General features: G+C 41.5%; 5 protein-coding genes, 2 long non-coding RNA genes and 1 pseudogene across 13 annotated transcripts; 5 read left to right on the plus strand and 3 right to left on the minus strand.

Annotated features, from left to right (window-relative positions):
• Positions 1-23,199: 23,199 nt before the first annotated feature.
• Positions 23,200-26,066, minus strand: TIMM8A (translocase of inner mitochondrial membrane 8A). Its single transcript, XM_008511502.2, has 2 exons — positions 25,805-26,066; positions 23,200-24,260 (listed from the first exon to the last, which is right to left on the minus strand). The coding sequence occupies exons 1-2, from the start codon at positions 25,934-25,936 to the stop codon at positions 24,099-24,101; spliced, it is 294 nt and encodes a 97-aa protein (XP_008509724.2). The 5' UTR covers positions 25,937-26,066; the 3' UTR covers positions 23,200-24,098.
• Positions 26,067-26,132: 66 nt separating this feature from the next.
• On the plus strand, positions 26,133-41,793 carry LOC139081062 (uncharacterized). Of its 4 annotated transcripts, none has more exons than XR_011536017.1 (4): positions 26,133-26,585; positions 30,906-31,173; positions 32,280-32,424; positions 37,629-41,793. It is a non-coding gene; the product is annotated as an uncharacterized lncRNA (long non-coding RNA). The 4 variants fall into 4 exon arrangements; XR_011536014.1 differs by having other exon boundaries at positions 26,310-26,585; positions 32,201-32,424; XR_011536016.1 differs by having other exon boundaries at positions 26,315-26,585; positions 32,191-32,424.
• BTK (Bruton tyrosine kinase) lies at positions 26,689-58,414 on the minus strand. 2 transcript variants are annotated; one of them, XM_070605015.1, is made up of 20 exons: positions 58,193-58,333; positions 51,751-51,932; positions 49,460-49,630; positions 48,824-48,922; positions 47,052-47,120; positions 45,389-45,470; positions 38,205-38,333; positions 37,838-37,905; positions 36,835-37,022; positions 36,106-36,168; positions 35,455-35,509; positions 35,113-35,192; positions 34,803-34,930; positions 33,714-33,788; positions 33,043-33,214; positions 32,314-32,530; positions 30,933-30,997; positions 30,208-30,326; positions 29,507-29,664; positions 26,689-27,194 (listed from the first exon to the last, which is right to left on the minus strand). In XM_070605015.1, the coding sequence occupies exons 2-20, from the start codon at positions 51,802-51,804 to the stop codon at positions 27,123-27,125; spliced, it is 2,064 nt and encodes a 687-aa protein (XP_070461116.1). In that variant the 5' UTR covers positions 51,805-51,932; positions 58,193-58,333; the 3' UTR covers positions 26,689-27,122. The 2 variants fall into 2 exon arrangements, with proteins under 2 accessions (XP_070461116.1, XP_070461117.1); XM_070605016.1 differs by lacking the exon at positions 51,751-51,932 and having other exon boundaries at positions 58,193-58,414.
• A 3,810-nt stretch (positions 58,415-62,224) lies between these two features.
• Positions 62,225-65,251, plus strand: RPL36A (ribosomal protein L36a). The gene is made up of 5 exons (XM_008509714.2): positions 62,225-62,350; positions 62,766-62,871; positions 63,073-63,140; positions 64,760-64,882; positions 65,179-65,251. The coding sequence occupies exons 1-5, from the start codon at positions 62,240-62,242 to the stop codon at positions 65,197-65,199; spliced, it is 429 nt and encodes a 142-aa protein (XP_008507936.1). The 5' UTR covers positions 62,225-62,239; the 3' UTR covers positions 65,200-65,251.
• Positions 65,252-67,203: 1,952 nt separating this feature from the next.
• Positions 67,204-76,333, minus strand: GLA (galactosidase alpha). Of its 2 annotated transcripts, XM_008509715.2 has the most exons (7): positions 75,841-76,333; positions 72,301-72,475; positions 71,081-71,258; positions 70,435-70,526; positions 68,406-68,567; positions 67,995-68,192; positions 67,204-67,597 (listed from the first exon to the last, which is right to left on the minus strand). In XM_008509715.2, the coding sequence occupies exons 1-7, from the start codon at positions 76,044-76,046 to the stop codon at positions 67,331-67,333; spliced, it is 1,278 nt and encodes a 425-aa protein (XP_008507937.1). In that variant the 5' UTR covers positions 76,047-76,333; the 3' UTR covers positions 67,204-67,330. The 2 variants fall into 2 exon arrangements, with proteins under 2 accessions (XP_008507937.1, XP_008507938.1); XM_008509716.2 differs by lacking the exon at positions 67,995-68,192 and having other exon boundaries at positions 75,841-76,297.
• On the plus strand, positions 76,234-82,328 carry HNRNPH2 (heterogeneous nuclear ribonucleoprotein H2). Of its 2 annotated transcripts, none has more exons than XM_008509717.2 (2): positions 76,234-76,447; positions 80,118-82,328. In XM_008509717.2, exon 2 carries the CDS (start codon positions 80,171-80,173, stop codon positions 81,518-81,520), a length of 1,350 nt encoding a protein of 449 aa, XP_008507939.1. In that variant the 5' UTR covers positions 76,234-76,447; positions 80,118-80,170; the 3' UTR covers positions 81,521-82,328. The 2 variants fall into 2 exon arrangements, with proteins under 2 accessions (XP_008507939.1, XP_008507940.1); XM_008509718.2 differs by having other exon boundaries at positions 76,253-76,435.
• Positions 82,329-86,024: 3,696 nt separating this feature from the next.
• LOC139081017 (uncharacterized) lies at positions 86,025-92,121 on the plus strand. Its single transcript, XR_011535948.1, has 2 exons — positions 86,025-86,351; positions 86,437-92,121. It is a non-coding gene; the product is annotated as an uncharacterized lncRNA (long non-coding RNA).
• Positions 92,122-132,792: 40,671 nt separating this feature from the next.
• Positions 132,793-137,101, plus strand: LOC103543965 (sodium/potassium-transporting ATPase subunit beta-3-like; annotated as a pseudogene).
• The last annotated feature ends 6,222 nt before the right edge of the window (positions 137,102-143,323 follow it).

Below are 143,323 nucleotides of genomic sequence, written 5' to 3' on the forward strand. Positions count from 1 at the left end.
CTGGGCCACTGAAGTGGAGCAGACAAACTCATCCACTCAACCAGGGGACCAGCTGCCTTTGCCCTTTTTCTTTTTTGAGGAAGATTAGCCCTGAGCTAACATCTGCCATCAATCCTCCTTTTTTTGCTGAGGAAGACTGGCCCTGAGCTAACATCCACACCCATCTTCCTCTACTTTATATGTGGGATGCCTACCCACAGCATGGCTTGCCAAGCGGTGCCATGTCCGCACCTGGGATCTGAACTGGCAAACCCCAGGCTGCCAAAGCAGAATGTGTGAACTTAACCACTGGGCAACCAGGCTGGCCCCTGCCCATTTTTTAAATTGAGCTGGTTGGTTTTTATTTTTTGCCGTCATTGAGTTGTAGGAACTCTTTATATATTCTAGAAACTAACTATCAGATATATGCTTTGAAAATATTTTCTCCCATTCTGTGGGTTGTTTTTTCATAATCTTGATGGTGTCCTTTGATGCACAGAAGTTTTAATTTTGATGGCACCCAATTTATTTTTTTTCTTTTGTTGTCTGTACCTTTGATATCATATCCAAGAAATCGTTACCAAAACCAATATCATGAACATTTCCCCTATGTTTTCTTCTAAGAGTTTTATAGTTTTAGAACCTACATTTAGGTCTTTGATCCATTTTGAGTTAATTTTTGTATGTGATGTAAGGTAAGCGTCCAGCTTCATTATTTTGCATGTGTATATCCTTATCCAGTTTTCCTAAAAACTCTTGTTGAAGAGATTGTCCTTTCCCTTATTGAATGGTCTTGGCACCTTCGTGGAAAATCAGTTGACCATGTATGCAAGGGTTTATTTCTGGGCTTTCTGTTGCATTGGTCTATATGTCTGTCCTTATGCTAATACCACACTGTTTTGATTACTGTAACTTTGTAGTAAGTTTTGAAATCAAAAAGTGTGAGTCCTCCAACTTTTTTTTTTCTTTTTCAAGATTGTTTTGGCTAGTTGGGGTCCTTTGTGATTCTGCATGAAGTTTAGGATGGATTTTTCTATTTCTGCAAAATTGTCATTGGGATTTTGATAGCAATTGCATTGAATCTGTAGATCACTTTGGGTAGTATTTCCATCTTAACAATATTAAGTCTTCTAATCCATAAACATGGAATGTGTTTTTATTGATTTATGTCTTCTTTAATTTCTTTCATGAATGTTTGTAGTTTTCAATGTACAAGTCTTTTTCCTCCTTGGTGAAACTTATTCATGCATACTTTATTCTTTTGATGCTATTGTAAATGGAACTATTTTCTTAAATTTCTTTTTGTGTTATTCATTGTTAGTATACAGAAATGCAACTGATTTTTGTGTGTTGATTTCATATCCTACAATGTTGCTGAGTTTGTTTATGAGCTCTAACAGGGTTTTCTTTTGTGTGTGGAATCTTTACGGTGTTCTACGTATCAGATCATGTCATCTGTGAACAGAGATAAGTTTACTCCTTCCTTTCCAATCTGGATGCCTTTTTTTTTCCTTACCTATCTGCTCTGGCTTGAATTTCCAATACCATGTCGAATAGTAGTGGTGAAAGCGGGCACCCTTGTCTTGCTCCTGATCTTAGGGGGGAAACTTTCACTCTTTCACCATTCAGTCTGATGATAGCTGTGGGGTTTTCATATATGGACTTTATCATGTTGAAGTTTCCATCTATTCCTAGTTTGTAGAATGTTTTCATCATGAAAAGGTGTTGAGTTTTGTCAAATGCCTTTTCCACAGCAATTGAGATAATCATGTAGTTTTTTCCCCCTTCATTCTATTAACATGTTGCATTATGTCGGTTGATTTTCATATATTGAACTATTCTTATGTTCCAGGAATCACTCCCACTTGGTCATAACATATAATCCATTCAATAGTTTGCTAAATTCTGTTTGCTAGTATTTTGCTGAAGATTTTTGCATCAATGTTCATAAGGGATATTGGTCTGTAATTTTTTTTCTTATAATATCTTTGTCTGGCTTTGGTATCAGGGTAATGCTGGCCTCATAGAATGAGTTAAGACGTGTTCTCTCCTTATATATTTTGAAAGAGTTTGAGAAATATTGGAGTTAATTCTTCTTTAAATGTTTGATAGAATTCATCAGTGAAGCCATCTGGTACAGAGCCTTTCTTTGTTGGGAGGTTTTTGACACTGACTTAGTCGCCTTATTAGTTGTAGCTCTGTTGGAATTTTCTATTTATTCATGATTCAGTTTTGGTAGTTGTGTGTTCCTAGGAATTTTTTCACTTCATCTAGCTTGTTCAATTTGCTGGTGTAGAAATCATTAATAGTATTCTCTTATCATCCTTTTTATTTCTGTAAAATTGACAGTAGTATCCCCGCTGTCTTTTCTGGTTTTATTAAGACTTCGTCTTTTTGTCTTTGTCAGTCTAACTAAAGGTTTCTCAATTTTGTTGATATTTTCAAAGAACTAACTTTTGGTTTCATTAATTTTCTCTGTTGTTTTTCTATTCTCATGTCATTTATCTTCACTCTGTTATTATTTCCTTCCTTCTGTTAGGTTTGGGTTTAGCTTGTTCTTCTTTTTCTGGTTCCTTAAGGTGTAAAGTAAGGGTATTGATTTGAGATGTTTCTTATTTTTAAAATGTAAGTGTTGGGGCGTGCCTAGTGGTGCAGCGGTTAAGTGCGCACATTCCGCTTCAGTGGCCTGGGGTTTGCTGGTTCAGATCCCGGGTGCGGACCTACGCACCACTTGGCAAGCGATGCTGTGGCAGGTGCCCCACATATAAAGTAGAGGAAGATGGGCACGGATGTTAGCTCAGGGCCAGTCTTCCTCAGCAAAAAGAGGAGGATTGGCGGCAGATGTTAGCTCAGGGCTAATCTTCCTCAAAAAAAAAAAATAGTGTTTATAGCTATGAATTTTTCTCTTAGCACTGCTTCTGCTGCATCTCACAAATTTTGTTATATTTTGCTTTCATTTTTATTTGTCTCAAGTTATATTCTAATTTCCCTTGTGATTTCTTCTTTGACTCAATGATTATTTATTCTGCTAATCTCTCTGCCTTTCGATTGGAGAGTTTAATCCATTTACATCTAGAGTAATTACTGATAAGGAAGGACTTGCTTCTGCCATTTTGCTGTTTGTTTTCTGAATGTCTTATAGTTTTTTGGTTTCTCGTTTCCTCCATCACTGCTTTCCTTTGTGTTTAGTTACCTTTTTTTGTAGTGACACATTTTGGTTTCCTTCTCATTTCCTTTTGTGTATATTCTATAGATATTTTCTTTGTGGTTACCATGGAGAATACATATAACAACCTAAAGTTATAACAATCTAATTTGAATTGATACCAATTTAGCTTCAATTGCATACAAAAACTCTACTTCTGTATAGCTCTGTCCCCCCTTTATGTTATAATGTCACAAATTACATCTTTATATGTTGTGTAACTGATACTTTTACATTTATCTCTGTAGTAGCCTTTGTTGTTGTTCATTATTTCCTCATATGGCTTTGAGTTACTATCTGGTGTCCTTTCATTTCAGCTTGAAGAATTCTCTTCAGCATTTTTCGAAGGGCAGGTCTACTAGTAACAAACTCCCTCAGTTTTTGTTTATCTGGGAATGTCTAAATTTCTACTTCAGGGCCTGGCCCCATGGCTGAGTGGTTAAAGTTCCACACACTCCGCTTCAGCAGCCCAGGTTAGTAGGTTCGGATCCTGGGTGCAGACCTACTCCACTGGTCAGCCACACTGTGGAGGCATCCCGCATACAAAATAGAGGAAGGTCAGCACAGTTGTTAGCTCAGGGCTAATCTTCCTCAAGCAAAAAAAGAAAGAAAAGAGGAAGATTGGCAATGGATGTTAGCTCAGGATGAATCTTCCTCACCAAAATAATAATAATAATAAATAAATAAATTTCGACTTCATTTTTGAAGGATAGTCTGACCAAATATAGAATTCTTGGTTGACAGGGTTTTTTTTCCTTTCAGAACTTTGAATATGTGATCCCGTTGCTTTCTGAACTCCATGGTTTCTCAAGAGAAATAGGCTGTTAATCTTATTGAGGCTCCCATATGCATCATGAGTCACTTGTTTCCTGATGCTTTCAAAATTCTCTCTTTGTTGGGGCCAGCCCGGTGGCGCAGCAGTTAAGTTCGCACGTTCCGCTTCTCGGCGGCCCGGGGTTCGCTGGCTCGGATCCCGGGTGCGGACATGGCACTGCTTGGCAGCCATGCTGTGGTAGGCATCCCATGTATAAACTAGAGGAAGATGGGCACGGATGTTAGCTCAGAGCCAGGCTTCCTCAGCAAAAAGAGGAGGACTGGCAGTAGTTAGCTGAGGGCTAATCTTCCTCAAAAAAAACAAAAACAAAAACAAAACAAAATAAAATTCTCTCTTTGTCTTTTAACCATTTGATTATAATTTGTCTCAGTATGGGCCTCTTGATTTCAACCTTCTCGGAGTTTGTTGAGCTTCTGGATGTGTACATTCATGTCTTTCATCAAATTTGGCATGTTATCTGCCATTATTTCTTCCAATATTCTTTTTCTTTTTAATGTTTGGCACCTGAGCTAACATCTGTTGCCAATCGTTTTTTTTTTTCTTCTTCTTCTCTCCAAAGCCCCCCAGTACTAGTTGCATATTCTAGTTGTGAGTGACTCTGGTTTTGCTGTATGAGACGCTGCCTCAACATGACCTGATGATTGGTGCCATTTCTGCACCCAGGATCTGAACCGGCAAAACCCTGGGCTGCTGAAGGGGAGCGCGCAAACTTAACCACTCAGCCATGGGGCCGGTCCCTCAAATATCCTTTATTCCCCTTTCTCTCCTCTCCCTCTGGACTATTCACAGGAAAAAAAGAAATTAACAGAGACTGTCCCTGAAGAAGCTGAGACATTGGATTTACTAGGCAAAGACTTTAAAACAACTGTCTTAAATATACCCAAGCTGCTAAAGAAAAGCAACAGCAAAGAACCAAAGGTAACCAGGAGAACAATGTCACACCAAATAGAGAACATCAATAAAGAGACAGAAATTATAAAGAGGAATTCTCCAAAAAAAATTCTGGAGTTGAGAAGTATAATAACTAAAATTTAAAATTCACTAGGGGAAATAGTTTTGAGCAAGATTTGAACAAGCAGAAGAAAGAATCAGTGAAATTAGAGATAGATCAAGCCAGATTATCCAATGTGAGGAGAAGAAAGGAAAAAGAATAAAAATTGATAGAGCGTAAGAGATTTGTGGGACACTATCAAGGATACTAACATACACTAACTATTTCTGTAGAGTCTCTATTCTATAATAGGGCCAGTGAAGTTTGCATTCTATTGGCTTAGTGGCCAACTAGTATTTTGACAGAATTTCCTTAATTGCCTGGAGCAAAGAAAAGAAAAACAGAAAGGAAAAAAAAGAGAGAAAGAGGGGCCGGCCCCGTGGCCGAGTGGTTAAGTTTGTGTGCTCCCCTTTGGTGGCCCAGGGTTTCACCGGTTCGGATCCTGGGTGTGGACATGGCACTGCTCATCAGGCCATACTGAGGTGGCTTCCCACATACCACAACTAGATGTACTCAAAACTAAAATATACAACTATGTACTGGGGGGCTTTGGAGAGAAAAAGGAAAAATAAAATCTTAAAAAAAAAGAGACAGAAAGAAAAAAGTACTCTCCCAAGTTTTGCAGATTGGCTCTGTGTTGGGGACTCTTTCAATGTTTAGCCAGTTTGTTTAAAACTGTGCCTTAGCCTCCAGGTCCCGCTTGTGTGAATCCTGAAGGTCAGCCAGAGGTGAAAGCTTAGTCTTCTCAGGCCTTTTCTGTCTAACTCTAGGCATGCATCTGGCTTTCTCAGTGCCCTGATATACGTGAGAGCTGTTAAAAGCTCTTATCCTCTCACATATTTCCTTTCCAAACTTCTTCTCTCCCAGGCTTTTCAGTCTGTCTATTGCTCATTTCCACTGTTATCTCTTTCCCCAGGCTGTTCCAGACAATACTTTTGCCTTTAAATGCTTTTGGCAAAAGCCCTCAGGAAGTCCTAGGAATGCTCTGAGTCAGGTTACATAATGGCAGGCTCTTACACCAGTCCTTGAGGGAGCAACTAGTCCAGTTGAAACACACAATTACTATCTTTAGGAATAAGGTCCATATAGCTCCCTCTGGCAATATAAACCTGTGCCGGAAGTGCAGGATGTGGTCTTCATCGCTGCTGCTGACTCGGGGAATGGGGAGTTGGTAGGCAGGTGATTAAAAACATCACAGCATTCTTTTCCTGCAGTGTAGCCACATCATTCTTCATTAAGCTTTCCCTTGCTTGTTATAAGTTTTTTTTTTTACTAGTTTCCAGAGTTATGCAAAAGTTGGCAGTATTTGACAACTTATCAGTTGTTTTTGTGGAGACAGAACCCTGGAATTCTCTACTCTACCACTTTTTGTGATGTCACTTGACAAGTATAGTGCTGTAAACTTTTGGTTAGTTTCCAGAGTTCTTATAAAGTTGATTTCAACAATGTTTGCCAATTTCTTTGCTGCTTTTCTAAAAGGAAGGACTTTTGGAGTTTCCTACTCTGCCATTTTTGCTGATTTCATTCAAATACAAAAATTTTTTTAATCAGGGCAAATTGTCCATCTCAGTATTTTATCCCACCAGAGAGTCATAGGTGGAAGGAGACAGATATGGCCAATCTGACTTTCACATTGGCCTAGTCTTGGCCATCAGATGTAGCATTTTCACTGGTGGAAGCTTTATCTTAAGGAGATAGGCCTTATTAAAATGATCAGCAGAAGTTCTATTAGAGCAATTTCTAAATTTTACTAAAAGGCTGATTATTTAGCTTTTCTTCTCTTCCTTTTGTTTTTCTTTCCATTAGCACATTTTCTTCCTTATACTTTTCTGTATTTTCTGAATGTTTTGCAGTCAACATGCATACTAATTTTGTAATCAGAAAAAATTGAGCTTTTGCTTTCTTTTTTTTTTTTCGGTGAGGAAGATTGGCCCTGAGCTAACATCTGCCAATCTTCCTCTATTTTGTATGTGGGTCACTGCCACAGCATGGCTTGTTGAGTGGTGTAGGTCTGTGTCTGGGACCCAAACCCATGAACCTGGGCCACCTAAGCAGAGCGTGCAAACTTAACCACTACACCACCAGGCTGGCCCCTGAGCTCTTTCAAAAACAGGTAAATATCTTGTTTCATGAATGGAATAAAAGAAGTTTTATGAATGTGATAGGAAAAAAATTCAAGCTCCTTACCAAATCTCATAAAGGATATTCAATGGGGCCAGCCTGGTGGTGTAGTGGTTAAGTCCATGCAGTCCACTTCAGCCAGCAGCCCAGGGTTCACAGGTTTGGATCCTGAGTGTGAACCTATACACCGCCCATCAAGCCATGCTGTGGCAGCATCCCACATACAAAAAATAGAAGAAGGTTGGTACAGATGTTAGCACAGTGACAATCTTCCTCAAACAAAAAGAGGAATATTGGCAACAGATGTTAGCTCAGAGCCAATCTTCCTCACCCAAAAAGAAAGAATAGTCAAAAATTTTTTAATTAATTTTAAATTATTTTTTTTCCGAGCAAGATTGGCCCTGAGCTAACATCTGTGCCCATCTTCCTCTGTTTTATATGTGGGACACCTGCCACAGCATGGCTTGATAAGCAATGCATAGGTCTGTGCCAGGGATCTGAACCTGTGAACCCTGGGCTGCTGAAGTGGAGCGCGTGGACTTAACTGCTGTGCCACTGGGCCAGCCCCAGAATAGTTAAAAATTTTAATTATCCTTTCACCTGAAGAGAATATAGAGGAGTTTAGAAGATGGAGGGATAGGAGGATTCTGAACTTGCATCCTCCCACAGACACAACAAACCTGCAATACCTGTAGAACGATTTCCTCTGAAAGAGATCTGGAAACTGGATAAAAAGAACCTCCACAATAAGGAACATCACAGAAACGGGTGGAAGCCGCAGAAATACAGCCCTGCTGAGGAAAAAAATTCACATACACCCTAGACACAGTGCTTCACAGTTGAGAGCGATCTCAAAGGTATGGAGCTTTTCCAGAGAAGCAGGGGATTTGAGCTCCACATTAGGCACCCCAGCCCTTAGATCCAGCAAAAGAGAGACAAGATCCAAAAAACCAGTTTGAAAACCAGTGGGGAATACATGCAGAAAAACTATGGAACTTCAGGGAAAGGAAAACCTGCTTTCAAAGAGCCAACACTCACTCATTTAACCCAGACGCCAGCACAAAACACCAGATAGAAAAATGCATAGTCCATTGGTAAAAGAGACTCAGTTACTAAGCTCAGAATGCATTCTGGAGAGGCAAGAGGAGGCTGGGCCCAACCACCAGGGACTGAGACACTGGTGGCAGCCATTATTGTGACTTAGTTCAGACATGCTGACACAGATGCCAGCAGGAGCCATTGGAATTCTTCCTTTGGTCTGTTAATTCAGTGGTCTGGCCCACCCACTAGAGCACCTGAAGCAACTGAGCACAGCCAGGCAGTGCTGGCAACCCACCCCAGGAACTGGCTGTGCTCACCAGCAAGCTAGCAGCAGACTTGCACTGCTGGGTCTCACAAACAGTCACACAGGGATCTACCCCACCTACCAATGCCTGAAATAGTTGCATGCTGCCACACCTGGGGCCTGCTCCACACATCAGCACACCTAAGGCATTTGAGTGCTGCAGGGCTGTGCAATGAGCCACACTGGAGGCCTGCGGCAGTTGTGTGCCCCTGGGCCTAACAACCAGACACACTGGGGACCTGACTCACTCCCCAGCAAAACTGTAGTAGTGGAGCACTACCAGACCTCACAGCCAGCCACGCTGGGGGCTTACCCTGCCCAAAAGCATGCCTGTAGGAGCCACATGTGGCCAGGCCTCACAACCAGTGGGCCCAGGGCCCAACCCGGCCTACCTGCACAATAGCACACTTTCAGCATTAGTAACCCCGCCACAACAGAAGGGCACATGCAGCCCACACAGGAGACACTGCTGGAACATTTGGCATGGGAGAAAAGCAGGGGCATGCTGCTGGACCCCATAAGACATCTCCTACATAAAACCACATTTCCAAAAAAGGGAGGTGTAGCTGATCTACCTAATACATAAAAGTAAGCACAAAAAAGTAGGGAAAATGAGGGGAAAAAGGAATATGCTCCAGATAAAAGAACAGGACAAATCCTTGGAAAAAGAATTGAACTAAGATAAATAAGCTACCTGATAAAGAGTACAAACTAATGGTCATAAGAATGCTCACTGAAATGGGGAGAAGAATAGATGAACACAGTGAGAACTTCAACAAAGAATTGGAAAATACAAAAAAGAACTAATAAAAGCTGAAAAATACAATAATGGAAATGAAAAATTCACTAGAGGGAATCAACAGTAGAGTAGATGACACAGAATGGATCAGTGATCTGTATGAAATAGAGAAAATCACTCAAGCTGAACAGAAGAAAGGAAAAAGAATTAAAAAGCACATGGACAGTCTAAGGGGCCTCTGGGACAACACCAAGTGTACTAACATCCATATTATAGGTGTTCCAGGAGAAGAGAGAGACAAAGGGGCAGAGAACCTATTTGAAGAAATAATAGCCTAAAAATTCCCTAACCTGAGGAAGGAAACAGACAATGAGGAACAGGAAGCATGGAGAGCACCAAACAAGATGAACCCAAAGTGGCCCACGTTAAGACACATTATAATTAAAATGTCAAGAATTAAAGATAAAGAGAGAATCCTAAAAGCTACAAGAGAAAAGCAACAAGTTACATACAAAGGAAGCCCCACAAGGCTATCATTTGACTTCTTAGCAGAAAGCTTACAGGCTAGAAGGGAGTAGCATGATATATTTAAAGTGCTGAAAGGAAAAAACCTACGACCAAGAATACTGTACTTGGCAAGGTCATCATTTAGAATGGAAGGAGAGTTAAAGAGTTTCACAGACAAGCAAAAATTAAAGGAGGTTATCACCAAGAAACCAGTTTTACAAGAAATGCTAAAGGAACTTATTTAAGTGGGAAAAAGAAGACCACAAATAGGAATAAGAAAATTATAAAAAAAGAAAAAAAGCATTAAAATCACTGGTAAGGGCAAAAATACAGTAAAGGTAGCAGATCAATGACCTATGAAGATAATATGAAGGTCAAAAGACAAAAGTACTAAAATTATCTATTGCGATGATAAGAGGGTAATGGATACACACACAGAAAGAGGTTAGATATGATATCAAAAACATAAAATGTGGGAGGAGGGGAATAAAGAGTAGAGATTTTAGAAAGAGGTCAAACTAAAGAGACCATAAACTTAATATAGATTGCTACATACATAGGTTATTATATATGAACCTCATGGTAATCACAAACCTAAAACCTATAGTAAATATAAAAAAAATTAAGAGAGAGGAACCCAAGCATAATACTAAAGAAAGCCATCAAATCACAAAGGAAGAGAACAAGAGAAGAAGAGAGGAACAGAGAAGAACTCTAAAACTCCCATAGAAAAGGTAACAAAACGTAAATAAGTCCATACTTATCAATAGCTATTTTAAATGTCAATGGAATAAATGCTCCAATAAAAAGGCATAGGATGGCTGATTGGATAAAAAAACAAGACCCATATATATGCTGCATACAAGAGACACACTTCAGATCTGAAGACACTCACAAACCAAAAGTGAAGGGATGGAAAAAGATAGTCCATGCAAATAGCAATGTAAAGAAAGCTGGGGTAACAATACTTATATCAGACAAAATACACCTTAAAACAAAAACTGTAACAAGAGACAAAGAAGGGCACTACGTAATGATAAAGGGAACAATCCAACAAGAAGATATAACACTTGTAAATGTCTATGCACCCAACAAAGGAGCACCTAAATATATAAAGCAATTATTAACAGACATAAAAGGGGAAATATACAGTAACACAATAGTAGTAGGGGACTTTAACACTCCATTTACCCCAATGGATAGATCATCCAAACAGAAGATCAATAAGGAAACATTGGCCTTAAACGACACATTAGACCAGATGGACTTAGTAGATACATACAGAACATTCCATCCAAAAACCACAGAATATACACTCTTTTCAAATGCACATGGAACATTCGGCAGTATTGATCACATATTAGGCCACAAAACAAGTCTCAATAAATGTAAGAAGATTGAAATAATACCAAGCATCTTTTCTGACAACAAAGGGATGAAACTAGAAATCAACCACAGGAAGAAAATCAGAAAAGCCACAAATATGTGGAGATTAAACAGAATGCTACTGAGCAATGACTGGGTGAATGAAGAAACAAAAGGGGAAATAAAAAAATACCTAGAGACAAATGAAAATGAAAATACAACATGCCAAAATTTATGGGATACAGCAAAAGAGGTTCGAAGAGAGTTTATATCAATACTGGCCTACCTCAACAAACATCAAAAATCTCAAATAAACAATCTAACAGTGCATCTAAAGGAATTGGAAAAAGAAGAAGAAACAAAGCCCCAAATCAGCAGAAGGAAGGAAATAGTAAAAATCAGTGCAGAAATTAATGAAATAGAGACAAAAAAAAAAGAAAAAATCAATGAAACCAAGAGCTAGCTTTTTGCAAAGATCAAGAAAATTGACAAACCTTTAGTGAGACTCACCAAGAAAAAAGAGAGAAGTTTCAAATAAATAAAATCAGAAGTAAAAGAGGAAAAATTACAATGGACATCTTAGAAATAGAAAAGATTATAAGAGAATACTATGAAAAGCCATATACCAACAAATTGGATAGTCTAGAAGAAATGGATAAATTCTTAGAATCATACAACCTTCCAAAACTGAATCAAGAAGAAATAGAGAATTTGAATAGACCAGTCACCAGTAAGGAGATCAGAACAGTAATCAAAAACCTCCCCAAAAATAAAAGTCCAGGACCAGATGGCTTCCCTGGTGAATTCTACCAAACATTCAAAGAAGACTTAATACCTATCTTTCTCAAACTCTCCGAAAAAATTGAAGAGGAGGGGAAGCTTCCTAACTCATTCTATGAAGCCAACATTACCCTGATACCAAAACCAGACAAGGACAACACAAAAAAATAAAATTACAGGCCAATATCACTGATGAACATTAATGCAAAAGTCTTCAACAAAATACTAGCAAATTGAATACAACAATACATTAAAAAGATCATACATCACGATCAAGGGGGATTTATTCCAGGGGTGCAGGGATGATTCTGCATCTGCAAATCAATTAACGTGATACACCACATTAACAAAATAAAGAATAAAATGACATGATCATCTCAATGGATGCAGAGAAAGCATCTGACAAGACAAAGCATCCACTTATGATAAAAAGTGAATAAAATGGATATAGAAGGAAAGTACCTCAACATAATAAAGGCCATAAATGACAAACCCACAGCTAATGTCATTCTCAATGGACAAAATCTGAAAGCTATCCCTCTAAGAACAGGAACCAGACAAGGATGCCCACTTTCGCCACTCTTGTTTACCATAGTATTGGAAATCCTAGCAAAGCAATCAGGCAAGAAACAGAAATAAATGGGATCCAAATTGGAAAGGAAGAAGTGAAACTGTCACCATTTGCAGATGACATGATTTTATATAGAGAAAACCCTAAAGAATCCACTAAAGGATGTCAGCATCATGGCAGAGTGAACTTGCCTGGGACTCTCTCCCCTCCAACATACAACAAAAAGGAGCAACCATATACCAACGGATAATACCCTAACAGCACAAAATCCTCAGAGAGTCGTGGTGGCCACATGACAGAGGGCAGAGAGGCTGGATCCCCCCTCTGAGGAGCTGGAATGGGGTAAGAGAGAACTTCTCTCCCTCCCCTAAAGACTGCAGTCGCTGCTGCAGGAGGCTCCATGAGGGAAGGAGTGGGGTGGGGTCGCACATCCATGGGACCACCCAGGACTCCCTGGGCCCCTTGCAGCCTAGAGGGAGGCCCTCTAACAGGGCAAAAGCTTTTGCACGGGGTGACCTCATCAAGCCAAGATCCCAGGAGACCAGATAGCGAGAGCTGATCAGGAAACCCTGGACTGCATGCAGGAGAAAGCGCCCCTCTCCCGACCCATACCATGCCATCTTGGCTGAAGGCGGAGGGCTCAGAATATGTGGCTCTCACCCCCCCACCCAGTGGCAATAGGCTGTAACTGCAACCAAATAATATCAGAATGAGAAAGTCCTGTCCTTCCAACATCAGGCACTTCATCAAATCTCTAACCAGAGAGAAAACAATAAGCACCAGAACTCAGTCCTGAGCACACAGAAATAAGTAAACTAAACAACAATGAATTCAAAATAGCTATCATCAAAAAACTCAATGAGGTAAAAGAGAATATAAATAAACAATTCAACAAGTTCAGGAGCTACTTCTCAAGAGATTGAAACTATAAAGAAGAATCAATCAGAAATATTAGAGACGAAAGACACAATGGAAGAGATAAAACAAAATATGGATTCCCTGAATGCTCGTGTGGACACCATAGAGGAGCGAATCAGCATAATCGAAGATAGACATGTTGAATGGCTCCAGACAGAGGAGGAGAGAGAACTGAGACTAAAAAGAAATGAAGAAAGTCTCCGAAAAATCCGACTCAATGAGGAAATGCAATGTAAGAATTATGGGTATTCAAGAAGATGAAGAGAAGGAAAATGGAGCAGAAAGCGTGCTCAGAGAAATAATAGCTGAGAACTTCCCAAATCTAGGGAATAAGAGGGAAACATGTGTGAAGGAAGCTTCCAGATCTCCTAGATTTGTCAATGTAAAAAGACTTACTGCAAGGCATATAGTAGTAAAACTGGCAAAAATGAATGACAAAGAAAGAATACTCAGGGCAGCAAGGCAGAAGAAAATAACCTACAAAGGAACCTCTCTCCGACTTTCAGCAGATTTCTCTGCAGAAACCTTAGAAGCTAGGAGAGAATGGAATGACATATTCAAAACTTTAAAAGATGAAAATCTTCAGCCAAGAATACTCTATCCAGCAAAAATATCCTTCAGATATGAGGGAGAAATTAAATCTTTCCCAGACAAACAAAAGCTAAGGGACTTTGTAGCCATGAGACTCCCCCTATAAGAAATCCTCCAGAAGGCCCTCATACTTGAAAAAAGAAAAAAAGGGAGAAAGGGGTCACAAAACACAGAGTAAGGAGACACATAGAATCAGAATAGGATAGCAAATATTCAACTATAGCATTAGGATAAAGGGAAGGAAAACACCAAAGACAAAGACAATCTTGTCCTTTAACCACAAACTCACAAGACAAGTTGGAATAAGATATGAGAACAATAACTTAGGACGAGAGGAGGAAAGGGACTGAATCAGTTTAGACTAAGGAAATAAGAGGCCATCAGAAAATGTTTTACTCAAGATTCTGAATACAAACTTCAGGGTGGACAGTAAACTAAAAAGCAGAACAGAGACACAAAAAACAAATAGGGAAAAAACAAAGAATCCACTAAAAAACTTTTAGAAATAATAAGTGAATATGGTAAAGTTGCAGGATACAAAATCAACTACAAAAATCAGTTCCATTTCTATACACTAACAACGAAGTAGCAGAAAAAGATGAACACAATCTTATTTAGAATCGCAATAAAAAGAATAAAATACCTAGGAATAAATTTAACCAAAGAGGTGAAGGATCCGTACAGTGAAATCCATAAAACATTGTTGAAAGAAACTGAAGAAGACACAAAGAAATGGAAAGATATTCCGTGCTCTTGGATTGGAAGAATTAACATAGTTAAAATGTCCATGCTTCCTAAAGCAATCTACAGGCTCAATGCAATCCCTATCAAAGTTCCAACAACATTTTTTACAGAAATAGAACAAAGAATCCTAAAATTTATATGGAACAACAAAAGACCCCGAATAGCTAAAGGAGCCCGGAGAAAAAAGAACGAAGCTGGAGGTATCCCACTCCCTGATTTCAAAATATACTACAAAGCCATAGTAACCAAAACAGCATGGTACTGGCACAGAAACAGACACACAGATCAATGGAACAGAACCGAGAGCCCAGAAATAAACCCACACACCTATGGACAGCTAATTTTTGACAAGCGAGCCACAAGCATACAATGGAGAAAGGAAAGTCTCTTCAATAGTGTTGGGAAACTGGACAGCCACATGCAAAAGAATGAAAGTAGACCATTATCTTACATCAAACACAAAAATCAACTCAAAATGGATTAAAGACTTGAATATAAGACCTGAAACTATGAAACTTCTAGAAGAAATCATAGGCAGTATGCTCTTCGACATCAGTCTTAGCAGCATATTTTCAAGTACCATGTCTGACCGAGAAAGGGAAACAATAGAAAAAATAAACAAATGGGACTACATCAAACTGAAAAGCTTCTGCACACCAAAGGAAACCATCAACAAAATGAAAAGACAACCTAACAATTGGGAGAAGATATTTGCTAATCACATATCTGATAAGGGGTTAATATCCAAAATATACACAGAACTCATAGGGCCCGGCCCAGTGGCCCAGCGGTTAAGTTCGCATGTTCTGCTTTCATGGCCCGGGGTTCACCAGTTCAGATCCCAGGTGCGGACATGGCATCACTTGGCATGTCATGCTGTGGTAGGCGTCCCACATATAAAGTAGAGGAAGATGGGCATGGATGTTAGCTCAGGGCCAGTCTTCCTTAGCAAAAAGAGGAGGATTGGCAGTGGATGTTAGCTCAGGGCTAATCTTCCTCAAAAAAAAAAAAAAAAAAAAGAACTCATCCATTTCAACAACAAAATAAGCCTAACAACCCAATTAAATAATGGGCAAAAGATCTGAGCAGACATTTCTGCAAAGAAGATATACAGATGGCCAACAGGCACATGAAAGGATGTTCAACATCATTAACTATCAGGGAAATGCAAATCAAAACTAAAATGAGATATCACCTCACTCCAGTCAGAATGGCTATAATTAACAAGACAGGAAACAACAAGTGTTGGAGAGGATATGGAGAGAAGGGAACTCTCATACACTGCTGGTGGGAGTGCAAACTGGTGCAGCCACTATGGAAAGCAGTATGGAGTATCCTCAGAAAATTAAGAATAGATCTACCATATGATCCAGCTATCCCACTGCTGGGGATTTATCCAAAGAACATGAAAACATGAATGTGTAAAGATACTTGCACTCCTATGTTCATTGCAGCATTATCCACAATAGCCAAGACTTGGAAGCAACCTAGGTGCCCATCAAAGGAAGAATGGACAAAGAAGATGTGGTATATATACACAATGGAATACTACTCAGCCATAAGAAAGGATGAAATCCGGCCATTTGTGACAACATGGATAGACCTTGACTGTGTTATGCTGAGTGAAATAAGTCAGAGGGAGAAAGTCAAATACCATATGATCTCACTCATAAGTAGAAGATAAAAACAATGACAAACAAACACATAACAACAGAGGTTGGATTGGTGGTTACCCATAGGGGAAGGGGGGAGGGAGGAGGGCAAAAGGGGTGATTAGGCACATGTGTGTGGTGATGGATTGTAATCAGTCTTTGGGTGGTGAACATGATGTAATCTACACAGGAAACGAAATACAATAATATACACCTGAAATTTATATAATGTTATAAACCAGTGTTACAGCAATTTAAAAAAAAAAAAAAAAAGAATACAGGGGCTGGCCCCGTGGCCGAGTGGTTAAGTTCGCACGCTCCGCTGCAGGCGGCCCAGTGTTTCATTAGTTCGAATCCTGGGCGCGGACATGGCACTGCTCATCAGACCACGCTGAGGCAGCGTCCCACATGCCACAACTAGAAGAACCCACAACGAAGAATACACAACTATGTACCAGGGGGCTTTGGGGAGAAAAAGGAAAAAATAAAATCTTTAAAAAAAAAAAAGAATACATAAAAACATGTATCTGGGGCCCACATTTTTCTTCTGGCCTCAGGCTCCAGTAGGGCTCGGTATGTCATTGTTGTTGATTCTGTCTTTCTTTAAGATTTTGATATTTTGTTCATCATGGATTTTTTGTATTAATTTTTATTTTAGGAAATATTGCATTAAAATACTATTTATCTTGATTACTGAGTTTTTTGGCACCCCCTTAAATTTTGTACACAAGGCAAATGCCTTACCCAACCCTTTTCCCAGCCCTGCTTGAAGTCTTTAGATATATAAGTAATCTATTTGAGACTAGTGGGCATCTGAAAGTATTGTAGTTGAAATATAGGGCTTTATTCCTGGAAGTGGTTTCCATCACACCTCTTCACTATGTTTGTAATAAAGTCCAGAGTTCTGAAGTGGGGAGAAATTTTATTTTTTAAAATAAGATTTATTTTTTAGATGGGTAACACATTCACATGATTCAAAATTCAAAAGGCATAGAGAAGAGGTATATAGTAAGAAGCTTCCCTCCCATCACACCCTCTAACCACCCAGTTCCTCTCCCTAGAGGCAACAATTAACAGTATCCTTCAAGAGATCATTTATGCTTGTTCAAGCAAATGTGCATATAGTTCAATCCTCTCTTTTTACACAAATGGTAGCATATTGTGCCTTGAATCTTACTGTTTTAATTAAACAACAATACGTAGGAGCTCATTCCATATCAGTATATAAAGAGGCTCTTCAATCTTTTTTATAGCTGTATAGTATAAGTATCTTGTGGAACATTATTTAACCAATAGCTTACTGAGAGACACTCAGGTTGTTTCCAGTCCCTTTCAATTACAAACAGTGCTGTAGTAATAACCTTGTTTGTATGTCATTTTGCACGTGAATATATCCGTAGGATAAATTCCTGGAAGTCAGATTTCTGGAATGGAAGGTTTGTACATTTATAATTTGGTAGATATTCCTAAACTGCTGTCTGTGGAGGTGGTAGCAATGCACACTCCCACTATAGCCTAACAGAGTGCCTGTTCCCTTACACACACACACAACAGTATGTTGTCAGACTTTTGCTTTGCCGGTCTAATAGGTGAGAGATATCTCAGTGTAGGTTTTTAAATTTCTCTTAAATATAAACATCTTTTCACATGTTCGAGTCATTTATATTTCCATTTCTTTGAGCTGTCTCTTTATATCCATTTTTCTATTAAATCATTGACCTTTTATTATTGATTTATAGGAGCCCTTTATATAATAAGGACATTAGTCCTTTGTAGACAAGTTTCAAATATTTGTTCCCCATCTGTTGATTTTCTTTTACCTTTATGGAAGTCTTGCTGTTCAGGATTTTTTTATGTAGACAAAATTAACCACCTTTTATTTTATGGCTTCTGGGTTTTGTGCAAAGTGGGGAAGCTTGATGAAAGCCCACTAAAGAATAAAGACAGGAGGATCTTAGTAATCACCGTATCAGTAAGGAAGGGAATATGAATCAGAGGTGAGTGTTTGGAAATTGTAAAATTCTGTAACCTGCGCAATTTCCCTATATTGATTCTTTGTGTTGTCCCCTGTCTATTTTCCCATAGTGACTCAGAGCATAACCCTGAACATGCTAAGGGCCTATGTGCTTGTCTTGAGTAGGAAGAACAGGGTGAATTAGGAATAATAGTTAATCTGATAGGAAGAAGAACCCCGAGGTATTGGCAGCTTTAAGAAAAACAAAGAAAAGCAAGCATGCCTGGGACCTGCCTGAGGGAAGGAAAAAAGAAGGAAGTGCTTGAAAAGCAGGGATCAGCTCTTTCAAGCTGGTGGTTATCCTGCCACAGAATGATGATGAAGGACAGCTGTTCAGAAAAAGAACTAGGCAGTGTTGATAATGTTTCCTTTGTAGTGACAAAGCACATCTAGCAATATCATGACCAAATTAGAGTTGTAACTTGAACAACGCTGGTTTAGTACACAGGTCAGTCCTGCTATATATTGAATGCTTGGGGCCTTAAGGAATTGACTCCAGTCTGAAGCACAGTTTAACAAATACTGCTGAGTCCCTGACTCCCCACTCTTTCCTTTTCCTTTCTTTCTACTCCTTCTTCCTTCCCTTTTCAAAGTATAGCATTAAAACTCAAATGATATTTTATCTTTTTTTGGCTTATTTCTAAATTTTCTATTGCTTGCAAGATAAAACTAAAAATTCTTAATATCATATGCTCCATTAGCTCTGCCACTTCAACTGGTCAGTTTCATGAACCAACTTCTTGCTTTTCTCTTCTTGTTCTCCCACACAATGACTCTGCCAGGGTTATCAAAGATGCTCAGTTCTGAATAATAATAATAAATAATAGCTACCATGAAAGTATCTACAGTGTACCAAGTGCTTTGTATGTGATCTCATTTTTCAACCCTGTAAGGCAGGCATTATCATCTCACTTTTATAGATGAAGACACTGAGAATCAAAGAGGTTAAGTGGCTTCCCTAAGGTAACACAGGTGCTGGCAGAGTCAGGATTTAAACCCAGTTCTGCCTAACCCTAAAACTTACCTTCTTTCCACTACACCATGCTATCTCTAGGATGAAATGTTCCAGTAATTCTGGCCCTGCCTTTTAGACAAACATTACTTCCTATCTTTAAATGTATTAGGAGGCAGCTTATTTTAGTAGTTCAGATCATGAGCTCTGGAGTCAAATGGCCTGGGTTCAAATTCCATCCCTACAACTTATTAGCTGTGTAATCTTGAATAAGTTAATTTCTCTGAGCTTTAGGTTCTCCATCTGTAAAATGGTTATCGTACTAATAGTTCCTCTCTCATAGAGTTGCAATTTTTAAAAAGATGATCCATGTAAAACACTGAGTACAATGCAAGGCAAATAGCATGCACACCCTCAATAAAGCATAGCTGTTATTATCACTATATTGCAGATACATCTCAAAATTCTTTGGGCCCTTTTGTTCATCTAGAGTTCCTGAATCATCCGGATCCTGGTTTTCTATATCCTAATTGTCCCTTCTATGTATTTCTGTGTAGCAGAAAGTACCATAACTATAATGTATAGGCTTTGCCTTTTTTGAAAGTGATTTTTGCAAGATATAGCTTTAGACACACAATACAAATTTTATTCATTCATACATTAAATGGCTAATTGCTCAAATGCTGCTCACTTGTTAAGGTGTTACAGGATGTAATGACTTAATTGTCAAATTGCTTTAGCATTTCTTATATAAGGACTAAAAACAGTAATTCAATTACTTCTTTTGAAATAAGATTTCTTTATTTCTCGTATCACAGGATTCATCTTTTTGGCCCTGTGTGATCAGTTCCACTTGCAGTCTTCATAGTGGGACCTCGAGATGGCCAGACTAACCTCCTAGTGTCTATTCTCATCCTGCTCTTGGCTCACTTTCTGTGTCAGGTATCAAGTTTGGGCATTGACTTGAAGCAGCTGTTTTAGGGAAGCCAATCACAAAACCAGCCCTGGACTGGATAGTCCTGCTTTGTCTTCTGACTTGGGTGAGCCAATTCAAATGAACGATCTGAACAGGCCTTGGATATTTTCAGTACCTCTGCAGTCATTCCCATGTCGGATTTCCTTGCCTACTGCTATCATGACCTGCTCTGCCATTTTTTTCAAGGAATGGCAGCATATGACCCTCAGCGACTTTAGTGGTACCACTTATGCTTTCCTTTCCATGATTTTTGGCCTTTTTTTACTCCATAACTTTTGAGATGTCCCTTTTTGTCTGTACCTGTTGCCCTCTGACTTGAGATTAATACATCTAAACAATATCCTTACTCTTCCATGGAATGAAATTGAAGGTTACCAGACATTTCTCCATAAAACCTTCTTTTTAATTAATTAATTAATTTTTTGAGGAAGATTAGCCCTGAGCTAACATCTGCTACCAATCCTCCTCTTTTTGCTGAGGAAGACTGGCCCTGAGCTAACATCTGTGCCTATCTTCCTCTACTTTATACGTGGGACTCCTACCACAGTATGGCTTGCCAAGCGGTGCCATGTCCACACTCGGGATCCGAACTGGCGAACCCTGGGCTGCTGAGGCAGAACCTACGCACTTAACCGCTGCGCCACCAGGCCGGCCCCCATCAACCCTTTTTGAGTCCAGAAGATGCCAACAAAAATAAGGCTGAAAGTATGAGGAGTCTTAAGAGAAGCAGTACTGGGTGGTTTTGGAATAAAATCTCCTTAGGCCAAGATTTTTTATTAAGGTATTGATATGAGGGAAAATCGGTTTAAAAAAAAAAGGCCATCAATTGCTTTCCATGTAAAAGCTATTTCACATGGGGTTTATTGACTTGTTACATTTTTTAACTCAGACTACTATGGAGATTTATTTGTTATCATAAATAAATACGAAGGTCTTGCTTGATTTCTTTGTATCTGTTATCCCTAACGTTCATTCACGGACTCATGGGCAAGGGCCTCGGGGATAGTCTGGTTCGTTTTCACATCATGGAGAGCTCCTGAGACAGTGCCTTAGGCACCAGGGGAGGGATGCAAGGCAGTGGGGTGCAGACCCAAGAGTGGCAGGCCTCCCGACAGCCCTGCCACCAGAGCAATTGCTTTTCTATTTTATATGTTAGGCTTTCAAGTAAGATTTCATTGCAGAAAGTGTCTGCTAACCCAATCCTCGTGTTTTACAGTTGAGTCTTGAGTTTCCTACCCTGAATATTTGAAATGAGGACTTCATATGTCATGAGGGCTGAAAGTACCACCTTTCTATCAAGGTTCTGAAAATAAATTTCTGAGATTGACAAAACAAACAAAAACTCAAAGTGTGCTCTGGTACTTAACATTCTTGAGGAGGGGGCAAAAGTTCTCTTCTCTTCCCCATTGGCTTGTGCCCAGTAGTGTCGAACAATACTTGGTGCTCAAGCACATTGTATGACTCTGACAGACCCTCTTTCTCATTATGTATATAACCTGAGCAAGTAATAATACTGTAAAACAAAGACATTTGTGTCTAAATGTAATGAGAATATTTTAATATGAAATGAAGAATAAGAAGGAATAATGATATATAGTAATAAAATAAATAAATAGTATATAATAAAATAAAAAGGAAGAATGAAGGAAAGACTAAAGCACCCTTCCTTTATGACTTGAGGTTTTATGTGAACACACTAAATTTTGTGGGGAAGACAATCAACAGGGGCATATAGATACAAGGTGTATGCCGGCTATCCACCCTAAAAGCCTGATTTCTCCTGGACTTCAAAATGCCAGTATGCTGCTGCTGCTACTATTACTTCTTTACCATGTACATGTTCTCCTAACAGCAGGCAGACTCTCCCAAAACTTAAGTTCTATCATGTTACTCATCTGCTAAAACCCCTCCCCACCTCCCCAAATGGCTCCCCACCTTGCTTGATAAAAGCCAAATCCTTACAATGGTCTACAACGCCCTGCATGACCAGTGCACGTCCCGGCCCCCAGCCCCAATCCCTCTCACGCATGTTTCTCCAACTTTCTTTCTTCCCACTCTCCGTAATCATTTTACTCCAGCCATACTGACCTTTTGACTATTCTACATTGGCATCACAGCATGTGGCTCCTACCTGGGGGCCTGAGGACTTGCCATCACCTCTGCCTGAAATGTTCTTCTCCCAGACAGCTACATGGCTTGGTCACTTAGTTGTTTCAGTTCTCTGCTGAAATGCCACCTGCCCAATGAGGCCTTCTCTGACCATCTAAAATCACAAGGCCCCACGAACATTCCCTAACGTGCTCGCTCTGCTTTTTCTCCATGGCCCTCATCACAATGACATGATTTCTGTCTGTTGCCTGTCTCCCCTCACTAGAGCATAAGCTCCACATGGTCAGGGATGTGGTTTTTGTGCACTGCTGAATCCCTGGCACCAAAAACAGTGTCTGGTAGAGTAAGCACTTAAATGTTTGTTGAATCATGTTTGCATGAGGATTTTTAAAAATTTCCTTGTAGTGTTTATATGGGGGTAAGTTAAACCAGGATTTGAGGCTTCTAGAAAAATGTATTTGCCCATCATTCATGGATTTGCACTAAAGGCTCCCAACAAGAAGTTCCACTTTAGGTCTATACTCCAGTCTACTGGGATTTGAAGTAAGAGGAGGGGAATCCACTCACTGTAACCTCTTCCAGTACACTCAGGGAACTGACTGTCAGCACTAAATTGCTTCCCTCCCCATCTCATCTCAAGGCTCTCTTTTCTCACAAGAAGGTCCGGGATCCCTAGAATATTGTGCCGTACCTTGCAGAGGGCAGGTACTCAGACTGACTACATTTCAGCCTTGGAAGCAGCCCACACCAAATCTCTCCAGGGTGCAGCTGATGACCAGAATAGAAAGCCTTCTCAATCACAGACTTGAATCTTGTAGAAGCTTTTATTTCAGTGATCAAAAGAACGCAGTAAATGGAATCTACACTGATTTACATTAGGCATGCACCTCTACCTGAAACTGCTGTTAGTTTTTGACTGGCCTAAGTCTTTATAGCTTATTTAGGCACATCTTTGAATTTTTTGGACCCTGATATACAGGGCAAGTTAATTTCTTCCTCGTGGCAGTTTAGTGATGAGAATTATGTTCACTGGGTAGACTCCTTTCTAACTAAAGGCCTCTATACTCTCAGGCTACCTGTACTACCTCGAGACCACACTTCATATAGATATGTAAATAAATCACAGTATAAAGGAGAGAGAGAATCTAGAAAGCTGAAATGTACTGTATGAACATTCCACAGCCTTTTTTTTGCCAGCACTGATAGTTAAATTAAACACTAGATAAGGAGGCCTATAGTTAAGTACCAAATTACTCTTCCCCCACTGCCGCCCTTTCTGAGAGACACCAAGATGTGTATCAGTCTCCCCAGAAATCTGAAATGAGTCCACGCAAATGACAGATTTTATCCATGTGGTCCCACTATCAAATTATAGAAAGCAGTTCCACTATCAAAATTATAGGAAGCAGTTAATGGGACTTGGAGAAAAGCACAGTCCCATATACAGTAATATGCATCCAGTAGAGTCTTCCATTCATTTGTCAATTGTTTTCACAAGATTAGCATTAAAAAACACAACCAAATACCCATATGACCCCCAAGCCCCACACACACACAAAATTGGTCTTTGTTCCTTCTCAGATGACAGGATGTCCCAAGAGTGACAAAGGTGGGAGGAATCTCCCATAGCCTTTTCTTCAACCATCCCATCAATCGCTCTTCATTTCTTGAACTACCTTTCTTTTCCAAAAGGTAATGCTGAGATCAGTCAGAAAGGCTTTCTGAGAAGACTGGCTTGGATTTCTGGGTCTGTTCCAGTCGATTCAAGATGAATTGGCTTGTATCAATGAAGCGCTCAACGCAGTTCACAAAACAGGCCTCAGCCCGACTGTCCAACTTTGGCCCAGGCTTGTCCATGCACTTCTCCTGATCAGAACAAGATACAGAATCACAAAAGGAACTTGGAAAAAGGGGGAGGGGGGCAACTTCTTGTTGCTTAGAGGAAAAACTTCACCCGAAAACAGTATCTGATATGTTAAGAATAGTCACATTTGGCAGTTTCCTTTGTGGCGAGCAATTTTCTACAATCTTACATTCAAATCTCACAACATCCCTATGGAACAGATACTATTATTAATCCTCACTTTACAAAGAGGGCAGCTGTGGCACAGAGATACTTTGCTCAAAGTCATAGGGCCAGAAGATGGTGGAACTGAGACACTAGAGCAAAAAAATGGCAAAATACAAGTGAAGTAACCCTTCGCCGAATTTGGCTACAACTCCGCAACGCCCCTTGCACTAAATGCCTTTAAATTAACTGCAGGATAAAAGGGTGAAAGGATAAATCATTGCAGCAAGACACCCTAAAACCTACCAAAGAAGAAAGGAAAATCTCTGACCTGAGATTCTATAACCTAGTCTACTTAAGCCAGAGGTTCTTGAATCCCCTCAAGATGAATGGAAAATTGTATGAATTTTCCCAAAGGGCCCATAGCTTATAGATTCTTAAAGGAGTCCTTAACTACACCCCCTCCTAGTCCAAATGTAATGATTAATCAGACTTTTTTAAAAGAATCAAAGCAGTCTGGTCCAAGGCAGACAGAAGTTAAGCAAGCATTTAAGGGTCAGAGTCCGGCAATACCATAAGTTTATGGGGAAAGGATTATGGAAACCAATCACTGTAGACAGCTCAAGTTAAATGGTTCAAATGAATTTTGTTCATTATTCTCTGCTGTGTACACAAGCCTTAGACCCTCCACTTCCAAGGAAAATTATCCTTGGCTTCTGAATTCTGTGAACTTTGTATGTCAAGCCAGGGCAGTTATGCTGTCTTGGCAGCCAGAGAACACTTTGATCCCAAGCTGCAAACGCCTTCCAGCCTTTTGCCAAAGTCTCCTCACAGGGCACACTCAATTCCTCAACCTTCAGACCCGAAACGCCTTGGTATTACACAACAATCCAACAAGAAGGCAAGTAAGTGTATACGTTGGAGAGATTACACCACTTTTATAGTTAGTGGGCTAGGCCCACTCATTCGTCATGGGGACAAGTTAGAGCAACTGGGTCATCAGGGTAAACCCTGAAGGGTCCAGGAACAGGTGATTCACTGACGCCCTGGGACTCAGGGTTCCACAAGTAAAATCCCAGTATTGGGGCGGGGGGAGGGTCTCATCAGTCTTAGTGACTGGCACTAGGCAGCTTCAACCTCTGGTGCCTAAAGTGCTGGTTGGGACAATGGCATAAGTCGTCTATGATCCTCAGTCCTCTGCACCAACAAAGCCGAGGTCCGGCGTGACAGTCCCTTGAGAAGTGGACTCACCCTCTCTCCCTTCCGGCTCGGCCAGAGGAAACCACGCGGTACTGCCGGGCCGCCCCTCCTCCCCAAATCCCGGGCGTACTGGCAAGTCCCGCGGGACAAGGACAGGGGGAAAGTAGGTCCAGTGGCCAGGTCCCAGCTCCAGGCTCCTCACCCAGCAAAGTTCCGTCATCTGGTGCACCAGCTGCTGGAAGCGCTGCTTCTGAGTCTCCACCTCGATGAAATGCTGCAGCTGCGGGTCCACCGAGCCCAGCCCCGCCGCCGAGGAAGACGAGGAGGAATCCATCCCAGCGCGGCTCCGCGTGCCGAGACGGAGTCCGCACCAGCTCCCCGACCTTCACGTGTCTCCGCGACGGAACCGGAACCACAACCCGCCGCCCCGGGCCCGCCCCGCGAGCGCACTGCGTCGGCGCGCGGCCCGCCTCCTACCGCCCCCGCCCCCCGCCCCGGCCCCCGCCCCCGCCGCCCTGCGCGCCTCCCGCGGCGGCGACTCCGCCCCCACCCCACCCCAGGGCTCAGGGCTTGCCGCCCGGCGCCGTCACGCTGTCTGGACGTTATTAGAAAAAGGAAGAAAAAAAAACTAGTGTAAAAAAGGAAGTGACTTCCGACCACGTGGCCCATCCCTGGGCGGCCCAACGGCCCCGCCCCTGCCCGCTGCCAAATCGGCCCGCTCTGTCCCAGCCGCCGTGCTGGCGGGTCACTTAGCCGTCCCGGGGCCCTGGCTGAAGTTCTTTGAAGGAGTTTTCCCCTCCTGGCAGAGGGAAGAGAGGCTCCAGCAGAATTTGTTCCCAACGGTCAGCTTCATCTCGATAATATGGCATGCGTACTGTATGCCAGGCGCTGTGCTTTGGCTTGTGAGTTCGTCTCTGATTCAGAGGCAGTTTTTTCCAAGAGCCAGAGGGGTTAAATGCCGAGGAGCCTGTCGAGTTCTCAAGGTAGGAACATGCCAAACGAATGCCACACAGTAGTTTTCTGGAACACTGAGATAGGGCGCTTCAGGGAGGCTGCCTGATTAATTGAGATAGCAGGAAACCTTCATGCTTTCCAGTAATTTTATTTTATCAAAACACCCTCCCCTCCCATTTTTATGACACCGTTTTATTCTTGCCAAATTCTGCCTCCCTCCCCCCAAGCTCTAGTGCGTACCCAAAGAGCTGTTGGACCCCTTGTGAGGCTATTTACATCCCTCCCTCCCCCTAACTGTTTTCATCCCAAATTCAGTCTGTCTAATATTCTGGGGAAATTTCCTCTCTAGGGAACAATACCAGGCACAATAATTCCTTCGCCTTTGCTCAGAAGGTACTATCCTGGGGAATCAAAGAAGAGAGGCATTCCTAGATGTAGAGAGGGACCTTTGTGGATTCAGCGAGAGCACAAAGGCTCCAGGGCCTGTAAACCTGGGATTTCCTCAGAGAAAGTGAGATTGGGGCTTGTGGAGGAGAGGAGTAGAACCAAAAAGCTTATTGGTGAGCTCAGGATTCTTCATCCATGACATCTAGAATGTTGCTCAGAAGAATTTTGAAAGTGGGACGTTCATCTGCTTTCTAAAATGAAAGAAAAAGTAGTGTTATAGTGGGCTAGAATCTAGAAGTCAAGAGAAGTGCAATGAGTTAGCAACAAATATTTGTTAAGCATATACTATATGCCCAGTAGCATACCCTGTCAATTACAAAAAAAAATGGAGAAGAAATAGAAGCGCTCCATGAAGTGCTTGTGTACTTTTCATCCTTAGTAACTCAGGTTATTAATGTGATGAGGACAATTTGCAAATTAAACTGACAAACATATTGATTAAAACTGAGAGAAAATTCGTTACATGATTCTACACCACTGCATTCTTATTTCGGATCCTCAAGTGAAAAATGGATACCAAACAAGTTAAAGTGGTTGACAACTGAAATCCTTTATGTTGTGATAATTTTTAGTTTGGTTTCAAACACTGTTCCTATCACCCTATAGCGAAAGTTAACAAAGGAATTAACATTTCAAGACTATAGGCATGGGGCCTGCCCCGGTGGCACAGCAGTTAAGTGCATACATTCTGCGTCAGCGGCCCCGGGGTTTGCAGGTTCTGATCCCGGGTGCAGACATGGCACCGCTTGGCAAGCCATGCTGTGGCAGGCGTCCCACGTATAAAGTAGAGGAAGATGGGCATGGATGTTAGCTCAGTGCCAGTCTTCCTCAGCAAAAAGAGGAGGATTGGTGGCAGATGTTAGCTCCGGGCTAATCTACCTCAAAAACAAACAAAACAAAAAAGACCACAGGCTGCATCACTGGGCGGAGATACTGAGCACCTGAGAACCTTAGCAGTGTCTGGCCTCCAGACTAAGGCCCCTTGTGATTGCCATGGTCCATAAGCCCCTGAGGTATTTAGGGATTCAGGGCATATTCATGCCAGAAAGGTCACGATCCATCAGAACCAAACAGTTATCAGTTTCTTGTTCCTTTGACTCAGTGGTTTCCAAACCTAGCTGAGTATCAGAATTTCCTGGGAAGTTGAAAGACGTTTCTGGGTCCCGCTCCAGACATACCTAATCAGAATCTCTGGAGATAAGGCCCAGTCATCTGCAATTTTAAGAGCTCCCCAGGGGTTCTGATGTGCATCCAGTTCCGAGACTACTACTTTAAACAGGCTGTGGAGACAGTGCCTGTCTGAAACAGTTAGCGAGCAGAGCGAGGGTGTCCTGGTTGGGAGGGAGCATAGCCAATCACCCTGAATCCTCCATGGCACAGGAGAGAGAAGAGAAATGGCTCCAAGGGATTCTCCTCCACGCTTTGTTTCTGAGCTCAGTCATTTGTGAAAGGGAAAGGAGCATGGTCTGATTCAGATACCGACTTTTCACCCCACCAGGTGGGCTCTAGATTCATATATATGTGCTTGTTGGACACTGTTTTTCCCTGTCTTAGTTCTGTCTGGGGCAGAACTAAGATTGAGCATTCACTTCCTACTAGAGATTTAGATTGTCAAATTAAGGTTGCTAAGGCTCTACTGAAAAGTGGAAAAGGCTCCTCCGAAAGAACCCAAAGTGAGAGCAGCAAAGCATTTAGTGTTAGTGGGACTGGCTCCTTATTTTCAGAATACCACGTCTACCGCATACCCCGTAATGCATCGTATTAAGGGAAAAAAAACACAAGCACTACCTATTTTAGTTCCCTTTCAGGCCTTAGGGTTTAAAAAAAATTTCATTTTGGACTTCATCCAGAAAAGGTTGGCAGCTAGTAAAATAGAAGAAGAGGCCAATGACTCCCAAAGGAATGAACACAAATTTGAATGACTTTTCTTTTTTAATGTCCATACACTTGTCTGAGTACCTTTGGCTGCCTGCTTATGCTAGGTGGCATGGCCCCATAACACCCCTTCTCCCTAAAGCTGAATTGATATTGGGGTCTGCTAATGATACTTTAGTGAGAATTGGAGTGGGCCTGGGAAAGCCTCTGGCCATGAAAGGATTGGGGTGCAGGCCAGGGTCTGAGAATGCGTGCAGCTGTCAGTCTGTGCCAGCTGCCATGAGACCAGGCAGAGTGGGGACTGAGTGCCTGGCTGGCTGAATGGAAAAGTAGGTTCAAGGAAATAATTTTTTTTTTGAGGAAGATTAGCCCTGAGCTAACTACTGCCAATCCTCCTCTTTTTGCTGAGGAAGGCTGGCTCTGAGCTAACATCTGTGCTCATCTTCCTCTCCTTTATATGTGGGACTCCTACCACAGCATGGCTTTTGCCAAGCGGTGCCATGTCCGCACCCGGGATCCAAACCAGCGAACCCCAGGCCACCGAAGCAGAACGTGCGAACTTAACCAGTGCGCCACTGGGCCAGCCCCCTCAAGGAAATAACTTAAGAGGTCTCAATAAAACACTTACCTCATGCCAGCAGCTGTACATGATGGTATATACCCTCTCTGAAGCTAGATGAGGCCTGTAGAGACGGAGGCCTTGGGCAATGTGTTCGGCTGTTTCACTGTTAGTAAATCTTTCATATGGCATCTTCCCCAGAGAGTAAATTTCCCACATCAAAACCCCTAGAAGATGAAAAAAATGGATTAAGTCAGTTTGCAGTCTTTTGAGTAGTAGGAGTCCTAGTCTTCCTAGATCAGCCTCAAAGATTAGATTCAGCTTGTTCCCCGCCAACGCGCCCCCGCCCCATGCCTTTTGCATTTTGTCCAAACTTCTGCTATAGCATTAACCACGCTGGAGGGTGATCCGAGTTGCACTAGACTATTAGCTCCTCTAGGAGCAAGACAGCATCTTATGTGTCTTTGTAGTTAGAGGGTCTGGCAGAGTCCCTGGGACATAATCAGTATTCAGAAGCTGTCGAATATGGAATGAATTGTTTGTTCCTCTCAATATATTGTAAGTTCTAGGAAGGCAGGGATCGTGTCTAGTTTACGGTTTTTATCCCCAGAAACCCGTGTGGTGCCTGACACAGGAAACACTCCGTAAGGATTAGGTGAATGAAAGCAAGAACAAATAACAATCTCTCTGTGCAGGTTACAAAAGGTCAGTTTCTCCCTTGCATTGCTCTTCCTTTAAGCTGCATAACCCGTATGATCTTATCCACTCACCAAAAGCCCAGATGTCAGATTTGCTGCTGAACTTGCTGTACATCAGGACTTCTGGTGGAGACCACCGGACTGGAAATTTGGAGCCTACTGAGCTTGTGTATTCGTCATCCAGAACATACCTGCAAAGGATTCAGGACTTGTTACTCTTAGGATTTGGAGAGCTTGATTTTGCTTAAATTTTCTTGGCGCTTTCACAGGAGTTGCACAAGTACACACCTACAGGCCAACCAGTGTCTTTTACAAATGTTAGTTTTGACACATCCCTGTTTTCGCATCTGATTTAGCTTTCTTGATTGACAATATGGTTACAGCAAGGATGAAGTGAAATAAGATCAAACAGGTGCTCCCTTCCTCTTCTCTAGCCCTTTCCTTTCTCTTTTCTTCTCCTGCCCTTCCTTCTATTCTGCAGTTGCCAGTGCCAATTAGACTGATTAGGAAAGAAGGAGGGATGGAGTAAAGTCAGTAGGATTAACAGATCAAGATAAGGTGTTGGGGAAATTAGCCTAAAAAAAAGAGGGAGGAAGGAGAAGAGAGGAATATAACAATAAAACAAAAGGATAACAGAAGTGACAAATCATTCAGAGAAAGAAAAGGTGTAGAAAGATGTTGGAAAAGACTAGAACGAGAAACAAAGAAAGGGAGAGGATTAAAAACTGTAATGCCTCCTCACGTTTGTACTGTGCTATTTTTCCTTTTAGAGGGGAAGATGCAAAAGGCACACTCACCTGGACAGGCCGAAGTCAGATACTTTAACAACTCCTTGATCGTTTACCAAACAGTTTCGAGCAGCCTGTAGTGTGAGAGATACCAGTGAGACCCCGTCCCTGGCACACAGATTAAAGGCACAGAGCTTCTGCCCACCAGGGGAGTGAAGCCACGGAAGCCTCATCTCCTTCAACTAGAGACCCCTTCTCACCTAACCAGAGGAAGTTGATGCCACTGAGAAATGTTGCATTTCCAACACAGGTAAAGCAACCTGCTACGTAGTCATAAGGAAAAGGCTCAGGACACACAGAATGATTTCATTCACCTTGGCAATTCCACAACACCCCTTCCTGCACTGAAATGCTGAGAGAATTAAGGGAGAACAGGAGGCAAGTGTGTTTGTTTTCTGCCTTTCTGCCGGTGGGACTAGGGCAATTTGAGCCTTGGCCTGAGTGAAATAAACAGGGGTACAAACTCTGATGCCTCCAGAGGCCAGGCGGGCAGAGTGATAAAGTGAAGTGGGGTGGCTGGAGACTGCAGGAAAGTGGAGAGCACGCAGCTGGTCTAAGGGAGGCAGCTACTCCTCAGCCCCAGCCAACAGTTAGCTTGGCCTGTGAGACTGTGGGCCCGGTGTTACAAGATGGTCTGGATATTCAAGAGAACCTGGAAGTTTAGTTTTTTAATATGAAACGTTTCTTTTTATGTGTTTGCTAACTAATATATAACATTAACAAAAAACCAAATGGGAGCTGGCTCAGTGGCATAGTGGCTAAGTTCACACGCTCTGCTTTGGTGGCCCAGGGTTCGCAGGTTTGGATCCTGGGCACAGACCAAGCACTGCTTGTCAAGCCACGCTGTGGCAGCAACCCACTTACAAAATAGAGGAAGACTGGCACAGATGTTAGCTCAGGGCAAATCTTCCTCAAGCAAAAAGAGGAAGATTGGCAACAGATGTTAGCTCAGGGCCAATCTTCCTCACCAAAAAACAAACAAACAACAAAAAAACTCCCAAAACAAACAATCAACCAAATGCACTCACGGGCCCCCAGTTTGTGACTCTGCTGTAACCAAATGATGGCTTTGTGCCAGGAGCAGCCTCATTGGGAAGCAGGTTTGCCCTTCTGCCGCTGAGGGGAAATGACCTCACCATTTCCTTGTCCTGGTAGGGGGCTGGGAGTGAGGGACTCCTCTAGCTCCCACCATGGCAGAACTCATGGTGTAGAGGCTGGAGATCCTTGATTGGCTGACCACTGGTGCAGAGGCTCACCTAACTTTTAGTGTTTTCTAGGTAAACCTGAAATGATGGCTCCAGCAGTCCTTCTCATCCATTTATGATATGTCTTCCTGTGCTACTTCCACCCCCTCAGCCCTTGGTCCCAGGCCAATCCTTTGAGGTCCTACCAGGTCTCGGTGAAGGAACTGCTTTGACTCCAGGTATTCCATGGCTTCGCAGACATCCTTGCACATCTCCAGGAGCTGCTGAGTCTGGAAGCGGTGGCGCATCTCCCTCAGGTAGTTCAGGAGGCAGCCATTGGCCATGTACTCAGTGATGATGAAGATGGGGCGCTGTTTGGTGCAGACGCCATACAACTGCACCAGCTTCTCATGGGAAAGATTCCTATAGGAGAGGCAACAAACCAGCCCTCCCTTTCTGGCTCTGCATACTAGTCAGAAAGGGGCCGGGGGAGGAAAGGGTTTGGCCTGGGAATAGAGCAGCAGATAAGGGACCATAATAGCAAGTTGACTTTCCTTCTTCCAACCTTAAACCCCAAGAGTGCCTAATATGTGAAGGTGAGCAGAGATTTGGAGTCCATCAACAGAACAGGAAACAAGCCCTGGGCTGAATGGACACTAAGGCTAAATCAGAATCCATCTTCCTTTTGAAAGTCTCATTTTCCACATTTACCCCCAAATGCTACTGAGATGGTACACACCCATGATCAACACTGTTCTCGACCAATATCTAAGGCAGAGAAATGATTACCTTAGCAGTTAGGACTCCCACCGATCAAAGGTTGACCTCAGGCCCTGGTCCCAAATCTCTATCACCTTAAACCACAGTGGGAACTGTCCTGGTAATTCTTAAACTCCAGCAACTGGATTGAGAGTTGAGTTTGGGCTGTAACTCACATCATGACTTTGGCTTCTTCAATGAACTCATCCTCGGACATGGAGCCTTCTTTGATCATCTTGATGGCCACATCATACTGGCCTCTCCATTTCCCATACTTCACTACCCCAAATTGTCCGGTCCCCAGCTCCTTCAAGAAGGTCAGGTCCTTTGGATCGATTTCCCATGAGCCTATATGAACAAAGCCTTGGTGTGATTCTTTGGGAGTCATGTATGTATAATTCCTATAATAGATAAGAATCCCTTCTAGGGGTAGAAATAGGCAAGCAGTAAAAGGGAAATTCTCAGGAGTTCTTAATCCATCTTTGCTCAGGTAAATCTCTGGGATGGGGGTTACTGGTTGGAGGAATCTGGGATTTTTAGGTGCAAGTCAGCCATAGAGCAAGAAGATAATCTAGACAAATCTCTTAAAATCCCTTTATGATTATGAGTTTTTTTAACCACAATTTAAAAAATAATCCCTGAATCTGTTTTTGCAGTCCCAGTAGGAGCCACCAGAGGGAGAAAAAATCATTAAATAACTTGTTTGGCTCTGTCTTAACCTTCCTTGTGGCAGCTGATGTAGAATGGTGTGCTGCAAGGACACTCGTGAGGCAAGGTTTAGTTGGGTCACCAAAGGTAGTCCTTGCAACTGGCCAGTCCACCCTACCCTCGAGAAATAAGCAGTTACCGTAGCCCAGGCCTGCAGTGGAAGGCGCATTCTTGTTTTGTTGAGACACTGGATATTTGAGCCTTGATATGAGTCCTGAAACAGAGAGGGTCATGCTGCTGGTGCAGTGTAGGGGTGGGATGCCTCCCACACCCTCACTTAAAGCCAGACACTTCTGACGTTCCTCTTTCTAGTACATTTTGAATCCCAGAAGATCTCCACGAACCCAAATTTTTCTGGAAGTTTCTCCCCTCACCAAAGAGTTTTCAGAGACAAAAAAGAGAAAATACTGATTGAAATACACTCCCCAACTAAATGTATCCACCCCCCCTCTCAGCCCAGGCTTAGCTCACATCCTACTTCTGCTTTTGATACTGAAAAGTGTAATCAGGACCCCATAAAATGATAACCTTGACACTGCCTTACCTGGAGGTGGCAGACAGCAGCAAACCTTCTCAATGAAGCTTTGCGCTTGTATTCATGCCCTCACTAATCTCCCCATTTTTAGAATGTCTGCACTGCTTAGAAACTGTCTTCTGATGTTTTCTAAGCTGTGTTCTTTTTTTCTTGGTAAGGGAGATTGGCCCTGAGCTAACATTTGTGCCAGTCCTCCTCTACATTTTGTATGTGGGATGCCACCACAGCATGACTTGATGAGTGGGTTGGTATCCCAACCCGCCAACCCCAGGCTGCTGAAGCAGAGCACACAAACTTAACCGCTACACTGCAGGGCCGGCCCCCTAACCCATGTGTTCTTTGACAGCAAGGACCTCGACTAATAGTTTTCCCACATTCTCCTCTAGTACCGAGGAAATTGCTGAGAACACACTAGGAACCCACTCAATACTTGCTGATTGATTAATCACCAGTCTCTTCTATGTTTTTCCTTCGCACTTAGCGTCAATCACCAAAGAAGCAGTCAGTCCCTGCTGGGTGTAAGGTCTGCCTTTGACCGCCTCTCTACTTGGCCTCTTCCCAGCATCGTAGGGGTGACTTTCACAGCTAATTCACACTGCCCCGTGAAGCTTGTTCTTCCCCTCACCACCTTGTCCTGAGTTGCTTCCCCTGGTGCTTATCACACCCTTTTTCTCTGGTGCCCTTGTTACTCACCTGCAGAGTTATGCTGATGGTAGTTAATGAGCTCAGGGATGGTGCTGAAAAGGTGCTTCTCAGCCAGGTAATACTGGCTCTGAGGTGTGGAACACACAACATAATGGCGTATCACCCCTTGAGGGTCCCTGAAGAAGTGGATGTTGAGTCAGCAACTTGGGGACAAGGGTCACCAGGACCCAAGAAGTGAAGTGAGATGAGTTTTGAGTTTAAGGGACAGAGGAAGTAGGAGGGGCACACCATTAAGGAGCCGTTGGGGGGGGGGCACTCCTGTCCTTTGTCCCCAGGGCCTTGGAACAGTAGCACTCACCCTGTAGATTTAGCAAACACAGACACGGTATATTTTCCAGCTTTGCTGGAGTCTCTGACAATGAAACCTCCTTCTTTCCCCTGAAACAACAAAAAAGCTGAGTGTGAGGAAGTGGTGCTCACACCTGCATTCCACCTGCCCAAACCTGAGAGAAAATACAAGCCCTGATTTCACTGCTAATTTCCACATTTGAGCTGCAACCTCATTGCTTTTGATACTGAAATGTGTAATTGCGACCGCGTAAAATGACAGCCTTAACACCGCCTTGCTGGAGGTGGCAGACAGCAGCAGGATCGTCCCTTGTGCAAGGAGAATGCTGTTTGCTTGTGGTTGCACACTTACCTCTTGCTTTAGCAGTTGCTCAGCTTGACTTCGGGTCATGTGTTTGGAATACCACCTGCAAAGGGAGAGTGCTTGAGTGGCTCCTGGGACATGGTGTAAGCAGCTCAGGACTCAGAGTACCCTCCGGGCCTCACCCAGCCAGTGATTCAGTCAGTTCACTCAACCCCCATTTATTGAGTGCCTGTCATGCGCATAGTGCACTGGATCCCTTCCCCAAAGTCTGGTTGGCACTGAAGATTCGTGGAAATGGAGAGTAGAGGGCGAAGGCAGGTGGCAGAGGTTACGGGGAAGGGATCAAGGACAGGGCACTCAAGGACAATCCACTTCCATGACTAGGGAGAAAAGACATGGCAGAAGTTTGACATTTTCACCTTTTCAAATGTTTTCTATCAGGCTGCAACTCTTTTTTCTTTCGGCATGCTTCTTCTGGATCTGGGGGGCCTGGTGACCTCTGCAGCTCTCATAAGCAGAGAGTATTTGGGGTGAGGGTAAGATATAGGCACTAACGTGGGGTGGTGGCATCATTTGACCCAGTTGGCACTGATTTTAATAAGTATCTTGAAATCAAACGTTTGTTGAAAGTATAAAGAAGTATCTACTATCTTTGGTTCCTCTGGGAAGATTGTGTGCCGGGAACATAAGCATACTCACTCATACATTTCTATGGAGTCTTCTGCTTCAGTGACATAGTTACTAGGGATGTAGCCTTCCTGCCTGTGGAGGAGACAATATGGTAGATCACCAGCACTCCACATCCTGGGGGAGGGGCAGATTCATACGCCCGTATCCCTGGGCTCAGAACCAATCTCAAATGGAGGTATATAAACCACGCCCCTCCCTCAAAGAGGATCATGTCGCTGATGCATGGCTAGGCCAGTGAAGTGTGTAGCTTCTGCACATGTGGCATTGATTCTATGTGCACAACAACATGTGGGCCAGACCTTACAGGTTCAGAGAGTTGGCCATGTGTAGAGCCCTGGGAAGTCCTTGGAAGGAGAGCTTATTCCCTTTGGTGTGGAAAGAACAATTTCTTTTGTTGTTGTTGTTGTTTTTGAGGAAGATTAGTGCTGAGCTAACATCTGCTGCCAATCCTCTCTTTTTGCTAAGGAAGACTGGCCTTGAGCTAACATCCATGCCCATCTTCCTCTACTTTATATGTGGGATGCCTACCACAGCATGGCTTGCCAAGCGGTGCCATGTCTGCAGCCGGGACCTGAACTGGCAAACCCCGGGCTGCCGAAGCGGAATGTGCAAACTTAACCGCTGCGCCACTGGGCCGGCCCCGAAGAACAATTTCTGATCGGGATCCTGAGTAGGGGAATTATGCTGCAGGATTTTGCATGTGTGTGGGGTGGGCTGGAAGGGCTGGCGTGGACTCACCCATTTTTATCCCGTGCTCGCCACCAGGGTAAGTTGCTTTCCTCCAGGATAAAATACTCGTTGCCCTTCCGCAGCTGTAGATCATTGGCATTCATTGGCATGTAATCATAAAGGGCTACCACCTTTTTCAGCTCGCTGGTGGAGACGGGTGCTGCTGTCGGCTCAGGGGGCAGCGGCTTTTTCAAGATCTGTGTAGTTAGAAAAAAGGGTGGTTTGGCTAGATATCAAGCACCTCTCCTCTTCTTCCCCAACTCTCTGACTTACTAGAGACACCATTCTAACCCAAACCAGGCATAATCAAAAAGTTTATTGAGCTTTCATTCAACAGTCATTTTTAAGCACCTGTTCATGGGCTGTCAGCCTGGAGTGCACATCAGAATCATCTAGGGAGCGGTTAGCATTGCCCCCAGGCAGTTTCTCAGACCAATCACGTCAAAATCTCTGGGGATGGGACCGAGGCATCAGGATTTTTCAACCTTCCAGGACAAAAACCTTGTACAACCACAGTCAGGAAACCTTCTTGGCGCTAAACTAGTACAGGAATCCAAGTGGCTCTGAATTTCAGTTTCCTTGTTTGTAAAATGAGCATAATAATTCCTGCCTGGCTCACTGCGATATATGAGAAAGGGCTTTCTAGACCTCAAAAAGTAACCAAAAAATCAAGTTTTAAGGTAAAATGTTAGTGGTAGAATCGAGGTATTAGGTATATGGATGTTCACTGTTAAATTCTTTCAACTTTATGTTTGAAAATATTTTTCGTTAAAAAAAATCAGGCTTTGTTTTCTTTTCAACAGGTGACTGGATTAAATGGTTGCCAAGAGCTTCCCAATAGCCCTCTATCTTTCCACTGAAGAGGAAGTCCTAACTAGGACAAATCCCCTGTCTCAGCAAGAATACCAGCCAACACTGCCAGGTCCCAGGGGAATTCTAAGACTGGTGTGTTTTCAGACCGTGACTGTGAGTTGCTATTTAAGCAGTAGCAGCACCCAATTTCCCTGTATACCTGGTCCTCCTCAGGCGTGGGAGGAAGAGGCTTTTTTGTCTTTCGGTGAGAACTCCCAGGTTTTAAGCCTGCAAAGTAAAGAAACCAGTGAGCGTAAAGAATGCATCTTAAGAAAAGGCCCGGGGACAGGTTTGGTCAGGGACTTTGCTCTTGGACACAGTGCCTGTAGGCAAGTTAGGAAAAGTCGGGTGGATACAGCCCTGGGCCAGGTGGCACAGCTTGGAGAACAGAGCACCGGCTGGGTCTTAGCCCCCACTAATCCCCTCTTCATGCAGCGGCCAAAATGTACAACCTCGTGCCACGTCCCTGGGTTTGATAGATCTTTGAGGGTGATGGAGGGAGAAATTAGATTGATCAGATCTCTTACTTCCATTCCTGTTCTCCAGAATTTGGCAGCCCATAGCATTTTTGGCTGTCTGAGAGCAGCAGAGATACTGCCCATCGATCCAGAAGCAAGGGTGGTATTTCTGTACCAGATCACTGTTGTACCGGATTACTGTAACAGGAGAGAAGAGAGACAGATCACATGTGACGTGCGGGAGAATCCACCATTTGCATGCTTTTCTCTTTGAGCTTAGTGGTGAGCTTTAACCAACTGCCCCTTCCTCGGCCACCCTGAAGGAAGCAGACAACAAGACCAGTTGGCTCACATGCCTGGCCCTGGAGAGTTCCTGTGCAGTTCTCTTCAGTGGTCTGTCGTGATGACTATCTGCCAACCAAACCAACGTGATAAGAATATCTGATGTCTCCAGAGCCCAAGAACAAAAATATGTTATCTGTGTTTTTCTGGTAGCCATTTCAATCTTCCTGTAAGGCAGGGGTTGATTATAGTGTTCTTTTCCAGATAAGGGAAACAATGTGCCCAAGGCAAACTCGCTCAAGCTTTCAATATACCAATGTCCCAGCTCCTTGAGTGATCTTTTAGAGATATTTGCCTGAGTGAAGACTTCTGCTTTAGGCTTTCTGCATTCATGGAGTAGTCAACAGAGCAAGCTCAGGGGAGATGAAGGGGATTCTGCCTCTAGAATAAACATGGTTCCAATCTTTATAGGGCCACCGAGGGGGATTGAGCAATGAAGGTGGGTTGAGCTCATTGCGGGAGATAAACACAGCAGCTCCATTTCCCACACAGAGTTGTGAGGCTCAGAAGATCTCCCAGAAGCCAAAGTGCCTTGCAAAGAATAGAGTGGTTTGCAGATAGGAGGAATTGATGTTACGGTTTGTAATACTGTGGCATCTCAAGAACCTTAAAGTGAAGTCAGTTAGACAAGTCATCCTGGGATCATGTTTGTCAGATAACAGAGAAGCAAAGACAACTGAAATAATTGACAATAGCTGGCACTGGGGCAGAGACCTCGGCTGTCCTAAGAAAATGCACGTTCGAGAACATACGCATTTCAGCATCTACTGCTTAGAAAAAGCCCTGCATAACTTTTTTTTTTAAGATAAAAATAAAACCAAACCTTCTTCTGTAGAGACCAACTCAAGTCCTTAAGAGCTTTCTAGTCATACCCCACTCACGTAAGGCTTTGGAGGAGGCCTAGAAGCTTCTGGTGGCGAGGTGCATTTTATAGGCAAATGAACAAAACTGCTGTCTTAAAAAGTAAGTGCTATCTTGATGCTTTTCTAAAGATAGATTTGAAAGCTTGTAACTACTCTCCCCTGTCCACCCTCACCTCTCGCGTTTTCAGCTCTCCCCTTCATCATTGCACCAAGTGCAGGGTGGTGGGAGCTGTTCCAGTGGGGTGTGGGCTATAAGGGCCTGCATCATCTGTAGAAAATTTTAAAACAATAATAAAACCAACCAAAAGCCTGCCTGGCTTTTATTATTACCAGGCACTGGAAATTCTGTGCAATGTTCCTAATGCTCTTCCCAGCCAGGATTGGTTGCTCCCACCACCTCCACCCTCTGCCCCTCCTCCATGCCATTACCCTTCCCACAGGGATTTGAAGACCCTTGAGTGCAGGTCTGGGCACCAGTAGACATGCCAAGAATTCTTAACAACTAGGTGCTTAATAAACTAAGCTATGCTAATATGCTAATGAGGGGACCTAAGGCTTCCTGCCTTACCCACCTTCAGCACACTCATTAAGAACCCACCCTAGGAAATTGACCATTCTTTTTCACCATTCACCAAAATAAACTCAAAATGGATTAAAGACCTAAAGGTGAGACCTGAAACCATAAGGCTTCTGGAAGAAAACGTAGGCAGTACACTCTTTGACATCAGTATTAAAAGGATCTTTTCGGACACCATGCCTTCTCAGAGAAGGGAAACAATAGAAAGAATAAACAAATGGGACTTCATCAGATTAAAGAGCTTCTTCAAGGCAAATGAAAACAGGATTGAAACAAAAAAACAACCCACTAACTGGGAAAAAATATTTGCAAGTCATATATCTGACAAAGGCTTAATATCCATAATATATAAAGAACTCTCGCAACTCAACAACAAAACATCAAACAACCCAATCAAAAAATGGGCTGGAGACTTGAACAGACATTTCTCCAGAGAGATATACTGATGGCCAATAGGCACATGAAAAGATGCTCATCATCGCTGATCATCAGGGAAATGCAAATCAAAACTACACTAAGCTATCACCTTACACCCGTTAGAATGACAAAAATATCTAAAACTAATAGCAACAAATGTTGGAGAGGTTGTGGAGAAAAAGGAACCCTCATACACTGCTGGTGGGAATGCAAACTGGTGCAGCCACTATGGAAAACAGTATGGAGATTCCTCAAAAAATTAAAAATAGAACTACCATACAATCCAGCCATCCCACTACTGGGTATTTATCCAAAGAGCTTGAAGTCAGCAATCCCAAAAGTCCTGTGCACCCCAATGTTTATTGCAGCACTGTTTACAATAGCCAAGACGTGGAAGCAACCTAAGTGTCCAGCAACAGACGAATGGATAAAGAAGATGTGGTACATATATACAATGGAACACTACTCAGCTGAAAAACACAACAAAAGCATTCCATTTGCAATAACATGGATGGACCTTGAGAGAATTATGTTAAGTGAAATAAGCCAGCGAGAGAAAGATAATCTGTGTATGACTCCACTCATATGAGGAATTTAAAATTATGGTCTAAGAACAGTTTAGTGGATACCAGGGGAAAGGTGGGGTGGGGGGTGGGCACAAAGGGTGAAGTGGTGCTCCTACAACATGACTGACAAACATTAATGTACAATTGAAATTTCACAAGATTGTAACCTATCAATAACTCAATTAAAAAAAAAAAAAGAACCCACCCTAGGGGCTGGCCCAGTGGAGCAGCAGTTAAGTGCGCATGTTCCACTTCGGAGGCCCAGGGTTCACTGGTTCAGATCCTGGGTACGGACATGGCACCGCTTGGCAAGCCATGCTGTGGTAGGCATCCCACATATAAAGTAGAGGAAGATGGGCACGGATGTTAGCTCAGGGCCAGTCTTCCTCAGCGAAAAAGAGGAGGATTGGCAGCAGTTAGCTCAGGGCTAGTCTTCCTCAATAAGAAAAAAACCCACCCTACATTCCCAAATAGTGTCTGTCTCTTAAGAGCTACATTAAGGATGACACCCCTTCTTTTGTTGGCTAATGCAGAGCTGGTACTTCCAGCTACTTAGGAGAGAATTGCAAAAGCAGAGTGTCCGTTATGGACTGAATGTGTCCCCCAAAAATTCTTATGATGAAGCCCCCCAATGTGATGGTATTAGGAGATGGGGCCTTAGGGAGGTAATTAGGTCATGAGAGTGCAACCCTCATGATGTGATTAGTACTCTTAGAAGAAGAAACCCGAGAGAGATTTTCTCTTTCTCTCTGCCATGTGAGGACGCAGTAAGAAAGTGGCCGGTCTGCAAGCCAGGCAGAGAGTTCTCACCAGGAATCAAATCAGTTGGCAACCTGATCTTGGACTCCCCAGCTTCCAGAACTGTGAAAAATAAATGTTTGTTATTTCAGCCACCCAGTCTATAGTATTTTGTTATGGCAGCCCGAGCTGACACAGAGTGTCCAAGTGGGAGGGCTAGGAGAAGACTGCTTACTTCACGGATGCATAGGGCCAGGCCAGTCTGGGAAGCACTAATGGTTGGTGTACATTCTCTAAGTACTTGATGGGCTGGTCTCTCATATCCGTTTTCATCAGGATAATGTCTAAAATTCTATTTCAGGCACGAATGAAATATTCCTCCTCATATTGGTTGTTGGAATTTCGCCAGTGCCACTCTTTCATTAATTTTGGTGAGGTCAGGTCATTTGCTTATTTTCAAAGTTGCAATTAGGATAGGCTCTATTGAGCTTGACCAAACAGAGATTCCAGAGTGAATATAGACCAATATCTGTAGTGCTGTAACATCAAAGTGCCCTCTGTCGTGTTCAAGGAAATGGGAGGAGAGCGCCCATGGCCAAATCCTCAGGGATACTACCTTTGCATGGGAAGTGCCACTGAAAAAAGATGGCAGCTGGATATGAGGTAACTGAGGCCCTGCTTTTTAAATTGAGATACAACTTACATATGATAAAGTGCGCAGTCTAAGGTATACAGCTAGCCGCATTTGTCTACAACCATTTATCCACTACTCAGATCCAGTGCCTCAGTGGTCTCCCTCATGCCCCCTTCACAGCCTGCAGAGGTGGCCAGTATTCTGATGAGGTCCCCTTCTCATGTTAGTGATTTTCAGTTGGTGCATTACCCTAGAGTGGAGTAACTTATCACCAGAGTGGGATTTAATGGCTCCTAGGTTATCTCACTCTTGGCATTGCCAGCACCTGGGACTGTCCTGGGACTTGCACCTAAATCTCCTAGCAACTGTAGTATTTGTTGCAAGGTTCCTACTTTTTGGTTCATGTTGTAAGCCCAAGCAGGTTCAATAAGACAAACACCTGCGTCTGGAACAACTGGAAAAAAATGCCTTCGGTAAAACCCAAGGGAAGAGAAGGTAAAATTGCACCCTACCCACACTAACGACCCAACTGAAGTGTTTTCAGTTTGTTTTGGCTTTATTTTTCCTGTTGTAATTTTACTTATATAATGAACTTTCAAACAGTGCATAATCAACATAGTAAGGTTACTATCTGAGTCGATGAAACAAGTTTACAAGCTGGATATTCTCATCCTCAGACATTTCTTTGAATATAGTGAGCACTCAATAAATATTTGTTGGACTAACCTACAACTGGTTTTGAAATTAGTATTTGAAGTGTAAAGGAGTTACTAACTTGTACATGCCACGTTTTTTCTCTTTTCTTTCTCCCTCAGCTAGTATGTCCCACCTCCCCTATTTTCAAACTAAATCCTAGCTATCCATCAATGTGGAGCCAGAGCTGGTGGTGATTGTTTACTCTTGCAGCAAAATCAATTAACATAACTATTTATGGGTCCCTTTCTGTGTGCAAGGCACCGTATGTGGCACTATGGAGAGAACCAAAGAAGTACAACTATATATGCCTTCTGGAGCTCCTGTCTCAGCCTCTGCGAATATTTCTCTGCTTTAGAAATAGCATATTGGTTCAGAGCATGGACTCTAAAGCCTGAGTTCAAAGCCCGACCCTGCCACTTGCTTACTGAGTGCCCTTGGGCCAGTTACTTAACCTCTCTGTACCTCAGTTCTCTCTTCTGCAAAATGGGGATAATGAAAATAACTGCCTTGTATGATTAATGTGAAGAAGAAATGAGTTAATATATGTAAAGAACTTAGAGAAGATCCTGGATCATATTAAGCACTTGCTGAAGTGTTTGCTCGTTTTGTACCCCACCCCCCCCAAGCTAAAGCAGACCTTTTACCTCAAAACATGCCAGGAACTGGACTGTGTGGTCCAAGATATCACCTATTTGTAATCTCAACATGACTGTCTTCTAGAATATCTTGCAGCCAACTACAGGTGCAATTTCTGGGCGTGAGAACGAAGCAGCATAAAACTATGTAATAAGCTTAGGATTTGGAATCACACGGACCTAGGGATGTGGCAAGAATAAGGCTCCACCACTTACTAGCTGGGTGCCCTTGAGCAAGTTACTTAATCTCTCTGAGCCTCCATTCTCTCATCTGTAAATCAGGGAATAGTGCATACTTCCTAAGCTTATTGTGAGGATTAAACAAGCTAGTACATTTGAAGCACTTGACACAGCCTGGTACATAGTAAGTGCTCATTAAGTGGTAGTTATTCTTGTTGTTGTTTTTAGCCCAAGGTTGCTGTCAGAATTAAATGAGGTAATAAATATAAGGTATCTAGCTCAGTGTCTGGCATATAGCAAGAATTCAATAAATGACCCTTCTCTTCCTTTCTCCCCTCTTCTTTCGGCTTGAAAAATTTGGTGCTTTTTATTTTGGCCAATCAGACTTGCATTCAAGGGAGTGAACAAAACTGGTATAGCTAGCCACCGAGTATCAGAATCTAAATGTTTATTAAGACAAAGGGCTGTCATGCAATAACCCAACCATGCCGTTATCAGTCTGCCATCCTTCCTGTTTCTCTAGGCAGCCTTTCCTGATGTCAACTCAACCAGTTAATCTCTCAGTCACTTGACATGTGGCTATATATACACACACATATGTCTGCATGCATCCTGTGCCGCAAGCATTTACAGTCAAGTTTATCTGAGCACACTGTACGGTCTGTATGAAATGCTAAAACTACATTCAAGTTTAGATCCTCACAAAGCAAGGAACACGAAATAGTTCCTTGGAAAATATTTATCCACAGTGAAGAGATGTACAGTGCTTTACAGTTTTCCAAGTGCTTTCACATACATTGCCTCAGTTGACCTTTAGGACAACCCTAGAGGTAGGTACTGCAGGCATCATTATTCTTCCTATTTCTGAAGAAGAACCTGAGCCTCAAAGAAGCTTGTTGGCCTACTTATCAGAAGTCATCCAGCCTGGTAGTGGTAGAAAAGAGCTTGAAACCAGGTTCTCTACTCTGACATCCAGCACTCTCATAATCACCTATTTAAATTTGTGAAACTTAATATTTCATACCTAGGATTCGAAATATTGAAATAACCGTTGAATGCCACACCATGCCACCCTTGTAATTGGTGTAAAGAATGGGACCTTTTTTATAAATAGGGAAATAGAAGTGCTTACAATTACAAAATTACACTATCGAGAGAGTGGCGGAACTGGGTTGAAGCTCTTAGTCTAGCATGTGATCTTTTATTCATATGATGGAATATTAAACTCAAGTATATAACTAATAGTAGAGAAAATACAATATTTCTCTCTCTCTCTCTCTCTCTCTCTCGTGCTCTCCCTCCCTCCCTCCCTCCCTTTCTTCCTCCATTCCTCTCTCCTTCAGTCCCTCCTCTCTCTTTCCCTCCTTCTCTTCCCCTTCTCTTTTTCTTGCCTCCCTCCTTCCATCTATTCTTCTTTGCTTCCTCCCTTCCTCCTTTCCTCTCTCCTTCCTTCTTTCCTCCCCTCCCTGCCTCTGTCTTTCTTCCTTTCTCTCTTTTTTCTTTCTTCTCTCTCTCTTTCTCTCCTTCCCTCCCAACTTCTTTCTTCCTTCCTTCCATTCCTTTTTTCTTTGGAAACTAGTTTTTTTTTTTTCAAATAATTCTCACCATTTTTGAGCTGGTGAATCCAACGCTTCCTCAGTTCTTCAGTTGGGGAGAAGACATAGAGAGGCCCTTCATCATATACAACCTGGGGCAATGGACACACAGACTTCAGCAGTTAGAATTCAGAAAAAAAGAAGAAAGACCTTGAAGAAACTAATCTTAAGCTACAATTTTGTATATTCATAGTGGAAAACAAAGAGAGGCAGGGTCTTCAGTGAGCAGCGGAGCTGGGGTCATATGAACTATCTGAAGAATTCCTGGACAATTCCTATCCAGGGATGCAGGACTTAGAAGCTCTTAGCTTTTTCAATACTCCTCCATCCTCTTGACTTGTGTTTCAATTTGTATATAAACTTAGGTCATAGTGTTTCTCTCAGCGCTTAGTGGAGACAGGATTTGTATCTATCCAACAAAGGATTTTATGATCTTATTAAACCTTGAGTTTGCGTAGAAGGGAATTGTAAGAATGATTTATACAACTTAAGTCTCAGTACATATGGATTTTTCACTTGGATAACATGGAGCAATATTTTAACTCATAGCTAATCCCACCCCCACTGCCTAGGGGCCTCCCCTTGCCAAAATTAGCCAAAATAAACCAAATTGGGAACCACAAACCTATGTCAACAAGAGAAAAGTATATATTAAGCACTATCATCAAGTCAAACAGTAGTTTTGGAGCCCCTCCCGTGCACAAGGCATCGTGCCAGGTGTTGTGGAGGTGCACGAAACGTAGGAGATGTGGTTCCAACCCTCATAGATTTAATGGACAACACAGAGTGGACTCTAAATTCAAATGTAAATTAATTTTGAATTATCTACTGTTTAGTGTTATCCACTAGCTCAGCCAAATAACATCATCTTGTTGAAAGGCAATAGTAGTAAAAACTGTGCCCCGAAAAATCCCTTCCTTCACAGGTTTTGTCAACTTTGACACAGTCAGGAACATGAACAAGATCCTTTAACATTTTTCTTTTTGCTTGTTAGTTTTGCTGTGCTCATAAATCCATGACAGAAAGCCCCCTCCCCTGAGACTTTCCACTTCCTTTTCTGGCTTTCGCTGTTGCAGAGGGTGCTGTATTCACATGTGGCCTACAGAGTTCTCAGGACACAAGCAAGCCAAACTGAACATCGAATCTGAAGGGCTTGCTCTTCTTTATGGCTTCCACTGTATCTACCAAGCGGATGTCTATGGGGCTCTTCAGTTATTGTAGACTAGAATAGAATTTAAGTTTATGTGTAAGTCTAGTAAGCCTTCCCCATACCCAACTTCCTAGTACCGCTCCTTCCCTCCCCTTTCTGTCTTTTCAACCCCCATGACCACCATTAGACAGATGCCTATCTGCCTGGCAGAACCAGAAGGAAGTGAAATGCTCACTCAACAAACAGAGCATCTTTCTCAATGCAGTTACCATAGACAAGACACACTATCATAGAATTAGTGCCATTATGGATTCTCTTTGAGGTGCAGAGACTAAAAGAAACTATGTTAGACTGGGAAAATAGAAAAGCAAACACACTCAACCCACGCCAGTCTCATTTCTTGGTCCAGCCTCCTTGTGTACTTCTGTTCCCCGGAACCTAGTATCCTTCCCTTTGCCCCACACCCCGTCCCTAAGGATTATATTACAGGTTCTTTGAGAGTTGCAGAGAGAAAATACCTCACCTGGAAGGGGTAAGGGAACCTTTCAATGATTGAAATCTGCTCCATTTCACTGGACTCTTCACCCCTTCTCTGCAATGAAAGAAGTTTAAAGCATGGTTATTGGTTGATGCCTTGCTCTTTTCTGGATGTCTTTAGGTACTGAGAGTCCTTTGCAGTGGCTCCAGAAGGCTTTCCTGCACAGACAATGCTAATTCTTAGTGAGTACTTCCTATAACCCAGTAAGGAGACATAGCCATAGGATCCAGCACATACTCGTTCAAAAAAACCTCGGGCATTTCAAATCATTGAGGAAAGGGAGGTTACTCAATAAATGGTGCTGGGACAAACATTTAACCACTAATATTGGTGGGGGTGGGGTGGGGGGAGTTAAGTAGCTGTTTCACACCATACACCAAAGTAAATTCTGGATGGATTCAAGAGCTTAATATAAAAAATGACACTATGAATGACTGAGGAAAAAACATACATGGTTATTTATATAATGTTGCCGGAAGCAAGGCCTTTCTACTATAATGCTAAAGGTTATAGCCATAAAGAAAAAAAATGAACTAATCTGATGACACAGACTTTAAAATCCAGTATGGCAAAAAAAAACACCTTAAACAAAATTTAAAGATAAATGAAAAACTGGAAAAAATATTTTCAACATATATTACAGTTAAGGATTAATATTCTAAATATATCAAGATCTCTTAAAAAGTACTAGGAATAAGTAAACATTTCAATAGAAAAATGGACAAAAATATTAACAGACAATTCATAAATGAATAAATATAAATGACCTGTAGATGTATAATTGTTCAACCTTATGAGTAAAAAAAAATTGCGAAGTAAATCAGCAATGAAATACCATTTTTCTTGGCTGTCAAATTGAGAAATATTTAAAATATTTGCTGTTGGAAAGACTGTAGAGAAATAGATACTCTCATATACAACTTGTAGGAATGTATGGAATTTGAATTCCACTTCTAGAAAATAAAAAAGATAAAAATAACCAAAGTGTAAGTATTTCATAAAGAGAATAACAAAATTTTACTTCTAGGAAGTTATTATAAGGAAAAAATAACAAAGGTACATGAAGATATATGCAAGGATGTTCCTCCCAATATGGTTTATAATGGCAAGTAATTCAAAACAAATAGGAGATCAGTTAAACAAATTACAATATATCCACGATAGGAAATACTATGCAGTCATGAAAATCGTGTTATTAAAGAGTATCTATTGTCGTGGTAAAAAGTTTTCATATATTGTTTAATTGAAAAAGTAGGTTAGAAAGCAAGATGTGTGGTATGAGTCTATGTTTTAAATATATAACATGTATATTAGTATGGGTGTATGTGTTGCTAGTGGAGAAAAACACCTGTGAGTTTATACACCAACATATTAATATTTGTTTTAGCTGGTTAATGGGATTATACATAATTTTATCTTCCTTTTTTGTGCTTTTTCTTATTTTCCAGAGTTTCTGTAATAAGTATGCATTACTCTTGTGATCAGGAAAAAATAATAAATGATATTTTTAAAAAATCAACTCAGAAGTCAGTAGGTGTTATACCCTGGAGAGGCTCTGGGAAATGAGAACAAACAGTGAGCTATTAAAGAACCTCATATGACTCAGAGCCCTAGGAGTCCAGCAGAGTGAAGGACTTTATAAGGGAGCTTTACTATGTTGCACATTGCACAGCATCACCCGTTTATTTACAGAGAATTGAAGTATTCCAAGTTTCTTGACAGCCCCCCCCCCCGCTCTGGCAATGATCTCTTCTTACCGGAATCTGTCTTTCGGGGGGTGGATTTTTTTCAGGAACCACTGTTTCAACGCAGGTGATCTTCTCAACATCTATTGAACCCTTCTTACTGCCTCTTCTCTGAGAAAGAGAATGAGGAAGAAAATGGAGAAAGATTAAGAGTGATTAAGCAACCAGGGGATTAGATTTTCTTATCTAATCATTCAACATGGTAAGGTGACACCTGTACTCTATATCAGGACCTGCCATTTTGAAAAAAGCAAACAACAACTTCCAGATCTCTCCATCTAACTTTTTTTTTTTGACTACCAGATAGAGAACAGATACTACAGAAGAGTGGATGACTGTGTGTGCCGTTATGATATAAAATAAGGAAGCGATTTCCACGTCTTGGATTTCATTCTCAGCAATCATTTAATGAGTGCTCACCAACTGTGAGATTCCGTGGTAAGATTTCCCACATGGCTTCTTAGCATCTTTGAATTTTTGCCCCAGCATGGCTGTAGTTAGTTCCAGGCTAGGAAACATTTTGCTGAGTTTGAAATGTACTTAGGTCTCTTCCACCTCCCTCCTCCAACCAGAGAGGATCTACCTCCTCCCCAAGGAAAATCTAAGGCCAGGTCCTTGACACTCAGGTTTCACAGCAGAGAAACTTACCCCACGTTCAAAGTCATACTCATAGTAGGAAAGTTTTTGCACGGTCAAGAGAAAGAGGCGCTTCTTGAAGTTTAAAGGTGATGTTTTCTTTTTCTGCTGTGATCGCTTCAGAAAGATGCTCTCCAGTATCACTGCAGCCATTGCTTCTCCTTTCTGGAGCTCACTTGTGTACTGTTGATAATGAAATTTCTTGAGGACCCAGCACATTAATCCTCATCCCTCCTGGTTCCCCCTTAACCTAGCCACCTAGTTTCAAATGGAACAGAAATGTGCAAAGCTAACAAAGAGCCTTCTTCCTATCTTGAAGTCCTCCTTCCACAACTCCTATCTCCATCAGTTTTCAGGTATAATGAATGCACATTGAATTGGGTCGATTCTATATTATGAGCTTATCTAAACTGGCAATGGAACAAGGCAATGGAATGCTCTGGATGTCAAGTGACATGTACCTGTGTGCTCATCAATGTCTAGAGGCAGCTTTATAATAACCACCCTTTTATGATACGTGCAGAATCTGTGAACAGTGACAGTCTCTGTGCAGCTGTTGACTCTGATATCCCCAGAAGGGATAATGCAGGTGCCAGAACTCCACTGAGGCAGATATTGGACTTTCACTTCCCAGTTTCCTAGACAGTGAATGTAATTTTTCAAACATTGTCCCACTGGGGTCTGTAACCAAGGGGTCTAATAAGGATATGGAGGCTGCACCTGCAGTTCTGGACATATACTAACTGCCGCCCAACCGATTTTGCCCATCACCCACTGGCTGAGCTACAAAGGATAGAAGCTTTGTTCTAAAAGTGAAAAACAATTTTTTGGGAGGGAGTTGTTTTTGTCTTTTGGTGTTTCCTCTCCTTTTTGCTTAGATTATTTCTTTTAGACAGGATCATGCAACAGTGACACAACTGTCTTACTCTTAGGAATGCCATCTCTGACCATTTATGAAAAGTAACTTGTTTACTGTCCAGCCTTACAGTTCTCCAGAAAAATTCAGTTTAGGTAACTGAAGTACAGAAAGGCAAAGAAAGTTACAAGTCACCACTGAATTTTTTATTCACACAAAACACACGTCGTATCATTTTTTGCTTAAAGTTTATGCACGATCTTTTTTTTCCTTTTTTTTAAGATTTTTAAAATTTTTCCTTTTGATCCCCAAAGCCCCCCGGTACATAGTTGTATATTTTTAGTTGTAGGTCCTTCCAGTTGTGGCATGTGGGATGCTGCCTCAGCATGGCCCGATGAGTGGTGCCATGTCCATGCCCAGGATCCGAACCGGCGAAACCCTGGGCCGCCAAAGTAGAGTGCGTGAACTCTATCACTTGGCCACAGGGCCAGCCCCTATGCACGATCTTATGTTACTAATTCCAAAACTTAATTAGAAAGATAAAGAGAAAATGTAAATACTGTTACAAAAACGGAGCACTAAATAAATACTGAAAAAAATGACCACCACAACCCCTCAAGTTTTGTTAGAGGTGAGTCTTTTCTTAAGGGGAGAATGGAATTTATTTTTTTTAACTAAACTCCTTATGCTTTTAGTGGCACCATGGAAGCAGAATAAATAAGATCAGCAATACTTTTTCTACTTGTCAAGCACAGATTATTGCTCATACCAAGAAAGCAAGGGAGCATTTTTTTATTGAAGCCTGAGACTATCCACACCGTTAGTTTGCTCTTTCTTGTGGTGTAGAAGGTTCTATTATCATACTGGGGAGACAAAAATAGGTTAAAGGAACACCAGGGATGTTCAGAATGACAACTTTGCCACTTATCCGCCATGTGAATGCCACTGTCTTCTGGTGGCAGATTAGTTCAATGGTTTATAAATGATATTTTGAAAAAAATTGGGCAAAGTAGCAAACCTTTCCCCACACCCTGCCACACAGCTCTCTTCTCTGACTCCTTGGTTTAAATGGTCTCTCACAAGAGTGACAAACTGACAAGAGTTTACAACCAACTAGAGTCATTTCTGCCATTCGAATTCAGCTCAAACTCCAAAGAGATTTCTTTTAACATTAAAATTATTCATTTACCCAGAGGTAGTGGTAACCAAGTAATAATCCTCTATTCTCAGGAACTGCCAACTCATCAAGATCCCTGTAATAATATCACATTTGTTCCCACGGTGAATTCCAATTATGTATCACTGCACAAAGACTCAAATTACAGAAGACAAAATAGAACCCTAAAGAAATTGAGTAGCATGACCATTAAATCGGATGAGAAGCATCCCAACAAACCATGTCCAGTTGTACTTCTCATAGCTGAGTAAAGCAGACCCAGCAGTTTACCTTTAGTTTTCTCGTGAGCTCTTGGTGGTTGCACTCCCTGCTCAGACCCAGCATCTGCTTCAGTCTTGGCCTCTGCTCTTATTTCCTGTAAGACGGGTCCTTCTGGAAGCTTCCTCTGCTCTTTTTCTTTTTTAGAACAAATCCAGTTTGTACAAGAGGAAGGCTTCCTCTCTTTCAAGCGTCTGTGTTAGGGTAGAGTTTAGTGCTGGTCTAAGTATGAGGAAGTAAGTAAGCCTCTCACTAACTATCACCCCTCTGAGCGAGGGGTGAAATGGCCTCTACCTCCAGATCATTGAGCTGGAGGATTACTGAGATCTCCATGACCTGATGGCCCCTTCTTTGACTGCTTTCCTGCTATTCCTTGTAATCCAGTCCAGACACACACAGACTGGAAATGTGGTAGCTCTTCCTTAGTCACTACTGATCCATCCACCAATAATGTGAAAGGAGAAACATTCATCCGTATATCTTCCTGAAGGTTAGTGTGTTGGACACTCTGCATTAGAGGCTAGTTGCAGCTTTTTTGGGTAATTGTAGAAGGTTCTAATTTTTTTTTTTTTGGTAACAATTTCAGCAGCCTACAAAGTCAATTCAACCACAAAAGATGCACCATGAGGGCTGACCCTGCACCTCACTCAGGGGGTGGGGGTGGGGGTGGAAACGGAAGTGACATGAATGTTACACACACACACACACACACACAGTTGTTCGTATAGAGAAAGAAAGAAGAGGAAAAATAATAGAAAGACAGAGCTCTTCATTTAAAATATAGAATCTCAGTATTATAACGTTCTCTTTATTAAATTACAAGTGCAAGAACTTTCACATGGCCACCTTTTGCAGCCTCCCAGCTCCCTATGAGCAACAGAATTCAGAAAGAGGATGCTTGTTAGGAAGAGTTCAGCCATCTTACAAACTGCATTATGCCAAGGAATTACTATAAATAGTCCTTGCAGGATCGGTAAACTAAACCACCTTCCATTCCTATCTTTGCTCACGCTGAGATACAACACAAGAGCAAAATTCAGAAAAATACACAGCCTGCCGATGATTGGGAAGAGTCCAGGAGAGGGTAGTTAGAAATAACCAATCAGTCATAGTTCAAATAACTACTTAGCCAGAATATCCAAGAAGCAGTGTTTTGTCTTTATTTCTCCTTTAAAGCATTACTTAATTGCCCTGCAAGATTCTGGGCCTTCCCTTTTCTCCCCAAGGGAATGGAAAGCACTCTTGTTTCTCTTAGTGCAGTCTACCCCTCAGGCATTTCACACACATCATTTCATTTATTCCTCATAACAAATAGATGAGGAAAGTGAGATTCATGAAGGTTGTATGATTTGCCCAGCCTCATCCACCTGAAACTCCACAGTCCTTGCTGTTTCTGTGGTACCTCATTGCCTCCCAGATGGATTTTTTTTTTTTTTTTTTGCCTTTATGAGGTGTGACGCCATCCACCTCAGCACCCGCTCATTCTCCATGGCTAACATCGAAAAGCACTTGGGACAGACCTCTCTGCATCTTCTAGGAACATTTGGCAAAAGAGGAAATGATGGTAAGTACAGGAGGTAAGACAGAATTCAGGATCCTGGGCCACTTTCCTGGGTAATGTTCCTCCAGGCTGGAAAGGATGATTTGTCTCTGCTAACTGTTAACTGTACTTTTTCCCACTTGAGGACTCTTCTCAGTCCCGCCAGGTTTTCTTGCATTTTCCTTTAAATCTTCCACAAGGAGATCCTAACTGGTGGATTCTTAGCATCACTCGCTGTTTCATTTTCAGATTTTGTCATTGTTGATGGAATAAAAGCACAAGGTTTAGGTGGAATACCCATTCTTTGTCCCTAGGGTTATCATTGCTTACCGTGAATATAAAACTTTGATTGAATGTACTTTCTTTTATAGTATGAAATATTGCAAATAGATGGAAAGTACAGAAAATGACGTTATACTCACATACTCACTACTTAGCTCTATAGAATCCTAGCATTGTGCCATAATTGCTTCTGGTGTTTTTTAGAAATGAAATATTATCCATAGAATCAAAACCTCATTGTGTACTCCTCCACAATTGGTCCCCTCCCTCCTTAGAGATGACCAATATCTTGAATTTGGTGTTTATCATTCTTAGGCATGTTTTTATATTATTACTACATATGTAAGTATTCATAAAAGATATTTAGTATCGGTTTGCCTCTTTTACATTTTTATATAAGTGGTACATATTCTTTAGCAACTTGCTTTTTTTCTCAGTGTAATGTTTTATGACATTTATCTTGGTACCTCTAGTTCATACATTTTAATTCATTTTTATATGCATAAAGTATTCTATATGATGAATACATCACATTTTATTTATTCATTCCTCTATTGATGGAAATTTAGGTTGTTTGTTTTCAATTCTGAACAATGCTGCCATGGACATTCTTGTACATGTGATCATAGTTTTCTACTCTCAGAATGAATTCTCAGTTACTCAGACAAAGTGGCAAACTCAGGTCCAGATTATCGGTTGGACTGTGCAGTTTGTGTTATCCCTTGTTCCCTTTGCAGTCCTGTCTTCCTGATGCTTTACTATGAAATCTGGTAGAATTATCAACTGTCTCTAACTAGAGGAGTGGATAGCTGATGGACTAAATTGGGCCTGCCAAAAATCTTTTCTCAGTCCCAAGAAGCATCTCTCAGGTTCTGATTGAGATTTTGATTGAGAATTCCCTGGCCTTGGAACCAGAAGAGAAGTCTTCTATAAAATATCATAATCATAGCAACAAAGAAACCTAATTGCTCTTGTTAAGTTTCCAAGAAGCTCTATTTAGGCCCCAGTGAAACCTAATCAATTGATGATAAGCCTCAGGGTCAGCACTACAGGTGCTGAAGACTTTCCAGCCAAAATCAGTTTTCTGGCTGTGCACTAACCAGGGAAATTCTCATCTGCTGTAGTCATTTCCAAGAAGTCTTAGGGCTCCGGTTCTTCTTCAGCATTTCATGTTGTTAACATTTTTCTTCTCTGGTTTCGGAAACTTCTGGGTCTCTGTGGTTCATCATGTCTTCTGACCTGTACTAGAGACAGTAGATTCTGGCCGAGTGATGATGAAAGGAGAGCCAGATAGCCAATCTGCAAGTCTACCCTCTGCATCAGGTTGGTGGTAATACTTTCAGGACCGTCCATCTGACCCGAGGTGACTGCTGGGGTGTCCATCTTTCACTCTGAATTTCTGTGCCCCTTTGGCCTTCTTTTTCAGTTTAGTTTTTGTTTTCCCTGGTTTAAACATTTATTTTTCTTTCAATACCAAAATAACACATCGTTATAGAAAATGTTTGAAGTACAGGAATATGAAAAAGAAAGCATCAATTATAAGCTCAATATCCAGAGGCATTAATATTTGGACATATTACTTTCCCTTTTTTTCTGCGCATTTTTCTTATATTTGAGATTGTATTTCGCATACTATTTGTAGTTTGCTTATTTTTCTTCACATTGTCTATCTAGGGGCCAGCCCAGTGGTGCAGTGGTTAAGTTCACATGTTCTGCTTTGGTGGCCCCGGGTTCGCTAGTTTGGATCCTGGGTGTGGACCTACGCACTGCTTGTCAAGCCATGCTGTGGCAGGCATCCAACATATAAAAAAGCAGAGGAAGATGGGCACAGATGTTAGCTCAGGGCCAGTCTTCCTCAGCAAAAAAAGAGGAAGATTGGCGGCAGAACTAACAATTAGTTCAGGGCTAATCTTTCTCAAAACAACAACAACAGCAACATTATCTATCTATCCATTTATTCATCCATCCATCCATCCCTCCAATACACCTTTTCCTCAAAATATCTAAAGTTCTTATTTAACATTATGTCTGATTATTTTCCCATGATATTAGGATTTCTATATAATTACCATTTACCAAGTCAAAAAGTATGCGCATTTTGCATTTTGAAACATACTGACAAAAGTTTCCAGAAACATTATATCAATTTCCACTCCAAATAGCAGTTTTTGAGAGCCAGCTTTCCCCATGCCTTTATCTATTTCTGCTCCATTTCGAATTAGTTTTTACTCTGTTTTTATTGCAGACAAATCTGTTTTTTCAGTGAGCCAGTGATCTTGAACACCGGTACCTTCCAACCTCCAACTTGTCTAAAATTTAACTTCTCTTGACTCTCTAGATTTCGTTGTTCTAGGGATGAGCTAATAGACTATGGTTCATTTTCATTTCAGGGAGGCAAGGCAGTGAGATGAACTTCTCCTTGAGAGTCAGATAACCAACATTAACCCTAGGGTCATCTGGTGACAGAGGGAGGAGGAAAGCATGGGATTAAGGCTTTTGTGTTTCCAGTGCTCTCTGTACACCCTCGGTCAGTGCACATGAACCTCCAGAGAAACTGAAAGTCACACGTGGCCCATTTGTTTCAGGGTCCTCAGAGGAGTTCTCTCTCCCCCTCCCTTGATGGCTTCATTTGCATAACCAAGCAGCTTTGGAGTGAATTAGGTCAAAGTCTTCTCTCTAGCTTCTCGTTGGACACCGCCTCACTGAAAATTCTAGCTCTCCCTTATTCCCAGGAGTTAGCAAGCACATGTCAGCATCACTGGGCAAAAAGCAGCAGGTAGCTGATAACTCTCTGGAGAACACCCAAACTGGTTTGCAAAGCCATATCTTCTCTTTATACCTAAGTCACTTCCTGGTATGGGTCTAGTCCACTGAAAGGAAACTCTCTATAGGAAATTTGCTCAAATGGAAATAGTAAATCATAGTGATGATAATTTAAAATTACACCAAGACCCTAGAAGTGGATGGAAAGTTGCACTAGTTCTCCCTGTAAGCAATTTACAGAGATTCTAAACAAACATCACCAGCCATAAGCAACAAGGATTTGGATTTTAACATAAGCAGATAGTTTGAATAGTCTGAATATAAAAGGGGTCAGAATAGAGCAGATAGGGCTAACCCTAAGGGATATTGCTTCGGTAGAATGCTTTAGGTTCCACGAGTATTTGCATTTTGTGGCTTATTTGGAGGGTGAGATTGTTTTATCAAATAACAGGCTCCAGAGAGGCTGTAGCACCCTTAGTTCAGGGGTTTGGCATGCAAAATGAGGGAAGGAGCAGAACTAGCACACGACTAATAGCACAGAGGACAGCATCTGAGCTGTAGAGACTCCAGCCTCTGGGCTTTGCTGCTGCCCTGCTTCTGGAAATGCGCAGCACGGGAGAGAGACTTTGAGCTTGGAAAGCTGGGTGGCAAGGAAACTGGACTGGGATTCCATCTGCAGGTCCAGCGACTCATCCAAGGATGTCTTGATCAGGGCCAGCAGTTCTTTTTATTCTAAATGCCACACTCTTTGCTCTGGGCAGGCCCTCTGGGGATACTGGCAGGTCTCAGGCAGAATAAAAATAATAGCAAACTTTGAGATAGTAGCACTTACTATTTCCAGGCCCCGTTTTAACTGCTTTTACGTATATTAACACACTTACTGCTCACAACAATCCTATGGGGAAGGTACGAGGCAAGTAGGGGGAAAGGGAAAAGGGGAAAGAGCAGGGGAAGAAAGGGGCAAGAGCAATTCAATGCAATTCAACGATGATTTATTAAGCACTGACTCTGTTCCAGGGGATGCGGCAATGAACAAAATAAAGGAGGAAATGAAGAGGGGACATAGGTAGAGAAAGGAGGGAGAAGAGGAGGAGGAGAAGGAGGAGGGGTATGGAGAGGAGGAAAGGAGAGGAGGAAAGGAGAGGAGAAATGAAGACAAGAAGAAAGCCGTGCACATGGCAGGCAATGGTAAGAGGAAAAACCTTCCCCACGACCTCAGGGGTTGGCCATACTCTCTGGGCTGAGGCTGAGGCTGCTTTCTTCTGGCCCAGTTTCTTACCCATTGTTACCACGAGGCTGGCTCATACAACGTTTCCAACAAGCCAGCTCTGATCCTGGCGATATTGGCCCGACCCAGCCCGAGGCAGGTGGCCTACACCCTGGTTTGGATGGCGCCTTTCCCCGGTTCACACAGGTAACGGCCTATTGCGGCATGTGAGCTTTTATGGTTTTCTCAATCTGCCTCTTTGAATGCCCTCTAAGGGCCTTATTGATACAAATATACATTTTGGGTCTTCAAGCAATATTTGACCAAAGGGCTTATTTTTATCCTTCTGCCGTTGGCAGTATTACTTTTCTGCCAAGTTTTGCAGAGGTGCCACATTCCAACATTTGCTACCTATTCAGATGGTCACCTCATGTCACTTTTCTCTCTTTTTGTCCCCCCACCACCCTCCTCAGAAAGGACCCTTACAGCCCCCTCTGATCATTGGAAGGGACTGCCAGGGCTGATGACACTCCCACCCTCCGTCAGCCTCCTCCTCCGCCAGCAGACTACATGGCACCAGCCATGCTTTCTCTCTGGCCTTCATGGGTCCCACGAAAGGTACTTGCTGCTGCTGCCCAGCCCCTGCCATGCCCCAGACCCACCTCAGTCCTGACTTAATGCAGGTTGCTTCCCAGATGCATTGAGATGCCAGGACTTTGAAAGTGGGTCTCGATCTCAGAAGACACTGGCCCTGGAGACATATTCTTACAGTCCAGAGAGGAAGGACAGTCTGAGCAAACCCCACCCTTTCACAGCCACTCAGTTCCCTTTTTTTGTTTCCTGACTTAAACCAATGTCTTTTTTTTTCTTCTTCTCAGCAGCATGGTATCTGGTTCCCTGCTGCTGTCCCTATTCCACCTCCCCCCCCAGCTGTCCCCGCCCTTCATTTGCTTGGGACCTCTGACACTACTATCTTGAGTCTGCTCTGAAAGAACCCTTCTCAACATTACTGGGGCCACTGAGATCCTAGATGGGGCTGGCGTGAGCAGACAGGTCGTCAGGCTGACCTCCCGTAGGTAAAGGGACGACATACCTAAAGGACTGTGGGGATGGTCGGCACGGGGAGTGGAGACTTACAGGAAAGAGGAGAAATGCAGACCTGCAAACACAACACGAAGGTACTAAGGAAGAAGAGCGTCTTTAGAGTCTCGTGTCCTCTAAGGCCGAGGAGACTCCGGGTCTCAGAGTTAAACTTAATAGTGAAAGATGGAGTACTCATGAAGGGACCCCCAAAGTACAGCGCATGACAGAGGTAGAGACAAGACTTCCCCCTGCTGAGTCATTTTCTAAGAAAGCATTTTTTCTACAGATAAAAATGTCTGAATGTGAGCCCACACAAAGACTTGTGCCCTTCCCCATTTTCTGTGGATGTTGATTTTCTCTATTTAAGATTCTGCCTCAGGGATTAACTCAATTTACACCTTTCTCTTTAATCCTGTAAAGCGATAAACCAGACTAGGTATGTTACTTGAAGCCTGAATGTTTCCCTCAGCCACATCTTAGCCTATGTTCTAGCAGTGATCTTCTCCTGGAGGATTCTCCTAGGAAATGCAGACAGCGCTGGCTGCAGACCGGAATGGTGGCGGAGCCCCTGGTAACTGATCTGCTTGCCCACCTTGACACATCAGGCACTGCCATCTTTACTTGCCCCAGGCGCTGTATCCTAATGTAGAAACAGTTCACAGATCTCACTAGAAGTCCCTCAGAATTTTTAAGGCAACATGCTTTTTTAAAAGGCATTTTGTAGGATAGTTGGGTGGTTAATCCTTACCTCTGCACAAGCCAGATAGGCAGCCAAGTGTTGCATGATCTTCCTATTTTATTGACAATTTATATCCTTTAACTAGCCACCCCCTGAACACTGCTCCAGTCGCCTGCCTGAGAGTTGGTCACAGACATTTGCCTTCCCTCCCCTTTAGTCAGACGCTACTTGTCACATGCCCTGTCCTTTCTCAAGGTCCGTCTTGGGGTGGAGACTGGGAATTGACAGGCATACAATGGGGGATCTGAACAAGGGGGAACAAGACATGGGAAAGGGGAAAGTAGACCTAGGCGCTTCTTCACCCTCTGCCCATGAGCAATCCCCTACACACTTGGCTACATGACAGAAGGACTGCACCCAAATAGTGCAAATGAATAGCTTAGCATCACCTCAAAAGATTCCAAATGTAATATAAGGTTCTATTCTTGGTGCTATCCTGTTCAACATTTTTATTAATGACCTTTGAGGAAGATATCGAAAGTAGCCTAACTAGTTTATGAGTGGTGCAAGGCTGTTGTGAGCTAGACTGGATGATAAAACCAGAGCAATCAGTTTCCAAAAGATCTTGATCACCTGGTGTGATAAGCCAACTTCAACAAATTGTAATTTACCAGGGCTAAGGGTCATGTCCCATAACTGGGCACTGACATTGAACTTCAAAGGACTCTAGGTGAAAGTGGGTTAGCAGTAGCATTTGAGAAAATAGTTCAGAGGTTTTTGCTAATAGTAATCAAGAGAAATGTCATGTCAGTAACATGGCTGCCAGAAAATCCAAGGTGATATTAGGCTTCCTTGTAGAAGTAAAATATATAGACAGAGGAAAGTGAACAGGCCATTTACTCTGCAAGGCCAGGCCATAGCTAGATCCTGTCTTCAGTTCTGAGTACCTCATCTTAGGGAAAATTAATGAGCAGGAGCATGTCCGAAATAGAGCAGGATTGGTGAAGGGAATCGAAACCAAAGTCATCTCACACGAGGTGTGATAGAAAGAACTAAGATTGATTAGACTAAGAGGGGCCATGTTCACTGTCTTCATATTTCCATGTTACGAACATCAAAAACCTCTACAGGGGCTGGCTCCGTGGCTGAGTGGTTAAGTTGGCACGCTCCACTGCGGCGGCCCAGGGTTCAGATCCTGGGCGCGGACATGGCACCGCTCATCAGGCCACGTTGAGGTGGCGTCCCACATCCCACAACTGGAAGGACCTGCAACTAAGATATACAACTGTGTACAGGGGGGGTTTGGGGAGATAAAGCAGAAAAAAAAAAAACAGATTGGCAACAGTTGTTAGCCCAGGTACCAATCTTTAAAAAAAAACAAAAACCTCTACACATGTCTCTTAGCCAGTGAGACTGCCTAAGAGCCTGGAAAGAAGAAGAAAATGCTGTGAGACTACAGGCTGGCTGTTTGGCAAAGAAACTTTTAGGAAATGTAGCAGGTAGTGGTAATGTTTTTATTATCTCATTCCCAGAGACCATCCAACAAAAGGGGGATGATCAGAGAGTCAGCTCTGGACCCATGGATGTTCCTGGAGGGTTATGCAAGCAGGAGACCCCAGGTTTTCATAGTTCCTTAGCCCCTAATCCACTGGCACCTCCTCCTGCGTCTATGCTCAATTCTCTCTCCTCATTATCCTATACCCTGCAGGTGCCCTGCTTCCCCTGTGTGATGTCGTGGTTAAGTGCAAACCTGTGGTGTTAGATTACTTGGGATCAAATTCCAGCTCCACCAAATAACCACCTGTGTGACTTTGGGTAAGTGAATTTAATGCCTTTTGTGCCTCAGTTTCCTCATCTGCTAAATATTAATAATGGTACATATTACCTGGGTTGTTAGGATTAAAAGAGGTGGTATGAAAGGTGGTTAGGAAAATGCCTGGCATATAATAAGTGCTCAGTAATTAGCTATTACAATTACCAGGATACAACAGCCATATTGTATAATGGTAAAGGAGCCCAGGTTCTGGAGTCAGATCACCTGTGTCTGTGTCCTGGCTCCACTAAATACTAGCCACATTGGGCAAATCGTTTAACAGCCTACAGCCTCAATTTCCTTATCTGTAAAATGGCAATTATAATACCACCTACCTCCTGGAATTACTGTGAGAATTCTATCAGACAATCCGTTTTAAATGCTCAGTACCCTGCAGTCTTTCTCTGCTGGACTCTCTTGAAACGTAGCACATGCCTTCTGGCAGGTATGCAGGGAAGGGAAGAGCTCCTGGTTATTTTCTCTCTCTTGGCCTGATTATTGCTATTGCAGGAGTTGAACAATTCTTTTGTTACTTTTCAGAACTTAGAGCAGCCAACTTGCTCCCTCAACAAAAGGGGGCTGCTTTAATGCTGATCATTATTCCTTTTTTACAAAGTACTTAGTCTGTAATAATACATTTATGAGCGCGACCGTGATTATTTGATTATTGTATTCCTCTAGAATACTGCCTGCCACAAAATAGGCATGCGATAAACATGTGTTGAATGGGCCAGCTGGCCATGTGACAGATGAACTAGAGTACTGACTCCCTCCAAGCCTTCGGTGAAGTAGCAGTTCGCTGTGAAAGATGTTCCCAGCGTCTTTGAGGTGGGACGGGAATGGAACATGGAGGTGGAAGGCCCCTCCCCTTGATCCTAGTCCTGGCTTCCCTCGGGGATAGGGACAGGGAGCCTGGAGGGTCTGGAAAGGACACTGCTTCCTTCACTTAACGCTGCTACGTAGCAGCGTCCTCAAAAGTGAAGAAGCCAGGAAAAGTTGCAAAGCTGCGGGGCTGGAGGAAGTCGAAGAGAGTGCATCAGCCTCAGCCTGACCCCTTCGTTAAGCTCCCGCCCCCGGCTCCGAATCGAGTCCTCTCAGCCGACAGAGGGCGCTGCGCACAGAGCCTTAGACTCTATGGTCGCTCCCACTGACTCCCATGAGGAAGCGCGACAAGGAACCGCCTATATACTTCCGTTTCCGGCCTGGCCTCTTTCTTTCCGTGCCGATAGCGCGCTTGCAAACATGGTAGGATGTTGGGTTGGGGGTCGGTAGCATCCAGCTTAATCTTTCTACTCCCGGCGACAGTGCCATCCCATGATGGGTCCAGGCCCCTGCGTGGACTCATTGTACCAAAAGAACTCAGTATTGCTGGGGTCGACCGCGAAGGGGCTCGGGCTACGGGTTCAGGAATTAAACTGATGGCATCAAAGAGGTGGACTTAGCTGCGGGGTGGAGTGAATACGCTCTTTGCACTTGGAGGTTCGGCGGAGGGCGCTCTGCCTCAAGTGCCTGGGCTTGGACCACCTTCTGGTCAGAGCGTTGTGTTAGCGAGGAATCTGAGAGTCGGGTCCTCGTGCGATGGCTTAGCGTCAGCTGGGCCAGATAGGGCGTTGTGCTCTTGGCGTCTAACATTGTCTGTTCTGAACGGTTCATTTACTAGGTGAACGTTCCTAAAACCCGCCGGACTTTCTGTAAGAAGTGTGGCAAGCACCAACCCCACAAAGTAACACAATACAAGAAGGGCAAGGATTCTCTGTATGCCCAGGGTAAGACGATCTGTGCATAATTTAGTTTTAATGTGGCATTTATGTAGTAGTATAGTATACGACCTTGGTTTTTTCCTCCTGCTTGGGCGTTAATATTTCTGCTGGAAAGCCCAAGATAAAATCCCTAAGAGGACTTGAACATGTGGCTATTGTTATTTATGTTCTTCAGTATGCCATAACAAATAACTTTGGCTCTCCCAGGAAAGCGGCGTTATGACAGGAAGCAGAGTGGCTATGGTGGGCAGACTAAGCCGATTTTCCGGAAAAAGGTTAGTAGTGATTACTGTTTGACATGCTTCCCACTTACTGTGGTAAAGACCTTGCATTTGTCTCTAGCCCACACTTCTACAATGTAGGTGATGTGTTTTCATAGTGATGTGGATCAAGGCTGCCCCAGGGAGAGAAGCCCAATGCGTGCTGGCCTACATGGTGACCTATATGACCTGATTCATATCTAAAGTTATACAACCACACAATAACCAGACCTCACCTGCACTGATACCATTTAATGACTTTTTACATCATCTTTCCTTTGTCTAGTAAAAATAGGTCACGTACCCATGCCTTAGAAAATTTAGCCCTGCCCTCAACACATTGCAGCCCTTCACTGCCCATGGGTCCTGTCCCCATGTTATTCTCTGAATAAAAGAGCACTACTCCTGGACTTTGAGAGTCCAAGAAATCTTTCTTTGGACTCCTTGGCTCTCCGAGCCCGCATCATAGTTACAGCCACGTTATCTCAGTTACCTGCGGTGACACATCTAGTAGGCAGTGGAGCTGGAAGTGCTGCTCAGGTCTGACTCCAGTTTACAATACTGCATCTCCTCAGTACTTTATATTTTTTTTGTGCTTTTTGAAGAGGCAAACATCGAGTTAAGGGATATACTCAATCTTGCTAAGGACCGAAGTTTGAGTACATGAGTAAATCCTTTCCTTGCTCTGTTCCCTATCTGTCGTGTCCTTGTGAATCCTCAGCTCTTGGTTGCAGAAAGAATTGTTTTCTTATTGCTTCTCGACTCAGAAGGCTACAGTCTGTCTGCTGCCTATCTCATGAAGTCTTAAAGCTCTTTAGAATAGCCATTTAGGCCTTCCACTGGCCTCCTGAATTCCATATTTGTCATTTGTCCTCAGGCTGAATTAGTTCCTGTTCTACCACAGGTAATTTGGTTACCACTTAATTAGCACAGTGCCTGGAACATGGCATTCCATGACTTGAGTGTTCATTTAGGTGCAATAAATAGTTTGATCTCAGGGTAGAAAAAGGAATGCTTAATTGCCTTTTCACCTTTTTGGTTACTTGTTTAGAAGATGGGGAGGTTCTAGCCATGTTTGGCCTTTTGAGAACTGCAAACTAGCAGTAGTAGAATTCTGACTCCAGGAGCAGGCTTAAAGAGTTCAGTATTAGTGGGGAGTGTACCTTGAGTTAAATAATATAGTTGAATGTACATAAGTTCTAGACATAGTTGTAGGTAGTCTTTGGAGAATTAATATATCATAAGTATCAATTATTAACCTTATCTAATGAGTTGTGAAAGTTGTGTTTCATAGTTGCATGGACTTGGTTGACCCACTTTTGATTGTTGGAATATTTAAATAGACGTGCTGAATGGCCACACTTCAAGGTGGTATGGTGGGTGCCTATTTGATAAGGAGCCCTCTAGGATGTTTGATGTGAATGGAGAACTTGATGGCAGTTAAATAACTTGCCACCCTTGCTATAACATTTTCTGTTAAATCCACTGGTTTTCACATTTCTATTTTCTCCCTATGCTCGAGACCGATTGTCACAACTCTTATCATTTGAAAGCTTTGCTTTAGTAAACCAGTCGTTTTTGAGGGAAGATTTTCTGCAGTGATTTATGAAGAGTTTGACTTAAATTTTTTCCAGGCTAAAACTACAAAGAAGATTGTGCTGAGGCTTGAATGTGTTGAGCCCAACTGCAGATCTAAGAGAATGCTGGCTATCAAGAGATGCAAGCATTTTGAACTTGGAGGAGATAAGAAGAGAAAGGTATCTAATTATGGGTGGAAGGTGCAGTCTTCTATGTAGCTTTATTATATTTTGGAGAGGTGAACATTTTTGCCCACTCATTTATTGCTGCATCAAGATCAGGGGCAATCTTCTCAAAATAACTAGCTCTGTAGCTGAAGGTGTAAGGTTTTTGGTATTGGTTTCAGCATGAGTAGGAAAGGAACAGTGAGGACACTTAAAGGATGATGGTCCCTTTAAGAATAGACACTGCTCGATGGAGTAGAGGTTCTTTACAAAATACCAAGCTCACCGTTTTTTTTTCTGTTCTGTTACAGGGCCAAGTGATCCAGTTCTAAGCCTCATCTTTTGTTTTATTATGAAGACAATAAAATTTTGAGGTTATGTTTACTTTGTTTGGTTGCAGTTGGTGTTTTGGGAGGTAAACAAACTAGTGCCATCCATAAAATCCGTCCTGTGGGGAAATTGATGCTTCATGGTTCTGAGTACTTTACTCGTTTTGGATTGAACCTGACTGGTTGAGCTCATATCAGATGTGATGCTCTAATTTGGCATTTTAATCACTTGGGGCTTCATGTGATTCCTTTTGCTGTTAAGCAAAGGTTATTGGTTATCATGGGACATAAGTAGGGATCTGAAATTCCCTAGCAGGGTGGGATCAGAAACAATTATATCCATAGTGAATGTAAGGCTTACCAAGAGCAGAATAATCTGTCTCATGCATTTGCTACTTCAGTCATTTAATGAGGAATTTTGGCCCAGTTCTCTAGGCGCAACATACTATATGTATTATATGTCTTCAGACTTGCTCTCATACCCCCTAAACGTTTTGACAGTACCCCCTCAAATTTTAAAGTAGACAAATTATTTTCATCATGTTGAAATAACTAAAGGATGCAGTTTCTAGTGAATTCAACTTCTCAGTGGAACCTAATGGGGATATCTATCCAATTTTAGAAATGCCTAACAGTTTCAAATTTTACATCCTTTTCCTCTTGGTATACTATTGTATACTTCATTCTTAATGATGTTCAGCTCTTCATACTTGTGCGACAAAACTCTGGATGGCAAAGCAAATAAGCTACACATTTCAGTAACTGGAAGTGCATCTCAATGAGATGGAGCAGTTTTCTTTCAAATTAGTTTATCTGTGGATGTATAAGTATGGGTTTACCAATTTCATTCTAATTTTTATCACCTGACAATTAGTACTGAAAATAATTTGTAATCACCTGACAAAGGAATCGTTACAAAATGCACTTTCTGGAGCCGGCCTGGTGGCACAGCAGTTAAGTTCACATGTTCTGCTTCTCAGGCGGCCTGGGGTTCGCTGGTTCGGATTCCGGGTGCAGACATGGCACCACTTGGCAAACGCCATGCTGTGGTAGGGGTCCCATGTATAAAGTAGAGGAAGATGGGCATGGATGTCAGCTCAGGGCCAGTCTTCCTCAGCAAAAAGAGGAAGATTGGCAGTAGTTAGGTCAGGGCTGATCTTCCTAAAAAAAAAATGCACTTTCTATTTTGAGTGGGCCTTTTGTACCATTTTTTTGTACTGTCGTGCCCTTTGGATAGGTGAGATGCATGACTTTATACATTTGCTCGTGGGAGAAGGGTGATCATGAAAGGGGAAGGAGCAGGCTTGAAGCTGCCTATAGGTTGGTCTTCAGGCAAACAAATTGTAGGAAAAGGAATTGAAATGTGGAAATTTCCTTAAAATGATCCATTCCCACATACCCTAGTTTGAGGCTGATTGCCTCATCACAGAACCTCAAGAGATAAGGCAATTCATCTTAAAGGGAAGGGATCCTCTGGCCGGAGGTCTGGTATTTTACGTCATAAGATGAAAGCCAGCTGCATTTGTTGGATCTAGATTATAACCAACCTTGGGATTTGGGAACCTAGGTGGTAGGGTATTTCTTGACAAGATTGTTCCGTAAAAATTCAGTAATGTGGTCTTTTGGGTTGCCTCTAGTTTCAGATCTGAATCTTCCATTTATCAAGGTTATAATCTTGCTTGGGTAGTTTTTGCCCTTCACTTGATTTCTTTTCATCTTCCCTTTGAGCTAAGATTGTAAGCAGTATCATCCAAGTACATCAGTAGGTGGCTGTGTAAAGGGTTAAAAGCCTGGGTTTAAGTCCTGGCTGCGATTTACAGTGGATAAGTACCTACCTGAGGGTTGTGAGCGTTAAAATGAGTCAATACACCTTAGGCCTCTAGAATGGTGCCTGGCACATACTAAGTACCCAATAAATTATAGCTGTTTCTCAGCAGTTAAACATTCGTTTCAAAAGCTTTTCCCCAAAATGTTCTCTTCAGATACATTTAGTAGTTTTAAAAAAGCTCACTTGTGGACAGTTTTATTCAAGGAAATAAAAGAACAGCTGAAGTGGGAATGGAAGACAAGGTAGAAGTGGGGTATTCACTTGGTCAACGAAATATACACTTTAAAGGAAGCTTTCTTATGCCATCTAGTTTGTTCTGTCTAGCCGAAGCAAAACAGTGCCTGTGGGATTTATTCGCAGTTTTAAACTTGAAGTCCATTCATAAAACCCAAGCTTTCCCTTCACAGGAAGGAGCTCTGTGATCAGGCAGGCAGGAAGACAGGCCAGTCCTCCACCCAGGGAAGCAAGAGAGATGGTATGAAAACGAGGTCCACCAATCTCCTGCAGGTTTACCATCGCCACAGCCCAGGCAAAGTCCGAGAGAGGGCGTTCCCACACCTCAATGTTGTCTTCCTGAAAAGTAAGCCAAGAAAATCGGGGTGATAGCTTGGTAACTGGCAGTAAGCTGCCTTGTTTGTGGCATTCAGTCTTATTGTGAGAACTATCTGAGCGCTTCTAGGAAAGATTAAAATTATTCAGTAGCATGTTTTGTAAATACTGATTCCAGCAAAAAGGAGCCTCATTACTGATTATAATATCAAGATTAAAAAAAATATTCTCATAAGATCAGTGCTTATTCTCATGCAACAGATTTAGGCCCAAGACAAGCTTGGCACTTGGGTATAAAGCCATCTTAAAGTACACACATCTTAAAGTAAAATAAACATTTGGATGAATTGTAAACTAGAAGGCAGGAGGACAGGTTCCCAGCCAATTCCTGTTTTCTCCCATTGAACATTATTTACTATACCTTTCTAAGCCGGTACCCCTGCTTGCCCAGGGGGTCCTGGTTGATGGCAATTACATCCTTATCTTGAAGGAGTGCTTTGGCTTGAGGGCTGATCTGTCGGAGGTCATTGGACATAAATAATGGAGCTGCCATGATAGCCCAGAGGGCCATCTGAGTTATTTGCTGATCCCAGCTGAGGCCAAAGTTGCCAATCACTAACTGAGACAAAGAATGAAGAAAGAATTCAAGAGCCAGAAGAAATATTCTTCAAGTTGCCTAGACGCAGATAGAACAGCCACTTTCCAAGGCACCCTACGGAGTACTCGCACATAAAGCCTGCTCCCAGGAGCCTTCCCTTCTAATTTACCTTGAATGTCAAGTACCAGACAGGCTCAGTGTGGAGGGTGGAACCAGGGGGGCTCAGGTTCTTACCATGTCTGGGTCATTCCAACCCCCTGGTCCTGCGGCATCAACAATTTTCTCCTGGTTAGAAGACGTCCAGTCCAAGACACTCTTTACACTTTGCCAAGCATCATAAATGTCAGCAAAATTTCTCCAGTGATTGCAGTACTCTCGGACTTCTGTGTAATTGGGCTGTGAAAACACAAATAACTCTTCTGTTTACTCCTATTTACTTTCTACTAATATTCTTGTGAGATGAAAACAGTCAAGTTTAAAGGAGGCCCTAGTAGCTTTCTCTTTTGTTTACAGATTAAAGGTCTCCATGAGGAGAGCTAAATCATATAATGAAATTTCATTCTAAGAAGTTTGCTGCAGAAGTAGGCCATATAACTTAAAATCTCTACTTAAGATGGCTTTAACACAGTTTATGCTGGAAATTTACCAAACAGTAACAAGGTATTGGGATTATGGAGGATTTTAATTTTTTTCACACTTCACTGTATTTTCAAACTTTTCTAAAATGAACATGTATTACTTTTATAATCAGAAATAACCAGAATGATCTTTTTTTTTTGAGGAAGATTAGCCCTGAGCTAACTGCTGCCAATCCTCCTCTTTTCGCTGAGGAAGACTGGCCATGAGCTAACATCCATGCCCATCTTCCTCTACTTTATATGTGGGACGCCTACCACAGCATGGCGTGCCAAGCGGTGCCATGTCCGCACCCGGGATCCGAACTGGCAAACCCCAAGCGGAACATGCGAACTTAACCACCGCACCACCAGGCCAGCCCCTAGAATGATCTTAAGTAAAAATAAAAGCTGCAAAATTACACAGGACTCATCAAGCATAGGATAAGGCAATCTGAATCCTAGGAATATAAATAGAATAAATAAAAGTTTGTAGTTAGGCAGGTGGAATATCCGAGGTTAAAGATGTTGAGAAAGAGGTAAGAGTATTTTGCAGAGATTAAAAGAAAATAACAGGAATTCAATAAAATAAATATATATTTATATTTAATATAAATATATTTATAATATAAATATAACATGTATAATATAAATATATTTATAAATAAATAATATACAAATAGATAAATATATTTATATTGAATAAGTAATTATTCAACACTTACCATATGCTAGGGATACAGTGATAAAGTCAGACAAGTTCCCTGCCTTCCTGGAGCCTACATTCTAGTGGGGGAGACAGAATCAGCAAGTCAACAAATAATTCCATATAGTGCTAAGCTCTTAGAAGGAACCGGAACCGGTTAATGCGATAAAGAATGAAGGGATAGAGGGCTATTTTAGAGTAGGGAAGACCCATCTGAGTATGTGGCATTTGGTCTAAGACCTCAAAATTAAGAAGGAGTCAGCCATTTAAAAATCCTGGAGGATGAACATACTAGGCAGAAAACAAAATGTAAACATAAAGGCCTGGAGGCAGCGATAGGTTTGGGGGTGTTTGAGGAACAGAAAGAAAACCAGTGCAGTGAGGGAAAGAGTGATGGGAAATGAGGTTGGAGGGGCAGGCCAGGGCCAGATCAATGGAGTCTGATTTTATTCCAAGTGCAACGGGAGGCCAATTAAGGGTTTTAAGCAGGGGAGTGATGTGATTATATTTACATTTCAATAAGGTCACTGCAGTGCTGCTTCGGAAATGCACAGGGGTAGGGGGAGAGTGGAAGTAGAGAGATCAGGCTGTCAGAGCAGTTTGGGAGGGAGATGATGGTGGCTTGGAAGACCAGGTGGATGCAGCAGAGATGAAGAGGAGTGGCCTGATTCAGGATATCTTTTGTAGATAGCACTGATAGGATTGCTGGTGGTTAGGTTGTGAACCATGAGACACAGGGAAGAATCAAAGATGACTTCCCAGGTGAGGGTAGCTTAGATTCCAATTATAGCAGTGGGGAATGTGAGAAGTGGCTGGATCCTAGGGGAGATGGTAGGATGAGACTGTTAAGTAAGGTTGGACTTCAAAGGAGACCTTTGTCTCCTTTGTTCTCAAGTTCTGAAAATCAGCATGGCTCTTTTGGATCCTGGGCTCACTAGCTCACCTTACGAAAGGGCATCATATAAAGGGGCCACTCACAGGAGTACACAATGCTTCTGCCAGTCCTGTTCAGGGCCAAGGACATGTACTTATAACCTGTATGAGAAAACAATGGGTAAAATAAGGGAAAAAAGGGACTTTCCAGTTGGTGCTGTATATTTTAAAAAGAGGCTGCCTGGAAAGGCATGTTTATATTTTAAATGAGCAGCAGAGACAGTTGGCTGCTCTGTGCTTAAATTGTGTCTTGTACTTCCCGGACTGCTGGGATTGTCGGGAGGTGCATTTATTAAGGAAAGGCAGGAATGAAGATGCTCCTTTCTCTGTGACTGTTTGACAATCTGGATGCTTTCCCAAGTCATGTTATGGAGAGTTACAATTACTGTTTGTAATTGACTCACAGTCCTCTTGAATTAAAAAGACACAATATTAGCCGTGGTTAGGCATGTATGAATTTTACATGCATGAATGAGTGAACGCATGGACAAATTGAAGGAAGAGAAGAGGTAGGAACTCTGGCACATTGAGAATAATTACTTCCAGTATTGTGACTGGGTATTTAAAATGTGAAGATTAGTTCTTTGGATGCTCAGTTACCTTGGCCTTAAAGTTTTTCCCTTTACTCATGGCTAAATCTCTTGAATGAAACATACCATCTGCCAAATCTACCAAAGTGTCAAAGTGACAACCATCAAATTTCAGCAGATCTACTCCCCAGTCAGCAAAGGTCTTCGCATCAATGTCATAGTATCCATAACTCCCAGGGAAGCCTGCACAGGTTAGCTTTCCAACATCTGCATAAATTCCTAGCTTCAGTCCTTTGCCATGGACCTGAAATGAGAGGAAGGAGTCACCATAGTAGAAGAACAATCAAGAAGTAGAAAGAGAGAACCACTCTAGGCTGGGGGCAGAGACAAGTACACTGCACCAAGTATCAGGGGCTTTTTCTTTTTTCACAAGCCCCCAAAATTATCTAGATGAATTTGTTGGGGGAGAAAGAGCAAAGTCTCCAATTCTGCAGAGTTCAAACTACATGTAAGCTATAGCACAGAACTGAAGGGAAAGCTATCAGTCGCTCAAATCTTCCTCTGATGGGATCCTAAAAGTTACCTCTCCAGGGCGATGGCAGATTTATCTGGACATAGACTCTCTCCTTGACCAAACCTTAGTTAGGCTCCTTTGAGTCCACTTCTCAAGTAGGCCTCAACCTTGCCTTCTGCATCCAGTTGTAGCAAACATCCTGCTAAGTCGTCCCCTACACTTGATATCCGATCAAGTTCCTCATCCCCCACCCTTGATGTCTCAGTCCTTGGCCTGCTTTTCGCAAGAATCCCTCTCTTTCTGATATTTCCTCTTAGTTAAGTTTTCATCCACTGACCCCCTCAATCTGCTCCTTGGCTATAAATCCCCACTTGTCTTCGTTGTATTTGGAACGGAGCTCAGCTCTTTCCCCTATAGCAATAGTACTGAATAAAATCTGTCCTCATTGCCTTTGAGTAGTGTCTGGCTCTATTATTCTTTAACAATCTCCAGAATATATTCCTTCTGTCTTCTAAAATTCTAGTTTATAGCACAATTGCAATAGCTGCTTAAAACTTATACGGAGATGTATACATACATGTCAAAAACCAAGTTCCTTTTTCCTCCTAGAGAATTCAGTGGTATCAGCAAAAGGAGAACTTCTCCAAGATGGGCCTCAAGAGCTATTGCAAAACATCTATCTGCTGATAGGATGAAAATTCCACATGATAAGCCTTACAATCAATGTTCAGATGACACCAGCTATTTTGCTTTCCAAATTTTTCTGAACAAGCTTTGGTACAGAGGTGCTTACAGTCTCCTGAATGAAAAAGAGAATTATCTATAAACTCACATAATCAGCTAGGCGGCGGATCCCACCAGGAAAGCGTTTAGGGTCTGCCTGAAGTCTGCCTTTTGAATCTCTTTGGGGAGCCATCCAACAGTCATCAATGCAGAGGTACTCATAACCTACATCCCTCCAGCCTTCTGAGTCCATGAGGTCTGCCATCTGCATGAAGAGCTTCTCACTGAAAGAGAAATTCCAAGAATCATTACAATTCATTAAACAAATGGTTGGGTACTCCTATTTGTGTTAGGCACCTTGGGGTTTTACAATTTTTTTCAACTCAGTAATAGTTCAGTAGTAATCACAACCAATGCAAGGTAAAATGAACTGGGCCCTTTTTCTTCTCCCTCCCCTCCCCTCTTAAGACTTCCACCCTAAGAACCCCAAACAATTAAAATGAGAAGAGAAATACGACATGAAATTGAAAAGGTTATTAAAACTAAAAGTTCAGTAAAGTAAGAAACTACAAAGTCAACATAATCATCAGGTTCCTTAGATATCAACAATAATCTATTTGGAGAAAGAGATACCATTCACAAGAGCAACCAAAAAAGCAAGAGAAAAACCTGAAATACCTAGAGATACATTTAAGATATATGCAGAGCCCGTATGAATAAAACTATCATGTTTCCAAATGATTTGAATAAATGGAGGGACATTATGTTGCTCTTGGATAAGAAAACTCAGTAATAAAAAGAAGCTAATTCTCCCTGCACACCTTTATACATTTAACAAAACCCTGAACAAATCCCAAAAGGACATTTTAAGGAACTTGGCAACATGATTCAAAAAGTTCACCTAAAAGATTAAACACGTAAACATTCTACAAAAGATAAATGAAGCTGGTGTAGTACCAGTAGCATTAGAATACACAGATCAATGGAATTAAAGAGAAACTTCAGAAAGAGAGCCTTCCAGCCATCTGGTACCATGGAATTCAGTATATATTAAATGTGGCATTCCAGGGCCAGCCCCGTGGCTGAGTGATTAAGTTGGCGCGCTCTGCTTCAGAGGCCCAGGGCTTCGCCAGTTTGAATCCTGGGCAAGGACATGGCACCGCTCATCGGCCGTGCTGGGGCGACATCCCACATGCCACAGTGGAAGGACCCACAACTAAAAATACACACCTATGTACTGGGGTACTTTGGGAGAAAAAAAGAAAAAAAAAATAAAATAAATGTGGCACTCTTTATAGGGCAATAAAGTCCAGGTGGATTAAAGATTGAAATATTTTTAAAAATCCATGAAAATACTAGTCGAAAATGTAGGTGACTATATAATCTTCACGTAGGAAAGGACTTTCTCAACATGATGCTAGAGCCAGAAATCATAAAGAAAAAAGTTGATGTTTGACACATAGGTATCAAAACCAACATACAGCAAGAACTACCATATTCACAGTGTATGACAGAGAAACAAACAAACCACAAAAACATTTTCCAATTGAAAAATAGGGAGCTAGCACAAACAGGCAATCCATAAAAGAAACCATGCAAAGAACCAATTTAACATATGAAAAGATGTTCAACCTTATTAGTAATTAAAAAAATGAAAATAAAAACACCTACGAGATTCGCAAAGTTTTAAAAGAATGACAAAAATGCACTTTTGGTCAGGGTGTGGGGAACAGGCACTCTCATACACTGTTGTTGGGAATGTGCATCTGGAAAACTTCTGGGGAGGATAGTTTATCTGATATGTAACAAAATGAGCATACCTTTGGACCTTGTAATTAGACTTCTAAGGAAAGACTGAGATGATGTACAAGCATGGTTACCATAGGTTTGTTCACAATAATAAAAAATTTAAGGGGCCGGCTCGGCAGCAGCGTAGTGGTTAAGTTTGGGCACTCCACTTAGGCAGCCTGGGGTTCGCAGGTTCGGATCCCAGGCACGGACCTAGCACTGCTGTGGTGGTGTCCCACATAAAATAGAGGATGAATGGCACAGATGTTAGCTCAGGGCCAATCTTCCTTACACACACAAAAATAAATAAAAATAAAATTGAAGAGCCTGACTAGCTATCAACAGAAGATTGCATAAATAAATTATGGTATTTACACACAATTTGCATTTATGAAGCTCTTATTCTGCGCCAGGCACTCTACTCTGCTTACATTTAGAAAAGGTAACTAATTTGCCCAAGGTTACATGACTAAGTAATGATAAGCTACAATTTTAACCTAGGCAAGCAGACTTCAGAGTCTTGTTAACACTCAACAACATAAACATGATCTCATTTTTATTGAAAATAATAAAAAGAAATCTGTGTTTTTATTTACATAGAAGAAAATTGCAAGGTCACATATTAACATTTTAACCATGATTATTTCTGGGTGGTGGAATGAGGAGAATCTTTGTTTTCATTATACTCTTCTTTACTATCAACATTTTTTGCAAAGATTATGCATTAATTTTATAATTAGATACAAAAAGAGGACAACCACCACTTAGAAAAAAAGGAAGAGACAAAAAGAAACATGTGATGGGCACAGTTGCTACACACTTTACCCCAGGGTCACAATGGACTTAGTCTGAAACTTAGAAGGCCAATTAACTCTGTCATGTTTGACTAACATCCTGACTTTATCTGTAAAGCCATTTATGGAATAACTTATGGGCAGTGGGATGTACCATGACCTCTGCACCACGGGTGTCTTTATTATGTTTTTAACAATAACTATCAGTGATTCTTAACCTTTTCTAGATCAGTGATCCCTTTGAGAATCTGAACAAAGCTAAGATCCTCTCTCCAGAAACACACACATACTCATATTTGCAGATTTGCATTAATTTCCCCATGGATTCCAGTTAAGAACATTTGTTCTATCTGCCTAATTGAGGGGTCAGGCACTGCGCTGTGCTATGTATTTCAAATGGGCTATCTCATTGAAAGCTCACCTCTGTCAAATAAGAACTATTTTACAGATTCTTCCGAGTTGGCTCTGTGAGGTAAGAGTTATCTCAATTTACAAAGAATGTGTGGATCTGATGGGTTCAATACCTGTCTTATCCAGCCTCAACCCTCGCCTTCGATATAGAAAGTTCCTCCAGCCAGACGCCACACTGAAAGGCAAGGTGGTGGGGAGATCTCCGAGACTCCATGGTCTCTCTAAACTCCCTCGAGTTACAGCCAAGGAACCCGTGACCCAAAAAGGAGAAGAAATGGCGGGCATCTTTGTCCTCCGTCTCCCCTACTCACCGCGGCTGTGCTCACTGCCAGTACCCAGCAGAGGTAGCGCAGCAGCTCACGAGAAGGGTCTGAACGGAACTGGATGGTAAAATGGAGAAAGTCCCTAGCTGAATGGTCACGCATCGAGAGACGGAGAAGCAGGGGCCGCTGGCCTGACCCCTACTCTAGAACGGGTCACAAGGAGCAAGTTTAGGGCTAGTTCCCACCCAGGGCAGTTGCTGGGGATAAAAAAGCACCAGTAGGGGAGCTCTCCCTAGGGCCCAAATGTTCCCGCTGAGACCCTCCATCCCTTCAACACAGCCACACAAACACACGGAAAGGCCAAGGGAAGGGGGTACCCAATATCTCTGATACCTGACACAGGAATCCGGGTCTTCTTCACAGTCAGTGTTGCACATAAATCGCTCCCAGTGCAGCCAGCCCATGGTAGGGGTCATCGCCAAGCCATTGTCCAGGGCCCTGGCCCCAGGGATGCCCCAGAGTACCAGGGCCAGGGAGCGGAGCCCCAGCACGCAGCCCAGCAGCTGGGCTCTGCTCCTCAGGTTCATCGTCCCTGTCATCAGGCAGTACAGACTTCCATGGGTAACCTGGGCTTTTAAGTTTAACCTTAGGGGCGGACCAATCACCGGGGAGTTCTTAAATAATGACGGTACTGTTTCTCAGGCAACTCGGACGGTTATCCAGAGGCGGACCAATGATCAGTCGCGGAAGACGCACCGTAACCAATCATCTTCTTCCTTTCTCGACGGGGGCCTTCTCTATTTCCATACCAGAAGGAAGTGCGGTACTTGAGTGATCCCGAGTTTAAGCCGAGAGTTGCTCACGTGACCGAGATCTCACATGACGTAGGTGCTCACGTGATCAATCGCTTACGTGAGCAGAACTAGTTCTGGTCGTCGTCTACCATCTCGCTATAGCCGTTTGAGGGAAGAAGGAGGAAAATTATCCGGTATCGTTAGAGGTTGGTGTGTGGGTGGGAACTGGGGCCCCGGGGGTGGTGATGATGGAGACCAGAGCGGGGTCTTCGGGCCTCCTCCGCCTTTTTCGTTGCCTGCTTTCCCCTCCCCCGCTTCCCCCTCCCCCATCTCAGTGCCGGGAAGCCGTCTTTGCTGCGCCTGGTGGGGAAATGGTGGACGTTCGTGACTGTGTGTGTGTTTTTGTCTATCTGTCTGTCTGGGCGGGTCTCCGGGGACTCTTAAGAGAAAACGTAAGGTGAAAAACGTTTGAAAACCACGTCCCTGGATTAGGAAAAACAGATATTGAGACCAGTGGTCTGAGTGCTGGTCCATCCATTCAGGCACTCAGTCTCCACTGCCTGATTGTCTGTAGGGGGAGGCACATCCAGGCAAATGCTGCGTGTGTGACAGAGGCGCCCAATAAATGTTTTTATTGAATTGAATATTTAAATAACGTTTATTTTTCTGCTTATAACAATAACCTACATGTTCAATTTTGAACATTCGAAAAATAACAGTATACTCTAAATTTGAAAAATACAAGTAATTCATCACTCGGAGATAACTACTCAGCATTGTGGTGTATAAAAAGTATGTGTATAGCACACATATACATACACAAATTCTTAACTCGCAGATGTAATCCTCGTTCCTACTTCAGCCAACAGAGCCCTGGTGGCCTTCCTAGGAGATAACAGTAACGAAGCAGAACCTCCCTGCCACTACAGAGGTGATGCTAAGGCCTAGAGTGCTGCGGGGACATTGAATGGGATGGGTCATCCAAGAGCTTAGGCAGGCAAAAATACAGCCCGTAAATCTGTCACTCAGACCGAAAGATGTTTATAGGAAGACTTGTTATCACCGCAGATGCAGTGTGCCAGGCACATAATAGGCAATTAGCGAATGTTTGTTGAATCCTTGCTGTAGTTTTATGTCAGTTTTTACACTTTGTACTTTCTTTCCAAGAGGCCCAGTGTCTCCAAACTATGTCAGGTAAGCCATCCACATACAAAATTAGAAAGTTTTATAAAATTTGTTATACCAAATCCCAGAAAAACAAACATTTTAATTTGTTTTATGTTATTTTTTTGCTGAAATAAAAGTAATTCCTTTCTCTGTAGAAAGTTAAGAATGCACAAAAAATTGAAAAATAAAATTGAAAAAGCTGTAAACTCACCACTCAGAGTAATCACTATTAACATTTGACATATTTCTCAAGCATGTATTTTTTTCTAACATTGTTTTTTTATTCCAGTTACAGTGATTTTTAAAAATTAAAACTATATAGAAGTACATAGGATAAAAAGTGAAAATCCTCTTCACTCTTCGCCCCTCCCGGTCTTCTTTTCTTAAAAAACAAGTTTGTATCATGTGCTTCTGGATCATCTTCTATGCATTTACATATATATATATATATATATATATATATATATATATACATGCATGCTTATACTTTAAAATAAGTAGGATCATACTATGCATATTCTTTCATTTAATATATTTTGAACATCTTCGTAGCTCAGGGCAGGTCTTATTTTTAACAGCTGCATATCATTCCATTTTAAGGATAAAGTGTAATTCATTCAGCCATTCTCCTGTTAATGGCTAGTTAGCTTTCTAATTTTCTGCCGTTACTAACAGTGCTGCATTGAACATTTGAGAGTATTTCTGTTGACCAGCTTCCTGGAAGGAATTCTAGCAGGGTGGAAGGATATGTGAACATATATTTTTTACATAGTTGAGATTATAAAGTAGCTGTGATCTTGGGTCACGTAAGATTATAGCACAAGTAATTTTTCATGTTGCTAAATATTTTTGTAACCTTTAAATTGTGTGTAATATTCTATCTTTCTTAATAAAATACCTTGCAAAGAATATATAGTTCCATAAATCGTTGTGTGAATTTCAGATCATCTCCTTAGGGCACATAACCTGAAGTAGATTTACTATATCAAAAGGCATGATACATATTTCCAAGTTGCTTTCCAGAAATACTGGATCAACTTTTACTCCTCTAAGAGTGTATTAGTTTGTGAACCTTGAATATCAGCATTGACTTATCCTCACTGCTTAATTTTTACTATCTTGATGGGTGAAAAGTGGCCATTAATTCTGGTTTTAATTTGCATTTCTGATGATTGATGAGGTTTGAACATTTCCCAGACTCCTCTCCTGTGTCCTCATCTCTGTATTCCCCCTATATTTAATCTTATCAAGTCCCGCAGAGTCTACTGCTTTGAATGTGTAGGTCACATCTTTCCTGTGTTTTTTAAACTGTTGTTGCCTTTGGTGAATCCCTTAACATGTCTCTGAGAGACTGAGATTCTAGCTGATCTTGCTCGTGTCACCACAACCCCCTCTGTTTGAGTGCTACACTGTTGCCAGGGCGATCTATCTGAAAAGGTTCTGATGACGTCACTCCCTTCCCTTGACTCCGGTGTTTAAAACCCTTAAAAGGTCCCTGGCCTTTGTCTATCAAATAAGGCCTTTGGGATGTGATCTCTACCTTGCCAGCCTTTATCTCTTCCTTTGCCGCCTCCTATTGTATGCTCCATCATAACTTTTAGAATTTGTTCATGGATCCCTGAACCTGTTAGTCTGTTTCATTTGACCATTCTGCGCCAACTGATAGAATTGCCTAACCAGTCCCTGCTTTATACCACCCTTTCACCCTACATGGAATTCTCTCGTAGCAGGGATAATGTTTATTTGCCCTTTTGTCTTTAGTAAAGATGTACAGTGCCCCTGTAGGACCATAAGGCCTTTCTGGGCTTATTGATCCTTGTATGCCAGAGCCAAGTACTGGACCTGGCAACTGAAAAACGTAAAGTGAATGCGTGAATTCCCCATAATGTCTTTTTTCCATTTATCTCTTAGGCCTTACTATCTCCTTGATTTTATTAATTTGCATGAGTTCTTTATATAATAAGGGTATTCGTGTATTTGTTGAAGGAATCTTCTCAAGTATATTGTTTGTTTTTAATTCTGTTTAATCTTACTTTGGACGCAATGAAGTTTTTCATTTTTATGTAATCAGATATAGCCATGTTTGATATGTTGACGTCTTTCACCGATTTTGTTGCTGTTAATTTTTTATGCCTTTTTCTTTTCTTTTCTTTTTTAAAATATTTTTTTAAGATCTTATTTTTCCTTTTTCTCCCCAAAGCTCCCCTGTACATAGTTGTGTATTTTTAGTTGTGGGTCCTTCTAGTTGTGGCATGTGGGATGCCACCTCAGCATGGCTTGATGAACGGTTCCATGTCCACGCCCAGGATCCGAACCGGTGAAACCCTGGGCCACCAAAGCGGAGCGTGCGAACTTAACCACTTGGCCAGGGGGCATCCCCTGTATTTTCTGACTATAATGTTAATATATGGTCAACGCAGAAAACTTAGAACATATAGAAGTGTCCAAAGAAAGCATTCCCTGAAACAAAAAGCTCCCATAATCCTACCACCCAGAAATAACCACCATTATTGGTATCCAACACATAATAGGTATTGAATAAGTAATCGTTGAATAAATGAATGAGTTAGAAATTTGGTGCAGTCGTCTTGTTTATATGAATGTTTTACAAAAAAGCTTTTAGTGTAATTGTTTTGTATTAATAGTTTGCTTTTTTCTCTATGTATCCTGAACATTTTTCCATGACAATAGTTTTCTAATTTTTTTCAGGTATACCGAAATTGCGTTGAGCTGAGTTTGCCACCAAGAGCCCAACAGTCACCATGATGCTGAGCACAGAAGGCAGGGAGGGGTTCGTGGTGAAGGTCAGGGGCCTACCCTGGTCCTGCTCAGCTGACGAAGTGATGCGCTTCTTCTCCGATTGCAAAATCCAAAATGGCACATCTGGCATTCGTTTCATCTACACCAGAGAAGGCAGACCAAGCGGTGAAGCATTTGTCGAACTTGAATCTGAAGATGAAGTGAAATTGGCTTTGAAGAAGGACAGAGAAACCATGGGACACAGATATGTTGAAGTATTCAAGTCCAACAGTGTTGAAATGGATTGGGTGTTGAAGCATACAGGTCCGAATAGTCCTGATACTGCCAATGATGGCTTCGTCCGGCTTAGAGGACTCCCATTTGGCTGTAGCAAGGAAGAGATTGTTCAGTTCTTTTCAGGGTTGGAAATTGTGCCAAATGGGATGACACTGCCGGTGGACTTTCAGGGGCGGAGCACAGGGGAGGCCTTTGTGCAGTTTGCTTCACAGGAGATAGCTGAAAAGGCCTTAAAGAAACACAAGGAAAGAATAGGGCACAGATACATTGAGATCTTCAAGAGTAGCCGAGCTGAAGTCCGAACCCACTACGACCCCCCTCGAAAGCTCATGGCTATGCAGCGGCCGGGTCCCTATGATAGGCCGGGGGCTGGCAGAGGGTATAATAGCATTGGCAGAGGGGCTGGATTTGAAAGGATGAGGCGGGGTGCCTATGGTGGAGGGTATGGAGGCTATGATGATTACGGTGGCTATAATGATGGGTACGGCTTTGGGTCTGATAGATTTGGAAGAGACCTCAATTACTGCTTTTCGGGAATGTCTGATCATAGATATGGAGATGGTGGGTCCAGTTTCCAGAGCACCACAGGGCACTGTGTACACATGAGGGGGTTACCTTACAGAGCCACTGAGAATGATATTTACAATTTTTTCTCACCTCTTAACCCCATGAGAGTACACATTGAAATTGGACCCGATGGCAGAGTTACTGGGGAGGCAGACGTTGAATTTGCTACTCATGAAGATGCTGTGGCAGCTATGGCAAAAGACAAAGCTAATATGCAACACAGATATGTGGAGCTTTTCTTGAATTCTACTGCAGGAACAAGCGGGGGGGCTTACGATCACAGCTATGTAGAGCTCTTTTTGAATTCTACAGCAGGGGCAAGTGGTGGTGCGTATGGTAGCCAAATGATGGGAGGGATGGGCTTATCCAATCAGTCTAGTTATGGGGGTCCTGCTAGCCAGCAGCTGAGTGGTGGTTACGGAGGTGGTTATGGTGGTCAGAGCAGTATGAGTGGTTATGACCAAGTTCTGCAGGAGAACTCCAGTGATTACCAGTCCAACCTCGCCTAGGCAGGGAAGGGGCAGTAAACAGCTACTCCGGAATAAAAGCTGTGCATTTATGGGAGCTGAATAGAACGGGAGGGATGTCTAGCATATCCAGTATGATTGGTAACTGGGAAATATCATTGATTCTGATCACTCTTGGTCAGCTTTCTTTCTTTCTCTTTCTTTCTTTTTCTTTCTTTCTCTTTTTTTAAGAAAACAAAAATTAAGTTTAACAGTTTTGCATTACAGGCTTGTGATTCATGCTTACTGTAAAGTGGAAGTCAAGATTGTTTTAAAACTTCAAGCTCAGTAATTTCGAACACTGAAACATTCATCTAGGATGTAATAACAAAGTTCAGTATTGACCATAACTGTTAAAACAATTTTCAGCTTTCCTCAAGTTAGTTATGTTGTAGGAGTGTACCTAAGCAGTAAGCGTATTTAGGTTAAAGCAGTTTCACTTATGTTAAATGTTGCTCTTATACCACAATACATTGAAACCTTTGGATGCATGTTGAGAAACATGCTTTTCTGTAAAACTCAACTATAGGAGCTGTGTCTACGATTCAAAGTGAAAACATTTGGCATGTTTGTTAATTCTAGCTTTTCGGTTTAATATCCTGTAAGGCACGTGAGTGTACACTTTTACTTTTTTTTTTTAAAGATCTGGGACAACTTTGAGATGTAATACCAATACTTTAGGAGTTTGGTCGTGTCGTTTGTATGAAATTCTGAGGCTTTCATTTAAATCTTTCCTTGTATTGTGATTTCCATTAGATGTATTGTACTAAGTGAAACTTGTTAAATAAATCTTCCTTTTAAAAACTGGAAATACAATCTTGTACAGCTTGATTTTTATTATGTTCTATCATATGAGCCATTTCTTTTATACTATCCTCTGCTGTTGAAATTTAAATTGCTTTTAGTTTTTTAATTATAAGCATACACTAGCATCTTTATACATACATCATTGCATATATCATTAATTATTTCTAAGATACATTCCTGGAAGTGGAATTGCTGAGTCAAAGGTCCACACTTTTTCGTTTTTTTAAAGATTGGCCCTGAGCTAACATCCTTACCAATCTTTTTTTTCCCCGTCTTCTCCCCAAAGCCCCCTAATACATAATTGTATATTCTAGTTGTAGGTCCTTCTAGTTCTGCAGTGTGGGACACTGCCTCAGCATGGCTTGATCTGGACTGGCGAAACCCTGGGCCACCGAAGCACAGCGTGTGAACATAACCACTCGGCCTTGGGTCTGGGGCTCCCCACCACATTTTTAAGGCATTTGATTTGTCTTATCAAAAAGATTATGGTAGTTGGTGTTTCCACCAGGAGTGTGTGTTTTTTTTTAATTCCCCCCCCCATAGTCTTTTCAATGATGCACATTATCCTTCTTGATCTTGGCCTATTTGTTAGTTGAAAAATGGTATCCTGTTACTATTTTAATTTGTATTTCTTTGATTAATACTGAGGTGGAGCTTCTTTCTGTTTGTTTCTAAACTTATCATCATGTCCACAGGACTATCTAGGTTTATCTAGCTTTGTACTTTATCAAGACAGCATTCTTCAAAACGCAAAGAAGTGAAAGCAAATAAGTAATCTTCTTTCATTTAACCATAAATTAGAAGATCTAAGACAGCTTGTTATGTTTTAAAAAAGAAGTAGGCCTATGTTGTAGAAATAATTGTCTCCTCCATGAATTCATTAATAGAGTCTCTTAGCACCCTTTAACGTTTTTCAGGGCATTTAAGGCTTGTTTTAAAGCAGTGGTTCTCAAACGTTAGTGTGCACCAGAATCATCTTGCAGGGCTTGTTAAAATATTGATTACTGGGCTCCACTCCTAGAGTTTCGGTCGTTCTGGAGTGGTGCTTGAGAATCTGATGCCGCTGGTTCAGGACCACATTTTGAGACCTATTACAGCTCTCTAATGGCTGAAGGCCTATATAAACCCCAAAATAGCAACTTTAAGAAGCAGCTTCCTTCATGATTCCTGATTGCCTCCCCTCCGATCCTGTAAAAGTAGTTTAAACTTTCCATTAAAGTACAAATTGTGTATGATTATTTGCAACACCTTGCACTTCCCATGGGGAATTACAACGCTTCTGAATCTGGGGTTATCGCACACTTCTGCCCACATCGTAATGGTTGTTAATTACACCTCTCAATGACCTTCAGGTCTGGATGCCCTGAGTTAGTACAGCTGCCCATAAACTTGTACAGATCTCTTTGTAGATCTCCTGACCAGCCTGGAAGTGGACTGTTACCCTTAGTCTGCTAGAGCTTGGGGCCCAGTGAAATGCTGAGACGGGAAGCAAATATCAAATTGGTATGACCTGACTTCACTTTATTCAAGGAACTTTTTATTGAGCACCATTTCTAGGAAGTCATTCACACTGAGGATACAGTGGGAGGTGATTTGAGATTCTATGATGACTTCTAATTTCTGTCATAGCTGCCAAGAGAGCGAGAAATCCATTTTGACTCGTGTCATACTGAAGCAGTCGTTACCTTGTCCTCCTAAGCCCTCCAGGAAACCTTTCTCAGAGGATTCACAAGTAGGTGTTTTTGCTTTCCAGGCTGCCCAGTTAATTTTCCAGAACGTTCTATAACTATGAGCAAAGATTCTCTGGTTAGCCACTAGATGTCACCAAATCCCAGGAAAGGATTGGCTGAACCCTGAGATCAAAGATATTTGCTTCCTCATCGCTGGATGAGAATATTCAGAAGGGCTCAGGGAAGCAGTCAAAAGAGAGAGACCCTGGAGAAGGTCAGCGATCAGTACTAGAGATGTGGAAAGGGACAACAGTACCTGTCGGGACAGCAGCACAGATGCACACATGCGCGTGAAAACACACACTCACACAACACCTCTCTCTAAAATCTAACACTACCCAGGAGAGTAGTGAGTCACTTGGCAGGATAAGGCTGAAAGTCTGCAGCCACAAAAATCATGGCCTAATGGGGTCTCCACTGATGGCTTATGCCAGTGGTTCTCAGGCTGTGGTTCCTGGAACATCAGCACCAGCACGACCTGGGAGACTGTTAGAAATGCAAAGTCACAGGCCCCATTCCAGGCCGACTGAATCAGAAACTCTGGCAGTGGGGCCCAAACTCTGTGTTTTAACAAGCCTTCCGGGTGATTCTGCTGCTCAGAACCACTGGCTTATGCATGGATTCCGCTATTCACCCACTCGTTTATTCCTGCATTCATTCGTCCAATCATAAAGGAGGTCACTAAACCAGAGACAATCCTATCGGTAAGTGTGGCACATCTTCTGTACTGCCCACCCCTGCAAACTGATAGGAAAATGCGTTGCAAATCTGTTTCCAAATCAAGGTCCTTTTCCATCAGGGAGAATTCCGAGGCTGTCAGCAAAAACAAAGATTTCTCCAAGACGGGCCTCGAGGGCTATTGCAAAACAGCTGCAGATGGAATGCAATTCCACTTGCTGTGCCTGATACTGGGAGTGTCTCAAGGGCCATTTCACAACCTGCCTCCACACAGACCAAAATTCAGTCTTGTAAAATGAATGCAAAGGAGGCAAGTCCATGGGATCGCCAGGTTAGCCGGGTGCAGGACCTCATTGGGGAGGTGAGGGGTTAGCTTGTGCCTAAAGCCTGTCTGGAAGCCCCCGTCCCCCTAGCAGTGATCTGCACAGACAGATGCACAGGACATACCTCCCACCAGCCACCAGCAGTCTGAAAAAAGAATGTTGCGCTTCTTAAGGAAGAGATGGGTATTGAGAGACAACATCTGAGAATCAGTGTAATTTATTCAGTAATTATTTTCTGAACTGTTTATCTATTCCAGTGCTTTGTCTGACCAATACACTAATTAGGACATCTGCCCGCATATCGTGAGGAGCCTTTTCTAGGGTCCTTTTTCTTACTTCCTCTCTCCCTCCCTCTTCCTGCCTCCCCCCTTTGCACAGGGCTTGTTTCTCAAACACTCGAGGTCGTTACATGTCAATGCCATCCCCACTTTAGAGATGAGGAAACTGAGTCTCAGGGAGGGTGAGAATCAACTTTGTGGAAAAGAAACAGGATGCTGGCGTGGGGGAGGAAATGACGTCTGGCGAGGGAAGAGAAGGACACGGCTCAGATCCACTCTGGGACCTGGGTGGTGAGGGTGGCGGTGACCAGCGCTGGGTCCAGCCAGGAGAGGGTCCCTTCTCTCGCTCCTCTGCTCGTAGACCCCTTTCCCTACCGCAAGCCCGCTGAGAGGCGGGGCAAGGGTCAGGCAGGGGGCCTCAAGAGGGCTAAGACAGAGTTTGATAAGAATCGATTTCTCCCTCTCGCTTCCCGCTTTTCAGAGACCCTCGATCCCAGCCCCCGCCACGCCAGCAGTACATTCGCTTCCGGAAATGGACCAGGCCGAGGTCCTCGGGGACTGGCGGCCGGGGGGCGGGGCCTGGCGGCCGGGGGCGGGGTCTGCTCTCGGCGCTGCGGAGGGGGCGTGGTCAGCGTGGCGAATGGGGGGGCGGGCGCGGGGGCGCGCGCGGGAAGGCTGCTGTGGGCGGAGCGCCGTGGAGAGGCGACCATTTTACCGAGCGCGGCGGGCACGTTTTGCTGCTCCGGGCGTCCCGCCCCCTCGCCACGTCCCTCTCGCTCCTTTCCGTCCAGCCGGGCGTCGGGCGTGGGAGGCCAAGGCCGAGCCGGGCTCCGCGGTAGTGCAGGAGCCGCACTGGGGTCGCCCTGGGCGCCCTTCCCGGGTTATCTCGGGCCGGCCCCCCGGGAGCCCTGCCTCCCGCTCCCAGCGCTCCGGCCAGTCGGAGAGCAGGCAGGCGAGCGCCCCTGGGGGGCCGCCGGAAGCCGCTTTTCCCTACTCAGAGCCCTTTGCCTGGCACACAGTAGGCGCTCAATACATGTTTATTTTCAGTTGAGTGTTGATTCAACTTTTATGGCTTGTGATTAATCCTTTTCCTTCTGTTCTAGAAACTCAAGTTGCCGACTGGATCAAGGACAAACAGTTCGCCAACTGTCACAACACCATATTGGAACTTCAGCAAGTTCCGAAAACATGTTGGTTCTTTTGTTTCTTTCTCAACTCATGTTATTTTCGTTTCTTTGTGCTTTTTTTTTTCCCTTGCAGCAAAGCCGTGAAATGGTCTACCTCTTCCTTGACACTTCCTCCCACTCCTCAGTTCACAGTGATTTGTCTTCTCGTAAAGCTTTTTGAGCAAATAATCAGACTGCACAGTGACTACCTGGTGGTTTTCAAATTATTTCACGTCTGGTGGTTTTGATTATTGCTTGTCTGGTTAGGCTGTACCTTTTATCCTTAGGCAAATATGAGGGTCTTCAAAAGTGCCTATGAGGCAGGGACAGGAGGAGTGACTGCAAATGGGCATGCAGGGTCTTTTAGAGGTAATGAAAATGTCCTAAACTTAGATTGTGGTGATGGTTTGCACAACTCTAAATTTACTAAAAAACATTGAATTGTAGACTTAAAATGGGTCAGCTTGATGAATATAAATTATATCTCAAAGATAAAATGCCTGTGCAGTAATAAGTAAAGAATGGTGGAGATAGATTTTGTAGGGAGACTAGCAGGAAAGGTGGGTCATAATTATAGAGAAAAATACAATGGCTTAAGGAAATGACAAAGACTTTCCTTGACCAAACTTTAGACAGGCTTTTCTAAGCTCTCTTTTCAACTAGGCCTTGTCTTGGGGCACTGTCTGGAGTCCTGTCCTGGGCTTGCCTAGCCCAGTTTTAGCAAGAGTCCTGCTAAGTCATCCCCTTACCCTTGATACCTGATCACCTTGGCCTGCCTTTAGCAAGAATCCTTTTAAGTTGGTTTAGCAAGAATCCTCCTCCCCTTGATGTCTCCTCTTAGTAATATTCCATCCACTGACTCTCTTACTCTGTTCCCTGGCTGTAAATCCCCACTTGTCCTTGTTGTATTCAGAATTGAGCCCAGTTCCATACTGAAGTCTCTTTTCCTCTATTGCAACAGTACTGAGTAAAATCTGTCTTTACTGCTTTTGATTAGTGTCTGGCTCTGTTTCTCTTTGACAGAAAACACCCTTAGACAGTGCTTCTGGTAGTATATATCTGTCTGGCCTGCTAGGGGGCCATTCTTTTTTAAGAGCCCACCAAAAAGTGACTACTCAGTCATTCGTTCACAAAATACTTGTTGACGGTCTACTTATTACCAGGCACTGGGCTGGTGCTGAGGAAACAGATGTGGGTAAAAATCATCTACATGGTCTCTGTCTTCGTGGAGTTCATAGTCTAGTGGGGGAGCCAAATAGCATGCAAATACCCACACAAGTGTGCACTTGCAGTAAGGACAAGTACTGGAAGAAGAGGTCCACGATGCCCTGAGAGCCTATAAAACAGGGGACTTTGACTAGTGAAAGTGGTCAGGAATGCTACCCTGAGGGCATTATTATTATTATTTTATTATTTTGATTGAGGTAACATTGGTTTATGACATTATATAAATTTCATTATATTTCGACTTCTATATAGATTACATCATGAGAATAGGATTATTGAGCTGAGAGGTATAGGAAGAGTAGAAGCTAATTCAGTTGGAGATTGGAGTTGGGGAGAAGGCTTAAGGCTGTGTTCAGAGAGAGCATGGTGAGCAACAGACTGAAAGAATGCCAGTATGGCTAGAGTTCAAGAGGCAGTGGGAGAGCAGTGTGGTGGGATTTGTGGCTGTGCCAGTATGTAGGAGTCAGGATATGCAGGACCTTATAAGCCAGCTTAAACGGTTTTGTCTATATCCTAAGAGCCATTGGAAGCCCCGTGGGGTGGGAGTAATGAATTGGATTTGTCTTTTGAAAATATCACCCTGGCTACAATGTGGACAAAGGGGTGGGAGGGGTCAGAAGGTATTGGGGAGTCCCATTAGGAACCATTGCTACAATCTAGAGTAGAAGTGATGGTAGCTTGGACTAAGGTAGTCATGGTTTAGATGGAGAGAATGGTAAATTTCAGAATTAGGAAGTAAAATCCATAAAACATGGCAATCAATTGGAATTGGGAGTGAGGGAGAGTGAGAGATCAAGGATGACTTCTCAGTTTCTGGTTTGTACAACTGGATGTTTGTGAGTCCTGATCAGAGACACTAATAACAAGTTCACGGATGAAGATTGTGAGTTTGGTCTTAGACATGTTGTGTTGAAGATGCTTTTGAGAACACCAAGACAGCCAGATAGATAGTTCAATGGATGGACCTGGAGCTCAGAAGAAAAATCTAGCCTGGAGATATAAATTGCACGTAGCTAGTAATTGAAGTCATGTGTGGGGATAAAGTTGTCCAGGTCAGAGAGTATCAGAGGGAGAATGTAGGAGAGCATAGAATCAGAAGGAGCCTTGAGAAACTCCAGGATTTATTGTGGAGGAGAGGAGGATTAACCTGCAAAGGAGACAGGGAAAGAGCCGCCAGGGAAGTGTAAAAGAATGTCAGGAGGGACTTGTGTCATTGAAGCCAAAGGAAGAGACTTTAAGAAGTAGGGAGTGGACTGTCAACAGTGTCCTTTGGTGCTGAGGGGTCAAATAAGATGTGGACTGGTAAGTATGTGTTGCATTTAGGAATATGGAGGTCACTGGTGACCTTAGCCAGATCTCTTTTTGTGGAGTGACAGGGCAGAAGTCTGGATTGGAATGGATTGAAGTATGGTTAGCAGAGAATGGAAGGCAAGGAAGTGGAAACAAGGGGTATAGGCAATTATTGGTAGCAGTTTGGCTGAGAAGGGTGTGGAATCATCAGGGTAGTAGCAGGAGTGGGATTTGGAGTCCAGAGAGGCCTTTTTTTTTTTTTAACAACGGGGAGAAATTTTGTTGAAATGTATAGTTTACAAGAAAGGGTCTGTTGGGAGTGAGTGGTTGAAAAGACAGTAAATTAATTAATAAATTATAGTGTACATTTGTTGAGAAAGAGAAGGTTCTGCAACCCAAAGCACAGGTGAAAGACTTAGTGCTCAGTAGGAGGAGAGAGCATCTCTCTAAATTAAGGGACTGCTGACAGGATGTGTGCAGGTGTCAGCAGGTTTGTGTTTAGTGTTAGGAAGATGAGGGAGCTCCCTTCTGAAGACTCGCTCTATTATTTTCTCTGTAAATGGACATCATCTGCATGTAGAGAGAATGAGAAAGAGGAGGCATTGGAAGTTGGAAGAGAATGGAGAAGGTTTAATTAGTTGTAAGGGTGAGAGTGGGTGGACCAGAGAAATATAGAAGGACTGTGGGGTAATGCTGATGGCCCATTTCCTGTTGTTGATGGTAAGTTTGTCATGAACCAAGCTTTACTTTTTCTAAGTGCTTTTCTAAGTGTCTCAGTGTTTTATCTTATTTAGTCTTCAAAGCAGCCCCAGGACGTAGGCTGCATCATCCGTCTCTTTTCACAGATGTTCAAGTGGAGGTACAGCTAAGCGATGTCACTTGTTGAAGGTCAAAGAGCTAGGGTTGGAGCTAGGTATTGAACCCAGACTGTCTGTCTCCAAAGCCCATGGTCTTAACCACTACACTAAGTTATGTCCCCAAAATAGGTCTGGACCACACTTTACTATCACTAAATATAGACCTCCAAAACCATATTTAATGACTGCACTGTATGCCATTGTATGGATGTAGCACATGTTCGGACCTGATCTAAGCATTTTTTCTCTTCATAGGCACAAGCTCAGTTGCTAGGGCAGGAAGAACGTGTGTGTGTGTGTGTGTTCCTTTGCCTGCCGTGCTGTGTATGAGAAAGCTCAGGAAGGCTGGCAGAGAACATGGAGTTGTTTGCCTTTCTAGGCCTGACCAGAGGCTCTGTCCAAACCAAGCCTGCAGTGTACTGGATCTAACTCCTTCACAAAGAGCATCTCCTGCATTTCTAAGTTGGTTTTATGCTTCACAGTCTGTTCGGTTAATTTTCCAGAAGCTCTCTAGCTGTGATTCTGCATTCTCAAGTCAGCCACTAGACAACACCGAATTCCAGAAAGAAAAGAGCTTATTTGAGGCTGGGTTACAGGAGTAATTCCCCTCTATCTGCTTTGCTGTGTTTTCCAATTTTCTATAGAGAGTATATGTAACTTTCACTTTGTGGGGAAAAATGAAGTTAACTTCTCTAAAATAAAAAGCCAGACTAGGCAGAGGACAGAGGTCTAAGATTCAGTGCTTTTGACTCTACTATAGCTAGATACGCTTGTCTGTGACTCAACAATTCCATCCCTAGGTGTATACCCAAGAGAAATGAAAGCATATTTGTATACAAAGACTTGTATACGAATGCTCATAACAACGCTATTCATAATTGGCCCAACCTAGAAACAACTCTAATATGCATAAATAAATGAATAAACTGTGGTACATCCATGCAATGGAATACTGCTTAGTAATAAAATGGAATAAATCTCAAAATAATTATGCTGAGTGGAAGAAGCCAAACCAAAAAAAAGAGTATATACTGTCTTATTCCATTTATATAACATTCTAGGAAATGCAAATTAAAGTTTATTTACAGTAATCAGATCCGTGGTTACCTCTGGGGGTGGGGATTAACTGGGAAGGGGCCCCAGGGAACCTTAGGAGGTGATGGAAGTGTTCTATGCCTTGATCTGGTTACATGGGAGGATACATCTGTAACGTTCATTGAGCTGTACGTTTAAGATTTGTGCACTTTACTGTGTGCATGTTGTCCTCAATAGAAAGGTTAAAAGAAGATGCAACTGCTTTTGTCAGTCTTTTTCCTCCTTCCTTTGCTCCTTTCTTCTCTAGCTCCTTCTCTCCATCCCTCTCTCTTCTGTAATTCTTGTGTCCTTTTGGGAGAGAGTTGATAGTGCATCCAGGCACTGATGCTGATTCTATCCCTAATCCTGCCAGACAAATGGAGAATGCGGAGGACAGTTTACTCAGAAAGTAGGATCCAAGAAGTCTGTGGTTAAAGAAGGGCTCCTGGGAGTGAACATTTCTTTCTCTTCCCTTGTACTTGGATTAGATATGTATCTTTGGGCCCTCAGTTCTCTCATGGTATTTATCTAAGAGCTGGTGTCTTGGAATCAGACAGACTTGCCCTTGAGTCCCTGGTGCACCACTTACTAGCCGTTTGACCCTAGGGAAATGACTTAACTCCTGATCCTCAGTTTTCTCATTCGCAGCATGGGTATGATAATCTTAACTTTCTAAACTTGTTTTAAAAATTCAGTAAATTCTTCAGACAAGTAAAGCACTTTGCCTGATGCAGAGAAACCACTTAATTTTGGATGGCTCTCTTATTGCCCTACAGGTTGTGAACTTGTGACCTTTGACTGTCGGGTGACATCTGGTCCTGCTCCATTGGAAATTAAATAACCCTTCTTATCATTACTACTACAACAACTAGGAGGAAGATTTATACTTGCAGTGTGACTCTTAAACCTGCCCTGCAGGGGCTGGCCCTGTGGCCCAGTGGTTAAGTTTGTGCACTGCGCTTCGGCGGCCCAGGGTTTTGTGGATCCGGATCCTGAACGCGGACATGGCACCACTCATCAGGCCATGCTGAGGCGGCATCCCACATAGCACAACCAGAAGGGCCTACAGCTAGAATATACAACTATGTACTGGGGGTCTTTGGGGAGAAGAAAAAAAAAAAGATTGGCAACAGTTGTTAGCTCAGGTGCCAATCTTTTAAAAGAAAAACCAAAAGCAAAACCTGTCCTTGGCCTCATATAGCCTCTTTCCTACCAAATAAGAATGGAGAGGGCTTTTTCATTGGCTTCCACAATATTCCTGGATGGTCAATTCGAGACCGCTAGTTGTTGCTGTCCTCTTACAGAAGTGAAGATGGGAGAGGCATCTTGACTTTGCCGAGAGCCCATACTTAGTGATAGCTCTAACACTGACAAATGTTCTGTATCTTGCCTTGTGGGGGCATAATAAGACATTACAGATGCCTAAGTAAATAAAAATGGGGTTATGATTTTTCTTCCTACTCCAGACAACTCATTCCTACCACATGGAAATGACCGTGAAAGTCAACCATAACACACATACCTACTTATTTCCCTCCTTGCTGACCTACTCTTGAGTGCTTTTTATGTTAGCCATGCTATTTCGTTGATCTCAAAGTTGTCTCCTGTAGGGAAGGTTCAGTGGAAAGAGAATGGATATTTGTTGAATGACTGCTCTGTGTCAAACATGGGGCTAATTGTTTTACAGGGGGTCTAAGCAACCCTATGATATAAGTACCACTATTGGATTTCAGAGATGAGGAAACTTGATTTTGGAAAAGAGAATTAGTTTCTAGACAGTCACTCAGCTACTATGTGGCAGAGCCAGTATTCCTTATCCCCATCCATTGATTTTATTTTTTTGGCTTTATATTTGAATAAAGAGCATGTGACAGATAGACCAGCCTTTTTCTATCTCAGTTCCATTGCAGTCACCATCAGCCGAGGTGTCTGCCTGAAACCAAAACCATTCAGCTTAACCACAGAAGCACATCAAACACTGATGACCCATAATATCTAGATAAAACTTTGGGCAAACATCCCTCGACCTATCCATCCATTTGTTCATTTGTTTAACAGATATTTATTGAGCACTGACCATGTGCTAGACCTCGTATGAGACGTGACTGTTAGCCCCAGAGTGGAACCATTTATCTTCCACAAATGAATCGTGGCCCCTATAGGAAACCGTGTTAGGAATGAGCAGCTTTGGGGTTAGGGTAAGAAGTGGGGATAGAGTCTCAGAAGGAAGAAAAGAAATGTTTACTGAGCACGAATTGTGTCTGATCCTTGGGATCCTGGGAAGCTCATTAACTCCCAAGATGATTCTTGGTTTTCAGCTCCAGGCAGCAGCATTTTGGGGGGCTGCCCTGGAGATGGGGTGCTGAAAGGTCTGAGGTTCAGATATACCTGCTTTGAGCTCCCTCTCCTCCCACTCCCTGTACTCCTGGGTCTCAGATGGTCATGCTTGTCTCTGTATCCAAACTCTACTTTTTAGTAAATGTTAATTGTCTTCTGTGCTGTAAGGATATCTTATTCACTTGGGGTGGTCAGACTTGAAATTGGACCTCCTTGCCTTGAGAGGGAGTGTCAGGACATACAGTTATTCTGGGAAAATGAATTTGTTGGGCCTCCCTCTCCTGGGTAAGGCAAACCAAAACGAGTACAGAAATCTATGACTATGTCCAAGGTTTGGATTCAAGATTAACTGCCTTGCACGGAGGTGTCCCTCGATACAGATTTTCTGTATTATCTTGAGCATCATTTGATGGCTCGATTACACTCTGTACTTCCTTCTCAGAAGTTCACAGTGTGTCCTAAACCACTGATAAGAAGTTAAGGAATTGCCTCACATTTGGTCTTACAAAAGTTTATGTACCAAATTCCTTAAAGGCAGATATAATGATTACTTTTTTTCCTGTTTTGCTAGTAGTTTATATTTGCTGATCATGCAGTAACAATGTTCTCTGTGAAAATGCATGAAGGTATATATACACACACATATATGAGCCAGAAGAAATTACTGCTGAAATTCTGGTATATTTTCCCCCAGTTTTATTTATTTATTTATTTTTTTTAAAGATTTTATTTTTTTCCTTTTTCTCCCCAAAGCCCCCCGGTACATAGTTGTATATTCTTTGTTGTGGCTCCTTCTAGTTGTGGCATGTGGGACGCTGCCTCAGCGTGGTCTGATGAGCAGTGCCATGTCCGCGCCCAGGATTCGAACCAACGAAACACTGGGCCGCCTGCAGCAGAGCGCGTGAACTTAACCACTCGGCCATGGGGCCAGCCCCTCCCCCAGTTTTAAAAGACAAATCTTGGGGGCTGGCCCCGTGGCAGAGTGGTTAAGTTCATGCGCTCCGCTTCGGTGGCCCAGGGTTTGGCTGGTTCAGATCCTGGGCGCGGACATGGGACCACTCATCAGGCCATGTTGAGGCAGCGTCCCACATGCCACAACTAGAAGGACCCACAACTAAAATATACAACTATGTACTGGGGGGATTTCGGGAGAAAAAAAGCAGAAAAAAAAAGATTGGCAACACTTGTTAGCTCAGGTGCCAAACTTTAAAAAAACAAAAAAAACCCCAAATCTTGAAAATATATCTTCTCCCATTCTGTAGGTTGCCTTGTCTTTTTGTTGACTGTTTATTTTGCTGTGCAGAAGCTTTTTAGTTTGTTGTAGTCCCATTTGTTGCTTTTTACTTTTGTTGTCTTTGCTTTTTCTCTCATTATCAGGAAATTGCTGCTGAGACCAATGCCAAGGAGCTTTTTCCTTATGTTTTCTTCTAGAAGTTTTATGGTTTCGGATCTTAAATTTAAGTCTTTAATCTATTTTGAGTTCCTTTTTGTGAGTGGTGTAAAATAAGAGTCCAATTTCATTCTTCTGCATGTGGTTATCCAGTTTTTCCAACACCATTTATTGAAGAGACTATGCTTTGCCCATTGAGTATCCTTGGCTCCCTTGTAAAATGTTAGTTGACTGAATAGGCAGGAGTTTGTTTCTGGGCTCTTGATTCTGTTCCATTGAGCTATGTGTCTATGTTTAAGTCAATACCATATTGTTTTGATTACTATAGCTTTGTTGTATAGTTTCAAATCAAGAAGTGTGATGCCTCCAGCTTTGTTCTTCTTTCTCAGGATTGCTTTGGCTATTTGGGGTCTTTTGTGGCTCCATACAAATTTTACAATTGTATTTTCTATGTTTGTGAAAAATGCCATTGGAATTTTGATAGGGATTTCATTGAGTCTGTAGATGGCTTTGGGTAATATGGACATTTTAACAATATTAATTCTCCCGATCCATGAACACAAGATATCTTTCCATTTATTTGTATCTTTAATTTCTTTCATCACAGTCTTATAATTTTCAGTGTACAGATCTTTCGCCTCCTTGGTTAGATTTATTCTGAAGTATTTTATTGTTTTTGATGCTATTGTGAATAGGATTGTTTTCTTTATTTCCTTTTCAGATGTTTTGTTGTTAGTGTATAGAAACACAACTGTTTTCTGTATGTTGATTTTGTATCCTGCAACTTTACTGAATTTGTTAATTGATTCTAGCAGTTTTTTGATGGAATGCTTAGGATTTTATATATATAAGATCAGGGCAGAGGTTAAGTTCACACACTTTGCTTAGGTGGCCCGGGGTTCACAGGTTCAGATCCTGGACATGGACCTACACACCCCTCATCAAGCCATGCTGTGGTGGCGTCCCACATACAAAATAGAGAAAGATTGGCACAGATATTGGCTCAGGGCCAATCTTCTTCACCAAAAAAGAAAAAAAAGATCAGGTCAACTGCAAACAAGGACAATTTTACTTCTTCCTTTTCTATTTGGATGCCTTTTATTTCTCTATCTTGCCTGATTACTCTGTCTAGGACTTCCAGTACTAGGTTGAATAGGAGTGGTGAGAGCAGGCACCCTTGTCTTGTCCCTGACCTTAGAGGAAAAGCTTTAAACCTTTCACCATTGTTGGCTGTGGATTTGTCATATATGACCTTTATTGTGTTGAGGTATGTTCCTTCTATACCCAATTTGTTGAGAGTTTTTATCATAAAAGGATGTTGAATTTTGTCAAATGCTTTTTCTGCATCTATTGAGATGATTATATGACTTTTATCCTTCATTTTGTTAATGTGGTGTGTCACATTTATTGATTTACATCTCAGCGATAAACCCCACTTGATCATGATGAATGATCCTTTTAATGTGCTGTTGAATTTGGTTTGCTTATATTTTTTTTGAGGATTTTTGCATCTATATTCATCAGGAATATTGGTCTGCAATTTTCTTTTCTTGTAGTGTCCTTATCTATTGACCTTGTAAAATGAGTTTGGGTGTGTTCCCTCCTCTTCAATCTTTTTGAGGAGTTTGAGAAGGATTGGCATTAATTCTTTAAAGGTCTGGCACAATTTACTGGTGAAACCATCTGGTCCTAGGCTTTTCTATTTTGGGAAGTTTTTGATTACTGATTCAAACCCCTTACACGGTATTGATCTGTTCAGATTTTCTATTTCTTCCTGATTCAGTTTTGGTTTTATTTATTTGGGCCCTCTCTCTTTTTTTCTTGATGAGTCTGGCTAAAGGTTTATTGATTTTGTTTATCTTTTCAAAAGACCAGCTCTTTTGTTGATCTTTTCTACTGTTTTTCTGGTCTCTATTTCATTTCCTTCTACTCTGATCTTTGTTAGATCCTTCCTTTTGCTAACTTTGGGCTTAGTTTGTTCTTCTTTTTCTAGTTCCTTAAGGTGTAAAGCGAGGTTGGTTATTTGAGATCTTTCTTTTTTTTAAATATAAGCATTTATCACTATAAACTGTCCTCCTAGAACTGCTTTTGCAACTCCCATAGGTTTTGATGTGTCGTGCTGAACATACAATCTTGAATCCCTCTTTAAAAGCTAACATTATAATGTGCATTTTCCTGTTTCATTAAAAAGTTCTCATATACACTTGTTTCAAGGTTTGCATACTATCCCTCTTATGGCTATAGGTGGGTTCACTTAACCACACCTTAGCCTTGAAGCCCTTTCTGCCCATTCCTGCCCATATATTTCCTGCCTCCAGAACTGGTTAACCTAAAGATGAGTCCCTCATTCTCTAGCCCTTAGTAGTGGTTTCATGTGAAGGAGTTCAGCCTTCCTGGATAGTGTGTACCACATCCTTCAAGACACCAGCCTTATCTTTGAGTTGCCTTCTATATATATTTTAAAGCACCTAGTGTTGTGTGATAGGAAGGTCTTAATAAATACTTTTTTGGGAAAGGTACTCAATTTCTCTGAGCCTGAGTTTCCTTATCTGTCACATGGATCACAAGAGTACTGCTTCATTGAGTTGTGGTGAATAAATGAGAAAAGGCCTAGAAACCAATCCCAGTGTTTGGCACATAGAATGTGCTCCATATGTGTCAACTATTATTACTATTGCCTGCTCAATGACCTCATGTGGAGAAGTATAGCTTGAGTGGAGAAAACAGGGCAGAACTTAGAAGTGGTGATTAATCATGATACCAAAAAAATATTCCCCTGCAAAATCCACTTGCTTTATGCATATTGGACTATTATGGTAGACACCAGGCTGGGTCAGAGACCCTTGAGACCACCTCAGAGAACATTCTACCTTAGAGCCTTCTCCTTACAAAACATCAGATGAGGACAGAGGAGCAGAGGGTAGAAAGGGAACTAACATTTTCTGAATGCCTACTATGTGCCTGACACTGTGTCAAATGATTCCCCCAGGGTTTCTCATTTAATGCTCTCAACACTATTGTGAGGTAAGAGTGACAATCCTAACTTTACTGAAAATGAATCTGAACCTCAGATAAGTCCCAAATATTTTAGAATGTCACATAACTCCCAAGAGGCAGAGCCTGCATGCAAACCCCCAGAGTACCTGGCTCTAGCCCATGGTTCTCTCATTCCACCATGATGGTGGGCTTACTGCAGGGCTCAGGGGAGTAGGCAGCCTACTGTTTCCTTCACCTTGGAAAGTCCCTGATTTCAAGAAAATCAAAAGAGAGAGATCCTGCAGAAGGTCAACACTAGAGGTGTGGAAAGGGACAGCAGTACCCGTCAGGGCAGCAGCACAGACACACACACACACCTCTAACTCTCTAAAATCTAACACTAATACTACTCAGGAGAGTTTGCCGGGAGGTAAAGTGGGCAACCCAACCATACCGCCCAACCACCAAGTCAGAGGATTCATTTTAGATTACACCCACAAGCTACTTGGCAGGATCAGGCTGAAAGTCTGCAGCCACAAAAATCATGGCCTAATGGGGTCTCCACTGATGGCTTATGCCAGTGGTTCTCAGGCTGTGGTTCCTGGAACATCAGCACCAGCACGACCTGGGAGACTGTTAGAAATGCAAAGTCACAGGCCCCATTCCAGGCCGACTGAATCAGAAACTCTGGCAGTGGGGCCCAAACTCTGTGTTTTAACAAGCCTTCCGGGTGATTCTGCTGCTCAGAACCACTGGCTTATGCATGGATTCCGCTATTCACCCACTCGTTTATTCCTGCATTCATTCGTCCAATCATAAAGGAGGTCACTAAACCAGAGACAATCCTATCGGTAAGTGTGGCACATCTTCTGTACTGCCCACCCCTGCAAACTGATAGGAAAATGCGTTGCAAATCTGTTTCCAAATCAAGGTCCTTTTCCATCAGGGAGAATTCCGAGGCTGTCAGCAAAAACAAAGATTTCTCCAAGACGGGCCTCGAGGGCTATTGCAAAACAGCTGCAGATGGAATACAATTCCACTTGCTGTGCCTGATACGAGGCTGGGAGAGTCTCAAGGACCATTTCACAACCTGCCTCCACACAGACCAAAATTCAGTCTTGTAAAATGAATGCAAAGAAGGCAAGTCCATGGGATCGCCAGGTTAGCCGGGTGCAGGACCTCATTGGGGAGGTAGGGGGTTAGCTTGTGCCTAAAGCCTGTCTGGAAGCCCCCGTCCCCCAAGCTGTGATCTGCACAGACAGACACACAGGACATACCTCCCACCAGCCATTTGAAAAGAGAATATTAGGCTTCTGAAAGAGCAGCAACATCTAAGAATCACTGTAATGTATTGAATAATTATTTCTGAACCATTTACCTATACTAGACTAAGAGGTGTTGGAACAGGCACAAGCAGGAGACCTAGTCCCAGTGCTGCCATTGGAATAGCTATACTCCCCTAATGACAAAGCTTTGTTCCTGGACGCGCGTCATCATCGTGCCTGGCTCTGTTCTCCCTCAGGATGAATTTTCATTTGCAGCAGACCTCTCTATCCCCCATTATGACCTGAAATAGTCTTGTGCCAGATCTCACCACCAGTTCTCCAGACATGCCTTGTCTCAAGCAGTGGATGTACCTTGAATTTTTTCCTGGGGACTTCTGAGCCTCTACTGTGAGTAGACTTTCATTGGGTCCACTTCACTAGTTGCTCCAGGGGTGTCTGACTACCAACAGCCTCCTAGGCTCCCCCCAAATATACAAATCATGAGTACCTTCCAAGGAGGCTCTCCAGCCCCACACAAGTGCACTTGGGCAAGTCTTTCTCTGCAGTCTTTCAAATCTGCCCAGTCCCAGTAGGTTCCCAAGCATAGGCAAAGGAATCGGCCCCTGAAGGGAGACAGACCCAGGCTACAAAGCAGGTTTCTGACCTCCACCATGCTGAAGACTTGGTAAATTCAGCAAATGAATGACTCCCTGGGTGTCAGAGCGTCAGCCTTTCCTAGGCCATGCCTCCTTCTTTTCTTGTGCACCTTCTTCACCCCTGGGCACACCCCACCCCGCCTCCTGACTGTGGGGGACCTGTGTAAAGCTCCTGAAACTCAGGGATGGGAGAAGGGATATGTTCTAAGACTACACAGGATTTGGCTCCACCTGACCAAAAGTCAGGTCCCAGAAAGAAGGTTTGCCTGAGGCACATGGATGACAGAGGGCCAAGATAAGCTAAATGGGCAAAAAGAGGTCTATGTCCATGATTGAGAGGGGCAAGAAAAGATCATTCGAGCTGCACAGGCAAGGGATATGCCAGTGTGAAAGTTCACGTACATGTATGTGGGAGGTGGGAGTGGGGTTGGGGCAGAGCTGTAGGTATGATGAAGAAGCATAGTTGTTTCTGTATCCCAGGCTTAATGATTAGGGGTTATTTTGTTCTGAAATTTAGATTTCACAGATTAGGGTTACACAGTGTTAGCAGAGGCACTGGGGAGTGGAACCATGGCTGTTGAATCTGATAGACTGGAATCCATTTTAGGATGAAGTCAATACTACTTAGCAGTCAGACAGATGTCGGTCAGCATCCTGTTTCAATCCTGTTATTTGCTCTGTGACTTTGGACATGAAAACCTATCTGAGCCAGTTTCCTCATCTGTTACACGGAGATAGTAATACTGCTCTTCCATGTTGTTGTTGCAATTTGTGATATGATACATATAGCAAGCTGGAACACTACCTGTCACATATTAAGTAAATTCCAAACTCATCTAAGAACATTCATCAACCTACAGTAGGTCCATTTGCCAGGCAGCAATCATCTCTGTCTCAATTCTGGCACCCCTAGAATTGACAGGTGCCAGTGTGGATACACTTTCTTACATCCTGCAAACCTTTGGATTTAGACTTGAATTTAGAGAGTGAAGAAAGAGACCAGGAGGGAAGGGCAGGCATGACTTTGAAGAAAGAAAGAGGAGGAGCAACAGAGGGCGGGGGCAAGGCAGGGACACCCCCGGAACCCACTGAGGCCCAGGCTCCCTTCCTGAAAAGAGGAAGAGATGGCTCGGAGGCCAATAGGACAGTAATTGCAGTCCAGCTGCTCCCATCTCTGGCTGTGCGCAGCTGCACTACATCATAGTGTCCAGCCTTCAATTTGTAACAGCAAAGAACCTCTGCTGAGGTTCTAAGCCATCATCTCCACAGACGAGTAGCAGTGGAGGAATGTTCTGGAGATCACTCCACCTTCCCAAGGTTTTTTAGTATCTTTGCCATTACCAGTAAAGGCTGATCATGCCTTACGTGTGAGTGCATGTTTATGATCGGGTTCCTGTTTCATCCAGCCGAAATCAGTGATTTTCAGCAAAAAGGGACTTTCTCCAAGATGGGCCTGCTAAATCTCCCACCCTCGAAGGAGAGACCAATTAGATCTCGACATTCTGAGTATTTTTGTCATATTCCTGAGAGCCGTTTCCCAAAAGGCCTTGGTACAGAGAGACTCCAATTCAATGCCCAAGATGGGAAGCAGGGTTGCGTTTAGGCTCCCCTAAGGGGCCTGACTGGGTTTACAGGGGAGAAGGTTCAGGACTCCTGAAGATGCTGCCCTTTGACTCTGGAGCACATGGCATCCTGCAGTCACGGGATAGAGGTCCTCAGACCCTGCTTCCTTGCAGGCCCCTGTGAGAGGATGTGAGTGTTCAGAGACTGAGCTCGGCAGTCACCTCCATTTATTCATGACCACATACTGAGTGGCTGGTGTGTGCCAGGCAGGAAGACAGGTATGCTGACATAGCCCTGAGGCTCAGCCAGCTTCTATTGCTCTGCCTGACTGTATTAGTTTACTGAGGCTGTTGTAACAAATTGCCACCAACTTGGTGGTTAGAACAACAGAAATGTATTCTCAAACAATTCTGGAGGCCAGACATTCAATATCACTTTCACTGAGCCAAAATCAAGGGGTTGGCAGGGCTGTACCTGCTCTGGAGGTTCTAGGGGGGAATCTGTTGCTTGCCTCTCCTCAGCTTCTAGTGGCTGTCAGCATTCCTTGGCTTGTGGCTTCATCACTCCAATCTCTGTCTCCATGGTCACATTGTCTCCTCTTCTGTGTGTAAAATCTCCCTCTGCCTCCCTCTTGTAAACTCGTTTGTAATGGCATTTAGGGCTCACCCAGATAATCCAGGATAATCTCCTCATCTCAAAAGCCTTAATTTAATTACATCTGTAAAGACTCATTTCCCAAACAAGCTAACATTCAAAGGTTCTGGGGATTAGGACACGAACATATCCTTGGGAGCTATTATCAGACCACCACACTGACCTGACTGGACAGCTGGAGGTCATTGAGAGGACACTCTCCCAGATGACCTGCTTCTCTCCTTTCCTTCATCAAGGCACCTGCCCACACTGTAGGGAGGGCCTGTCAGGGAGAGCCACTCATCCATGCCCCCAGTACTCCACCTCTGGAAAGGCTTCCCAGCCTTCCCCTCACCTTTGTCATCCTTTCTCCAGGTCACTGTGTCCTGATAAAGACTCTCTTTGACTAAACCTTAGTCAGGCTCCCCTCAGCTCTCTTCCCAACTAGGCCATTTCCTTGGCCTGCTGCCCTTGGCCTGCCTTTAGCAAGAATCCTGCTAAGTCAGTTTAGCAAGAATCCCCTACCCTTGATATCTGATCACACTTGATATCTGATCAAGTTCTTTGTCCCCCACCCTTGATGTCTAAGTCCTTGGCCTGCCTTTAGCAAGAATCCTTCTTCCCTTGATGTCTCCTCTTAGTAATTTACCATCCACTAACCCCCTCACTCTACTCCTGGCTGTAAATCCTCAGCTGTCTTTGCTGTATTTGGCGTTGAGTTCAATCTCTTTCCCCTACTGCAATAGTCGTGAATAAAGTCTTCCTTACTGTTTTAAAAAGTATCAGAATAATTTCTCTTTAACAGCTCACAGCTGCCCAGATCAGCATCCTTGAAACTGGCTCCGATCTCATCACCCAGATACTCTCATAGGCACCCCACTGCCTATCAACAGGAGGGCACACTGCTTGCCCTGGCTGTTGCCTCCCTTCATCCCAAAGGTCTTGGAATAACATTACTGTCAGAAAGTTGTGAGTAAAATGCGAATATTATATATGTACACAGCTTTATTTGAGATTAAACTTAGGAGTTAGGATTCTAGAAAATAAGACATGATATATATTAACCACAATAAATAAGATCTTGAAATAAGAGAAAAGAGACAAAAGATAATTATTATTGTCATTATTACTTGAAATAATATTATTCTTGATATTCTTATGTCAAAGTATCCTCACCTCTGCCTCAGTCAACAGTATATTAGCTAGGCTGGATTTTCTGACATTATTTGTAAAGTCCTGGGCTGGCATTCAATGCTCCCCACCCCGTGCATCCAGATTACATTTCCAGTCCTCTCTCCCAAGCCCTCTGTACTCTTGGCGAACTGTACCGTTGTCTGTTCCCTCAAGAGACTCCTGCATTTTCCACACCACTTTAACATGTTAGGGTTCAATTTTCACAGGGCTTGGCCCTCACACACACGATGTCATTACATTCTCAGATCAACCCCATGAGGGAGCATTGTTACCCTCAATTCAGAGAAGAAGAAAGCAAATCTCAAGGAGGGAGAGAACCAGACTTATCTTTGGTAAATAAGCAGGTGGCTGGAGATTAGAGAGGAGTGGAGGAAATAAAGTTGTTATATAGTTGTTATATAAAGTCGTTATAATAACAAAATGAATATATATCATCTTTAGTTTATATTGAAGTTACATAAATGGTATTTTTTTTTTAAAGATTGGCACCTGAGCTAACATCTGTTACCAATTGCCAATCTTCCTTTTTTTTTTTCTTCTTCTTCTCCCCAAAGCCCCTCAGTACATAGTTGCATATTCTAGTTGTGAGTGCCTCTGGTGTGCTATGTGGGACGCCGCCTCAGCATGGCTTAGATGAGAGGTGCTAGGTCCGTGCCCAGGATCTGAAGCGGTGAAACCCTGGGCTGACAAAGTGGAGCACACAAACTTAACCACTCGACCATGGGGCCGGCCCCCCATAAATGGTATTTATTATTATGAAGTCCCATTAGCAGCAGTGGCAGAAATTTGTCCCTCCTCTTCCAGCTCTATTTCCAGATTCCTTGCCCCTACTCTCATCTATTTTGTGGAAGAAGGGTGTCGAGGAGGGAGAAGAGGAGGGGGCGGGCCTGCAGCGCCCACTGTGGGGAGGAGCGATCTGTACTTGCACTGGAGCTACCAAGTAGGGGTAATTAAGGTAAGCCACCTTTCCCCATGCAGAGTCCCTTCCCTGACACACAGTAGGTGCTCAGTGCATGTTTATTTCCAATTGATAGTTGGCGTAATTGTGTATGGATTGTGATGACATATTTTCCTCCTGTTCTGAAAGCTCTCATTGCTGACTAAATCAAGGACAAATAGTTCATCAACTGTTACAGCACTATCTTCAAATTTACGGAAGTTTGTGTGAGCTGGATAGGAAAATTTGCTACGTAGAATGCTGGCTCTTCCATTTGTTTCCAATTTAGTATTTCTCAATTGATATCAGTTTACTTTTTGTTGTTGGTTAGGAAAACAATGTTATTCTCTGCAGAATATACTGAAAATGTTTTACCTCCTCTTTGAAACCACTTTTTACTTCTCCAGCAACCTTGATGTCTAGTTGCTCGGTTCTTTCTGAGCAGATTTTCAGTCCCCCTTGGTTGGTTTCTTATAGTTTCGGATGTGCTCATTTTGCTCATTCAGTTTTGTCCCTAAGCAAACGGTTTGGCCTCCGTAGAAAGCTGATTGAATAATACACGAAGAAGAGCAGATATATGATGTCTCCCGCGGAGTAAATTGTTAAACAAACCTGAGGGACATAGAATGGCAGCTTTATACATTGCTTCTAGTAGTATATATAAGTCTGCCTTTTGAGGGAAACAAATTATTTGAAAAGTCCCTTATCGGTTATCTATTGCTGCATAACTACTTACCCCCAAATTTAGCAGCTTAAAACAACAAACATTTATTATCTCACATATTTCTGAGGGTCAGGAATCCAGGAGTGGCGAAGTTGGGTGATTCTGGCTCCAGGTATCTCATGAGTTAACATGTTGGCCAGGACTGAAGTCATTTGAAGGTTTGACCGGAGATAAAGGATGCACTTCCAAGATGGCTCACAGAGCTATTTGCAAGATGCCTCAGTTCCTCACCATGTGGATCTCTTCACAGGGCTGGTTGAGGGTCCTCGTGGCGTGGCTCCTGGCTTCCTGAAGAGTGAATGATTTGACGGAGGGAGATCAGGCAGGAAGCTGTGAGGCCTTTTGTGACCTAGCCAAACACTGCTGCTTATGCTATATTCTTTTAGCTGGAAGTGAGTCATTAAGTCCAGCCCACACTTAAGGGGAGGGGAAGCTGCTGCAGCGTAGTTGTTGTTGTTTTTGTTTCCTCACAGCAGAAGCAACAACAAGACTCTGACAAAGTTGCCCCTGGTGTTTATAGAGCAGTGTGAGAGGTGGGGGTGGGAATGTCAGAAAGCATTCAGATGAGGAAACAAATGTAAAGAGGAGAAGCTTTAATGGTGGTGGCCCTGGATTGGGAAGGGCTGTCTAGGAGCTGGGCTGCCCACCTGGTACTCAGTATTTCCTCCCTCCTGTCTGTGCCTGTGTCTGTGTTTTGATAGGAAAAGATACCATGCTGAAACATGCTTCCCAGAGAGCATGGATGAATACAATATGTACCTCTGATAGTACCTAGAAAGTCTAAAAACTGAAGGGAAATCCCACCAATTCATCTGAAAAGAATGTAATTGTTTTCCTTTCAACCCTGGTCCCATCAGACCAGTTCATTGTACCACACAGAAATGGTATTGAATTTGTCACATTGTGTACAAGACAGTGCTTACTTTCCTTTTTACTGTTAAATTTCCAAAGGTGCGCCATGGCATGACTGGGCTGTTTGTTTTATTCCAAATTAATTTCTTTTCTGAAAACAGGTAGCAAGGAGGGAGGGAACTTACATTTAATGAGCAACTACCACATGCCAGACACTATATAGGTTTTCTCATTTAATTCTCCCTACTCTTTTGAAAATAAAGTACTATTATTATCACCACTTTATAGACGAAAAAACAGATATTTAGAATTGTTAAGTAGTTCTTTCAGGATCACTCAACCAGTAAGTGGAACAGGCAGGACTCAAACCTAGTCTTTGTTTAACTCCCAAGTCTGTGGAGTTTATTAGGGTGCTTCCTTTTCAGATGGTGAGCTTTCAAGCTTCAGGGTCAGGTTGATTTAAATTGGCTAAGTTGTAGAGTTTTGTTTTGTTTCTTTTTTAAGATTGGCCCTGAGCTAACATCTGTTGCCAATCTTTTTTATTTCTTCTTCTCCCCAAAGCCCCTGAGTACATAGTTGTATATTCTAGTTGTGAGTGCCTCTGGTTGTGCTATGTAAGAGCCCGCCTCAGCATGGCCTGATGAGCCATGGCCTGTCTGCGCCCAGGATCTAAACCAGTGAACCCCAGGCCGCTGAAGAGGAACACAAGAACTTAACCACTCAGCCATGGGTACGGCCCCTAGAGTTGTATTTTGATTCAGTTACAAAATGAATGTAAATCTTTTCATGGTACATAAAGAGCATTTATTATTATAAAGTGCTATTAGCATTAACACCCTAAACTCCACGGCTGTAAGGGCCTTACTGCTTGATTTCAGAAAATTCAGTGTTCTATAGACCAGTGCTTCTCAAATGTAAATGTGTATACAGATCACCTGGGGGATCTGTTTAAAATGCAGACTCTAATCCAACAGGTCTGCGGCCTAAGATTGTGCATTTCTAACAAGCTCTCAGGTGATGCTGATGCTGATTGATCTCAGATCATATTTTGAGTAGCAAGGCTATGGAGTATTCCTCCATAAATACTCTTTGAATCCCCAGGGGTGCTTCTAGCTGTCCATGAGTTTATAGTCATAGATCAAGGATGGCTAGCTGAGTTAGAACTCTTAAGCTTCTGGCCATAGCTATTTTAGAGAGATTCTCCTTCACACCAGAACTCTGCTTATGGTATCATTTCTACCTCCTGTATATGAGTGGACTTGGAAATCTGCTATGCCAAGTATTAGAGGGTCCACATGCTGTTGCAGTCCCTTGATGTTAACCATAATGGGTAGCTGATGAGTAATGGCAGCCAAGAAGAGGGTGAATCAGAGAGGTGAATGCTATAGTCTTTTCTGCTGCTTGACAGAGAGGAGAAGGAGGGAGCCCTGGACTGTGGATAGCATGGTCCATTCTGTAGGGCAGACCTATAGCTGTGGTGCAGATGAAATATCTACATCAAGTCACAACTTTGTGGCACAGGCCATGGGAAAGTATCCAATCCATTTCCTTTGCTTTGATTCCATGCTTTTCAATCAAACAAGTGATCACTGCAGATGACAGCCAGGAACTGTCTTCTCTGCTAATGATTCTCTCAGGGTTGGCAAATGTTTAACAAGCATGCATTCTAGTCATTCATTCAGATAACCAGTCTGTCAAAGAATACTAACTGGTACCCTCTGTGAGCCAGATACTGGATAAGATTCTAGAGATAGAGTATCTCTACCCTCAAGAAAATTTCAGCCTGGAGGAAGAGACAGGCAAGTAACATATAGCACATAGTGATAGATTTTAGGTATTATCAGAGCCCATAGGAGAGTCGTCCAACCCAAATTTGGGATAGATAGGGAGGAGGCAGGGCAGTGGTGTGCTGGTAAATGTTTAACAATTGGTCCCCTGAAAAAATAAAAGCCCTGATTTGTAGTGTTTGCTGATTTTCATGGTGTAAATCCTTTCATCATGGCCAATTTCAAGCTATCAACTTAATGTCACTGAACACGGAGATGGGAAGAGATGTGCACAATAGGCTCTTGAAAGTCAGACCAAGCTAACTCTAGTATGACATTGGGGTAGAGAAGGCTTCCCAAAGTGAATTATGTTGAAGAAGAGATTTGAAGGAAAGCAAAAGTTAGTCCATCAAATTTTGAAGACAGATAAAGGGATTCCAGATACAAGGAACAGCAGATATAAATGACTCAAGGTCATAGGAACCATGTTGCTTTGGCAGTATGTGATGGTAGTCTCATTAAAGAGTGGGAGTGGACAGTGTTAGATTTCCCATTAGGCAGACTAAGCACATACTTAGGCCACCATCAAGCTGGAGGAAACAAGAAAAAGCAAAATTTAGCTTGGATGAAATTATTAATAAGCTTGTCATCAGTAAATTTGGAAGAAATGTCTAAGAAAAATTATTCTGACACTTGTTAAAGTGGTAACGCAGATTTTATTCAAGATTATTGCAATAGGGGAGAGACTATTGCAATGAGGAGAAAGACTGAACTCAACTCTGAATATAGCAAGGACAACTGGGGATTTACAGCCAATAAATAGAATGAGAGGGTCAGTGGATAGAAAATTACTAAGAGGAGACATCAATGGTAGGGGAATTCTTGCTAAACTGGCCTAACAGAGTTCTTGCTAAAGGCAGGCCAAGAACCTAGACATCAAAGATGGAGAATGAGGAACTTGATCAGATATCAAGAGTGAAGATCTTGATAAACTGACTTAACAGGACTCTTTGCTAAAGGCAGGCCAAGGTTGAGGCCTAGTAGAGAAGAAGGCTCAGAAGAGCCTAACTAGAATTTTGTCAAGGAAGGAGGCTTTGTCAGTTACTCTTCTTGTTCAAGGAAAGAAGAGACATTCTTCTTTCCTCCAAACAATATAGGTCCATTTCTCATTTGATTGTGTTTTGTTCACTGAGGACGAGCTGAACCATCTGTTGAGACTTGGTGGTAGAGGATATTTGCTGGATGGTTCAAGCCATTAGGCGTTTAATGAGGGGGATTCTTATGAATATAAGAGAAAAAAATAGGTTAATGGTTGGGGCAGACTATAAATCTGATTTCTGAGTCCAGAGGACAGCCAGTTGAGAAGATTTCTAGATGTTGGGCTTCAAGCATGGTGAGGATGGCTGTGGCACTCCAATGGATTTCCTCATTTGCAGTTTGAATGTTTTTGGTGATAGACATCAGTGAGGTTTCAGTAAGATTTTCCACAGTCATGGTTATTCCCCAGAGCATAGTATGGAAGATGTGGGAGTTCAGTGAACTTTCTGAGTGGCCTGCACAGCAGCAGCTCCAGGCACAAAGATTGTCTATATATGATCTGTTATGGTGACGAGTCCTTTGAAATTGATATGAACACATTTAGCTTTGCATGCAGGGCTTCTTTAGATCCTGGAGGAAAGGTCAACTATAAGACAACCTAGAATCCTAACAATGATCTGGGTTTTAGTTCTCAGTATCAAAGGAAAACCAGACCTTGACAGGAATTAAAGTGGTAAAAGCAGATTTTATTCAGGACTATTGTAATAGGGGGAAAGAGATCTCAGCATAAAACTGGGCTCAATTCTAAATACAGCATGAGCAAGTGGGGATTTATAGCCAAGGAGGAGGATGGAAGTCCATGGATGGAAAATTACTAAAAGGAAATATTGTGGATAAGGGAAATTCTGGTTAAACCAACCTAACAGGATTCTTTGCTGAAGACAGGCCAGGGTGATCAGACTTCACCTGGGAGATCATGGAGGATGAGAAACTCTATCAGATATCAAGGACAGAGAGTTCCAGTTAAACTGACTTAGCGGGGTTCTTGCTAAAACTGGATTTTACAAGGAAGTGTACAAATGGGCCTAGGAGAAGGTTCAGAAGCCTCACTAAAGTTTGGCAAAGCAAAGAATCTTTGTCAGAGGAGGGTCCAAGATGGCAGCATAGGAAGACCCCGAACTCACGTCTTCCCACAGATACACCAGATCTATACCCACGTGTAGACCAATTCTTCTTGAAGAAGACCTGAGGGCTGAATGAACAGCTTTTGCGCACAAATGATAGAAGAAACACATAGAGACCAGTAGGAGAGATGGAGACACGGTATCAACAGGAACCCTACCCCCAACACAGTGACCTGCAGTAGGGAGGGATATCACTGAGGGACCTGTGCTCAGTCTTGCCTGCCCCAGGGCACAATAAAAAAAAAAACAGCGACTTAAGGGCACCTAGACTATACATGAAAGAAATCTATTTACTAACCCTAAAGCATTTGCCAAATAGTTGGGGAACTGCTGGAACTCTCTCTGGGGTCGGAGGTACTGGTGCATGCTATTTTTTGCATTCCCCCTTGACCTTGATGGAATAGGTAGGAGCATGGTGCAGGTGCTCTATCCAGCTGCCAAGCCTGCCCCAGCATGCCCCAGATCCATGGCACACACCAACTCCAGCCATCTTGCCAAAGTGGCCCCAGCACAGCATGCCCTGGGATGCCCCTGACCTGAACCTGATCCAGCTGTGCTGCCAAGGTGGTGCAGGCATGATGTGCTCTGGAATGCCCCTGGTCCTCACCCACTCCAATTCCAGCCAGCCTGCCAAAGCTGCCTGGCACACACAGTCTACACAGGGGAGATTCCTACACAAGCCCACTCCTTCAAGACCAGGAGAGGTAGCTTTTTCCCCTAACTTGTAGAACAAACACAGAAAGCCAAACAAAATGAAGAGACAGAAGAATATGTTCCAAATGAAAGAACAAGATAAAGCCCCAGAAAAAAAAACCTTAATAAAATGGAGATAACTAATTTACCTGATAAGGAGTTCAACATAATTGTCATAAAGATGCTCACAGAACTTGGGAGAAGAATGAAGAAACACACTGAGAATTTCAACAGAGAGTTATAAAATATAAGAACCAACCAGAGTTGAAGAATCCAATAACTTAAACAAAAAAATACACCAGAGAAAATCAACAGCAGATTAGATGATAGAGAAGAACAGATCAGTAATCTGGAAGACAGAATAGTGGAAATCACCCAATCAGAACAGCAATAAGAAAAAAGAATTTAAAAAATGAGGATAGTAAGGGGCCTCTGAGACAAAATCAAGCATATTGATATTTGCATTATAGGGGTCCCACGAGGAGTATATAGAGAGAAAGTGGCAGAAAAACTTATATGAAGAAATAATGGCTGAAAACTTCCCTAACCTGGGGAAGGAAACAGATATCCAGGTCCAAGAAGCACAGAAGGTCCCAAACAAGATGAACTCAAATAGAACCACACCAGGACATATTACAACTAAAATGTCAAAAGTTAAAGATAAGGAGACAATCTTAAAGGCAGCAAGAAAAAAACAACCAGTCACATACAAGGGAAACCCCAAAAGACTATAAGCTGATTTTTCAGCAGAAACTTTGCAGGCCAAAGGGGAGTGGCAGGATATATTTAAAGTACTGAAGTGAAAAAACTTACAATCAAGAATACTCTGCCTGGTAAGGTTCTTATTCATAAATGAAGGAGAGACAAAGAGTTTCCCAGACAAGGAAAAACTAAAGGAGTTCATGACCACTAAACCAGCCTTATAAGAAATGTTAAAGGGTCTTCTTTAAGTGGAAAAGAAAAGACTATAATTAGAAATAATAAAATATATGAAAGACAAAATCTCACTGGTACAGGCAAATATATAGTAAAGGCAGTGAATCAGCCACTTTAAAAGTTAGTATGAAGGATAAAAGACAAAAGTGGTAAAATCAACTGTAACTACACTAAGTAGTTAAGGGATACACAAAATAAGAAGATGTAAAATATGACATCAAAAGCACAAAATTTGTAGGGGGGTGAGTAAAAATGTAATGCTCTTAGAATGTATTCAAACTTAAGTGACTATCCACTTAAAATAGACCACTATATGTAGAGGTTAATATATATAAACCTTATGGTAACCAAAACCCAAAAACCTACTATAGATACATAAAAAATAAAGAGAAGGGAACTAAAAAATAATACTACAGAAAGACATCAAACACAAGATAAGAGGCCAAAAGAAGAAGAAAGGAACAAAGAAGAACTACAACAAACAATTAAAAAAACAATTAATAATTAATTAACAATTAACAGAAAACAACAAAATGGCAATAAGTACACACCTATCAATAATTACTTTAAATGTAAATAGACTACGTGCTCCATTCAAAAGACATAGAGTGGCTGAATGAATGAAAAAACAAGACCAATCTATATGCTGCCTACAAGAGACTCACTTCAGATCTAAAGACACATACAGACTGAAAGTTTAGGGATAAAAAAGATATTATGTGCAAATGGAAATGAAAAGAAAGCTGGGGTACCAATATTCTTACCAGACATAACAGACTTCAAAACGGACTGTAACAAAAGACAAACAAAAACATTACATAATGATAAGGGAGTAGATCCAAAAAGAGGATATAACATTCATAAATACTTATGCACCTAAATATATAAAGCAAATATTAACTGACATAAAGGGAGAAATTGACAGAAATACAATAATATTTGGGAATTTAATACTCCACTTGTGTCAATGGATAGATCATCAAGACAAAAAGTTAATAAGAAAACATTGGTCTTAAATGACACGTTACAGCAGAAGGACTTTATATACATCTATATATATGCACACACACACAGAGAACATTCCATCCCCAAACTGCAGAGTACACTTTCTTTTCAAGAGCACATGGAACAATCTCCAGGATAAATCACATGTTAGGCCACAAAACTAGTCTCAATAAATTCAAGAAGATTAAAATCATATCAAGCATCTTTTCCGAACACAGTGGTATGAAACTAGAAATCAATTACAAGAAGAAAACTGGAAAAAACACAAACACATGGAGATTAAACAACATGCTACTAAACAACCAATGGGTCAATGAAGAAATCAAAGTATACTTTGAGACAAAGGAAAATAGAGACACAATTTTCCAAAACTTAAGGGATACAGCAAAAGCAGTTCTAAGAGGGAAGTTCATAGTGATACAGGCCTACCTCATAAAACTCGAAAAATCTCAAATAAACAATCTAACTTTACACCTAAAGGAACTAGAAAAAGAACAAACAAAATTCAAAGTTAGTAGAAGGAGAGAAATAACAAAGATCAGAGTGGAAATAAATGAAACAGACTAAAAGAAATAGAAAAGATTAATGAAACTAAAAGCTGGTTCTTTGAAAACATAAACAAAAGTGATGAACATTTAGCCAAATTCATCAAGAAAAAAGAGAGAAGTTCCAAGTAAATAAAATCAGAAATGAAAAAGAAGTTACAACCGACACTACAGAAATACAAAGGATCCTAAGAGACTACTATGAACAATTATATGCCAACAAATTGGAAAACCTAGTATGAAATGAATAAATTCCTAGAAATACACAACCTTCCAAGACTGAATCATGAAGAAATAGAAAATCTGAATAGATCAATTACAAGTAATGAATTGAATCAGTAATTTAAAAACTCCCAAAAAGCAAAAGTCCAGGACAAGACAGCTTCACGTGTGAATTCCATCAAACATTTAAAGAAGAGTTAATACCTACCCTTCTCGAATTGTTCTAAAAAATTGAAGAGGAAAGAATGCTTCCATACTCATTTTACGAGGTCAGCATTACCCTGACACAAAAACCAGACAAAGACACCACACATACAAAATTAGAGGCCATTATCCCTGGTGAACATGACTACAAAAATCCTCAATAAAATATTAGCAAACTGAATTCAATAATACATTAAAGGGATCAAACACCATGATCAAGTGAGATTTCATCCAGGGATGCAAGGATAGTTCAAGATCCACAAAACATTCAATGTAATACACAACACTAATAAAATGAAGGATAAAAATTTTATAATCATCTCAATAGATGTGGAAAAAGCATTTGACAAAATTCAACATCCATTTGTGATAAAAAATCTCAACAAAGTGCGTATAGAAGGAACGTACCTCAACATAATAAATACCATATATGACAAACCCATAGCTAACACCATTCTCAATGGTGAAAAGCTGAAAGCTTTTCCTCTAAGATTAGGAACAAGACAAGGATGCCCACTCTCACCATTTTTATTCAACATAGTATTGGAAGTCCTTGCCAATTAGGAAAGAACAAGAAATAAAAGGCATCCAAAATTGAAAGGAAGTAAAAATATTTAGATATTTTTCCAAAGAAGACGTACAGATGGCCAACAGGCACATGAACAGTTGCTTTACATCGCTAATCATCAGGGAAATACAAATAAAAACCATAATGAACTATCACCTAGCACCTGTCAAAATGGCTATTATCAAAAAGACAAAAAGTAACAAGTGTTGGCAAGAATGTGGAGAAAAGGGAACCCTCATACATTGTTGGTGAGAATGTAAATTGGTACAGCCACTTTTGGGAAACAGTATGGAAGTTCCTCAAATAATTAAAATTAGAGCCACCATATGATCCACAATTCCACTTCTGGGTATTTAAGCAAAGACAACCAAAAAACTAATTTGAAGAGCTATATGCACCTCTATGTTCATTGCAACATTATTTACAATAGCAAAGATAAAGAAGCAACCTAAGTGTACATCAATAGATGAATGGATAAAGATGTGGTATATACATACAATGGAATATTACTCAGCCATAAAAAAGAATGCAGTCTTGCCATTTACAACAACATGGATGGACCTAGAGGGTCTTGTGCTAAGTGAAATCAGTCAGACATAAAAAGACAAATACCAGGGCCAGCCTGGTGGTGTAGTAGTTAAGTTCATGCGCTCTGCTTCAGCAACCTGGAGTTCGCAGGTTTGGATGCCAGGTGCAGACCTATATACTGCTCATCAAGCCATGTTGTGCTGGCGTCCCACATACAAAAAATAGAGGAAGATTGGCACAGATGTTAGCTCAGCGACAATCTTCCTCAAGCAAAAAGAGGAAGATTGGCAACAGATGTTAGCTCAGGGCCAAAAACAACAAAAAAAGACAAATACCATATGATTTCACTTATATGTGGAATCTAAAAAACAAAACAAATGAACAAATACAACAAAACAGAAACAGACTCATAGATGCAGGAAACAAACTGGTGGTTGCCAGAGGAGGGAGGGGGTTGGTGAAATAGGTGAAGAAGATTAAGAGGTACAAATTTCCAGTTATAAAATAAATAAATCATGGGGATGTAATGTACAGCATAGGGAATATAGTCAACAATATTATGATTGCTTTGTATGGTGACAGATGGTAACTAGACTTATTGTAGTGATCATTTCATAATGTATATAAATATTGAATCGCTATGATGTACACCTGAAACTAAGATATTGTATATCAATTATACTTCAACAGTAAAAAACTTTGATTAAAAAAAGAATCTTTGTCAGTCACTCCTTGTTCAAGGAAAGAAGAGACATTCTTCTTTACTTTGAACAATATAAGTCCATTTCTCATTTGATTGCCTTTTTTTTTATTAAGCACCACCTGAATGATCAGTTGGGACTTAGTAGTAGGGGGTATTTGCCGGATGGTGCTAGCAGTCAGGCATTTAATGAGGAAAGTTTCTATAAAACTAAAAGAAACACAAAGATTAATAAATAAAAACCCTGTTTCTGAGTCCAGAAGGCATGCAGTTGAGATTTCTAGATGTTGGGTTTGAAGCTTTTTTAAATGGGGTGAAGTGAGAACAGAAGTGGTAATTCTATGGATTTCCCGGTTTGCAGTTTGAATGTCTGTGGTGATGGCATCATGTTCCAGTGAACTTTCTGAGTGGCCTACCCAGCAGCAGGTATAAAGGTTGCCCATACATGATCTGTTATGGTGATTTCTTGAAGCTTGTACCAAGTCATCCAGCTTCGGCTTGCAGGACTTTCGGAGAAGGGCAGTTTTGATTCTCAATGATTCCAAGTCAGAAGGGAGAAAAATTGAAAACATTAATTTGGAGAGTTGTATCCAGATATTGGAGGATACTAAAAGAATTCAGGATCCAGTCCAGTTTATAGGTATATAACAAAAACTTAATGACAATGAACAAGACTAGAATTTAACACTTACAAGAGTGTGCTATAGTTTTCTACTAAACATAATTTTTCTCTCTACACTTACTCCCATTTCTACCAATGATAATCATAATAAGACTACATTTTTTTGCAAAATAAGTCTAGGTTCATTAAAATTGGCATGATTATTTACATAAGTGCAGCAAGAATAGTGATTGACCACATAGATCTTTTGAGTTTGCTTTGCTGGATCTTTTCATAACAAATCTCAGTTTGGTTTTTCAATAATCTCTCAAGGCTAGGAAGCCAAGCCAAGAAGTTGCCATCAAACTTTGCATGCAATATCTATAGATTTCGATGAATTCTGCTCTTCTTGAGGTCTCCAAAATATCCTGAGGTTCCTGGGCCTGCCAGGAAGGCCCATCTTCCTTACTCACCTGGTAAGCCTGGGAACTCAGTAAGCAAGATACCAGGCAGTGTTTCCAAGCAGCTTTATTTGCTTCATAAAATCACCCTTAGTTCCTTAATGCTGTCTGTTCATATCTGATTCTATGCATACTATCAAATATAATATTCCAGCCAAAGCCTTGGTAATATAACCAATGTTTCTAGTTGTGTCCTGTTACAAAAAGATTCTCATTGAACTTATGCAAATAACTATATTGCCATAAAAATAAGAATACTCACTAAGAGTTTCTGAATTCTGGAGAGATAAGGTAGGGAGAAAAAGTAATTTTTTCATCTTTGTTCACAAAGGTATACTTTATCAAAATGCTGTAAGTTATAGATAGTTTAACAGAAAAAAGAAAAAAGTTTCCTTAAATTTGTAAAACAAAATATTAAAGAACCATCAATGTTTCAAACAAAGAGTCATCAAAAAGGTTATAACCATCCTCATTAGTTCATTCAGTCCCATGTAACCAATTCAATTCTTGTTCTGCTTACTCTTCAGTTAGCAGTTTTATGAATCTTTCAGCTTTTTCAATAGTTCTGGAAATTCTTGCTCAGTTCAGTGGCATGGTCTCAAAGTTATTCAAGTGATACTGTCACAGAGCGTTCTTGCTGTAGCTGACTGTAAATGCGTTCTGAGAAGAATAACTGTCTATGAATGACAAATGACTTAAAATGGCCATGGTTAAAGATCTAATGAGAGTTCATTTGATAAGGAAATTTAGTTATTTCTGTGACATACAATATTTTAACATAACTGGACAATGAAGGTATTGACAAATTTCTATTAACTTCATACAATTTCAGGAATATCTATTTTTATAACACGTCCCCAAACACATATAACCTAAGAAAGTTTATCATCACTTCTTGTTTGACAATGCTTCCCATGTAATTTAACAAATCAAATAAATCTAATTGGTTTAATATCTCTCTTTTACAAGGTAAGAGACAAATCTCGTTGATATTTTTCAGGGGTTTTCTGGGATCACAGATCACTGTGAAACAATATTAAGTTATCCATGTAACCAAAGTGACACTTAAAAGAATTCAAAGGCAAAAACAGAAAATCACACAGCTATAAGAAATGTTAGCTCTTAATATTGAGAAGAGTCAGTTTTCGAAAGTAATCAAAGGCCTGATAAAGACAACATGAAGCAGAGGAAACTATTTTGAGAGGACATAAAATCTTGGTTGCCAAGGCAGATTAGTTAAAAAGTAAAGAAAAACATTTTCACAATTTTTTTAAAAAAGCAGACCTATAAGCTAAGAAAACTTTGTCATTTTTAACAGAGAGAAAACCAAATTCTAATTTTGCACCAGTGTACATCTGATATTAAGGCTCATAAAAAAATCTTATAAATCTACTCAATCTTAGCAACTTGACACACATTAAATTCCTTTTCCACAAACATTCTATAACTTATTTTTTAAATATCCATTTAGTTTGGATTCTGGAAACATGGTGACATAGGAGGACTCTGAACTCACTTCCTCCCACAGACACAACAAATCTACAACTACCTGTGGAACAGTGTCCTCTGAGAGAGATCTGGACACTGCATAAAAAGAACTTTCACAACAAGGGACAACACTGACAGGGGTGGAAGAAGCATAAATACACCTCCACTGAGGAAAAAACCACATTCTGGCTGTGGTGCTTCACGGCTGGGAGCAATTTCAAAGGTACAAAGCTTTTCCCAGAGGAGCAGGGGGATCTGAGTGGGGGATCTATGCCATAATAAGCATCCCAGCCTTTAGATTCAGAACAATTGCGATGAGGTCCTATAATACCTGGTTTTGCTAAGTTTGAAAGCCAATGGGGAATACACCCAGAAAAACTATCAAACTTTAGAGAAAGAAAAACCTGCTCTTAAAGGGCACATGCACAGATTCACCCATTCCAGATACCAACACAAAAACACCAGAAAGAAAAGTTCATAGTCCACTGGCAAAAGAGATTCACTTACTGAGCTCAGAGTGCACCTCAGAGAGGCAGGAGGCAGCTGGTCCCCCCATCTCAGGGACTAAGACACTGGTGGCAGCCATTATTGTGACCTAATTCAATAGTGCTGACACAGACACTGGCAGTCATCATTGGATTCTTTCCTCTAGCCTGTTAATGCAGGGGTTTGCCCCACCCGCTGGAGCACCGATTTAATTGAGCACAGCCAGGGTAGGCAGCCTGTCCCAGGGACTGGTCCCAACTACCAGTAAGCCTGTGGCGAACTTGTGGGTCCACTTAGCCAGGGGTGTATAGGACCTCTGAAGCAGGGGGAGTGGGTCTGTCTTGCCTTGGTAGGGTGTGCCTGCATGCGGCCCTGCATTAGTGGGACATGTTGGCCTGTGGGCGGTGGGGCGTGCCAGCTGCAGCAGACTTGTGACGCTGGCCATCTCAAACAGCCACACAGGGGATCTGCTCTGCCTTCCAACACCTGAACTGATTGGGCACTGCTGTGCCTGGGGCTAGCCCCACCCATCTGCACTCCTGAGAGAGTACTCAACAGCCACATGCTGCAGAGAGCTGCACCGGAGGCCTGCAGCAATTTTGACCATTGAGCCTAGATACCAGCCACACTGGGGGCCTGACTCACTTAACAGCAAAACAGCAGTAATTGTGTGGTATTAGACCTCACAGCCAGACATGGTGTGTCTTGCCCTGCCTGATAAAGCAACCTTAGCAGCCACACACAACTGAGGCTTACAACCAACTGGGCTGTGGGCTAGTCTAGCTTACCTATGTGTCTATAGCAAGACCAACTCTGCCACAACATAAGGGCACACAAAGACCATAAAGGGGACACTGCTAGAACATTTGGAACAGGTGACAAGAGGGAAGCACATTGCTGGGCCCCATATGGCATCTCTTACAGAAGGCCACATTTCCAAGATCAGGGGACATAGTTGATCTACCTAATACATAGATATAAGCACAGAGAAGTAGGCAAAATGAGGAAACAAAGGAATATGTTCCAAATAAGGGAACAGAACAAATCCTCAGAAAAAGAACTAAATGAAACAGAGATAAACAATCTACCTGATAAAGAGTACAAACTAATACTCATAAGGATGCTCACTGGCCTTGGGAGAAGAATAGATGAACACAGTGAGAACTGGAAAATATAAAAAAGAACCAATCATAACTGAAGAATGCAATAATGGAAATGAAAAATTCACTAGACTAGGGAATCAATAGCAGAGTAGATGACACAAAATGGATCAGTGATCTAGATGAAAGAGTAGAGGAAATCACCCAAGCTGAACAGAAGAAGAAAAAAAAAATTAAAAAGAATGAGGACAGTCTAAAGGACCTCCGGGACAACATCAAGCATACTAACATCTGTATTATAGGTGTCCCAGAAGGAGAAGAGAGAGAAAAGGGGCAGAGAACCTGTTTGAAGAATAATAGCTGAAAACTTCCCTAACCTGAGGAAGGAAACAGAAAACCAGGTACAGGAAGCACGTGAGTACCAAACAAGATGAACCTAAAGAGGCCCACACTAAGACACATTATATTAAAATGTCAAGAATTAAAGATAGAGAGAGAATCCTAAAAGCTGTAAGAGAAAGGCAGCAAGTTACATACAAAGGAAACCCATAGGCTATCAGCTGACTTCTCAGCAGAAACCTTGCAGGCTAGAAGGGAGTGGCCCAATATTCTCAAAAAGCGCTGAAAGGAAAAACCTACAACTAAGAATACCTGGCAAGGTTATCATTCACAACGGAAGGAAAGATAAAGAGTTTTCCAAACAAGCAAAAACTGAAGGAGTTCACCACCACTAAACTGGCCTTAAGTGTTAGGAAATAGGAGAAGGAGTGGAAAGGAAGGGAGAGTGGAAGTATGGCGTCCTTGAAGGCAGGAGAAGAATGTCTCTTAAGAATGGGATAAGGAACTGCATTAGAGGCCACTGAGAGGTCGAGAAAAAAATCAGGGCAGGTATGAAGATATGTGGGCTACACTTCAAAAAAGAGTTGAGGAATGTGCAAGTGCTGGAGAGCTGGTGGACACCGAGGTGGTTATGCTTTCAGCACGCTGGGAGAAAAAGAGGACAAGCCTAATAGAGTTACAGGAGCAGCTGCAGCAGCTTCCAGGTTTAATAGCAGATTTAGAATCCATGACAGCAAATCTGACTCATTTAGAGGCTAGTTTTGAGGAGGCAGAAAACCACCTGCTGACTGTGGAGGATTTATGTGGACAATGTGACTTAGAAAGATACAAACATATGCAGTCCCAACAACTGGAAAATTATAAGAAAAATAAGAGGAGGGAACTTGAAACCTTCAAAGTATGACAATGTTCACAGAAAAAGAGACCAGCAATTTGCAAAAGGTTGCAGAAAAACAAAAGGTGTTACTTCCTCCAATTATTTCATTCAACTTGTAATTGTTTTGGAAACTCTTTTCTAAGTTGGTGAAAAACTAACTTTTGGGGACAAAAACACAAAATTAATAACCCTCAAAGTTAGTAACATAGATCAGCATCATCCACTGAGTTCTGGATTCTTCCTTCTATACTCCATTGAGGTTAATGAGTTAAGTTCACCTTTCACTTGTACTACATACAGCAAATCTCTACAATATTATTGGAATTAGTTATTTCTTGTCTATTTTTTAATATTGGCAGCAGGAAAGTTTTCTGTGTTCCCCAAATATTGTATTCCTTTCAACTTTTTAGTGATAGTCACTTGAATATTAAACAATAGAAAAAGAAAGGTAAGATCTTAAGCCTTAATTTTTTATTTTCAGTGGGGACAGAATTCCATTATTGTAAGCACATGTAGAGCAAATAAGTTTTCACAGTCCTTAAAGACATGAGAAATTGGCAATGAATAGACATGCCTGTTATTTAGGGATTATTCATCATTTTTCCACTTTAATTTTTAAAATAGATTATCATTCCATGTATAAATCTTAAAATCACTCAAGATTTTTTAAGTTTAGAAGTATTATGCTACTGAAAAAAGTGTAGAGGTAAGGAGATCTAGGATTGAATATTGTTCTTACCTCCATAAGACTCCTGATTTAACATGGCTTTAATATGCAGACTTGTTCTTTTACCTTCACTTAAGTGCCTCAGTAAATTAACCATCATTCTCCATTTTCTCTATAAAATATACCGGCTGATACCCATAGCATGCTGAATGCTCGTGGCTGAAGGCTACTCACCAGTACATCCAAATACTTTGTTTTTGCCAGTTGTGTTGAACATTTACCCAGAGTGAGCTGTGTTTGCTCCTGAACTTATTTCTGCTTGTTATTGCAATATGTGGTGTAATTAAATATCAGATAAAATGATTAAACTTCAGCGTTAAGGAGAACTATTTGTAAGAAAACTAAGTTGACTGTTTTGGAAGACTTAATATGGGTAAACAGATTTTAACAGTTGCTGCAAAAGGTATAATTAAGAATTAGAAAAGATTTGGGGAAAAAATAAAAAACATCCTGAAAGATTCTGTACACAGATTGTTTCACACATCTTAAATTCCTGCTCTTCTTTTAAAAATAGATTGGAAATTTTATCCAATGCAGTATGGGTGACTTATGCAAGAATTTTCAGTCAGTGGACCTGACCAAAGAATTCCTGAATAAAAGTATGGTTATATATTTTTTAAAAACCCAAATGTTAAATTGACTTATTTAAGTGGAAAAGAAAAGCCACACACAGGAATAAGAAAATTATCAAAGAAACAAAAATCACTGATAAAGCAGCAGATAAACCACCTATAAAGCTAGTATGAAGGTCAAAAAACAAAAGTACTAAAAATGTCTATCTCCATGATAAGAAGTTAAGGGATACACACACAAAAAAGTGGTTATATATGATATCAAAAACATAAAACGTGGGGGAGAGGAGTAAAAGTGTAGGGTTATTAGTAAGAGGTCAAACTTAAGAGATCATCAACTTTATACAGATTGCTATATACATAGGTTATTGTATATGAACCTCATGGTAACCACCAACCAGAAACCTATAATAAATATACAAAAAATCAAGAGAAAGGAACCCAAACATAATACTAAAGAAAGCCATCAAATCACATGGGAAGTGAGCAAGAGAAGAAAGAAACAAAGAAGAACTACTAGAACACCCAGAAAAAAGTAACAAAATGGCAGTAAGTACATACTTATCAATAGCTACTTTAAATGTCAATGGATGAAATTCTACAATCAAAAGATATCAGGTGGCTGAATGGATTAAAAAATAAGACCTGTATATATGCTGCATACAAGAGACACACTTCAGACCTAAAGACATACAGAAACTGAAAGTAAAGGGAGGGAGGGAGATAATTCATGCAAATGGAAACAAAAAGAAAGCTGGGGTAGCAATATTTATGTCAGATACAATGGACTTTAAAACAGAACCTGTAACAACAAAGAAGGGCATTACATAATGGTAACAATCTGACAAGGGAGCAATCTGACAAGAGGACATAACATTTGTAAATATCTATGCACCCAGCATAGAAGCACCTAAATATATAAAGCAAATATTAACAGACAAAAAAGGAGAAATTTGCAGTAACACAATAATAGTAGTGGACTTTAACATTCCACTTACATCAATAGATAGATAATCCAAACAGAAGATCAATAAGGAAACATTGGCCTTAAATGACACATTAGACTAGATGGACTTAGTAAATATATACAGAACATTCCATCCAAAAATGGCAGAATACACACTCTTTTCAAATGTACATGGAACATTTTCCAGGATAGATCACATATGAGGCCACAATACAAGTCTCAATAAAGTTAAGAAGATTGAAATAACATCAAGCATGTTTTTCTGACCACAATGGTGTGACACTAGAAGTCAACTACAAGAAGAAAACTGGAAGAGCCACAAATATGTGGAGATAAAACAAAATGCTACTGAAAAGCTATTGGTTCAATGAGGAAATCAAACAATACCTGGAGATAAATGAAAATGAAAACACGACATACCAAAATTTATGGGATACAGCAAAAGTGGTACTAAGAGGAAGGTTAAAGTAATACAGGCTTACAGCAAGAAACAATAAATAAAAAGAAAAATCTCAAATAAACAGTCTAACATTACACCTAAAACAACTAGAAAAAGAAGAAAAAATGAAGTCCAAAATCAGTAGAAGGAAAGAAATAATAAAAATCATAGCAGAAATAAATGAAATAGAAACTAAAAAGACAATAGAAAAGATGAATGAAATAAGAGTTGACTCTTTGAAAAGACAAACAAAACTAACAAACCTTTAGCTGGACTCAAAAAAAGAGAGGAGGCTCAAATAAATAAAATCAGAAAGGTAAGAGGAAAAATTACAATGGATACCACAGAAATACAAAGGATTATAAGAGAATGCTATGAAAAGTTATATGCCAACAAATTGCATAACCAAGAGGAAATGGATAAATTCTTAGAATCATACGAGCTTCCAAAACTAAGTCAAGAAGAAATAGGAAATCTGAATAGACCAATCACTAGTAAGAAGATTGAAACAGTAATCAGAAACTTCCCCAAAAAACAAAAGTCCAGGACCAGACGGCCTCCACGGTTAATTCCACCAAACATTCAAAGATTTAATACCTATCCTTCTCAAATACTTCCAAAAAATTGAAGAGGACAGGACACTTCCTAACTCATTTTACAAGGCCAACATTACCCTGATACCAAAACTAGACAAGGACAACACAAAAAAAGAAAATTACAGGCCAATATCACTGATGAAAATAGATGCAAAAATCCTCAACAAAATACTAGCAAATTGAATACAGCAATACATTAAAAAGGTCATACACCATGTTCAAGTGGGATTTATTCCAGGGATGCAGGGATGGTTCAATATCCACAAATCAATTAATGTGATACAGCACATTAACAAAATGAAGAACAAAAATGAGATGATCATCTCAGACACAGAGAAAGCATTTGACATGCTTCAGCAACAATTTATGATAAAAACTCTGAATAAAATGGGTATAGAAGGAAAAGACCTCAACACAATAAAGGCCATATATGAAAAACCTACAGATAAAATCATACTCAATGGTAAAAAACTGAAAGCTATCCCTCTAAGAACAGGAGCAAGATAAGGATGCCCACTCTCGCCACTCTTATTTAACATAGTATTGAAAGTCCTAGCCAGAGTGATCAGGCAAGAAAAAGAAATAAAAGGGATCCAAACTGGAAAGGAAGAAATAAAACTGTCAATACTTGAAGAGGACATGATTTTATATACAGAAACCCCTAAGGAATGCAACAAAAATCTATTAGAAACAATAAATGAATACGTTAAAGTTGTAGGGTACAAAATCAACATACAAAAATCAGTTGCATTTCTATACACTAAAGATGAAATAGCAGAAAGAGAAATGAAGAATACAATCCCACTTACAATCACAACAAAAAGAATATAAAATACCTAGTCACAAATTTAACCAAAGAGATGAAAGCCCTGTATACTGAAAATTATAAAACACTGTTGAAAGAAATCGAAGAAGACACTAAGAAATGGAAAGATATTCTGTGCACATGGATTGGAAGAATTAACATAGTTAAAATGTCCATACTTCCTAAAGCATTCATAGATTCAATGCAATCCCAATCAAAGTTTCAAAGACATTTTTCAGGGAAATAGAACAAAGAATCCTAAAACTTCAGTGGAGGAACAAAAGACCCCCAGTAGTCAAAGCATTCCTGAGATAAAAGAACAAAGCTGGAGGTATCACACTCCCTGATTTCAAAATAGACTACAAAGCTATAGTAATCAAAACAGCATGGTCCTGGCAGATAAACAGACACATAGATCAATGGAAAGGAATCAAGAGCCCAGAAATAAAACCACCCATCTATGGACAGCTAATCTTTGACAAAGGAGCCAAGAACATACAATGGAGAAAGGAAAGACTCTTTAATACATGGTGTTGGGAAAACTGGACAGCCACATGCAAAAGAATGAAAGTAGACAGTGGTCTTACTTACTTAATGATCTTACACCATACACAAAAATTAACTCAAAATGGATTAAAGACTTAAATGTAAGACCTTAACCCATAAAGTTTCTAGAAGAAAACATAGGCAGTACGCTCTTCAACATCTGTCTTAGCAGTATCTTTTTGAATATGATGTCTCACCAGGCAAGGGAAACAAAAGAAAAAATAAATAGGACTACATCAAACTAAAAAGCTTCTGCACAGCAAAGGAAACCATCAAGAAAACAAAAATACAACCTAACAAGTGGGAGAAGATATTTGAAAATCATGTATCCAATAAAGAGTTAATATCCAAAATATATAGAGAACTCATACAACTCAACAACAAAAAAAACCAAACAACCCAGTTAAAAAATGGGCAAAGGATCTGAACATTTTTCCAAGGAAGATATACAGATGACCAACAGGCACATGAAAAGATGTTCAACATCACTAATTATTAGGAAAATGCAAATCAAAAGTACAATGAGACATCACCTCACACCCATCAGAATGGCTATAATTAACAAGCCAAGAAATACCAGGTGTTAGAGAGGATGTGGAGAAGAGAGAACCCTTGTACACTGCTGGTGGGAAGGTAAATTGGTGCAACCACTATGGAAAACAGTGTGAAGATTCCTCAAAAAATTAAGAATAGAACTACTATATGATCCAGCTATTCCACTTCTAGGTATTTATCCAAAGGACATGAAAACACTAATTGGAAAAGATATTTGCACCCCTATGTTCATAGCAGCATTGTTCACAATAGCCAAGACTTGGAAACAACATAAGTGCCCATCAATGGATGAATAGGTAAAGAAGATGTGGTATAAGTACACAATGGTATACTACCCAGCCATAAACATGATGAAATCTTGCCATTTGTGACAACATGGATGGAACTTGAGGGTATTATGATAAGTGAAATAAGTCAGATGGAGAAAGTCAAATACTGTATGATTTCACTCATAAGTGAAAGATTAAAACAACAACAACAACAAACAAATAGATACAGAGATTACATTGGTGGTTATCAGAGAAGAAGGGGGAGGGAGGAGGATGAGAAGGGTAATAGGGCACTTGTACTATGATGGGTGGTAATTAGTCTTTGGGTGGAGAACATGGTGTAATCTACACAGAAATCAAAACATAATGATGTACACCTGAAATTTACATAATGTTATCAACCAATGTTACCTCAAAAAAAATCTATTCAGCTTTTGTCCTATTTTCTTCTTCTTTGTCATTCTGGGACAACCAGTCATTCTACTTTAGGATAAAATCACTCTATTTTCCCCTTAACAAAAGCACGTCCTTCATACCTTTCCTTATCAAAAACACATCTCATTTTCCTTGCACACAGAGTTTTTTTCTTTACGCTTATTATTGCTAGTAGTTTCATTTACATATACTGATGAGAATTTTTAACCATCAGTAACCTTTCTTTTACAGAGAAAACTAGGAAGTAATCACTTGTGAACTGTCTCCCACATATGAAATGAAGACATCATTTCATAATTTCTAAAGACATATGTCTTTTCATAATACAATTTCTTATGTCTATTTACAGACTCAAATATATTTAGCTTCTCTATACTGTATAAAAACAAGGTGCCAACAGTAAATAAACTTATGTTTAACAGTTAATGTTTCAATATTTCATCTTATTTGAATCAATGAAAATCCATCATTTGACTTAGTATAACTTTAAGTTTTCAAGTTATCAAAAAGATTTTTTTAATGTAATTGCCTAAATTTTTTTATTAAGATTATGATAGTTAACAACCTTGTGAAATTACAGTTGTACATTATTATTAGTCATGTTGTAGTACACCACGTCACCCTTAGTGCCCTCCCCCCAACCCCCCCCCCTTTCCCCTGGTAACCACTGATCAGTTCTCTTTGTTTATATGTTAACTACCACCTATGAGTGGAGTCATACAGAGTTCGTCTTTCTCTGTCTGGCTTATTTCACTCAACATAATACCCTCAAGGTCTAGCCATGTTGTTGTGAATGGGACGACTTTGTCCTTTTTTACGGCTGAGTAGTATTCCATTGTATACATATATACAATATTGTATATATATATACAATATCTTCTTTATCCAATCATCAGTTGCTGGGCACTTAGGTTGGTTCCATGACTTGACTATTGTGAATAATGCTGCTATGAACATAGGGGTGCATGGGACTTTTGGAATTGCTGATTTCAGGTTCTTAGGATAGATACCCAGTAGTGGGATGGCTGGGTCATAAGGTATTTCTATTTTTAACTTTTTGAGAAATCTCTATACTGTTTTCCATAGTGGCTGCACCAGTTTGCATTCCCACCAACAGTGTAGGAGGATTCCTTTTTCTCCATAGCCTCTCCAACATTTGTTACTCTTGGTTTTGGATATTTTCGCCATTCTAACAGGTGTAAGGTGATATCTTAGTGTAGTTTTGATTTGCATTTCCCTGATGATTAGTGATGATGAGCATCTTTTCATGTGTCTATTGGCCATCCGTATATCTTTGGAGAAATGTCTGTTCATGTCCCCTGCCCATTTTTTGATTGGGTTGTTTGATTTTTTGTTGTTGAGCTGTGTGAGTTCTTTACATATTATGGAGATTAACCCTTTGTCAGATAAATAACTTGTAAATATTTTTTCCCAATTAGTGGGCTGTTTTTTTGTTTCAATCCTGTTTTCCCTTGCCTTGAAGAAGCTCTTTAGTCGGATGAAGTCCCATTTGTTTATTATTTCTATTGTTTCCCTCATGTGAGGGGTTATGATGTCTCAAAAGATTCTTTTGAAACTGATGTCAAAGAGTGTACTGCCTATATTCTCTTCTAGAAGACTTATTGTTTCAGGCCTAATCTTTAGGTCTTTGATCCATTTTGAGTTTATTTTAGTGAATGGTAAACAAGAATAGTCAATTTTCAATCTTTTTCATGTGGCTGTCCAGTTTTCCCAGCACTATTTGTTGAAGAGACCTTCTTTTCTCCATTGTATGCCCTCAGCTCCTTTGTTGAAGATTAGCTGTCCATAGATGTGTGGTTTTATTTCTGAGCTTTCAATTCTGTTCCACTGATCTGTGCACCTATTTTTGTACCAGTACCATGCTGTTTTGATTACTGTAGTTTTGTAGTATGCTTTGAAGTCAGGGATTGTGATGCCTCCGGCTTTGTTCTTCTTTCTCAGGATTGCTTTAGCAATTCAGGGTCTTTTGTTGCCCCATATGAATTTTAGGATTCTTTGTTCAATTTCTGTAAAGAATGTCATTGGGATTCTGATTGGGATAGCGTTGAATCTGTAGATTGCTTTAGGTAGTATGGACATTTTGACTATGTTTATTCTTCCAATCCATGTGCATGGAATATCTTTCCATCTCTTTATGTCGTCATAGATTTCTTTCAAGAAAGTCTTGTAGTTTTCATTGTATAGATCTTTCACTTCCTTGGTTAAATTTATCCCAAGGTATTTTATTCTTTTTGTTGCGGTCATGAATGGGATTGAGTTCTTGAGATCTTTTTCTGTTAGTTCACTGTTAGTGTATAGAAATGCTACTGATTTATGTATGTTGATTTTATATCCTTCAACTTTGCTGTAGCTGTTGATTGTTTCTAATATTTTTCCTATGGATTCTTTGGGGTTTTCTATATATAAGATCATGTCGTCTGCAAACAGTGAGAGTTTTACTTCTTTGTTGCCTATTTGGATTCCTTTTATTTCTTTTTTCTGCCGAATTGCTCTGGCCAAAACCTCCAGTACTATGTTGAATAAGAGTGGTGAAAGTGGGCACACTTGTCTTGTTCCTTTTCTGAGAGGGATGGGTTTCAGTTTTTGTCCGTTGAGTATGATGTTGGCTGTGGGTTTGTCATATATGACCTTTATCATGTTGAGGTACTTTCCTTCTATACCTATTTTATTGAGGGTTTTTTTTTTTTATCATAAATGGATTTTGGATCTTGTTGAATGCTTTCTCTGCATCTATTGAGATGATCATGTGGTTTTTGTTTCTCAATTTGTTAATGTAGTGAATCATGTTGATTGACTTGCGGATGTTGAACCATCCCTGTGTCCCTGGTATAAATCCCACTTGATCATGGTGTATAATCTTTTTGATGTATTGCTGTATTTGGTTTGCCAAAATTTTGTTGAGGATTTTTGCATCTATGTTCATCAGTGATATTGGCCTGTAGTTTTCCTTCTTTGTGGTGTCCTTGTTAGGTTTGGGGATCAGGGTGATGTTGGCTTCATAGAATGTGTTAGGGAGTGTTCCATCTTCCTCAAATTTCTGGAATAGTTTGAGAAGGATAGGTATTAAATCTTCTTTGAATGTTTGGTAGAATTCTCCAGAGAAGCCGTCTGGTCCTGGACTCTTATTTTTGGGGAGGTTTTTGATTACTGTTTCTATTTCTTTACTTGTGACTGGTCTATTCAGATTCTCTATTTCTTCCTGATTCAGTTTGGGGAGGTTGTATGAGTCTAGGAATTTATCCATTTCTTCTAGGTTGTTCAATTTGTTGGCATATAGTTTTTCATAGTATTCTCTTATGATCCTTTGTATTTTTTTGGTATCTGCTGTGATTTCTCCTCTCTCATTTCTAATTTTATTTATTTGAGACTTCTTTTTTTCTTAGTGAGTCTGGTTAAGGGTTTATCGATTTTGTTAATTTTTTTGAAGAACCAACTTTTTGTTTCATTGATCCTTTCTACTGTCTTTTTTGTTTCAATGTCATTTATTTCTGCTGTAATTTTTATTATTTCCCTCCTTATACTGATTTTGGGCTTTGTTTGTTCTTCTTTTTCTAATTCTGTTAGGTGTTGTTTGAGGTTGTTTTTGTAAGATTTTTCTTGCTTATTGAGGTGAGCCTGTATTGCAATGAATTTCCCTCTTAGGACTGCCTTTGCTGCATCCCAAATATGTTGATATGGTGTGTTTTCATTTTTCATTTGTCTCCAGATAATATTTGATTTCTTCTTTAATTTCTTCAATAATCCATTGTTTGTTCAGTAGCATGTTGTTTAGTCTCCACATTTTTGCCCCTTCCCCAGCTTTATTCTTGTAGTTGATTTCTAGTTTCATAGCATTATGATCTGAAAAGATACTCGATATTATTTCAACCCTCTTGAATTTATTGATGCTTGCTTTGTTTCCAAAGATATGGTCTATCCTTCAGAACGTTCCATGTGTGCTTGAGAAGAATGTGTAACCTGCTGTTTTTGGATGAAGTGTTCTATATATATCTATTAAGTCCATCTGGTCTAATTTTTCATTTAATTCTATAATTTTCTTGTTGATTTTCTGTCTGGATGATCTATGCATTGGTGTTAATGGGGTGTTGAGGTCCCCTACTATTATTGTACTGTTGTTGATATCTCCTTTTAGTTTTGTTAATAGTTGCTTTACAAATTTTGGTGCTCCTGTGTTGGGTGCATGTATAAGTGTTATGTCATCTTGGTGGAGTGTCCCTTTTATCATTACATACTGCCCCTTGTTGTCTTTCTTTATCTGTTTTGCTTTGAAGTCTACTTTGTCTGATATAAGTATGGCAACATCTGCTTTCTTTTGTTCATTATTAGCTTGGAGTATTGTCTTCCATCCCTTCACTCTGAGTCTGTGTTTGTCTTTGGGGCTGAGGTGTGTTTCCTGGAGGCAGCATATTGTTGGATCTTGTTCTTTGATCCATCCTGCCACTCTGTGTCTTTTGATTGGAGAGTTCAATCCACTTACATTTAGAGTGATTATTGGAACGTGGGGGCCAACTGCTGCCATTTTATCACTTGTTTTCTGGTTCTTTTGCATTTCCTTTGTTTCTCGTCCCATGATTTCTGGATTCCTAATTCAAGTAGGTAAATTTCTGTATTGGCTTTCTTCTTGTTTGTAATTTGTGTCTTTATTCTTGTTATTTGTTTAGTGGTTACCAGGTGGTTTGTATAACACATCTCGTAGATGAGATAGTCCTTTTTCCAATAGCCTCTTATTTCCTTAAATTAAAACATTCCATCCCTTTTCTCTTCTCCTTCTAGGTTGTTATTGTCAGATTTTTTTCCTCTTCTTTTTGTGTTGTGAGTTTGTGGTTAAACTGACTAGGTTATATTTATTCTTGGTGTTTCCATTCTGTTTATCTTTAATGTTTTATTTAACTTTTGCTAACCTGTTCTGATGGAGAGCTGCTACTTTCTGTTATTGTCCTTCTGCTTATCTCCTTTGTTCTGGATTTTGTAACCCCTTTCCTTTTTTTGATTTTTCAGGTATGAGGTTCTTCCTGAGCATTTCTTGAAGAGGAGGTCTTGTGGCAATGAACTCCCTTAACTTTTGTTTATCTGGGAAAGTTTTTATTTCTCCATCGTATTTGAAGGATATTTTTGCTGGGTAGAGTATTCTTGGCTGCAGGTTTTTGTCCTTCAGCATTTTGAATATTTCATTCCAATATCTTCTAGCCTGTAAGGTATCTCCTGAGAAATCTGCTGATAGCCTTATGGGGGTTCCTTTGTAGGTTATTTTCTTCTGCCTGGCTGCCCTTAGTATTTTCTCTTTGTCATTGACTTTTGCTAGCTTCACTACTATATGCCTTAGGATTGGTCTTCTTACATTGATAAAGTTTGGAGATCTATTGGCTTCTGTCACATGAAGTTCCATCTCTCTTCCCAAGTTTGGAAAGTTCTCAGCCATTATTTCCTTGAACAGGCCTTCTGCCCCCTTCTCCCTCTCTTCTCCCTCTGGGATACCTATAACCCTTATGTTGCATCTCCTAATTGAGTTGGATAATTCTTGGAGAGTTTCTTCATTTCTTTTTAGTCTTAGTTCTCTCTCCTCCTCTGTCTGCATTTCTATATTCCTATCCTCCAAATTGCTAATTCTGTCCTCCATATTATCGACCCAACTGTTCAGAGAGCCCAGATTTTTCTTAATCTCCTCCCTTGTGTTCTTCATCTCCAGTATTTCTGATTGGTTCTTCTTTATAGTATGAAGCTCTTTTGTGACATAGCTCCTGAATTCATTGAGTTGTCTATCTGAATTCTCTTTGAACTCATTGAGTTTTTTAATAATGGCTGTTTTGAAATCATCGTCATTTAGGTTATAGATTTCATTGTCTTTGGGATTGTTTTCTGGGTACTTATCATTTTCCTTCTGTTCTGGAGATTTAATATATTTTTTCATACTGCTTGATGGCATGGATTTGTGCCTCCACATAGAGATAGAGTTTAGTCGCTGCTTCCACTTGTTGCAACTGGTGTGTGTGGGGGAGCAGCTGTTTAGACTGCACCAACCAGGAACCCTGTCAGCTGTTACTGACTGGACCTGGGCCCCTCCTCGTAGTCACAGTGGTCCTGTGGGGTCCCTCATCAGTTGTGGGGGCAATCACAAGGGGGCCTCAGGCTGCTGGTGCCTACTGTTGCGGACCACCTAGACACGCTCCTTCCTTGGGGTCTGCAGTTGTGTTATGGGCTTTCCCAGCAGCCGGGAGCAGGATCACCTATAATCGCAGCTCTGTCACTGTCAGAGCCCACAAGATCACACTTGTCCACTATAGGTCCCAGTAGAGCTATGAGTATCTTCTGCAGTCTGTCGTTAGCTCACCTAGCTGTGTTACTTTTGCCCCAGGGCCTTCCAGCCTTGTGATTACTGGTTGGGACCTCTCCACTAGTGCTGTGCAGAGGCTTTCACTGAGGCTGCTGTGGGAACCTGGAGTTGCCCCCTGGGCCACGTAGCCGTTCCACTGGAGCTCCACCCAGCCCCAAACCACTCCCACGGAATCTCTGGGAGCCCCTTGTCCCATCTGGGACACGGCCAGAGTCCATGGGCCCAGCGGCGGCTGGTGGGCTGCTGCCTTGTGGGGAATTCTGCTCTTTGGGATCTTCCTGGCGTTCTGAATGCTGGGTGGGGCCTCTCTGCTAATGGCAAGCAGAGGCTTTCCTTGCTGGCGGTGCAGGACCCTAGAGTTTCCCCCTGGGCTGTGGAGCCAGACGCTGGAGCTCCACCCAGCCCCCAAGCACATCCATGGGAAGTCTGGGTGCCTCTTTCACCATCCCGTGCACAGCCAGAGTCTGTGGGCCTGGCAGCAGCTGGCGGGCTGGTGCCCTGCCGGGAAATCCTCTCCCTGGCAGCTTCCCGGTGTTCTGAATGCTGGACGGAGCCTCCCTGCTAATGGCGAGCAGAGGCTTTCCCTGCTGGCAGGTGCGGGACCCTGAAGTTTCCCCCTGGGCTGTGGAGCCGGGTGCTGGAGCTCCACCCAGTCCCCAAGGACATCCACGGGAAGTCTGGGTGCCTCTTGCATCATCTCGTGCACAGCCGGAGACCATGGGTCAAAAAGATTTTTGAAACTATTTTCAAGTAAACATAGAATAAAGCATAATTATTGTTGAAAAGTTCATTTATAAACTCTTATCCCATTTAAATCTATTTAATTTACTTGTTCTTAACAATTGTGCTTGAATTGCTCATGAAAATTTCATGAGACATTAAACAAAGTTTGCTATCATCTTAAGTTACTTTTCTTGTTGACCAGTCAAGCAAGTATCAAAAATATCACAGAAGCCAAGATCCTAAAAAGTTAAAGATATGGTTCTTCTATCATTTTTTTCTTACTGACATGCTTGGCATGCATCAAGAAATTCATTTTTATTTTACATTTTGTTCTTAGGTTGGATTTATAGTTTTATAATCTTATACATCTAGAAGAGATAACAAGCTTGTTTGACTAGTAAACTTAGGTAGAAAAAAATTGTATGTCTGCATCATATTTAATGCTGACAACTCTGAAGACATGCTTGTTTTTATTTTACCAAAAATGTAAAAACTAGATTTATTTACCAAATATTATCCAATGCCATATGAACTTAAAAAAATTTGGAGTTAGTTTCTATATTTCTGAAAGTTTTAGGAATACTCAATTAATATAAATGCTCATTTATCTCCAAGCCAATTAAAATAGAACTCTTTTAAGGGATTTAAAAAATTAATTTGGTAATACCATCTGAAGGTAGAAAAATATCACTTATACATAACAAACATGCGTACATACATAAATATACAGACAGATGCAGAGATTTTATTCATTCTAAAATTTTAGCCATGAGTCAGTAAAACATAGTAATACAAACTCACTGGTTTATACAAAATAATTACCTCTCATCTTTTCTCTACTTCATGTTTTCATCTGAATTGTGTTTCTGGCAAATGGGACAAGTCAATGTTACCTGCTTACCCGTATTTGTGAAGCAGATTGAAAAAATTTTTTCTGCCCTGGTATGCATGTGGGGGTCACTGATGCCATGCTGTTGCTGTTGTCTCTGCAGTTCCTGGCTTTGCTGCTGGGGCCACAGGGATAGTAGATGCCTCAGCTGTGTCTGGGATCACCTGGGTCAGAAACTCCGCTGCTGTGGTAGGGGGTGGCTGATTGTGGGGAGGGAGCCGGGTTCACCGGGCACTGTCTCAGCTGTTGCCTGTTACCTTGTGGCTGCAGACGCTGCCGTGGTCGGGATGTAGGAATCCTGTGCACACCTCTGCCACTGCTACCAGGCTCTCAGCCAAGGCCGGGGGGCCCAGGCTCATGGGGCTCCTCCTCCACTGCTGCTCCACTTCCCAAGGCCACAGGTACCGCTGGTGGCTGGCTGGCCAGAGTTGCACGTGCACCTCTGCTGCTGTCCATCGAGTTGTCTGGAGCTGGGGCAGCAGGCGCAGCCACCTCAGCTGAGGATCCGGGGTTCTGGGTTCTGCCTCTGCTGTTCTCCCATTTAGCCTCCTCTGTGTGCTCCAATCCACCACCTTCGGATGTACCAATGTGTGAATTCCTCCAGCATCTTGGTGTGTTATGGATGTTTTACTCACCGTAGATTGAAGGGGAGAGACAAAAGGACCCTCTCATTTCTATAGGGCGGTTTTAGTGCATTAAAAAAAATGGAAATGGCATAAGGATTTTCTCTTCTTTTCCCAGCTCCAAGAGATAATTCATCTTACAATACATAAGTATCAACAGACACCATTTGTAAAGATTTCCAATTTATTCCTCACACCACTGTAGTGAAACGAAGGTATTTGTCACATCCACTGAGAAGACTGAGGCTCAGAGAGGTGATAACATATAAAACTTTATCAGTCATTTCTAGAATACAGCAGAGGTTCTCAAACTACCCTGTGTCATCAACAGGACGTGTAAACACTTACTGCTGGGCCTCATCTGGGTGAGGCCCAAGGATATACACTTCTAACAAGTTCCCAGGTGATGCTGATGCTGCTGGTCTAGGGACCACAGTCAGAGATCCCCTGATGTGGATAATAAAAAAACAAACAAAACTGGCATTTACCCCTTACAGAGTACCTAGAGAATCACAGTGAGCTGAGAGGGCTGGTGGAGGTACATGGCCTGGGGTCAAAGCAAAAGGGACCCAGCGTGCAGTGTGCTCAGGCCTGTGATCTGGGCCATAGACTCAGGCAGTGGGTGACACTATGTCACTCCCCTAAAGTGTGAGGGGACCAGTCACTGGTCCATAGAACAGCTCATATAACATTGTGATTTAATCATATCTCCCACCCTGGGGAGCCCTGTGGGTGAGGGATTAAGCACCAGGCTCCCAAGATCTCCCTTGATCTTAACAGCTATTCAAGTTACTTATTATTAAATCCCTAACTCAGACCAGGATATAGGAAGTTAGGGGAGGTTAAGTACATCAGGAAAACCACCTTGTAAATGCCTGCTCATTAGTGGAAACTGGAATTACTCTAAAGCTTTCCCATTGTGTCCTGAAGCAGCCAGGGTTCTGAATGCTGCGATCTCCCTGGGCAATTGATGCCCAGGGTATTACCTCTTTTTTTAATAGTGAGCTATATTACTTTTAAATGATAACATTACTGAAAAATTTAAAATGCTCAGTGGCAAAAAGCAAAACAAAACAAAACAGAAAATTTTGTCTGAAATGTCTGGAGTAAATATTTGAAAGTTTTCTAGGACTAATTCTCATGATATATGAAAGCATTCCCAGTAACCGATATAGAAAGATGGGCAATTGATGTTGTGGTAGGCAGCCTCTAAGATGCCCCAATGAGCATATGTGCTGCTCAGGGCTCTCAAACTGAATGGTGCCAGAAGCTGGGGACCCCTTCCTGATGCCAAGCCCTAAGCATCAGGGCCTGAGTGCCTGGGTCCTCCTTTGTATGGAGCGTGCCAGTCGGGAGAAGCCCTGGTGGAGGCGCCGGTGGTGCTGAGCAGTACTGGGAAGCTAGACCCTGCCTGATGCCGGGGGAGAGGGAATTTCCATCCCTGACCCTATCTTATGACTTGTCCATGCTGCCACTCCAAGAGGTCGGAGGAGTGTGAGTGAGCGTTAAGTGTGTGGGTTGCATGAACGTGCAGTATGACTTAATCACACAAGTACCTCGTACACGAAGATGCACTTTTATTTGGACAGTGAAAAGACCCTTAAAAAGGTTTGATCTTGCTCTTCTACCTAGTCTTTCACGAGTTTCTGGCTGCCCATTTCTCATTCACAGTGTGGGCTATGCTTCAGAATTTGAACAATGAGGTTCAAAAATATTGTGACCAGATTCCTAGTCCAGGACTTATGTTTTTTCCCAAAACCAGTGACTGTGTGGGAATATTCATTCAGTAGGTCTGATCCAAAGTCCTATAAAGGGTACATTGAAGACCTTGAGAAGTTTCTAAAGCCTTAAGATTTAGAAGAACAGAAGAATTTCGTAGGCTGTCCTGATGAAGCACTCTTTGAACAGAAGGGTCTAATTTATGTTGCATGTCAGTTTCCTGTTGTTTTGCAGTGGTGTGGATGACCCTGAGTTTGGCTACTCCAGAGGAAAATCTTGTATTCTTGTGAAAATGAGCAGAATAATTGGATTAAAGACTCAAGGAGAACCAATGATACAATGTATTTCAAAGGATGGAAACACACAACTCTATCAACTTATCCTCCCAATGGAATTATAGACTTAAAATATTTTCCATATTATGGGAAAAAACTGCATGTGAAGTATCCACAGCCATTAGTTGCTGTCCAGGTTACCTGTGATACTAGTAGTACTATATAAGAAGTAAGAGTAGAGTGCAAGATTGACGGCTTGCCCAACCTAAAAACCAGGACGATCGTGACAAGTTGTTAGGACGAGTTGTGTTCAAAATCACAGTGCTTGTATAGTTTGATTTAGGACATCTACACAGAGTAAATATTGTGTTGTCTGTCTTCATTTTGTATCAGCTGGACCCGCCCCTCTAGAAATATGAGACCGCCTTGGAGAAAGGTGAGTGGTACATGTCACTAGGGTGACATCATAATGTGCTTCCAGATCATAGTGTTCAATGTCTTCCGAAGTAACTGTCTGTTGCTTCTGCCGCCTTTTGAACCAGTGTACAGTCACCAGATAGGGACCATGAACACCTAATTCTGAACATGTAGGATGGAGGTCTTGTCCTATTTTTATTTGGTTTAATTGCCAAGTGTCTAAAGCTTAATGTGCTGTGGCATATAAATATTTCATATGTTTAACACTGGGTAACTGTCATGTTTTGATGTCAGCAAAGTTTCAGGGATAAAATGGTGCCTGACCAACATCAAGTGACTTTATAGCTGCAGGAAATGTGATGTGTGGAGAAGTTTTGTATGTGAAGAGGAAAAAAGAAAATAAAAGTGGATTTGAAATGTTGTCTTGGATCTTTTGTAAAATTATTTTTTACATGCTGAATTAGTCTGTGGATCTTTTTGATTAAGAGCACAAACTTTTTGTGTAAAACATGCAAAAAAATTATAGTGATGGGATCATTTTTAGTGCTGGAATGAAATCTCTTATAAAGTATTTTAGACCCTAGATGAAACATAGCATTTTTAGGTTAGCCCGTATGAATATGCACCTAATTTGTTAAGAAATTAAATTCATAAGATTTAAATTATCCAATAATTTGTGACATATCTTGTTACTGCTTTTGTTTGGCAGACTGTGGACTCTAATAAAAAATATAGGGGCCGGCCCTGTGGCCAAGTGGTTAAGTTTGTGCGCTCCACTTCGGGGGCCCAGGGTTTCGCGGGTTTGAATCCTGGGCATGGACATGGCACTGCTCATCAGGCCATGTTGAGGTGGCATCCCACATAGCACAACCAGAGGCACTCACAACTAGAGTACACAACTATGTACTGGGGGCACTTTGGAGAGAAAAAGAAGAAGAAAAAAAGAAGATCGGCAACAGATGTTAGCTCAGGTACCAATCTTTAAAAAAGAGAAAAACTACATAAATTGTGCAATATAAAAAAAATAATAAGATGTCCCGAATGAGCCATGCCTCCTTGCATTCATGCACGCGTGTAATCCCTATCCTTGAGGGTGTGCTAGTTTAGCAGAGAAAAGTAGTGAAGCCTGGAATTACTCTAAAGCTTTGCCCTTTGTGTCCTGAAGCCGCCAGGGCTCTGGAGTGCTCTAATCTCCCTGGGGGCTGGCGCTTGATGCTCCTCAGGGTGTCGCTCAATTTCTATGACAATGGACTGTATCCTTTATTTATTTATAAAATAGACATTACATACAATTTACCATTTTAATCTGTTTGAAGTGTACAGTTCAGTGGCATTAACTACATTCATGTTGTTTGTACAACCATCACCACCATCCATCTCCAGAACTCTTTTCATCTTGCTTCATACCCATTAAACAATAATTTCCTGTTCCTCCTCCTCCAGCCCCTGGCAACCACCATTCTACTTTTCTGTCTCTATGAATTTGACTACTCCAGGCACCTCATGTAAGTGGAACCGTACAGTTTCTGTCTTTTTGTGTCTGGCTTCTTTCTCTTGGCATGATGTTTCCAAGGTTCATTCATATTGTAGCATGTATCAGAATTTCATTTCCTTTTAAGGCTGAATCATATTCTGTTGTACGGCTATGCCTTATTTTGTTTATCCATTTATGTATCGGTGGATATTTGGGCTGTTTCCATGTTTTGTCTATTCTTGTTAAAGAAAACCAGAGCAGTATAGCAGAAGCAGTAAAAACAGATTTTATTAGGGGGCTATTGTGATAGGAGAAAAGAGACCTCAAATTAGATCTAAGCCCAATTCTGAATACAGCATGGGCAAATGGGGCTTTATAGCCAAGGAACGGGGTAGGGTGGGGTCAGTGGATGGAAAACGGAAGTGAAAATATCAGGGGTAAAGGGGGGATTCTGGTTAAACTGAACTGAGCAGGATTTTTTGCTGAAGACAGGCCAGGATGATCAGTTATCAAGGGTGGGGATTCTTGCTAAATTGACTTAGCTCAATTTTTGCTAAAATTGGGCTATGCAAAGATGAACACAGAAGTCCAAAAGTCAAACCCTAGTTGAGAAGAGCGTTCAGAGGAGCCTGACTAACGTTTTGTCAGAGACAGTCTTGTCAGTGTGAATGCTACCACTGTGAGCATTATCTGTTCAAGTACCTGCTTTACCCTCTTTGGGGTCTATACCCAGAAACAGCCTTGCTGGATCAGATGGTAATTTTGTGTTTAATGTTTTTGAGGAATAGCCATACTGTTTTCCACAGTGGCTGCACCGTTTTACATTCCCACCAGCAATGTGCGAGGTTTTAATTTCTCCACATCCTCACCAAAAATTGGTATTTTCTGCTTTTTAAAAAATAATAGCCATCCTAATGGATGAGATTTACTATTTATTTTTAAAATAAACTTTACTTTGTAAGTGTAAAAAAATTTAGATTTACAAAACGGTATAATTTTAATCAATAATATTGAAAAATTTAAAATGCTGCGTATGGCAGAAAAAAGGTATAAGTTTGTGAAAAGTAGAGACAGAATATTTGCAAACTCTATGGGGTTCATATATCTGATATATTAGGCAGACTTACTAATGAACAGATAGGTGGGTCAATGACGTTATCAGAAAATTCACTTAAAGAGCAATGTTTGTGCCTAATAAACATTAGCTAATGAAATGCTAGTGAAAATCATACATATCATATTAAGTGAAATAAGCAAGTTGCAGAATACGTATAACATGATCACCATTTTGAAAAATATGTGTATTTTAGTATATTTTATGTGAATATTTTGTTTATATGTAACTATACATTAATAATCTATGTACAGAGAAAAGTACCTGGGGAATATGCACCTGTCTGTTTTCAATGACTCTCTTTGGGTGAGAGAATGAGGGTCAGGCAAGTGGGATACACAGGATAATTTCAGTTTACACGTGTATGTTTTTGTCTTGTTTGAAATTTTGAAATCAGGAACATTTGTTGAGACAAAAATTTGTAAAGAGCAAAAATAAGTAGCCCAACTGACAAAAATTATGTACACATATATTATGTTTTGGAAATGTGTTTGCAATATACTGGTTTGTTGGGGAAAGTGTAGATTAAGGCAACTGATTTGATAGCGTATCTCTGTATGTGTGTTTTTCTATATCTCAAACTTCCTCACTCCAGATAATCTCACACTCAAACATGCTGCCTTCTCTTCAGCTCAGGCAGGAGGCAGATGTCTGGTTTTGGGGCTGGAGACCATGAACGTCCTATATTCAGAGAGATTGCTGCCAGTGGGTGGTAAATTCTAGAAAGAGCTGGCTGAGGCCAAGGCCAAATCCCTCCCTAATTCTCTGATCCCCTTGCAAAGCCTCCTGTCCCGAGACTTTCAACATCGCAACTCAGATTCTGATCACCAGGGGGCCTCTATTCTGTCTCTGTTTTTTCTCTTTTTTAAAGAAAAGACTTTTTTTAGAAGAAACAAAATGTTATTTTTAAAGTTGCTTATTAAACAGTTTGTTTATGATTATACAAATTGGGCTTTAAAATGTTTTTTTATATAAAAAGACAAAGGATATCTATTAAATTTCATACATACTTTATTCATCTCTTTCTCTCTCACTGTCTCTGACTGTCTTCATCAAAGTCTGCTGACCTGTCCGCATTGTAGAGATGGCCCCCTGGGGGAAAGAAGGTGGTTTAAGCCCCCAAGTACCATATCCCCGCAATGGCTTCCCAAACCTTCCACCTGATTCTCTCCAGGTCACTTTACACAGAGCTGCCCAGAGCAGTTTCCCCGAAGCTGGCTCTGATAGCACCACACAGACACCCTCAGAGGCACTCCTTCACCTGCCAAGAGAACTGCAAATTGCTTTCCCCAGCTTGCGTTCTCCAACCCATGAATCCAGACTACATTACCAGCCTGGTCTACTAAGAGATCTGTGCTCCGGGAAACCCGTACTCTGGGCTGCTCCCTCAAGGGACTTCTGTGTTCCCTGTGTGTCTCTTTAATTGGGAGGGATCAATTTTCACAGAGGTTGGCCCTTGCACATACACGGTGGCATTACATACTTAGATCAACCCTTTGAGGGAGAATTGTTATCCTCACACTAAAGATGTAGAAACTGATTCTCAGGGAGGGTGAGAACCAGCCTTGTCTTTGGGAAAGATACTGGGGTTACAGAAGTAAGATACTCAGTGATAGCTTGATAGTGATAATGAACTATATTATTTTGCTCTAGAACAAACAGGAATGGATATAATGCTCACCATTATTAAGTGCCTGCTATGTGTAATGTTAATTTTATTTTTCCTAGAATTTAAGTGATACATGTTCTTTGTGAGACATTTGGAAAATACATTAAAACAAAAGGAGAATAGGAAGAAACACCCCAAATCCCACAACCTGAACAGCCTGTCCCTTTCTGGGATTTGCTGACATCTAGTGGTAGAGTCAAGAACATCAAATTATACTTACAAATGAAGATAGTTCAAGATAGGGTAAAACGTTTCCAAGTTCCATACAGCCTGGGTCTTCAGCCGGCTTTGACATACGTAACTTCCCGATTTTGCTGCCTTGTTTCCCCTTTTAGATGATGGACTTCTAGGGATCAGGATCTAGCTGTGCTACATTTGTTTGGAATGGTGCACATATATTATGAAATGACACATATATAGGTACCAGTTCATCAACTTCTCTTGATGAGATGAGGAAAGGGAGATAAAAACCCTTTCCTTGTGCTAAAGGGCTGAGGTGTAGGGCTGACATCACTAGGTTTCCAAGACAGTGATATATAGCACAGGTTTGGGGATCTCAGATGGGAGTGGGGACGCAGGAAAGGGGTCTAATATTTATTTAGAAGCACTCTATGTTGGACAGTGTGGTAAAATTATTTATATTAGGCTTTGATAATGTCTAGGATGCATTTTGTAATCTCTAGGGTAGCCACTACAAGAATAGTAGTAGGATGGATAATTAGCAAGGTAATTGAGAGGGAAAATGGAATTCTAAAAAAAATCATCAAGCAACCCAAAGGAGGGCAAGAGAAAAAAGCAAAATAGAACATGCAGAGCAAATAGAAAGCAAACAGTAAAATAGTAGATTTAAGTCCAAATATACCAGTAATTACGTTATAGATAAACAGCCTAAACATTCCAGTTAAAAGACAAAACTTGTCAGATTGGGTTAAAAAAATAACTATATGCTTCTTAGAAGAGATCCACCTTCAATATCAAGTCATGGAAGGCTGAAAATAAAGCATGGAAAAAGAGATACCATGCAAAAATTAACCAAAGAAACCTGATGTAGCTATAGCAATGTCAGAGAAAGTATATTTTAAGGCAAAAAACATTAGTAAAGACAAAAAGGGACATTTCATAATGATAAAAGGGTCATCAGGAAGATAAAATAATTGTATTTGTATGCATCTAATAATATAGTTTAAAAATATAATAATCAAAATGTGATAGTTCTTAAAGAGAAATAGAAAAATACATAGTCATAGTAGAAGAGTTTTATTTATTTTTATTTTTTTATTTTTTTGAGGAGGACTGCCAATCCTCCCCTTTTTGCTGAGGAAGACTGGCCCTGAGCTAACATCCATGCCCATCTTCCTCTACTTTATACGTAGGACGCCTACCATAGCATGGCTTTTGCCAAGTGGTGCCATGTCCGCACCCGGGATCCCAACCAGTGAACCCAGGGCTGCTGAGAAGTGGAACATGTGAACTTAACCACTGTGCCACCGGGCAGGCCCCTAGAAGAGTTTTAAAAACTATGTTTATTATACAAGCAGACACAGACCAAAAAATTGGAAAATAAAAGGAAATAGGAGAAAAATCAACGTGTGGCTACATCAAACTAAAAAATTTCTGCACAGTGAAGGAAACCATCAACAAAATGAAAAGGCAACCTACTGAATCAGAGAAAATTTTTTCAAGTCATGTATCTGATAAGGAGTGAATATCTAAATTACATAAAGAGCTCATATAAGTTGATAGCAAAAAAACCAAACAATCCGATTAAAAAATGGGCAGAGGATCTGAATAAATATTTTTCCAAAAAACACACACAGATGGCCAGCAAGTACATGAAAAGATGCTCAACATCACTAATCATCAGAGAAATTCAGGTCAAAACCATGATGAGGTATCACCTCATGCCTATTAAAATGGCTATTATCAAAAAGACAAGAAATAA

This window comes from Equus przewalskii, chromosome X (genome assembly GCF_037783145.1).
Source record: "Equus przewalskii isolate Varuska chromosome X, EquPr2, whole genome shotgun sequence".
In the NCBI taxonomy this organism is placed as follows: domain Eukaryota; kingdom Metazoa; phylum Chordata; class Mammalia; order Perissodactyla; family Equidae; genus Equus; species Equus przewalskii.

What these genes read in the sequence shown, in the direction of transcription:
- HNRNPH2 (XM_008509717.2), top strand. Translation starts at nt 80,171, where the DNA reads ATGATGCTGAGCACAGAAGGCAGGGAGGGGTTCGTGGTGAAGGTCAGG.
- RPL36A (XM_008509714.2), top strand. Translation starts at nt 62,240, where the DNA reads ATGGTCGCTCCCACTGACTCCCATGAGGAAGCGCGACAAGGAACCGCC. An exon ending in AGCCGATTTTCCGGAAAAAG is followed by an intron (nt 63,141 to 64,759) that starts GTTAGTAGTGAT and finishes AATTTTTTCCAG; the next exon opens with GCTAAAACTACAAAGAAGAT. An exon ending in GAGGAGATAAGAAGAGAAAG is followed by an intron (nt 64,883 to 65,178) that starts GTATCTAATTAT and finishes GTTCTGTTACAG; the next exon opens with GGCCAAGTGATCCAGTTCTA.
- TIMM8A (XM_008511502.2), bottom strand. Translation starts at nt 25,936, where the DNA reads ATGGATTCCTCCTCGTCTTCCTCGGCGGCGGGGCTGGGCTCGGTGGAC. An exon ending in AGATGACGGAACTTTGCTGG is followed by an intron (nt 24,261 to 25,804) that starts GTGAGGAGCCTG and finishes TGTTCTGATCAG; the next exon opens with GAGAAGTGCATGGACAAGCC.
- BTK (XM_070605015.1), bottom strand. Translation starts at nt 51,804, where the DNA reads ATGCTGGGTCTGAGCAGGGAGTGCAACCACCAAGAGCTCACGAGAAAA. An exon ending in CCCCCGAAAGACAGATTCCG is followed by an intron (nt 47,121 to 48,823) that starts GTAAGAAGAGAT and finishes CTTTCATTGCAG; the next exon opens with AGAAGGGGTGAAGAGTCCAG. An exon ending in AGTTCCTTCACCGAGACCTG is followed by an intron (nt 30,998 to 32,313) that starts GTAGGACCTCAA and finishes CTCACACTACAG; the next exon opens with GCTGCTCGAAACTGTTTGGT.
- GLA (XM_008509715.2), bottom strand. Translation starts at nt 76,046, where the DNA reads ATGACAGGGACGATGAACCTGAGGAGCAGAGCCCAGCTGCTGGGCTGC. An exon ending in GACCCGGATTCCTGTGTCAG is followed by an intron (nt 72,476 to 75,840) that starts GTATCAGAGATA and finishes TTTCTCTTTCAG; the next exon opens with TGAGAAGCTCTTCATGCAGA. An exon ending in TTTGGTAGATTTGGCAGATG is followed by an intron (nt 70,527 to 71,080) that starts GTATGTTTCATT and finishes TTTCTCATACAG; the next exon opens with GTTATAAGTACATGTCCTTG.